The sequence below is a fragment of the Odontesthes bonariensis genome, chromosome 20 (assembly GCF_027942865.1).
Source record: "Odontesthes bonariensis isolate fOdoBon6 chromosome 20, fOdoBon6.hap1, whole genome shotgun sequence".
Classification (NCBI taxonomy): domain Eukaryota; kingdom Metazoa; phylum Chordata; class Actinopteri; order Atheriniformes; family Atherinopsidae; genus Odontesthes; species Odontesthes bonariensis.
In genome coordinates this window covers 22031638-22160694 of record NC_134525.1, presented here as the reverse complement: position 1 = coordinate 22160694, position 129057 = coordinate 22031638, and the positions used below count along the sequence as shown (strand labels likewise).

The following is a 129057-nucleotide window of genomic DNA, read 5'->3' as shown; positions in this document are numbered from 1 at the left end:
TCATTATCATCATCAGCATCATCACCATGTTCCGCTCTATCTTCTCCTGCAGTTTTTTTTGTCATCATGTATTTATTTTTCTATTTCATTCATGTCTGGTATTTTTAATCCTCTTCGTGACAGAGTAAATTTGTTCTCTTTAATTTCTGTCAAACTGGGGCAAATGTAATAAAAACACAATCCAATGTATTTACTTATCTACACTTCTCAGTTTGAATACACAATTGTAAGTATTTGCGTGAAAGTGTAATGGAAATTCAGAGAAAATATGGAAAATTTGTTATCATTGTTCATTTATACAAACAGTATTTCTCACACTTCAGACCTTATTTGGTAATTTTAATGCTTTGACATAAATTGAAAAGATAAAACCTAGATTCGAACAGTTCTTGAATGTCTTGTGATGGAAAAACTCCCAAAATCACAAGTAATAATGCACTATCAAAGTGAATAAAGTCAGACTGTTTATATCATTCTTTGGGACGAAGACAATTTGGAGATGCTATCAAAGTTCTACCAGCATTTGAAACAGATCCAATGATTTGTTTGTGTGTATTTGTTGGCATTTATATGGATCAAATAAAATATGAAATGAATTATACTCTCACTTTTAACTAAATTATTCTGGTGCCTGAGGCAAGAAATATTATCCATGATTAAACAGAATTACACATAACAAAAAGAAAGATAGGATAACGCTACAAGAAGTTTAATGATATTTTGAATATGCATTGTTATGCCATGTAAATGGTACAGACAAGAAATTTGAAATCTGTTCTGTGATATGTACTGATGCTTCAGCTGATGAACAAAACATGAACATGACCATAAACAAATGACAACCAGAGCCAACTGTCATTTGAAAACTGTTGCTATGAGTGACAGAAATAATTGAAATACATAAACGGTCGTACCAATGCTTATATCTGGCTGTTCAAGTCACCGTCCAGTGCATATTTACAGGTTTCTGTTTAAGTTTTCAACCCAGGAAATGTCATCTGTCGTGACAAACACATTATTCCCTCATCAATAATGCATCTCACTACCCTTTTTCTCACTGTTGAGTAGAGAGGGGAAAAACACTCCCACCTTGTTTTATTTTCAGATTCTCTCATTCCTCATACCATGCTTTATGGAAAACACAGGAGAGAGTGGACAGCGGGTAAATGCATTTCACCTTGGTGGAGTGCATTTGCAGCTGTCGGACAACAATGGCCTTGAGAATACTCGGAGGCCACGTTGGAGTTGTCTCTGCTCTGGAAATGGAGTCGGCCCAGCGGCCTGGTTCACGGCAGCCACACCTTCAGTCCCCTCTCTCGAATCGTCAAAACAACCAGCCAGAGCAATCACCTGACACATTTCCATCCAATTTCCACTGCAGAATGTGTTCATTTTCAGGCTAATGGCATGTCATTTTGCAGGAGCCTTTGGTCAAGAATTAATCCTGGAATCAAAACAGATTTTCCGGGGAGCAATCTTCCATCAAGTATTGATTTTTTTACACTCACGGAGCCTGTACTCCCTAATTTAACCTGACAGCCAGCAGCACAATGGACTGGGAGCACCTTGGTGTCTCACAGAGGGAGCTCTCCTCCTCCTCCTTGTCTCCATGAAGTGAAAGAGAGATTGGGAAGGGGGGGGGGGGGGGGACTCCCAGATGTATAAAACAAAGAGCATTGCTTACAGAAAACAGACAGATAAAGCTTCCGCCGCTCTCTGTTTTACCTCTAATTATGTTTTCAAGGATAGTGCAACTTGTGCAGGTAAGGCTGAGAGGGAGAGGGGAGAGTGTTCTGGGGCCATCAGCTATCATTATGTGCCTGTTGACATCTCCCTGTCTTTGAGTGATTCTCATCTGTGATTTCCCCTGGCCATTTTCTGCAGATGCACCAAGAGGGGTTTCATCATGGCCCCATAAAAAGGGCCCAAAGTGTCCGTACAGGCCTTCACTAATAAGAAAGCAAAGATGTGTCCGACCATGTCGCTCCTCTCCCATCCATATCTGCTCTTGATGCCTTCCGATATGCAATCATTCTCTTTTCACCCCTTCTTCGTCCACCTCTTCCTGTCTGTATGTGCTGTAAGTATACTATATGCTATGCAGAGGTCAGCGGGATGAGAGGATGATGGAGGGCAGAGCCGGTTATTTTCCTCTGGCTCTTAAAGCTGCGATGACCCATGTGCAGCAGAGTTACACTCTGCCAAAGGCTTTCTCATGTACTGCTTACAAACCACCTAACAGGAGGAAAACTATTTCAGTTTTTATCTGCTGCTGTTAACTCAAAATCATCCATGTCAGACAAAATGTGCTGTGATGATTCCGTCATTTTTCCTGATATTTAAAGCACTAAATTAACAAGGAACCCCGAATCCCAGCAGAATATTTCTTTATACAGATTCATTTATTAATTCATTTATTTCTTTATTTGTTAATAGTACATAAACCAGCATTGATGACATTTTTTTTTTTGCTTCATGACCATTGGCACAATATCTCATTTAAATCCTTGTCATTGGCAGATTTCATGTAACATAAGATTATATGCTATTTTTGATTATTCTGCATACCCAAGCTTTGTGTAATGGGAGATGAATTCATAACCCCATAGTTACAGTTTTCAGGCTTGTATAATGAGTTTTTATATATAACTGTCAAATACTATAGAAATATCAAAGCAGAGAGATCTCAAATATTCAGTTTTCATCAAATTTGTAATCATTATATCTGATAATATCTCATAATATCACATTTCAAGAGTCACGGCAGAAGGTTTGTTTTTTCTCTACAATCGCAATTTATCCAGTTACCTTCCAATATCAAAGTCACTCTGACCCTATTTTCTTGTTACTCCTGTAAGTAAATACACAGACTCAGAGGTCAGAGAATATCTTGGAAAATGTCACATCAAAAGTCTTCACTTGTGCAAGCACATATCCCCGTTTTAAAAGTTCCCAGAACCATATGACTCCACCACGGAATAGAGAAAGTGGCATCATGAGCTAAAAACTTTATGTTTATGTTTCAGAAAATTGACCACACTGCATTCACAGTTCCTTATTGCTGTGATCGTTTACTTGTACTGACAACTATTTCGGAATTACTTTCATACTGGAGAAACCAGTCCAGAAACCATCCAGTTGTAACTACAATATGATGATACATAACAGTTACGAGATCATTTCTCCTGGTATAAGGTGTCATAATTAGAAAATACAATGAATGCTATGACCCTTCTGTTTTTATTCTTCAGAAACAAAGTCAAGACACAGTGTTGAGAACAGCTGCAGGCGTAACCACATTTGTTGATATTTATGGCTGAGTGCATGGTTTCGTAACCCCGAATGCCTAGTTTACATTTACGCTCAGATGTGCTGAAGCTTCTTAAACATGGGCATTTAATTGGTCTACAGGACATTGGAAGCACTGTGTTTTCCTGCTGTTCCCTCCTTAAAACAAGAGTCCACGCTGTGCCTCATCTTCTGTATCTGAGAAGTTGTTTTTCTTGATGGAGACTGATTCAGGTGCATGCACAGTCATAGTTTGTACATTTCCAAATACTTGGGTGCACAGGGGCCAGGGGGGACCCTGCAAATAACAAGATTCACAGGCCTTGTGGACGAGCAGACACAGAAATTGTGAATTATTTTTATTTCTGCTTTATTCTAAGAGAGAGAAGGACAAAAGATACCTAGATTTTCTCTGTTTATTCTAGCCATAAGAAGTTAGCCAGTGATGCTAACACAGGTCCCTTTCACACAGCCTCTGGTAATAATAATGGTCGGAACCCATCTTGACCTGCCAGTCAGTACGCAGTATGAAAGTTTACTGATTCATTTTTTAAAATGAGCTTTAGAAAGGCTAAAAAAAGGTTTAAGATTTAATGATGAGTTTAAATTCAAGGTTTTTTCTCAAGCTAATTGTATGAAATTTATCAATATATATCATCATTATTTATTTTTTTATTAGAAAACCTTTGGACCCGTTAGGCTTCTGTAGAGTGATACACACCAAAAATAAAAATCACTCATAGCAAAAGCCATTGTTTTAGATGTACTGTGGGTCTTTATAAACTGTATAATTCAAGAGTTTGCATGAATTAATTCAACCCCTAAAAATTTTAGGAGAATTCAGAGATCCAAATGTTAAAACATTTCACTCAGCAAAAATATGATTTTATTTTTTCTTCGGTGGACATTTTTTTAACGGGCAACTACAAGCATACCTTGTATGCTTACTCTGAGTTAACTATTTTCTCAATTAAAGAAATGCAACGACCTAGATGAATTTGTTTTTTGATGATAGTTACTTTTTTTTTTAATACGTCCTTGCGTATGTTCACTGGTATTCAGAGGAAAAGTATTTGTACGGCTAAAAGCCAGTGTTAAAGAGCTGGATGTGAACTTAAATAAAGCATTATTGATCCTTTTCTTTATTGACTGTGTTTTGTGTGAGGCAGGTGGAAAGCAGTGCAAGCAGGTGTGCGGCTGCAGCCTCTCACCCGTTTGGTTGGGATACTTTGGGAAAAGATTCCTGTGTGGAGCTGTTATAAAACAGAGACATCATAGCCTGAAGAGGTGCATTCAAAAACTGGGTTGCTACAAAGTTAAATGGACTATGGGCCGATGCAATCAGCTGCTCAAGTCAGACAGGTGTCTCTGTAAAGACCCGGACTATTAACTCCTCTACCTGCAAATACCTCACTGTGTGTCACTGCTAATAATGCTGAAAAAAGGCAGGAAAAACAGAAACAGCAGCGAAAGCAAAGGGGATCATATGCATGGCCAACCTCGATTGCATGTGAGGATTGGTAATTGCACCCCCAGAGGCATCTGGGTGTGCAGAGCAGCAAAGTGGGAGACGCCTGAGCAGCTTGGGCTTCACAGTCAGTGTACCAACATCTCAACCCTGAGGAAGAAGTGAAAACAAGAAGGTGGAAGAGCGGAAGGTGAGGGATATACAGACAGTTCATTTACCCTGAACATCAGCCCACCGCATATTGTCTGAAAGATAAGGGAAGTGAATGCTTCATGGCTGATGGAAAACAAAGGCAGCAATTTAAAACCATCTGCATCCAACACATGCACTCTCTCCCTGCACCTTTCTGTTTCTGTTTCTGTGTCCTGACTGATATTGAAACATAATCCATTTGGAGCGCCGACATGTCATTATATTTCTATTCGGCCTCCCTCTCTCCATTCGGTACAATTTCAGGTGGTTGCAGGTTGAACGGGAGTGTTTTATTTCAACAAGTCATTCTGTGTCTTCATAGAAAACACAGAGACAAAAACAAAGAAGCGAGGTTGACTTTAAATCCATCTTAAGGAGACCTCAACTTCAATTGTTAGCCTCTGTATAGAAAAAAACCCCAAAAAATAATGAATCACAAAGATTCAGAGATCAAATCTCTTCTTTATGGCTCAGCTGTCTTTACTAGGAACATCATACATAACACAGTGCAACCCTGAAACTACTCTAGGGTGCTCTTACATCTCCGATAAGTAAAGAAAATAAGAAGAAAAATGTAGGTTTATCAAGAAACAGTTTTCTAGGAGTCTAGTTTTGAAGTCAAACATAAAATCTCCCTTTAATGGTTCACACTGTACGTTTCTCTGCTGCCTCAGTTTGTGAAACATCTTCCCGTATTGGACTGAATTTGTACTCATTATTAAACTTAATTCATTTTAAGCCTTGACATTTCTCATCAAAATTACGACTGGTTAATCACTTGTTCATTCATCATGTGAAAACAGGTTTAGTAATGTGAGGAAAAATAGCTGCTTGATCCTCACGGGATTATCAGAGAGTGTGTGACCACAGCAGTTCTTACTGTAATGGACTGGCGACGCGTCCAAGGTGTACCCTGCCTCACACACAGAGGCTCCAGGCCCCCCCTAAACTGGATTAAGCGGGTATAGAAAATAGATGGATGGAAATATCACTCTTAAATTCTTTATTTATTTGGCCAGAAACCCATATTTCACCCCTAGATGGACTGGCGACCGGTCCAGGGTGTAACTCCGCTTCTCGCCCGATGACCGCTGGGATAGGCTCCAGCCCCCCCGTGACCCAACCGACGGATTAAGCGGGTATAGAAAATGGATGGATGGATGGACTTCACCCCTAAAACAAGCATCTTGTTTATAACCAACCATGTTACTGATCTGTTGCCGTAAGCTGTGAGAAGCCACAGAATTCTTGCTGACCCCGCCTCAACTTTTTAAAAATACATTTGGCATCAAAGTGGAAATGTGCATTTTCTTTAAAAAGGACGTTTTCTCTGCAGTTTTAACTCTGTTCTATTTTTATTTAAAAATAGAGTTTAAAAGATTTGCAAATCACAGCAACCTGTTTTTATTTCATTAACTTTGTCCCAACTTTGGGGAAATGAGTTGACGTTTCTGTTTTGCATACTACACACCCTAAAAGAAAAATGTGAGCCTTGTAGCTTATAAAACTTTCATTTTTTATTATTTTTGTCATGCCACTATTAGTGACTTCTGTTCTCCTCTGTCCTGTTTCGTCTGTTCTTACAGCTTTCTATATTTTGTCCTTGCTACACGGTAATATAAAAAGGAAAACAAAACAAAGAATTTGTCATTTAGAGTCAATTCTCTTTTCGCTGAACTGTTTGAAATGTTCATGCATTCCACAACTATTCAGTGATCAATAAGTGTGCAGGTCATCCACTGTCAATCTTGATCATTTTATATTCTGAAATATTTTGTTAGTTAGAGAAATTCCTCGCGGAAATTGCTTTAATCAATTAATACAAATACTTCAGGTGTTTAGGATGTCTTGACATAGTTTTAGTTTGGCACGTTTACACAAGTAAAAGAATGAAGAGCATCCAAAGAGACATAAACAAGAGACAACTTTCGTGATTTGAACTCGCGACTTCTTTGGTTTAGTGCAGTAAAACTTTAAATTGGGCACAAATAGAACTAAACTTTTCAGCGTGACTCATTTTTACCAGATTCATATCCACAAATGACTGTTAAAGAGCTCGTACCCCAACATTTACTCAGTAATATCTGCGTGGGAACTCTCTTCAACTAAGTTATTCCTCTTCACTGAAAAGCTGTGCCGTGCCGCTGCAGAGAGAGGAGGGAAAAGTAAACTTTTATCAGCAGCACAACACAAACTGCTTCAGAAAACAGATGTGGGTCAGAAGCTGCGTCTGCACAATTACATTGTTAATGATGAAGACAATGAAAATGGCACAGATGGAACACAAAAGAATTTCAAATAAACTCGCTCGAGCTGCGTATGCCTCAGCCATCACTGCTCAAAAATACACCCAGTGTTTTGAAATGAAGGGGGGAGAGCTGAAAGGAAGACGAAAAAGCATCTTGAACATCAGTTTTCAGTCTAATGTTAATAATTTATGTTGTCTGTGCTTTTTATTATTGTCATTTATTTATTTACTACTTTCTTTTCAGCAGCCTGCCCGTTTTTCAAAGGCATCATGGACAGGGAAGCTGTATCAAACTTTGAATTTAGTTTCAAAAGGCTTTCTCCTCGTTTATTTATATATATCTTCTTTTTTACACTTGTCTTGTTGTTATTTGGTGAGGCAAACACACAGCGCTCTGATGAGAAGCAAACCTGACATGTATTCTTTTCTATCGACCCAGAAGAAATCTGAATAAAAGGCCAAGACACTTTTTAAAAAGCACATTAAAGTGCCTCAAATGGCCATTTGAGCCATTCATACATCCTTCTGCTGAAAATATGTCATAAAGGTCAAGCTGTGCAGCATAAAGGCTTTACCAGGGTGTTTGAGATGCACTTGACCGCGGCCTCGGAAAGAGAGAAAGTCATGGGAATTGGCTTTTGTTTCACACTCGCAGGAACTTTTTTTTTTTCCTTTTTGCAATGAGTTTGAAAAGATGAAAAGAAAATCCCGGATGTTTTAAAAACATTTGTACCTCGTTGAAAACTCTGATATCTGCAGTATACTGTGCACGTGTTACATATATACATTTATTTATCTTAAACTCTTCAGTCGGAAAGTTACAACTCACTTTGCTGAAGTTTTCAAGAGAAATTTAGAGTTCAGCCAGTTAAAGGGCGCAAATGCAGTTTCCATTCAAATGTATATATATATCTATATATATATATATAGATATATATATAAAAATGTCATGAAAGCAAATGAAATGCATCTTAATCCCTGTTTAAATTCGTTACTGTTGAGTGATTATTAAGAGGTTTTTAATTTAGGTGAGCGCTGAGCAGGGTTTGTTTAAAAATGTTCAAATAGAAACCTGGATCGCAACACATTTAGAGGTTTTCTGATGTTCAGTCACACATAATGTGTGATGTAATCTGCACCTCGAGCAGATCTGGGGGGGTCATGCATATTTATGTCCTTTACTCTGAGTGCCGAGATGAACCAGTTGAGGCAATATTTGGCAAATGTTGTCTTAAAATGCCACTCACAGGCCCGTGAGAAATAATTCACAATAAAGTGAAAACCACATACATTTTTCTCATGAACACAGTAAAAATGAACCCATTGGATGCAATAAAAGTTGATTTCAGGAAGTAGGAGGGGTGATGGTAAAACGAAATAATTTGAAAACTTAGTTTGGCAATACTATCTGGTTTGGTTAGGTACAAAACCTACTTGGGTAAAAGATCATAGTTCTGTTTAAAACAACACCCTTTCACAATCATAACCTGTAAGTCAAAAAACCTAAATCACTGTCAACTGCTTCTTCGCCAAGCTATTTATCTATTTATTCATTTACAATGTCAGAAGTGAACTTAAGTTTTTATTTTTTTATGATGATTAAGGCCGTGTTTCTTCTTCGTTTGGATCTGTCATCCACATAGCAAACAGAGTTCTTTTCTAAAGCCACTCTCGATGTATCTGTGTGTGCACAACAAACTGAGGATTTGGGGGTTTTAGTCTACTTTGTGCAAGCCCACTGTAGCTTTGTGTCATGTGCATGCCCTGGAAACCATAGCAACAATGTTGTCTAAATACTGCCTTTTCTGATGTTTTCTCTGGCTTTCATCGACTTGTGCTGTGACGTCACATTGAGTGACAACTCCACTTTGTTGTCTGTCCACAAATAATAATTGCATTTGTCTTTCGCTTTCAGTATTACACAAACTACTGTTTTGGTTAAATAGCTTTTTCCAAAAGAGGAATCAGCCCCCTAAGCATGCTCAGAATGCTATTTTATCACCACCAACTGGCCCGGCATGGATTTACCAGGATGTGTTTTGGGAATTTCTGCGCTTCCATCTGGATGGAGATATTTTTTTCATACAGAAGGTAAAATATCCATAAAAAAAAAAATCTGGAGTAATGTAGTGGAGGCCTTAGTGGAATAACCTAAATGACTGAAAGCAAAGCAACGCTTAGATGTTTGTTAGCTGTTTTTCTGCATCATGACTGAATTTAGCCGCTTTAAAAGTTACATGCAGAGAAAGAAGTACACAGACAAAAATAAATAAATTGAATAAATTTAACTGATTTACAGCAAGGTTATTCTTCACCTAAATGGTCTCAGAATGACCCTGTTTAGGGTAACTTCTTCAAACCAAACTGGATAAATATTTAGGGAGTAAAAAGCCGGGATGGTGGTTAACTGGTCACCATTAGCAGAAGCTTCTGCAGTTTTTGGCTTTTTTCCCCCCCATTTTGGTTGAGTTTATGTGGACTATAAAAAAGGTTTAAATAGGTTAACAGTTGCAGATGTTAGTTGGATGGCTTTAAAACTGAATCTGACAAATGCCATCTTTAATAGAATTAAATAAATACTTAATACTAAGATGTCAGTCATGTATGTTTTGAGTTGGAAATTTGAAGCTAATATTTAAATTTAGTTTGAACTGAAGCTACAACTAGCTGTGTTTTAGCTGTCATCAATGGGAGGTCGACTTCCAGACATGTTAATACCAGATTTGAGAGGAATTCTTAGGTATCATCTGGACATTCCTATTTGAAGACAAAATCTGCCATCAGTTTCCTGTGCTGTTTCATAGTTGGCCATATAGTGCAGAATCTATCATAGCAAAAGAAACTCCACCGGAGACTCAGCACAAATTTCATGTCAAACAATTGTTTATTACTAATTATGGTACAAATCCATGTGACAGACTTGAAGCTTTTTTCTTTTGTCTTTCCTTTTTTATTTTTTAGAAATACACAAAGTGCTGCTTAACCGACCAAACAGATATTGCTCTATAGATGAAGTACAGTTTTCAGTCTATAAAAAAAAGAAAGAAAGAAAGAAAAGAAAACAATATTTAACCAACCTCTGCAGGCTTTTCAGCTTTGGTTTCTAGTTCTTTGACCATTAACAAAACTTAAAACCCAGTTTGTCTGTGTTGGTAAAATTTCACAAGTGTCTTTAAAGGTGATAAACAAAATCAGTCCTAATTAAGTTAAGAGCAACATTACTGTAATCTCCTTTTCTTCTATGCAAGTCTACAGGGCTGTGAGAACTGAGAGGTGAACTTATATTACACAGTATGAGAAATAAATCAACCATTACATAGAACAAATGAGTCACATGTGGCTCAAGAGACCATTTCACAAAAGAAAAAACAGTCATATGTCACATAATAAAATTATATCATAACAGAACACATGCCTCTCCCTCCACACTCAGAGTGAACATCGACACAGTGCAGAGTAATCTACTTTGCCTCTGACCTGCAGCTGCTCGTATGGCATCTGTATGATTCTCACAAGAACAGTACTGAGGTAAACCTTGGATGATCTTCGATTCTTCTCAAATTTGAAAGATTGTCAACATCATGAATCTATTTCTCTGTACAATGTGCATAACTATAGAGCTTTGGTCCAGCATTGAAAAGTTGAGCAAAGGCATAACTCCTTTCTGTGTCTTCTATATTTTGGTTTTGGTTACAGCTTTTTTGTTGAACATCAGGACTGACACACTGCTTTTTAATTTTTTTTAATATAGTTATCTCTGCAGACATCTAGTACTTCTTGGCCAAAATTCTGGCTGAAATAGTTTATTTAGCCATGGCAGCAAAACATAAAATCACAAAAGCTACAGGTGTAGACGCAGTGAAAACAAGTCAAAATGTAGCTAAAAATCACTTTGATCTGTCGCTGCCTTCACTGGCTTTTTACAACACAGACAGGTAAAGCTTTTCTTTTATGTTTTCTAACATTTACAGTGTGTGTGCCTTCTTTCCAGGCAACGAAGAAGAATACAGCAGTGTACAGGGAGCTGAACAACTGAGATAACCAATGTGACATGGACGGACATGTATCAAGCAGACACTTGATTCCGAATAAATTGCATCAAATTTCATCTCACTTCAAATTAAGTTCACTCATTCTGACATGTGACACTTATTCTCAGCATTCACCTCTTTTTCTTTCCTGCGAGGGGATTTGTAAGAGCCAAGCATTTGAAGTGACGGTCTGAGAGTTTGCCGCGAAGAGTGACATTTCTGACAAGAAAATATCACGTAAAAGTAAAATTGTAGCTCACAGAGATGGAGAGTGAATTCCTTGAAATATCAGTGGGTTGGAACTAATCCATGAATGTGAATAAGAATAAAAATGACCAAAAAAATACACAAAATCTTGAGGATGACTTTTTAAATGAAAGTTTTAAGATAAAATAATGAGTAGGAAACAATTCACAGCTGAAAAAAAGTCCATTAAACATCTGCGACCTTCGCTTGTAGAATAGAAACAATCGTGTATATTTGCAGAAAAATCACATCTGTTCTGAGATATTCAGGTTATAAAAACAGCTAAACTGGGATGAGCTCAGTAGTTCGGTCAGTGGCAACAATAAACATTGACTCAATTCTGGGTGCAAATTTACAACGTCTATCGTGAAACATCAGGCGCTCCTTTTCAGTCATATTTTAAAATTTCAGATCATTATGTTAATTTGGGGATTTTTGGGTGAAATCTATAAATAAATAGTTCTTCGTGTGGTTGGAGGTGAAGCATGCAGAGGCAAACCTGCCGAAAAGAAAACACATTTTACATGTTGCTGTGATAAGAAATTACAGAAGACACTGTTGTAGCTGTTTGACATGTTTTTTTTCTTTTTTTCCCTACACAGAGTAAAACACTTTAGAAAAAGGGGAGAGAAAGCCATGTGAACATAGAAATAAAAAAGTGAAATCTTCCCCAGTCCTTGAGCTGAAGTTTGTGTGTTCTTTGGCTATCAGGCTTTGGCAACAGAATGACACAGTAGCTTGAAACGAAGCTGCAGTAGACTTGATACTGAAACCCCTCGTGATCATCATCATCACCAAGTGGCAGTCCTCGGTTTCCCCCCCGTTTTCTTCGTCCTCTGTAACAATCTCATGAAATTATTAATAAATACCTGTAAAAGTTGTACAAAGTTACACAGTGACTGAAAATATTTGCAGATGAAACACAAATCGGAGGCAACAACATTATAATGCAGTTGTTTAAACAGCAAAGGTACATTTTTTTGTCCAAAGGAAAAAAAAAAGAACTTTTATCAGTGTGATTACGGTAAGCATTTTTTTCTCTTTTCTTTTAAATATTTACAAACAAACAATGAAGAAAAATGTAATCGAGACAAAGATAAAATGTATACTCAACTTCACACATATAGCTTAGATTTTGCCAGTACAAATGTAAAAATTTAGAGCACATTTACATTACAAAATTATTCTTAGTACTCCGATGCAACAGACTTTGGTAAATAGTGTTTTGATTTGGTATGATCTCTTTACTAAATCCCTCCTCGTGGGAACCAAAATTTGGGCGACAGTCTGGTCTGTAAGGCCAGAATCTAAAACTCTTTGAAACAGCACATCGTATGTTTTTTTTTTACATAATTCTAGAGATATCAATCTCTTCATCGTGTTTTTGGTTTGGCCAAGGTCATTTACATAACTGTGGTAATCACACTGACAACACAAAGTTTTTGTTTGCAAACTCATGACTGTCCATCCAGGTGATTTGGGAAAATCTTTCAGAGAGTTCGTCCACCTTTGTTGTTTTTAATGACTGCCACTTTTCCTCTCATATTCATTTCGGGAGCTCCTCTAGAGAATCAGTGAGAGGGTCCATTGGTGCAGCCACGCCGAGGTCGGGCTGTTTCAAGCGCTTTATTGTGTTTTTCAAGGCTTGCCTCTTGTTGCAGAACCAGACGCGCACCACCTCCCTGTCATAGTTCAGTTTCTCGGCTATTTCCGTCATTTCCTGTCCAGAGGGGTGCGTGTTCTTCTCAAAGTGGCTGTTGAGGATCTCGAGCGCCTGCGGGGTGAAAGAGGTCCTCCGCTTGCGCTTTTTTGAAGGCTCGCTGCCGATAAACTCAGTCAGGTTCTGCATTCCGGATCGGTGGCGGGCCTCAGCCTCGGCCATCCAGCGCTCCAGAACGGGCTTAATCTTCTGGGCGCTTTTAGGGGTGATGTCCAACTTCTCAAACCTGGCAGGATATAAAAGGCCAGGGTTCAGTTTCCCTGTCAGACTGCTACCTATAGTGTTCTCTTGGGCTTCCTGTGGTAGGAAAAAGTGGCTTCTCAGGATGGTGTGTCTGGGGAGAATTGAGAAAAAAGAATCTTACTTAGGTGCCCTGCCAGAACAAGGGATAAGCTGCCTGCCTTTTAATCTCCTCAACCAGAATGCCACAGGGACTGAGACTAACATCCAGGTGCTCATTTGAGACAAACTCCTCTGTGTCCTGCACCTGGACACACCTCAGCTGCAGGAGCTGGAGGTGACGTTGCAAGTAGTGTGTCATTTTCTTGGGTGAGCCTGTGATTCTCTGTCCCAAATTGGCAATAGTGGAGCAAGGAGATATTGCCAATGGCTAAAAATCAGGGGCAGCTGAACCGAAAACATACCAAAAATGCAACTAAATGTTTTAAAGACTGTACTTCAGAGGTCTCATAAATCAATAGGACAACAAACAGGAATAACTCAAAATATCCCATTTTTTGGCCCCAGGTGATAAGAACAAAAATATCCACTAATGCATGCAGTTAAATATGGCACCATCATTTATTTACAAAAAAAAAGCCTGAATTATTGATCAAAATGTACATTTAATACACTTTCTTTCATCTTCTAACAACCTCTCATTTGATATTTAATGAGAATACATGTAAACACTCTCATACTAAAAGTTCCTGCAACTTTACACACAATTTAGACTTCACAAAGACTTCACTAATTCCAGCAAGTTACAGTTAGAATAGAGAACAATGCAACAACTGGTAGCTGACAGCTCAATGATTGTCAGGTGCATTTTGTATGTGATATGAGGCGATTTGTTAGAAATAATTAGAGTTCTAAAAGGATTCCTCTCACACCTGTAATGTTTTTTATTGTCAGTTTTTAGTGGACCATGCTCTCAACTGAAGTGTTTGGTATTTTAGAATTTTGTTCAGAGGATTTCTTGGCAACAGACAAAATAATACTCGTAATATGATGAAAACACACTGATCTTTTAAATTTGTTATGTGTAATTTAGTTTTTTTTAGTTTAAAAATGAGAAAGATTATAGTTGCCTTACAAACTAAAGACTATATTTACTACAAGATTACATTTCTTTGATAAAGATAATTTGAAAAAATATTTAAGATTCTTACCATTCTGTTTGTGAAGAACCGCAAAGATGACTGTGATGATGTTTTAGATGCCTTATATTGTTGGTTCATTACTAACAGATGAAAATCATGACAATGTTTAGAGAGGGACCTGACTAATCAATAGATGAGATTTTGGAGTGATGCTGCTGCTGTTAGTCTTCTGATAGAAAACATGGAGATAACATATGATGAAGATCTTGAGTCACTTAGCAAAGCTGTCCAGGTGGCATCAGGGATACTGCAGTTACATGGTTGATATTGAGGAAGAGGCATCTTATGAAATATATTTTTTATCTAATTCATAGAAAACTTGGTTTAATGAACTAACCTTTAATTTAACCACACTCATTAACCATTGTGTATCTGATAGCAGAGAAAATAATCTTATTTTTATAAATAGCTGCACTAAAGACCTGAAACACTGTTAAATAAATATAAAAAGCCTTCAGTAAGATAACTCTTATAGAAAGGCAGCAGAAAGCCACAATAAAGCTTTGCTCTCTGTGGAACAAACAAGACAAAAAAAGCTGTTTTTAATGGCAAAGTGAGCTGAGGGCGATATGTCCATGCATGCATGAACTTCCTCTGTTTCTACACCTCGTTGGTGAATTCCTCCTTGTCGACAGGCGGTATTATTTATAACCCCATCCTCCTCCTAAACAGGGGAAAGAGGAGGGCTCCATACTGAGGGGAATACATTAGTAAATATGAAGAGTCACCAGAGACAGGACATTTCATGGATCAACAGGAACCGCAGATGCTAAAATGAGGTGAGAGCTGCTCAGCTGGGGTATGCACTCCCTACTGTAGTGCATCAGCACGAGGGAGGAAGCCTCTTTGGCTCTTCTTAAAAGTACTTCAGGAGCTCTGCTTGGACATGCTGCTGCTGCATTTGGCCTTACTTACAGACTGCCTTAAGGTTTACAGTCATGAACCACAGGCGGCTACCTTCGGGGAAATCTAAAATCTATACAATTAAAGTGCCTTACATTTGACATCGATCACCTGGTAATTTGTGCTGCCTTGATAAAAAGTGTTTCTCAAATGTTTGTACTGGTATATTAAAGGAGTGACCAGTTAATATATTTGGATTTTCTAGTAGCAACAGTACTTCAGCAGAGTCTTCATATATGAGTTATATAACTGTACACACAGCGAGACAATATCCCAATGCTATCTCTGGTCGTGTTACTCACCAGACTCATTGAACATGTCATGTTTGCAGACTGTCCGCAATTCTACGCTTGTCCTAGAATCAATGAAAGCAGGCAACACCAGCAGCACATAAAAGGTGTGCCAGTGCCATGAAAATCTGCTCTGCAAAAATTTAGTCTTCGGATTAGATTTTTCTTTGCAACATGGGAGTGAGCATTTTACACAGAAATGAGCCAAAAAAGAGTTTTAATTCTTTTAAATCAATCCAGCATCAGTATTTTTTATTTATTTTTTGCCAGAAGCAGATTAACCCTTTTGTGTAAATTCAATAAAGAGCACCTGGTCCATCACATCTGCCTTCATTCCTGCTTGTATAGGCAACTGGGGGTCCTGTTGTATCTCCTACATTCCTTCAGGATACTGCACAGTTATGATGCTTCATATGCCAAAATTCTTTAAATATTCAACTTTCAACAGCTGATCTGACAGCTGTGAATCAATCTTTTATCATCTACTGTAGTCTGTAGATTTCATTTAATGGATCGAAAACACAGAAGACCGCACAATCTCAAAACGAAAGCTCACTGTGTCATTTTGTCTGTGACTGACATCCTTTCACCATACATGGGCTGCAGGTGTAGTCATTAAAGACATACATTTCATGGCACACTTGCTTCGCAGATAGTCCGCATGCATTACATGTCCAGTGTGTATATTGTGGGATTTAAAAAAGGAATAAACTGCACTGTATTTTAAGGATTAATAGAGTGAGGAATAAATAAACAAAAAAGGACAGATTTGTCCTATATCATATAATATATTATTATTATAGACCATAATTGTAAAGCTGCTTTAAGTGGATTCATTTGTTCTTCTGTTTGATGAAAAAAAAGTAAAAAAAAACATATTTATATTTTAGAAAATAATACCCTGCCGAAATTCAAAGTGCCAGTCATTTGATAAACTGCTTTATTGTCCTTACTGAAGCCTGGAGATGAGATATAGCTTAATTTATGTATTATGTATTTTCATTTATTTATCCTGGTTTATTAAAAAGTTAAATAAGAGATTTGATATCTTTAGATAGTGAGGGGAGTTTCTGATTGTGTGTTAAATCCTCAGCAGTTTGAAACACCTTTCAGGGTGTTATTAGTGATGTGTTTCTTCTACCATGTAATTAAAACAAGATATGGTGTGCCTGTTATTTACTTGAAAATAGATTCCTTCTTTGATAATATTTTTGTATTCATTTCAGCAATATCAAAGTTAATTTGAGCCAAAAGAGGATACTCAGGCACATCAGTGGTTGGAAGGTACTCTCATGTAATGCTTGTGCCTGTTTAGATAAACTAATAAAGAGCCTGGAAACATAGTGAGCAATGAAAGCAGACAAGATGGAAGCATCTGTCAGTGTCTGTTCACTGTCTGAGTTCAGAACCAGGGCCCTAGAGCTACAGTGACGTCCCTCTCCTCAAACTTCACGTCTATGTTGATGTTAACTAAACTAAAGCATGTGAAGTCTGCCCCACTACTTAAAACATCAGGATGTCATGTCCAATGTCATACAAACAAAAAAAAATTGTCTTAACGGCCTGAGTTACAGCCCACAGTGTTTATTTTTAAAGCTAATGGCTTTTAATGTATGTTATAAATATTTGAATTATGTCTGCTTGTAAATATTTCATGTGTGATTTTTCGACTTTAAACATTAGTCCGGGCCTCATAAGAACCCCTGTTCCTGTGCTGTTTCACATTTTATCTGCTGTTTGATGTTGACGTGATGAAATTTTAAAGGTGTGACAACGTCACCTAAACAGTGCAGATCATCAAAACACATGCGTTTCAAGGGTGACTTTAAAATCAATATATTAATCACACAGAAATACTGATGCAACACAGGCCACTAAAAAAATGAAACATATACTTCCATTTGCCAACTTTTTAAACTAATCTTAATGATTGAATTATTTTCTCATATTGTACAGAAAATGACCTTTCCTTTAAGTTCTCTTGAAAAAGTAATATCTTTACTCCATATGGTCCAATTATTCTGACTTGAAAGGCAAATGTGGCTCATTTGGCTTCTTCATGCAAAACGCTAGTCAAGTGGAAAAACAGGGCGGACGAAACCCTGATTGTCTCATGAATATATAATGCACCATTTATGACTAAACTGTCCTCATGGAAGCAGTAAAACACGGCAATCTTATTAACAGATCATCGCCGTCAAGCTCTCTTATGTTCTGGCAGAGGGAACAGCGATGCGCCTTAGTAATTATTAAATGCCTTAAGTGCTTCTGGTAATACTTGTGTATGTATTTTGCATAAGTAACGCACGGCTGTCATGTCAGCGGGTAAGAGTGAAGGAGAGGAGGAAGTGTATATATGCCATGTCAGTCAATTATGCATTTTAATATCTTAATAATGCCTTTTAAAACATGGAATGGAAATAGATTAAAGCTCCTGACAGCTCATTGATGCCGCACAGCTACATCTGCTCTCATTTGACAGAACAAGGACATATTAATTAGAAATAAGTCTAACCATTAATTATTAGATTTTTGTCTTTTTGGTTTGTCCTTACCTGCAGATGGCAGACTGGCTGTACGCTGGCCCCTCAGCCGCGCTGAGCGCCTGGCCCACCTGAGTCTGTGTCAGGCCCAGGGACAGCCGGCGGATCTTGAATGCTTTGGCAAATTCACGAATCTCCTCCAGGTTGACCCCGTCCACCTCGCTGGGGGCGGTCTGTGGGTCTACAATAAAACACACATATCTCAATCTATTAGCCCTCTGCTCCTCTGTCACTTGATCTATTTTTCAGAGTGAATGAAGCAAACATGCAGCCATATGTGATCACGATGATGCCTGAAAAGCTGTAAAAAAAAATGCTCCTGCTCTGGGTCAAAACTTGTTATTTCTCTTTGCTGTACACTAAACATATCTGAGAGATGTTTTGAAGAATTCATCTGAGGTTTGGGAGGGCTGTTGTGGCTTTGGTTTCAAAGTGTTAATCTTTTGTTTTAAAAAATTCAAAAACGCATATGGACAAAAACCCTTGACATACACAGTTTGTTCATTCAGTAGATGAAAGAATCTGCAGTGCCAAAGCTTTCCGTTAGAATACACATACATTAAGATGCTAGGTCTCTTAGATATACATTAAAGACCACACAAAGACATTATTACATCCAAATGACCCTTAGTCAAGGCATTTCAAGCTTTCAAAGCAGCAGTGAGCTTCACACACAAACCTCACCCAATTCCTCACCAGGAAGAAAGCCACTCACACAGAAAGGCTGTTTTTGAATCTCCCTATTTGTGCAGATCTGAAAAACTTCACAGAAGCATTTTAAAGAATTTCCCTGCTAATAAAAAGTGATTTCACATTGTACATCAATGTCAGGTGCCCTGGCATCCTGCTTACCAAAGCAAAGTTTGTGCAACTGAATTATTCATACTGGTCATTATCAATGAATTATTAAAGGAATCCTCCAAGCGTATTTAAGCAAAAATCTATGAAGCTGCCATCTCGTAGTGCTTCATAAGTGACGTGTAGTGTATGCATCGTGCTCCAGACGTGTGAATTCTGGGAGGACGAGGGACTGCAGACTCTGAGCACTCAGCTTCAGGCCTCATCATCCTCACGGTGATGAGCATTTTTTCATCACTCCCAGTGGAGGCTATTTATTTAGTGGATTGAAAGCCTAATGGAAGCAGTTCTCAACGATCTGACTCTGGATCCATATTTTTCTTTACACTACAGGTCAGAACTCGAACATTATTTAAGATTCAAACCCAACTCATTTATGCTACAATGATGAATAGTGGAATGGAACTTCACTAAACAAATAGAATAGTTCATAAAATGTATTTTAGAGCCAACTTATAAGAAGAATTAACAATGGAGAGGGCTTATAATAATTCAAAAGTGACATTCAGTACATTGACACCTATAAGCTTATTAATTGCAACTGAATAATAACAACTTAGACACTCAATTTCTTGGCTGAAAAGAAAAATGGTCACTTCATAAATTACATGCTACACTCTTGCTATTATGTACAGGTACCTATTAGCACACAATGCAGCCTTGTTTTTGTCGGATTGTCTTTCAATAACAGCAAAAGATATTTGTTTCATGTTTTTCATTCTGGTTGAAGTCTCCAAAATCATTAAGACGTTTGTAGTGTTGAAGTTAGAAATCTGGGGCTTAATCTCTGAACACTATGTGAAAAAGTGATGCACTCCTGCCCATTAAGAGCTGCTGTTTAAGACACCAATTACACCTGATGTTAACATGTGATATGTGACAGAATACACAATCCAATCCATGGGCCTCAGGGTTCAAACATGGTGCTGAAATGTGTTCCACATTTCCTTATTAGAGCACTGTCTTGGAGAGGAGACATGCTACTTACTGCAACTACAGGTGCATGTGTGTAATCTGTCAAGCTGTTTGAAAGATGGTTTTCTTAAAGCAGCTTTAATTTATAGAGATGAACTGACCACATTTTCCCGAACAATCCTAATTTCAGATTTTTTTAAAGACCTGACCAGCAGAGTTCAATATTGGCAAATCCCCCTTTTTTCCTTAAAAAGTACAATCAATCAACATGATTTAACAATAAATAACTTTGACATTTTTTCCAAAACTGCATCAGGCCACAGGGTCTTCATTCTCTGGATACGTCAATGGAAATAAAAAACAAAACAAAACAAAACAAAGTGCCTCAAGTTCCTGGTTCCTCAGCTCAAATAAAATGATAGTATTTCCCTTTTATGCACCATAAAGGGGGATGGATTTCTAATTAGTATGTGTCTGTATGAATAATAATATTCAGCTACATAACCCAACTGCATCTTGGTCACCATGAGTGACAGCAACAAAACTAAAATGTCTCAACTTTTATTTTTATTCATGCAGGCACGATGCACATTGTATTTTAAATCCAAGTTTAAATGGGGTTGAATAACTGTTGTTAATTCTGATGAAGCTGGAAAACAGTAATGATTCCCTGCTGACTTTGTCCAGTTAAATAAGAGTAAAAACATAAAAACAACCTCAATGCTCCATCTTAACTTTAACCCATCTGATTATTGACAGACTTTCGTAGTTCTTCAATCTGATTGATTGAATGCGACAGCGCTTCATTTTCTTCAGGGGATTTTTCTTTGCGTATGTAAACTGTAAATGATATTGAAAGGAAGCGATATGGCTCATACTCAGCATAAAACATTAATTCTATTTGCTGCCCGCCTGAGCTACTATTATTTGTGCAGTCTCAAAAATGGTTCACAAGATATATTCCAAGATACAAATAAACATACAAACTAAATACAATGTATACAACAAGTTGATCAATTGCAACTGGCTGTTATTAAATTTGGTGGAACTATGGCTGCCTTTATAATGAGTTTACATGAGCATAGGAGAATTAACTCTGACAAATGAAATTTATCTGAATAATACAACGTTTTTAAAGGCAGTAGCTGCATGCTGACAGGCTGTGGACCAGTGATTTATTAGGCCCTGACAAAGGCCAAACGTACTGGGAGAATATATCTTATGTTCTTTATATACAACATGTGCCACTTTGGATTGTCTAATAAACCAAAGAAATGACTGTCGGGAACAAAAAATAAAACAATCAGTCAACAGCTGTCCACACTGAGTGTCCCCCTCGTTAAATCTCCTGCCAGTAATGTTAAAAGAGCAGTTTACTGGATTTACAAACAACTATAACTATGCAGACTTAGTTTTTCTTTGCTAAAGTTTCAGAGAGATATCCATTTGTGAGATTCATTCCACCACCCCAGTGCAGTTTAGGAGAATAGAATTATGTTAATGAAATTCAGCAGTGACATATCACTCAAAAAACAGTGTTTTTGGGTTTCAGTAATTATGTCATTGAAAGATGTTCCATTGAAAGGTATCACACTGAGATCTGTCAGTATTTCTGCCTGTGTAAGACTGTGACAGGATGCTATGAAAATACATGCAATAAATACCATTCTTACATCAGCTGGTATCCAAAGGGATTGATTATTAAAGCAAATCACTGCCCTGCGCTGAAGAAAAACAAACTTTCTGAAAAGTATTTGGAAAAATGCTTTTAGTTTATTTACATTAATCACAAGTTTAAGTATTTTCATTGCACAGGCATATTTCTAAATTCTTTTCAAGGATCAGTGTGGTGATAATGAGTTTTCCAATGGTCAACAATCCCCTGGAAAAGACTGAAACCAACATTGAACTGATCCTGCGACAAAGAATTGCTTGTGGAGCCAAAGCCTGATATCTTGTTCCTCTGTGACACAGAGCTCCGTTGTCATCCAGCAACTAATAAGAACACTGCAAACTACACTGTTGCACTGGCTGACATATTCTTCCACAATGATAAACACACACACTTACACACAGAGTTGTTTATTTTTTGGTCTTTGTCACATACAAACAGATGTGTGTTAATCCACAGGTAAAAACAGACCCCAGCGTATAAAACCTATACAGTGCAGACCTGTTAGGGTGTTTCAAAGCTTCATTTTTTAAGTGGAATGCGACACAAAGAGAATTTCTTTCAGCTCCACAATACCAAAATGGATGCACAATTCTATAAGACAAATCAAATCTACCTCCATAGTTACACTCCCCTTGTGATATGTGAAAATAAATTAGCTCTTTGTAATTTAGGTGAGCTCAAATTATACTGTTTGTAGATGAGAACATCATTCTATATTTGATGCAGCTGAAGGCATGTTGTGTCAGTGTGAAATGTGTCGAACACTTACTGCTGACCAGCTGCCCCACGCTGAGAGCCGAGGAGGAGGAGGAGGTGGAAGAGGAGGAAGAAGCCTGGTGGAGAGGACTCTGTCTGTGGGGCATGTGGAGCAGGTTGGGTTGAGACGATGCAGTGCCTGTCTGACCCTGCTGAGCCTGAGGCAGCTGGACGTGCAAACACACACACACACAACTGACATGATGTATTGACAGCAAGCTGAATTGAAAAACATCCATTATTCCTGCAGCATATCATCATAACAATCATAATCTTCTGTAATTATGTCATTATGGTGACCGGACTACAACATCAGATTTAATCAACCAGTCAACAGCCACTCAATTGGCCACTTAGAAGCTGAATATAATAAGATTTGCCTTGTACCTGCTGATGAAGTAATTATTGTCTGCAGCATGTAGACTGGTAAAGCAGAATGTGGTGCCAAAGAACTACAGAAGCAGTTCACTATTGCATTGAGAGTTTAAAAGAAAGTGCATACTGGTTCAGCTCGGGTACTCAACTGTCTGTGAGCTATATATCGCTTCTCTACAGAGATCAACAAAAAATGGAAAACAACTCATGACAATTAGTCTTTCCTCTTGTCATCAGGCTTGTGAGGGTGCTAATAATGTCAGATTGAATGTGAAATAAAAACCTGTGGACACAGCACTCCCCATATCAAACGTAATTCATGATTCGCGTGCTATGTGCTCTGATGGCAAAAAAATATGTATTTTCATGTTTTATGCACATTTGGATTGCGTTTACAAGATCAAGATGGTATGTCTTTACTTTTAAAACGAAAAAGCTGTCTCCACAGTAAACTGGGCTGGCTTCTCCTCTCCTTCTTTGCTATTAATTATTTTTTCTGTGGCATGTGTTTGTTTGGGTGGTGGGGGGGTGTCAGCAGCGATGCACACACTGTCAGGACTGCTGACAGGCTCGGAGAATTATCTAGCTTCACTGGAAATATTCTAGACTGCTGGCTCTGACAACCGTAAATTATGCCTGTGGAACAATGTGTACATGCTGGCTTTGAAGTGTAGACAAAAGCATAAACATTATTACAAATGCATTAACTCATTCAAGAGTATGATCTGCTGTTTTGGGTGCAACAATTAGGTGTCCATCTGCAGATAGAGTTCATCTATTCTGCACTGCAGGGGCCTTCAATGTGAACCTTTACCCTGTAATTCTGCACTGGCATCATCATTATCAAGTCAATAACATTTTCATTGTGCATGTGTCAGTGTGAGTAAACTTGTGCACCGTATAGATCACCAAATTGGGAGGAGAAAGTGTCTACTCGACGTACAGTTTGAACTCAAACCCTGGGTGCAAAACAGAAAAACCTCAAGTGTTTTATTTGCCGTCCTCTAAATCAAAACAAAATACTTCTTGTTCAGGTCAGAGAGGACAAATCCGAGGGCTGGAGAGTATGTGGCAGGAGAGAAGGAGGAGGGAATAAAACAGAAAGAGGTGAAAAACTGAAGCAGGAATGTTTGAGTTTTAAGTGAGGAGATGAAAAGTATGACTTTCATTTCTTCTTTTTTTTTTCAAGTTTGGGCTTTGCAGGGGTTAGGTGGTCTTGCTGAAAGTCTGCTATGGCTGGGTCTTAAAGGTTGGCTGACAAATACCTTCCAAACATGCACAGACACACATGGAAGCGTGCAAATATGCACATTTTGATCAATTGTACCAAAAGTTGCTGTTTTTTTTCACATGGAGAGCTGCATATGAATGAAAAAATTAAAGAAAAGCTGAAAAAAGGACCAACTTCATAATAAAACAGGACTCCAGTCTGACTCCACTAGGTGCTGCTCATTCCACAGTAATAAAAACAGCCCTTGATCAGTTTTGGAGCGTGAATTTAAGACTGTAATAAGTTGCTCTACGGACAATCTTCCTCTATAAATGTGTTAGTGTGAACATGAACATGTATGTTACCTGCTGTCCAGGCTTGATTGGTGACAGCGTGATTCCCTGGGTGTTGATGACAGGCAGGATCTGATTGCCGATCACCGTGGCGATGATCTGGCCTTGAGCGTTGGTCAGAAGCTGAGGTGTAATTGGCTGTACCTGCAGTGCTGGGTTGCCACCCCCTGATTGGCTGGAGGGCCCTGCAGAGTTTGGCATCAGTGGGATTGTTCCAATTATCTACAAAGGACGCAGAGCGGAGATGAAATCAGCTGGGTGATTTTAAAAAGAGAAAGAACAGAGAGGGTAAATGCTTCTGGAGGTATCAGTCAAAATAATGTCTGCTGCTGTGAGTGTATTTTTTCGCGAGGCAGCGGGTGAAGCAAATCGCATATCTTTTCTGCATGTAATCAGAGGACTCTGCTTTTGAGTTAGTGTGTGTGTGATTTGGAGATAGAAACATGCAGAAGTGTCCACTGATCATCTGTCACTGATGTGGTTTTAGAGGTTTGGAGCAAGTGAAGCCAAAGCAGACTGCTGGGAGCGCACTGCAAAGGTCAGTGCTGAATACCTGTGTGTGTGATGGTGCACACCACTGACTGTATTATCCATCACCAGGCCAAGACCGGAATGAAAGTATGTGTGTGTTTGTGCTTAAGTGTCTTTGGATGTCTCTGGTGAGAAGGAGTGAGGCTGCTGAGAGGCACAGACCCCCTTTTCACCCACTCGCACACACAGACAGGAAGAAGTGCAAAGAATGAGCAAGAAAAGAAACAATAAGAGGGAGAAAAGAGGAGCATCAGAGAGTGAGACAGGACCTTGTGTGTCTAATTCAACTCTCAGGGTCCCAGGGGCACTTCATTCCTCCTCCACCCCTGCTCTCCTCTCCTCTGTGGCTGTAATCAGGAAGGGCAGATCAAAGGGGGCGGCAGAGTGTCACTGCAACGTTTTAGCTCTCAGAGCTGCCAGAGTGTGGCCAAGAGTGGCGCTTTAGGGGGGACTTAGCGCCTCTTCACTATGATGAAGGTTAATGTCATCTGGGGACTGGTTCTGGGCAGCTCCTGAGCAGCCGTCGAACTGGCCCCCCTGCTGGCTGCGCTCCTCCACCAAGCCTCATTACACCAGAGAGCAGCTCAACATGGATGAGACGCCATCATTCTGAATTCTGTTATTCGTCAACTGGGCGAAGAGCTACTTCTCCTAAAATTGCAAAGTCTTGGACTCATTCTCTTTATGTTTGTATTTCAGTCGAAGCTTATACAACACAGCCCAAAGCAACACAAAAGTACAAACAGCCTTTTCTGGCTCCCTCGTCGCCACCACTGCTAATGTGTTTCAGCGCATGGTCCAGCTCCCCCTCCTCTCTCCCCCGTTGCTTTGACATAATGGGGAGGGATCTGTGAGAGAAAGGTGGGCCGACAATCTGTAATTCATCCCTGCCACGGCTCATTTGCTTACGTTGCTTCGCATTAAGGAAGAGATAATTTATCTCTCTCTCTGCGCCGGCTTTACAAATTCCCTGTAATGCTTTCCTGCCACTTAGCATATTTTATTGCCCTGCCTGACGCCTCTGTCTCCTGAGTCCCACTGATCCTGCTTTGCATGCCACAGTGGCAGGGAACTTGTTCCGCTCAATTATTCATCATCATTGGACTAAGTGGTTGTTCTTTAAGCATAATAAAGGAGCGGGCAACTGACAGCTTAGCTCTCATTCCTCCGTGCAATGCTTTCCCATCTGCATATTCGGGCAGATGTTTCATAGCAATGCCAAACAGCTCCACTTAGGGTACAAGTGTGTCTTAGAACAGTGAGCTGTCAAGAGTGTGAACCTCTAGTAAGATGGGAAGGCTTTTTTCTTTCTATCTCTTTTTTTAATCTTAAAGCTAATGATAGTTTATCCTAACATAATCAGGCCTGTGTATGGAATCTTGATGACTTTCCAGCAATGGCCTAAACAAAACTCTAATATTGGGTGTTTAACAGGACACAATGACTTCAGTTCTATTGTGATTTATGATTTAGGGTTAACATAACCATATTTTGTTGAACGAAATAAGAAGCATTTCTTAGCATTTCTACAATAATTTGTACCTCAACTTGGCAACTTGCCTGTTGGCAACAATGAAGAGAACATTTTTAAAAGATACTCAGTGCTTAACACATTTAGATAGATTTTTATGGTATCTTTTTTGTATGAAAAGATAAAACATAAACAACATGTCTTGTTTCGAGATGCCCAAACTTAAAGTTAAAGCCTAGTCTACACGTAAATGGAAATAATAAATGCACATGTATTTTCTCCTTTGTTTCTCCACAGCAAAGTACTGGACCAAGCAGTGGTATTTAAAATAAATATCTGTTCCCATGAAAACACAAAACACCCAGATGAGAAACCATCAACATTGTGATTAATCATCAATAAATGTATGGCAAACTGTAATGTCAAATCCCTGTTTATTACCATTTACAATTCAAGAGGAACCGCCTCATGTAAACAAAGCAGATAACACAAACACACGGTGACGCTATTACCAAAAAAGTTTCCTGTTTTCCTTTTCTACATATCAACACTGCAAACAGAGTTTCTGAATATCTTTTAAAAAAAATAATTTATGTATCTATTCATAGAAAATATCCTGATAGAAAAAGTCTAAACACATTTATTGACTGATAATATTTCTAAGACAATATATATTCAGAAAGCTGCTCGGTTTTGTGGATTCTTTGTGGATTTCCAATCCTGCTGTGCTCTAAAACAACCAGTAGGAAATTCACTGATAATTTGATGAAAACGTGAAATTGTGATTTCCATTTCCTAACACCTGGTTGTGGGTTTCTTACGATGCAATTTCATCACACATCTTCCATTCCAAAAATAAACATCATTCAGGACACCTCTCATTCACAGTCAGGTCCACCTCCTTACTTATCTCTCTTTTTTCTTTTGCCGTTATTTCGCTTTGTGTGTTTGCTCGCCTCTGGTTCATAGCAAGGCATGTGTGAAACGTGCCCCTCTCCACCCATCAGAACTCATTAAGATTATGCTGCTCTTGTTTCCACAGAAATGTCATCTCATTTCTCCAGCCAGGGCAATCTGTGTCTTTAGCTATGGTCGCCAGGCAATATCTCTGCCCATTTTCACTCCTCCACCGTTCGTGTAGTGAATTGACATCCGAGAGGGAAAATGTTTGGGAAGTCTGGACTTGTGTCAACATGCAAGTCTAAAGAAACTAAAATTCAGAGTGAATTAAAGATTAAAACAACAGCTTCACAAAGATGCACTGGATAAAAGATGCTTCTTGTTTCCTATTTACTTCAGTTCGGTATAGAAAATGATAACGTGAAACATGTTTTTATCAAATATAAAAAAACGAAAAAAAACGAGAGCTGATTGATGGAGACATTTAATCTAAACCATTTTTTGATAACTAATTAATTGCTTTAATTAATAATAACTAATAATTAATAAGTGAGAGACTTTGCTGCTTTTTTATTTTAAAAATGATGAGACATGTAACATGGTTTGAATTTTGGACTGTTGTTGAGACAAAACAACCAATCCTGTAGCTTGTATGGAATCTACAGATTTATTGATAAGGAGAATAATCAATGTTTGCTGCCCTACACTACGATTACAAGGTCAATAGCATTTTACACAGTGGTTACACTTGATCTAAAGGCTGGAGGCTTCCATCGATATACATGGCATGCCTGTGTTTTAGTTCAGCTTCACCTGCTTTATGGGCCAGCTTGCTCTTCAGGTTTACAGTGAGTGTGATCTTTACCTGTCACTTTCATTATCTGCCCAGGGGGCTCAAGGCCTTACTAAAGGTTGAAGATGCTGAGGTAAATCCACAAAGCAGAGGCACCAGGTTTTCAACAAAACTGAAGCCATTTCAAATGTGTTTACACCTTTCAGAATGTCCTGTATGTGACAGGAAACAGCCCTTAATGTCGCCCAATACAGTCTAATTTACGCTGAGGAGAAGCAAAACGTCACTAATTGGTAAAGGAGAGAATATATATATCCAAGGAGTGAGAGTGCCTTAATCGTTGCAGCTTTTATTCACAGCCTTAATCATTGATGTAGAGGCAGTAAGGATAAAAGAGCCTCATTGATTTTCTTTGGAGAATAAAAAATACTGGAGACAAAATAATTAAGGTTTAAAAACATACTGAACTCCAAAGGCCCATCAGACTTGACACTTTTCAAGGTTCTCTGAGCTCTTGCTTGTGAAAACCTCTTTTATCAGTGTTGTAAAGGAAATTAAACGAAGACTGTATACTGTGTTTTTAAATCAAGAAGATGTGTGACTTTCTACATGAGGAATGCAGAGATGATAAAGATCATCCCCTAAATCGCAATCAAACATTTCTCTGAATAGACAAAAGCTGCTTTCTAGCAAGTACAAACAAAAATTTGTACTTCCTCAGCCCTATGTGATGTATGTATTAGCCTGTATATTATCCTCTGTGTTTGGGGTAAGGGAGCAGCAGGACCTTCTGATAGGGCAGTGCATATTTCAGAGCCCTCTGTCCGTATAATGCTGTGGAATAATGAGGTGGGGAGCAAAGACTGTAGCCCAGGGCTTTGACCGTCTCTGTGACCTGATTATGTCAGGGAGTGTCAGCCACCAAGACACTACAAAAGCACAGAGCGTCCCGTCAAGTCCATATCCACAGTGATCTGTTCCCAGTGCTCCAGGCACCTTGTGAGCCAGGGAAGTCCATACTGTCTCATTAGCAACGTTTAGGATCAAGTGTTCGCTCACGGACAGCACTTTTCTGTATACAATGAGGCATGGACGAACTGGTAAACGTAACCCTGGAAGGTCACTTTTAAAGTCAAGCGCCGAGCATGTGTTTTAATACTAAGTCGTCTCCAACTGCATAAATGTCATCATATTTTTGTGAGGTCAACACTTTAAGAACAGTGCAAGTGTTAGAAGAAGAAACAAGGGTTAATGTAAACAACACAAAGTGGCACAAAAGGGCACAATGTCCACACAATCTTCCTTTAATATGTGCTGTGTGCACCTGAGATAAGATGATTCATTAGATAGAGCTCCACATTGACAAGTATCATCGTTCAAGCCTCTGGCTACTGATGGAACAATTTTGCAGCCACCCTTAAATATGACAAGGTCAGCGCTTTACTCCAACAGGCGCATGTGGATAAGAAAAAGACGGGTTTGCTTATTCCCAAACCGCTTAATATATGGTGCGGTGGTGACTGGACTGTAGAGAAACAGCTTAAAGGCAACACAAAGAGCCACTACTAGAAATCTATTTGAAAAGATCAGAAATACTATACAAATGGTTTACTTGGAACTGTACATTCATGATGAGATAGCAAACATCTTTTATGGTTTGGTTACCACGGTAACTATTCGTTTTGTAGAATTTATTCAGCTGAAAATAAAGTGATCAATCAGCATGCTGGTTGCCTGTGGACTGCACTCACCTGTCCCTGTGCATTGGTGACAAGCTGCCCGGTGGCCCCTTGCAGGTTTGACAGGGTGTTGCCAAACACCTGAGAGCCAGCGATGGAGCCCATGGCTGCTGCTGCTGCTACTGCTGCCTGGCTGGCCAGAGGATTCAGCTGGAGAGGTCGAAGACATGATTAGTCAGAACTATGCCAGCTAATGTCACCAGAGCAGATGTTTAAAATAAAGTACTGATTCTCGAAGAAGTCAGCTAACAGGCTTCACACATTTGTTCTGCTGCCAGAAGCAGCATAGGCTATCTGCAGAGAGGGCTATGCAGTCCATCATACAGGTCCCAGAGGTTTGTGCTCCAGGACCCAGTGGGAGGCTCGAGGGTTAGGGAAGAGCAGTAAAAACTGGAGGGAGGCTGTGAATAAATGGCCATTTTACCACTCTAAGTGCTTTCCCTGGCCCCTGAGGCTCCCCATGGGCAGAGGCTAGTCTTTCCACCCGCAACAGTAGTCCACCCACTCCCTGCTTTCACAATAGAGCCAGGCAGCGTGGCTATGCATCACTGTATCATCAGTTGCTTCAATACGCTTCGACTAAGAAATCTTCCTGCGTCACAAGACTCTAACACAGGGATGCTGTTGAGGCAGAGGAAGGTTAAAATGATCATCTTTACCCCTGCTGTAATGGACTTATCTGGTTTGGCCTGTGGTTGTGAAGATGAGGCTCCATGCGTCGGAGTAAGGTTTTAGAGCTCCGCCACATTGCTGAGATTACCCATATAAATCAAGCTAACCACTTATTAGGGGGCTGAAAATGCACTGATGATTTGGTTGTAGCTCAGCAGAGCAAAGTCTTATTAGGTTGAGTAAGTAGATCAAAGACCAACAAGAGATAGGAGACCTCCCAATTACTCAACAGAATAGAGAAATAATAGAAACACTGCTTAGAAGCTGGCTGCCTGCTCCCTGCTGCTAATGCTGGTTGGTTACTAAATTCAAACAAGATGGCTGAAATTAAAAGTTTATAGACTCAAAATAGAAAGTGCTGCAGCAGAAATTATTCTTTGAAATATCAACTTTTCCACACTCTCAGCACTCTGCTGAGAATTCAGCTTTGTTCATCTGAGATCATTCGGTTGCCATTTATCTTTTATCTCATCCCACCACCATATATTATTACACTTTCTGAAATCAAATGATGAAAAAATGCCACTGAGCGATCGATACTTTTTCATTGACAGTAAAGGTTAAGCACATTAAGAATGACACTGCATTTGTCTTATGAAATCATATTTCATGTTGGTGGCCTCAAATTGGCCGTGATTGATATTGCCTCCTCTCGTCTGAAAGTCATCCAGTTTTTCCTCGATAATCGCAGGATTGTCTTTTATGTGTTCAGCGGTCGTCCTTCGGAAGCCGTGAACATCAAATGTTCAAATGTTCACATTTTTTACGAAGAATTTACATGCATGCAAGTTTACTTTGGTTTATAATGCAGTGGCATTAAAGAACAATGCAGTTGAGAATAATCTAACTCAGGAGCAAGATTAGAATAAGTTTGTAGTTACCATAAGGAACTCAATGATTCCTAAAATGTGGAAGTAAGTTTTGTTGATATGTTTTGTATTTGATCCCAAATACAGTAACAATGCACTTGATTAGCTTTTGCTTAATCTTCTCCTCACGGTGCATCTGCAGGGAAAAAAACAGTCCTTTACATCGATTAGAAGCTATTGTAAAGCTACCGTAGTGACACACTACAATACAATTCTTGTCCCGATTATGTATGAACTTTTATCAGATTCATATTGTTATATCATCCAATGATATTTAAATTCTTGATGATATGCTGCCGCCTGAAATACATTGTTTTTGTAATAAATAACAGAACTTGTCATAGAGATGAATTTAAGGAATTCTCCAGACATTTGCCACACTGTGATATTTATGCATTGATAATGGATCAATTTATATGATACCAGCCCAAGCAGATACAACCTATATCATATATTCACAAATATGAAATGGCCTGGTTTTTTATCATGACAGCCAAAAAAATTTCTCATGGTAAATTTGTCTTTATTGTGAATGTGGGAAATAAAGTAAACAAATATTTAGTTTGATGAGGCAGAAATCATTGTTGTGTCTACAATCAAAGATGAAAATGAGTTGATGATTGTGGTAAAAACTAAAAATCATTTGAAAAGCTTTTAAAAAGCTTAAGCTAAATGCAATGTCTCCAGAAGTGTATTCTTAAATAACAACACTGATAAGCCACTTGTCCTAAAGCAATATGATGTGATATGGGCAGAATATTGATATCAGGCTGTAACTGAAACTTATCGGATAATCTTCCACTTCTGTCTGAAGAAGAAATAAAAGCAACTGTGGTAGTTTAGGTGAGACTGGCTCTGAATATAAAATACAGACTAAAGGGGTCTTTCAGCCATGTTTGTGATCACACATTGTGACTGTTAAAGAAAAACTAACATGGTCAGTTAAGCAGAGTTAAACAGAGGCCACAGATCAAAAGAGAGATAATGTGATCTGCTCAGGCGAGCACACTGAGAGTCTCCCTGAAAATCAGCTGTGCTTAGTGCCATTGTGTGAGTGATAGCTTGTTGAATAAGCCCTCATATTTATTTAAAAAATATTGTCATCAAGATTCATTCGATGATAGCCCTTCCAGATACTATGTTATTCTGGTAAATCTGGAGGAAAAAAGAACATGCCTTATTGTTATATCTCTGGGTAATATGAATAGCAGTTGGAAGGAGAGCCAGGAATAAGGAGAAGTGAGGCTGTGTTCAACACCTAAACAGGTGATTTTCCGCCACGGTGACTCCTCTCAACACCTCGGCGGGAGGGACAAAATGACAGACCTGGCCTGGTATTTGTACTGATTGCATGTGTTGGTGGAGATAAACAGTGATCTTCCAGTTTGTAGAGCCTGCATGTAAACCACTGTATTTCTTTCTTTTCATTCACCATGAAAAGGGTGTCGAGGATGTTTTGGCAGGACAGACCACTCTGGCTAACCCTTTTACTGTTAGGACTCAATTCTAAAATAAGTTAAAGTCAGCATGTTTATTTGAAAAAGAAATGTTTGTGACCTTAAAGTAAAATTCAAGCTAGAGATATAGAAGTATTTTTACATCACTGTGTTCTGTTACAGCGAATTTTAGCTCTTCCAAAGCCCCCATTATATTATGTGACATGATTTAGTCACCTTTGACTCCCTGTAACGACTATCACTCTCTCTTCTATCAAAGTTTAATACAGCCAAAATACAGGGCCACGTAGGGATCAACAAACACAAAATAAATGTCTGGCAGGGGGAAAAAAAGCCTGTAAATTGTTAAAAAATGAGGGAGGAGGGATTCCAGACTCCGCCAGGCTCTCCATCGCCTGTTTGACCATGAGGGTTACCTGGTGCAGCAACCCGTGTAATCTCAGGAATAGAAGGAAAAATAGTGTCCCCGCAAACCGTGGAGACACCCCTGGAAACTAAAATCGTCTGACACAAGCTAACTGGAGTTTATTCTTGGTTTTGCTCTTTTCATGTGGCCGTTCCAAACTTAATTGCCTTTTTTCTGGTCTGGCGCAGGACAAAAAGGAGCAAAGATAAATGGACAAGTGGTGTAAACACTGGCAAGGGGGAAGATTTGTCTATGCTCAGGCTTCAGCGATGTGTAAAACTTATTTCAAAAACGGAGTCAAAGGTTTACCGATCAAACAGAAAATACTCAAAGAGACTTCAAAACCACAAAGACTGATTTAGCAAATTAGTGGCCAGGAATGTTTTTATTTGAGTAAGAAAGCTGTTATGTGCAAAGTTTCATCTTAAAAGTGACTTAAAATAACTGATTACATGTAGAAGAAGATTATGAAAGAAGGTTGAATATAATGAAATATAAGACATGTGCTAAAGCTTGTGTCAAAGTCAACCCAACAGGGTAAATTAACAGTCAATACCACTCTTGTTTCTGCATGAAAGGTATGTCTTTTATCTGGAACAACAAAAAAGTTTCCCTCGACCATCCCAGCCCACCACCTCTGTCTCCTCCCTGCTCTTTTCCCACTCCAGAGTGAATGTAATCAGCTGTGACATGAGAAAACACGTTCTCTGTCTGTCAAGACTCTGCTAGTCCTCTGCTGACTATCCACCTCCTCACCCCCACCTCCTTGCCTCTCCTTCCTCACATCCGCTGTGCTTATGAACATCAAAATGCCATTAGGCCCTTCAAAACACCTCTGGTCCCTTGGTTGGTGGGGCCTCTCACTGTGGTTGTGCTCTCTGAGCCCCGTGAGCGCAGACGATTGCTCACCGTTGGGCCTCAGCTCCGGCCGCTGTGAAAAATAAAACCCAAAAAGAGCCATTCTTGGGGAAAAATATTGAGAAGTGAAAGACAGATAGAACAACTGGGGCAGATAAAACCTGGCAAAATACAATAACGCTGCATCTGGTGACAGTTGGACATTGTAATTGCTTAAGGCAGTAGAGGGAAGGGGGAGGCAGCGGGTGAGGATCAGGAGGTGGCTGAAGTGGCATGGCGGGTGCTAATGGAGTGATGTCATATGAAACTCTGGAATGACACCTTGTTAACTGAGGAGGTTTGGCTGATCAAATAAAATGCATTAACTCCAGGAAATGGCCACATCTAATGAGGCAAAATGCAAATGAGAGAGGGAAAGAGTCGTGAAAACGCTTAAACTAACAATAAAGGGATGATGGAGTATAGGACAGTGCCCGTCAATCTCTTCACTCATTACCTTCATATGAAATTAACAGCAGCTTTAATCATTACATAAAATCGTCTCCAGCCCATTTGTTGATAATTGTGAGGAACAGCAGTTCAGAGTGGGTTCTTAGTCATCTATCATTGCAGTATATTTCCTCTGGTTGGGGAACACAGTGAGTAAAAATACAAGTTATACTACAATCTTCGTACACTATTTCTCTTCCAGAGGAATGATCTATAATATTTAGCTCTTTCCAGATGTATTAAATTTCAAACTACTTGGTGATTAAGTATCTACAGGAAAGTGCTGACCATTTCAGCTTGTGATGTGACATATTTGGTGCAGTTATTTCTGTAACGCACTGGTGCTGGGCTGGAATCATGGCAGCAACCAGTATTACAGTTAATCTACCGTTTCCCAAGCTATGATCTTAAAGAGAACACTGTTTTTGTTGCTGTGAGAAAATGAGAAATAAAATAAGTAGAGTCTGGAGATTAGACTGTGGAAAAATATGAGGACTATCATTATGATCTGTTAACAGAGACTCTTCTCAACCTTTGGATGACCATTACTTAAAGTATTCAATATCTGATAAAAAAGATATGTCTTATATCAGTCAGACTGATTACATTCCATTCCTTTTCATTCAGGAAGAAATGGAATCTCTTTTCACTGTGCTGTTGTTTGACATATAAATATAGCATTTGAATGACTTTAATATCCTCCTAATCAATGTCCAGTGATCTTTTGATGTCCTCAATTCAATATAGGAAGGGTCATCCATGCTGCAGCTTTATAAACACAATAAAGGTAAATGATTACTCTCCTCTGTGGTGTCCAAAAATACAGCCGGTAATGAAGAGAAATGGAGGAGTTTGAGGAGGAGGCCTGTCATGTGTCATTGGCCAACCCTAAGCCCCAAGATTAATCACGAGAGAGGGGCTCTGTGGCTAAGATGTGGTCACCCTTGATCGATAAATCTGCCACCCTCCCTCCTCTCCACTGCCTCACTGTCTCTCTCACTTTTTCTCCAAAAATACACACAGCTGCTGCACAAGCTAAATCAGCATAATTGGAGAGATGAATTGATGAAATGTACGGCTGTATTTGTATTGATTACTTTAGTTTTGACTTCAAAGGCTTCCCGGTTTGAGGAGTTGACTTAAGAAGAAACACTCCTCTTGCATTCTAGTTGAGTTTCATCAATTACATATTCACACTAATAATGAAAAAGGACATAAAATCAACTATCAGATTAAAAAAAGAAATGGAAAAGCTTCTCATAAAGTACAGAGCAAGAGAGTTTACAAAAATTTAAATTCACACAGTCCACAAAATAATAACCACATTTATCCTCAGCTAACCACAACTAAAAACAGTATGGAGAAGAGTTTCTGATAATATTCTGCAGGGAACACAAATGGGACTTTTGACTTGCTCTATGAGGAGGGTATAATGCAATAACATTGCATTAAAAGGGTCTTTTTACAGCGTGGCAGTGCAGCATGGCTGTATTCCTTGTGTGAGCCCGGTGCTCTGTTTGCGGTCACTAATGGGCATCAGAAATTACAGGCAATGGAATCGCGCCCCGCGGGGGGACTGGCCTCCTCAGCGGAGCGGAGCACTTAGATGGTGTCTGAGAGGCTGCTGGAGGAGAAAGGGGGGAACTCAATGTCACAGCCTTGCCTCATAATTAAAGAAACCCTATTCCTTATCCACTGTTAGGTGAGCCCTAGCTTGGTGCTCTATCTGAGGGCTCCCATGTGGGTGTCTAATGCGAGTTGCCCCCAGTGTGCATGTGGGCTGATCAAGGAGCTGTGCCTTTCTGCTGGGTGTCTGAGCTGGAAGCCCTCTGCCCATTTCCAAACTAACGGAGCCAGGTTTAGAAGAAGTGAAGACCTTAAAAACTGAAGGAAATATCAGCTCTTTAATGACAGAAAGCCATAACAGGAAAAGCCACAAAGTAAGTACAAGGTGCAATATAAGTGCAATTTTAAAAGTGAAAGTGCTCTCGCAGTTTTCCAATTGAGCCCTCTAAAATTTGATAAATGTAGGTTTCTTCTTATTTAGAAATTCAAGGCTCATCGTTGGTCCTTAAGTCTGTAGATTTTCTCCCTGCCTAATCCTCATTTGAAGTAAATAAAAGTAGTAGAGCTGTCATGGTCAGGTTGTTTTCCTCATCTAGCTCCCATGCTTTATAATTATTCATATGAAATGTGGTGCTGTTGATGGGCAACAGTCTTATTTTCTGCTTCAGTCAACAGTGCACATTTGTATTTCTAAATTGTGGAGCGCTTGTTATGTAAGGCAATTTTCTGCCTTCTTAAGAGCCGGATCTCCTGTGCATTAATAAGAGGCCGGGCAGAGCTGCCGAAGAGCTGAGGTCCTGTTCATGCTCTGAACCACACAGCCACAGCAGCTATTTAAACACAGCTGCCACAGCACATATACATGTGTAAGAATTTGAAATTTCATTAAAAATTTGGCCGTTTAAAACAGGTGTTATCAAGGAATGTTGCTAGGGATGTATGACTGCCTTACAGCTCAGACATACTGTATTTAACTTCTTCGCAACTTTTAAATTAATCTTCAAAACATAAGAACACTACTGTAAAAGCACCATAGTAAACATTTTTGTGAATACTGATGTTGTGAGACCCCAATGTGACCCCAGTATCTTTTTTCACTATTCACTTTAAGAATGGTTAAGAATAAAATCAAGCAAAACCACAAAAAAAGAGGAATTAGAAAATGTAATTAATTAGAAAAATGTATCAATAAATTCTTCAAACCACAGACTCCAGTGTTGAATTCCCAGGCATGAAACAGATAATGGACTCGTCCCTCTTAACTTAAGTGTTGCCATTTTCATTGACAAGCCACAGTATGAGCCATTGCGTCTACATTCGAGCATGTCATTTTAATTTTGATTTAATATCCAACAGAAGGATGTCGGCCCGCTTCGCTAAATTGAAGGAACACGGAGCTGATCTGGAAAATCAATTAATCGATGTGCAGGGCTCATTTACTGCACATGTTAATGTAATGGGAGGAACACCCACTGCCCATAAAAAAAGAGACATTTGGAGAAAATTGGACAGTGGTGATTCTAACAGCGGTTGACACAAGTAAAGGTGCACTGCAGCGGAAAACGGTGACATGAGTGTCTGAAGGGGCCTCAGCTGGAGACAAAAGCAGCAGAGATGAGACCCGAGATTTGAGGAGGACAGTGGAGGAGGGGAGGAGGAGGAACAGGAAGATGGCAAGGAGGTGAGGAAAGATGGAGAGTGCAGACAGTCAGGCCTCTGAAAGGCCGCTGTGGTTGGCAGCAGCTGACCTTGGTGATGATGGGTTTTCACCAGAGGCTTCTAATGAAGGCTGATTGTCGGGGAACAGTGAGGGAGCCACAGGAAAGAGAAGAGAGTGAGGAGGGGGGAGTGAAAAGAGAGCAGGGAGAAAGAACAGGATTGAGGAGAGACTCGGGTAATTGCAGCACTTGTGGGTTGAGGCCCTGCGGTACTGTGATGTCGGGGTGCAGTAAGGAAGAAGAGAGATGTCTTTGGACGCTTTGGTGGTAAATTGTGGAGCACGGGGATAGGAGGCAGGCCCCAAGGCTGTAATTACCCCTATGAGTGTGCGGATGGAGAGTGGACAGGCCCAGTGTGGGGCTCTGACAGCGATCAAGGAGACAACTGTGAAGAGCAGAGAGACAGACGGCAGGAGTCTGACAGACGAGGCAGACAGGACACCTCCACCTCTCCCAAGCCCCCAAAAACCAACCAGCCAGAGACTGCACCAAGGTCAAAGGCTATTAGAGAACACACAACATGCTGGTGACAAGACAGCCATGACAAGAACAGCAGAGCTGTGGAAGATGCAGTTTCTGGATGGAGAAAGACATAATGTAGAAGAAAAAAGGGAAATAAAAAGGAACTAATCACATCAGAGTTAAAGAGAGGGATTCTGGGGTTCCACTGGATGGTGCAGCTGGGTCAGAAGGGTCTGGGCATACACACTGCAATAAGAGATTTGATAGGCTGGCCTAAGCTTCGCACTGCCACGGATCAGTATGTACTGCCTCTCCTCTCCCTTCCTGGGCTGATGTAACTCACTGGAGTGGCAAATTACACCAGACCTACAGCTGTAGCCCGACATTATGATTAATTTGATCAGTAATTTCTCCTGTTTTTCATTTTAATCGCCGCGACCATTCTGCTGTGGCAGGTCTTTCAGATCTAATTAAGATCAATTCCGGTGTAACAGACTTGGCGCGCCTCTACCCCGTCAAATCCCTGAGCTCTCTGGGCGTGGAGAAAACCTGCAGCTCTAATCAATCAACTTCCAGCAAAATCCAGCGGGCTCCAACAATCAGCCCATTAACGCACTTAAGCAAATTTCATAATCCCCCCCTGTCTACTTGTCATCACTTTGCTGGCTATTTCAGGCTGCATCCAACAGTACTCTGTTGACTGTAGGAGTCTTAGAAAGGTAAATTTTCCCTGCATTTATCCAAATTAGCTGCAGTAATGTACGAGTAAACCATTGACTCAAGGGGACAAGCTCTGTTGTGGTAAGATTTGTACTCTAATAGGAATATTAATGAGCAAGTTAATGAATTTTGTCACACAAATTAAAAACAGTAAAAGCACAAGGGATGTAATGAACGGTCAGAATTTCCTCAGTTTGAGTTTACAAAGACTATCACACACCTCCCATGAGAAGGGAATTGCAATGAGACATTAATTGGAACATAATGAGTGTTTGTCTCTCTGCAGCTCTGCGCAGTATTTTCGGCAAAGAGTTGAATGGCTGAGTGATTTTACTTGTCTGGATAATGACAGCAGGAAATGGGGGTGTTATCTGTGTAATGCTCATTGTATTATGGTAATTATGACTCCTCTTTACTGCACAGACCAGTTCCTATGGGCGAAAACGTGGAAACGTCAGAAATATCCTCCTGTGTCTTTAATTAGAACATACAAAAGACCGATCAACAATTTAATTTGGTTTATAACCAAGTCTCAGCTGAGGAATTTTCTTTGAATTTCAAAACTTCTGTGAATCAACCAATAAGGAGCACAGCCGTTCTGAGACTGAAAATGCAATCACTGACCTAAACACTGGAGCGAGGTAGAGCTGCTGTTTAAATCCTATTGTAGCCTTAAGAGGGTGCTGAGGCTGCGACCTGTCCTTGAGTGAGCCCCTCGCTGGGTGACACACTCCCAGCAATGACCCAGAGAAACTAAGCCTTTTACGGCCATTCTGCCTCTCCTGCACACACACTTACACAAACATGCACACACACTCCATAATCCTATTTGATGAGGCAATATCTTAATGACACCTGATGTGGCCTCTTTGTCCCCCTAAAGGAAGGTCTGTCCTCAGTCATAATCACCCATGCTGCTTCTTTTAGAAGGAGACCATCTATCTAAAGAAAATGTTCTCAGTCTTATTGATGCAGTGAGCTTTTTCTAAAATAGAAGCTGTAAGATGAAGTTGCTCATAGTTCTTTAAAAAACTTAATCTAGAGGTGGCTTAAACCGAATCAAAGACTTTGTAAACAGAGAGTCTGATTGAGAACTGTTACATCAAGTCTTTGAGCAAAGCCTGACACAAGCTATAAGTGTAAATCTGTACTTTGTTCAGAAGCTTTTGTATCCACAGTTGCACTAAACACCCTATTTAGTGTTTTTAGGTGACTATGGATACAACAGCTACAAGGATGTAGCGGCTAGCCTTTGGAGCCCATTAAATCCAGAAGCTGTTTTTCCTGCTGAGTCTCACTAGGCTGTGACAGGGCCAGAGAGGGCTGCAAGGGGAAACAAATAGCCCAACTCATCCTGGCCATAAAGAAGCTTGCACCACAACCCAATAAAGGTCTGACGCTGATGAATGTGACCAGGGACAGAAAAGCGACCATGGCTAGTTTCCACCAGAAATGAAACCACAGGGATATAAAATAGGTTATTATCATCACACAGTGACAGGCAGATGGACAGAAGGGCAGAGATGGATGGACACACAAAGTGACTAAAAAGGAGGTTGAGTAGGAAGAGCAGCAAAGATTAAGGGACTGATTACGCCTGGAAAGCCTAAGGTAAAGAGATAGATAACCTCAGAAACAGAAACAGCGGCAGGAGCATGTGAATCATGTGTCTTTCCTAGTTACGAGGTTCGACGTGCTCAAACGCATCAAGGATTCAACGACCAGATGCATATTCTAACAGCTCCCCGTGGATAGAGGAGTTGCCAGCCTCAGCTCAAACACACTTGATGAAAATCAAGTAGCAAAGAATCATGCGATTTGTGTACTGATTGAGCAATGAATCATATTGTCAATAAAGACACTATTTAGATCCTCATTTCAGCTTTTCAGGTATTATTCTGTTTAATTACATAGCCAGCAGGGTTCTCGTAATGGTAATCGTATAATATATATATAAAAATAATTACATGGATTGACTGGAGGTAGTTGGTTATCTTGAGAGCTTTTTACACATGTGTGTATAGGGATGGCACTCACAGCAACATCAACTGAATATGAAAAAAACCCTACATAGTTGGAAAAAACTAATCTATCTTTCCAATGCGACCAATCTATATTAAATATACTCACATATACTCAGATATACCACAACAGATCGGTGTTTGTGGACTCACCGGCAGAGGCATGGGTGGAGTGACAGGTGAGGGAAGGCTGCGAACCGGCGAATGATTGGGTCGGTGGGGCGGGGACTGCTGATGATGCCCGGAGGTGGAGGAGCACGCGGAACCTGGAGACGGGACAGAAGTCTGCTGCTGGCCAGGTGGGGTCATGTGATGCTGGGAAGGCAGCTGGTTCAGGGCATGGGAGTGGGTCTGTTGGTGATGGTGTTGTTGCTGCTGCTGCTGCTGTTGTTGCTGGTGGTGCTGCTGCATCTGTTGGAGCTGTTGCAGGTGCTGTAGCTGGGAGTTCAGTGATGAGGTAGCTGTTGGTAAAAGGACAGTTGCTTGATTTTTATGTGCTTGAAATATTAAGTCTCACACATACAGGACAACAAACACAAATGAGCTTTGACTGACAACCTGAAACAAGTGTTTTAGCACATAAGAAAAAGAAGGCATCATTTTTTGGAGAATATTCTAACACCTCAGACAGAAATACATGCACACATGGAGGTGTGGGAGGCACAGGTGAATAGTGAGAGACACATGTAAATTGCATGGAGCCACAACAAGGTCCTTCAGGGTTTTTAAGCTGAATGATAGTCAGTGAATTTAATTTAGCAAGTTGGTGAACAAAGCTATCAAGCCTGACTGATATAACTGCTCTCTCTGGAGCCAGAAGTTCTCATTGTCACACTGAAAAAGACAGAATCTTTAGTTTAATGGCTTAAAATCTCATAAGAAAGAGACATCCATTATCTCAGGGGGAGTTCAGAAATAAACCCATTAACTAATTAGATCCAATAATGGTATAGCATTAGACATTTATTTCTACATTAAAATGCTTTTGAATTTTCATGCAGTTTAATAAAAGGGAATTAACACTCAGGCTGCCATCCATGAAAATTTCTCAGAAGACAGAATGTACATTTGAAGTATAACATGACTGCGACAATGTTCTTCCACCACATGGTCAATTCAAATGGCAGTTCCTCAAAAACATCTGAGTGTAGGTGAGGTTTAACAAATAAGAAAATCCAGTGAATAGAAATTGTAAATAGAACATGTTTCTACAAAAGACTTCCATAATGGACTTTACCGGGCCACATGTTGAAGTGTCCTTGGGCAAGACACTGAACCCTACGTTGCCTTCCGATGCGTTAATCGATATGTGAATGTGTGTGATAAAAGCCCTGCATTGCCTCAAACATGGGAAAGACTACGGCATCCTTATGAGCACGTGTGTGAATGTGTGGCTGTGGCTTGTAGTGTAAATGCGCTTTGAGTGGTCAATTAGACAATTTCAGTTACAGAAGATCTAAGTAAATATGTGGAGCTAAAAGTAGAGTACAGTAATGTGAAAAGGAAAGTACACCCTCTTGCAATTCTAGAGTTTAATATGTCAGGACATATTAAAAAAATCATCTGTCCTTACAAGTTAGAAAAATGTAACTTCAGATGAAAAAAAAGGACATATTACAGTGTTATTATTTAACAAGGACCAAGCCAATATGAAGAGGCAGTGTGTGAAAAAGCAAGTACATCCAACAATTCAATAGCTTGTGTAATTCACCTTTAGCACCAAGACTTGAGATAATAGTTTTCTGTTTCATCATTCTCTCACATTATTGAAGAGAAATTTTGGACCACTCTTCATTACAAGGCTGCTTCCGTTAATTGAGGTTTGTGGGCATGCTAAGGTCCCACACAGAATTTTATTCAGGTTGAGGTCTGGACTTTGGGTCATTGTGACACCTTGATTAAGCCCAAATCATCAGCCTTCCATCGCTGTGTGTGCTGATTGATTTTCTGCAAATGTGTCAGGATCCGTGTTTTTGGTCACCTTGTTCTCTCCTGTGTTTTTGGTTTTCCCTTGTTAATTTGCCCCAGATGTTTTGAGTTCCCTTGATTACCCTCATGTGTATTTAAGTTCAGTTTAAGTTCGGTCGGATTCTTGTATGTCTACCTGTACTTCAGTTCCGTGTATGTTTGCGCCCTGTCCTTGGATTATTGTTAATAAATCACATTCCTTTTCCACAACGAGGAGTTACTATTGCTTTTGGATCCTACTCAACCACACATCGTGACAAAATGTGCTGCTGTGCATTATGACCAAACATCTCCACTTTGGTCTTGTCTGTCCGAAGGACAGAGTTCCAGGTGTCTTGCGTTTTCTATGGATGCAACTTTGTAATTCAAATAATGGAAGGAGAGGCTTTCTCCTGCAACCCTTTTGTGACAAAGTGGGTGAGACCATTTGTCTCATTTATTAATAGCATCTTTAGTTCACCATACTTGTTTGTTTTCAATCATTTTACTATCAGTAATCAGCACTTTACAGATACAGACTATCCCGGATTTGTTTGTGTTTTGTATTATGTTTGGTTATATTTCATAGTTCAACATCTTTGATTTAAATAAACACTCACAAGTATTGTTAAATTCAATTACAATTTATTGATTTATGTTTCCTTAGAATCAGTTAAATGAACATTTAAGTGTGCTACTCACCATACCCACCATGTGCTCAGAGACAAAGGGAGGAAGTGCTGCAATATTTCTGCTTTTATATTCTGTGAAACTTGATTGGGGGAGGTCATTGGACTAGTCCAAATCAGGAAGGTGACACACATTAGGTTAAGATATTATTTAGGTTTATTTGGTATTTCCTTTTCTATGGTTAACATGTTGATGAAGACATAAAACAGGCATGAGTGTTTTTACTGTAATGTGTATGAATTGTGACATGTGGAAAACTGAAATGGTGAAGTTAAAAGCCAGTGGATTCACCTCCTCTGTTGGTACAACCAAGGAAGCATTGCCCAGTGAGGTGAAGCTATTTAAGCAGTGGCCTTTAGTCTGTCTGGAAGGAGGAGGAAAGGGAGTGCAACTATTGTGCTGATCGGGTGTAGCAATGTACATTTGATTTAATTTCTTTTCTTTTTTGTTTTGTTTAGTTTAGTTCTAAGTTGAGTTTTATTTAGTTCAACTAAGATAACTGTTCAGTTATATTTTTTGTTGTAAATATTTTTGCTACACGTGAAACAGGCACCTGTAAATAAACACCTTGGGGTGATTTTTGGACAAACTGCCGTGATTCTGCCTCCTACTTATGCCGCTCTGGTCAGCTTCCCAACATTTGGTGGCAGTGGTGGGATCCAGGCCAGTAGGAGGCACAGAAGAAAATGTCAACTCGACAGAAGAAACTGACAAGTGAGCATTTGCAAGAAGAGTCGCAAAATGGCGGAGACCAGCAAGGGGCAGCAGGTGGTCAACCGACGCCGGACAGCATGGCCGAACTATCGAATCTCCTTCACCGTCTGATGCAACAGCAGGCTGATCGGGACATCAGGACGGAGCAGGACCACAGACGACAAGAGGAGCGATGGAAGAGACTCCAGCACCAGTTTGGTCAGCTTCAACAGGAGGTACATCAGGACCATCAAGATCGTCATCAGACAAAGGAAGGTTTGACAGCCACATCTACTGCTTCCATAGAGCTGTCAGCCGAGCCATCTAACATCCCAGCAGTCCAAGTCAGGCCAGAGACTGGCCCGTCGCAGCCAGCAGAAGGACAGATTTCCAGTTTGGTGAGGTTTCCTGGCTGGAAAAGTCCTAAAATGCAGCCTTACAATGAAGGTGAGGACATCGAGCATTATCTCATCACCTTTGAAAGGATTGCTCATGCCTGTCAGTGGCCTCAAGATGAGTGGGCACTGCACTTAGTCCCACTATTGTCTGGTAGAGCTCGTGCTGCCTATATAGCTATGGACATAGATGACACAATGGACTATATTAAAGTCAAATCTGCTGTTCTGAAGAAGTTTGAAATAAGTGCAGAAACCTATCGACTGAGCTTTCGTTCAAGTGTACCGGGAGAAGACGAGACACCAAAAGAGCTGCAGGTGCGCCTCAAGGACTTGTACATCAAGTGGATGACGCCCCATGAAAAGACAAAAGAGCAGATTGGAGATGCAATCATAATGGAGCAGTTTCTTAAAGCCCTGAACCCTGAACTGCGCACCTGGGTAAAGGAACGGAACCCAAACACTTCAAAGGAAGCAGCAGAGATGGCGGAAGCTTTTTTAGCTGCCCGTCGTCCTTCAAGAGAGTATATCAGAATCAAGCCCCACCCACCCACACCCTCTGGTAAGCCTGCTGGTTTGAATGACTCTAGATTCAAGAACTCTAGACATAGTTTCTCGCCCCCTAATTCAAATCAATTTGAGTCGAGAAACAAATCCCATTTAGCATGTCATTTTTGTGGTCAGACTGGTCATTTTAAAGCCAAGTGTCCTAAGCTTAATACCAGTAGTAACTACATGTGTTTCACACCTGGTAGTGAGTTACAGAGTGAAATCTCTGAATGTTGTCATCAGGAGTTGACAGTTGGTGTGTTGATTGCAGATAGACCATGCGTAGCTCTGCTTGACTCAGGGAGTAATCGCACCCTGGTTAGACAGGATAGTCTCCCTAGCGACGTTACATTTTGTGGAGGGACAGTTGATGTTGTCTGTGTACATGGTGACAAGGTAGGGTACCCCATAGCTGACGTAACGATACAAGTAGGGGCTCAAAACTACTTGCTTTCTGTAGGTGTATTTGAACACCTACCCTATCAGGTTGTTTTAGGACGTGATCTCCCCCTCCTTGCTGATCTGATAGCTAAGCAGTCTGGTGAGACGAGGGCCATTGGCAGTAGTTCCAGTTTACTAGCAATGACAAGGTCAAATACCAAGCAGGATCAGCTTAGCTCAGTTTCAGAGTGGGAGGAGTTACCTTTTGCCAATGAGGAAGCACCTAGCATCACTCTAGCCAGACAGCTTAGAGAGAGAAAGACTAGGAGACAGAGAAGACAGGACAGAGTAAGGGGGACATCATCAGCTGAGAAGGTGTGCATGCCTTTAGAGCCTGACCTTGTGTCCATTCCTAGTGATGTGGCTAAGCTACAGAGAGAGGACCCTACTGTGTCAAATCTATTTGCTAAATGTGTACCAGAGTCCACGCATGTAACCGAAAGAGGAAAAGAGGTGTATGTGGTTAAGGGAGACTTGTTGTATCGTCGTAGCCAGATTAGTGACCAATTAGTCATTCCCCAGAGCTTGAGGTCAACAATTTTAAGTCTGAGCCATTCTATCCCTTGGGCAGGACATTTAGGACAGGCAAAAACCTTTGCTAGAATGGTTCCTCGGTTTTATTGGCCTTACCAATATGCTGACACAGTTAAATATTGCCAGTCATGTCCTCAATGCCAGTTAACAGCACCTGGCAAGAAAGGAGATAGGGCCCCCCTTATTAACATGCCCATCATTGAAACACCCTTTTCTCGTATTGCCATGGACATTGTAGGCCCCCTCGAAAGAAGTAGTGCAGGCCATAGATACATACTAGTAGTTTGCGACTATGCTACAAGATATCCTGAAGCCTTTCCGCTGAAGAAGATTAAAGCTCGCCAGATCGTCAACTGCCTCATCCAGCTGTTCTCCAGAGTGGGGATTCCAAGAGAGATTATCACTGACCAAGGCACCAACTTCACATCAAGTCTACTGAAACAGATCTACAGCATGCTAGGCATTCAAGGGGTGAAGACCAGTCCCTACCATCCACAAACAGATGGCCTCGTTGAGCGCTTTAACAAGACCCTCAAGTCCATGCTGAGGAAGTTTGTGAACGATTCTGGGTCAGACTGGAACCAGTGGCTTCCATTCTTGTTATTTGCGTACAGGGAAGTCCCACAGGCATCAACTGGATTTTCACCTTTCCAACTGCTGTATGGACATTCAGTGAGGGGTCCAATGGATGTATTGAAGGAAGCCTGGGAGGGACCTGTGCCACAACAACAGTGCAGTGAACTTTCATATGTGTTGAAAATGAGAGACAAGGTGGACCAGCCAGAACATTCTAGGACCCTGTTGGCACGAGCAGTTGTTGATGAGGAGGAGCTTCAAGAGCAGTATTTTCCTTCTGCAATGGATGTACCAGTGTATCCTGATTTGTGTCACCTGCCAGCAGAGAAGTGTCAGGAGCTTCAGAAACACATGACAAAAGAACTGTTCAGTTTGAAACCAGGTTGTACACACCTCATCAAACATCACATCCGTCTGCATGCAGCTGAGCAACAACCCATCAGAGACACTACTTCTCGTATTCCAGCCAAACTTGTTCCTGAACTGAAGAGGGAAGTGGAGGAAATGCTGACTATGGGAATCATTGAGCCGTCACGGAGTGAGTGGTGCAGCTCTGTGGTGTTGGTGCCAAAGAAAGATGACCCAAAACTGAGATTTTGTGTCAACTTTTCGAAATTAAATGCAGTTTCTGCTTTCGATCCATATCCAATGCCGAGGGTTGATGAGCTGATTGAGCGCTTGGGACATGCCAACTTTCTGACAACCCTTGACCTTTGCAAAGGTTACTGGCAAGTACCCCTGACAGAAGCGTCAAAGGACTTAACAACGTTCAGAGTACCAGGGGGCTTATTCAGGTTCAGAATGATGCCTTTTGGATTACATGGAGCACCAGCAACATTCCAGAGACTGGTGGATGAGGTTTTGCGAGGTGCAGAGAACTACGCAGCAGCCTATATTGATGACATCGTTATCTACAGCGAGACCTGGGAGGAGCATGTACAGCATCTTGCTGATGTCTTCCAACGCATCCACAGTGCTGGTCTGGTAATTAATGCAAAGAAATGTCACATTGCCAAGCCTGAGGTGCAGTACCTTGGGTATGTGATTGGAGGTGGTGGTATCCGACCCCAAGTAGGCAAGGTGGATGCAATTGCAGCTTCACCATTGCCTAACACCAAGAAAAGAATGAGGTCCTTTTTGGGGTTAGTCGGCTGGTATCGGAGACTAATACCCAACTTTGCAACAAGATCTGCTGTGCTAACCGATATGACTCGCAAATCTAGCCCAGTGAAACTTAAATGGACTGAAGAGAGTGAAGGTGCTTTTATGGACTTGAAAAACTGCCTTTGTGAGAAACCGGTTTTGCAATGTCCGGATTTCACTCTTCCTTTTACTGTACAGACAGATGCTTCTGGAGTAGGGCTTGGCGCTGTCTTACTTCAAGGTGAAGCTGAAGATCTGTTGCCTGTACAGTACATCAGCCGGAAACTGTTTCCAAGGGAAATGAGGTACTCAACTGTAGAGAAGGAAGCTCTAGCGATCAAATGGGCTTTAGACACTTTGAAGTATTACCTCATTGGTAAAGAGTTTATTCTTGAGACTGATCATCGTGCTTTACAGTGGATACACAAGATGAAAGACACTAATGCCAGAATTACCAGATGGTACTTGTCTCTCCAACCTTATCGTTTCCAGGTCCAGTATAGACCAGGACATAAGAATGTCATTGCTGACTTCTTGTCCCGTGACTCTGAGGAGTAACGGTCTTAAGGGGGGGTGTGTGTGACAAAGTGGGTGAGACCATTTGTCTCATTTATTAATAGCATCTTTAGTTCACCATACTTGTTTGTTTTCAATCATTTTACTATCAGTAATCAGCACTTTACAGATACAGACTATCCCGGATTTGTTTGTGTTTTGTATTATGTTTGGTTATATTTCATAGTTCAACATCTTTGATTTAAATAAACACTCACAAGTATTGTTAAATTCAATTACAATTTATTGATTTATGTTTCCTTAGAATCAGTTAAATGAACATTTAAGTGTGCTACTCACCATACCCACCATGTGCTCAGAGACAAAGGGAGGAAGTGCTGCAATATTTCTGCTTTTATATTCTGTGAAACTTGATTGGGGGAGGTCATTGGACTAGTCCAAATCAGGAAGGTGACACACATTAGGTTAAGATATTATTTAGGTTTATTTGGTATTTCCTTTTCTATGGTTAACATGTTGATGAAGACGTAAAACAGGCATGAGTGTTTTTACTGTAATGTGTATGAATTGTGACATGTGGAAAACTGAAATGGTGAAGTTAAAAGCCAGTGGATTCACCTCCTCTGTTGGTACAACCAAGGAAGCATTGCCCAGTGAGGTGAAGCTATTTAAGCAGTGGCCTTTAGTCTGTCTGGAAGGAGGAGGAAAGGGAGTGCAACTATTGTGCTGATCGGGTGTAGCAATGTACATTTGATTTAATTTCTTTTTTGTTTTGTTTAGTTTAGTTCTAAGTTGAGTTTTATTTAGTTCAACTAAGATAACTGTTCAGTTATATTTTTTGTTGTAAATATTTTTGCTACACGTGAAACAGGCACCTGTAAATAAACACCTTGGGGTGATTTTTGGACAAACTGCCGTGATTCTGCCTCCTACTTATGCCGCTCTGGTCAGCTTTCTAACACCTTTCAAACAAACCATACCTGTTCAGTCTTTTTCTAACTGTACTGTCATGAACTTTAACATTTAACATGCTAACTGAGGCCTGTAGAGTCTGGGATGTAGGTCCTGGCTTTTTGTAGATTCTCTGAGCATTGAAACTAATTATAGAAAACAGAGAAAATACTTTTCCTCCTTACCTAATTTAACTAAACAAATATTCTAGTCAACGACATCATCACAACTCTAACAGCTTTTAAATTCTCCAATCACAAGTGTATGAACATACAGAAACACAAAGACTAGTCTGAATAAAGTGTTGCAAGTGTGTTAAAAGACAATTCACTTCAACCAAGTATCTGCAGTGTTAGTAGTGGTAAAGGATTATAACCTGGCTTCACAGTCATAGTTTCTATTACTATGCTTTTAAAAGCAAAGGATTGAAGAACAAATACTCGTTTCTAATGAGTGCTTGTGAACACCTATTGATAATGCAGCCCGGCAATTGTGAACACGGCCTAGACAAGCTTGTATACACACTGAATCAATGCACTTAAATAATTTAAGTATGCTTGTCTCATAAAAGATTAATAAAACATCAGGGTAGAAAAGTCTTTGATTAGTAGGGTCACTTCGACTCCAGGACAGGCATGGATGAACGTTTGATGAAGATCACATCATCCTCCTCTTTCCTCATTCTGCAGAAGCTCAGCCAAAGGAAGTTGGCATTCTCGTGGCCAGTAAACAGTGCACTTTTATTTTTCTTCTACCTCTTGACACATTGACACCTCTCTCACACCCCCACCATGAATTATATATCATCTGTGCAAACGGCAAGAGTCCAATTCTCACTTGAAATGTTGGGGCAAGTTGTCTTGGAAGCGTTGAGCCCCTGACAGGACTGGCTCTTTTCCTTTACAACTTCACAACGACAAAGTGTTGAGCCCTAGTTAAAGATGGAATAAAAGGGAACAAAGACGGAGAAAACAAAAGGGGGGTAAAATGAGATTTCTGTCAAAGAATTATCGAAACCAGACGAAGATCAAAGACGATTGAAGAATTTCCTCCAGCACCAACCATTACGCCGAGGAACAAGAAGCACAACAAAAGAATATGAGGCAAAAGAAAACAAATACAGAGGGAATATGGAAGAAGCCCCATGTGGCCTTATTATAAGGGCTACACTGCAGGTAACTATATTCTTTAACAGCAGTGCTTTATAAATTCTGTCATCTTGTTAAGACTGTCAGGACCACTGACCCTCCACTCCCATCTAACTGGGCAACTGGCATTCTGAAGCTCATTCTTTTAACCACAGCTGTCTGATTGCTTTGGTTGAGCACATAATCCAAACGGCTTGTCTCAGCTAATTGTTTGTGCTCCTTCCTCCAGCAGACACAGGGCCAAGGATGAGAGTGGGAGCTTCATTTATGATGGAGAGAGGGCAAGAGGGTGCCTGGTTCCAAGAGTGCTCATTATATCTCCCCCTGTCGCTATGTTGCGTTTCATATTCACTAGTCCTTGTCTACTAAGAAGCAAGCAATGCTCCCACTTAGTCATCGCGGCTTAGGGGTGGAAGAGCATGGGACTCTTTTTCGCTGTTGACACAACTTGCCGATGTAAATGTTTATAATGAAGAATGAGCCAGATCGTGCTGCTAAATAATCAGATACAAGCTAAATTGTGGCATTTTATGCTCAGTTTAAACATTTAACAACAATCACAATGGACTAAGAAACACCAGCACAGAGCAGTCTAAGGCCTCCAACCTCTGTGCTTTGAGAAACTGTCTGCCATCTAGCTCTCTCTTGTTTTTTTTTCTTTGTTTTATATATTTTTTTCCTTTAGTGACACAGAAGAAATCAACTGTTATCTTTTACTGTCCCGGCACGGGATCCTGAGGTGCTGGAGGACGAAGCAAGACTGATCGTCAGAGGTTGAAAGGCTAGGTCAAATCCGGCTTGTTCGTCAGACAAAATGCTATTTTTGTTTCGTGTGCAGTTGAGGACTGGGGAAGGGGGGCAGCCTCCTCTCTCATTACCAGTGCTATCTCAGTAGTCCCTGCCTACCCCCACATTACAGCACTTTTCTCTCTGGGGTTGATTCAAACTCGGATCCTCGTTTTACTTACAGTGCACAACACCTGCGTTTACAACAAATCCCTATGAGTTATACAACCCCTGGAAAACAGGATGGAATCACCACTCTTAGTGGAAGTTCATTCATCTATTTTATTTTCCAAAAGGATAAATAGAACACAAACGCGACACAAAACAATTGTGATTTAATAGCTAAACAGTCTGGCTTTGTAAAACATATCTAAAGGAACTTATTTCAATTTTGTTGTAATTGTTTGCATTTTTGTCTTACATGAGGTAGATGAAAAATTCATGGAATCACATTGTAATTTGTATTTCTAAAACAAATACCTGCACAGGTCTAAATATAAAAATTCAGTCTGCAGTTAAAAGAGAGTGCTTGCAGAGCTGAATGAGCTGTTGCACCTCCTCATTGAAAGGAAGCATAGCCCCAAAATTCCTGTCTTTCTCCCTTTAAGTGGAAACAATGGGAAGAATGATCAAATTCCTTCAAGAAGGTAATCTAACTCGGAATGTGGCAAAATGGAATTTGAGGCAAGTACAAACAAAATGAGAAGGTTATAAAAGGGAAACATACAGTCTGACCAAGCAATACATCAAAGCATCGGGAAAGAAAACTCAGAGCAATATGCCTGAAAATAGAAAATGAACAACTAAAGAAATGGAAAAAAAAATGGGCAGATACAGGAGTCAGTGTTTGTGACCAAACGGTAAGAAACTGAAATAGGATTTCCATCCAGAAAAGTCAATTGTAAATCACTATCACCTGACAGAAAACAAAAAAAGGTCACAGTAGGCTAAAGAGAAGTGGATGGGCTGTGGATGATCAGATAAAAATGATACTCAGTGATGAATTACCAATCTGCAACGGAAAAGGAGATGATGCTGGAACTTTAGTTTGTAATGAAACATATAAAGGTGACTGAAGCAAACGAGCAAATTTACACAATCATTGATGATATGTGGGTAATGTCAGGTAAACGACGAAGGGAGCTGGCAGTTATTACCCCTAGAGGAAATGCACAGGAAACAGAAAATTTGGATATTTTTCATCAACCAAAAAGAGGCTGAGTGATGACGAGGCATATCAACTCAATGACATGGCCAGTATTCAGTCTCAATCCAATTGAAACTGTATTGTGGACATTGAAAAAAAAAAAAAGGTTCATGGCAATGCTCCATCCTGCAAAGCTGATCCGTGAACTGCTGTACAAGAAAGTTGGGACCAGATTCATGAAGAATATTGTTTATCATAAGTGAGGACCTCAAAGAATTCCAGCTGTGATAAAAGCCAGAGGAGGAGCAACAAAATACAAACTGTGATTAATTTTATTCACGATTCTTTTCTTAAAACTGATTTTACATAAAAAATACATTTTTCATCAGAGAGAAAAATAAGTTAAAAAAATGACAACTTCATGAAAAAAAATTAAGGAAAGTTTTACAAATCCAAAATGTTTATCAATTAAATAAAACTGCTTCGTGTCAAATCAGTGTTGTATCTTTTTAAAATCGCAATTGCATCTTAGAAATGGCACATTTAAATCGTGTTAAAAAATATGAAAACAGCTTTAAATCCATTGAGTTGTTTTTTTTAAAACTAAGAACTAGGTGCTGATCAGCCTTGGATGATGCTCAGTCAAGGCTGGCTTGAAGCGTGACAGCAGTGTCACAGTAATCAAACCTACACAAAAGGACTTTGACTGGCTTTCATTCCATCAAAATCCATGCGCTCCATGTTCTATAAAGTATGGTCAAAGGAAGGTGGAGATGATCATCTCATGTCAAAGGAATTTAAGATATCTGGGCATCAAAAATAAAAGCCTAGTTCAAAGACCTTGAAAAGAATGTACAGTTCATGCGAATGAATAAAATCTTGAGATTGGCATATTATGTGTACGTACGCATTGACACAGCTTTTCTTTTGATTCTGCAGTAATTCCTGTACCTGCTGTGCCTTTGCATCTCATGCGTCACCTCCTTTCGGAGTAAAAGAATAATTCAACCACAAGCAGAAAAAAACATGTTCATCTAATTGCTGCTGCAATGGTTAAAAGTATTTTGTATCATTTAGAAAAGGAATTCTGTAAATTAAAAGCCAATCAGACACTGCAGATGAACCAGGCAGGATTATCCAGTGTGACGCTGTATTTTTAGGATCTGCTATGGTATAAACACAGCTGTCATTCTCAAATGAGAGAAGTGAGAGGGGACAAACATGCTCCCCATTACCGCTCTGCCTCACGTTCCACTGTGGAGTCCATAAAGCAGTGTCTCAATTGCCTTTTCAGCGAGTCACACTGATAATAATTACTCCACTACAGCTAAGGAGATTTAGACTCTATGAGATCTGGTAATTATGAAGGTGGTCAGAGGAAGGTCATTTTTTACTCTGTGGATTAGATCGGAGCACTTGCACACTGATGAGGGAGATAACTTCACTGACTCTGCCCTCACTTCCTTTGTTCACTGATAACTTTTATCACTGTGGGTCATTGCAAACACTTGCATGTTATCAAAACACATTTTTTTTAGCAGCTTATCAATCAATTAGTTTATCACTAGTGAGAAATTGAAAACAAAATATACTTTAGGTTAAAAAAAAAGTAAGTACTGTACTGAGTAATCTGTAACTCTGTCTCAAATGTTGTAAGCTTGTTAAAATGTATCCTGTGATGTTACTGCAGTTGTCAGATAAATGTAGAAAAAAGAAACAAGTGCCACACTTTACTTTAAATATAGAGGAGGAAAACAAAGTTGCATGAACTCTTGTAAGCTTTTAAATGTCCTCGTTACGTTCCGCCACCGCTCATTGTTGAAAATGAATGACTTGATTGTTCTTTGTGTTTTGAAATAGGAGGAATCTCACAAAGTTAAGCTGGATTTTCAGGCAAACTGCAGCAAAAACAAACACTTGTTCTTTCTTGTATGTTTTCTGTTTACAACCTGGAACACTTTTTGTGTAACAGTCCTTTTATTAGCGAGTCTGTATGGCTGGTAATCACGTTAAAGGAATGGAGCATAGATTCCTGCCTTAGCAATGTCTGAAATAAATATGGGGAAAATGAAATGTTAAAGGATGGTGAACCACTGAATAAAAACATTACTCAGTCACAGCAGGCAATATCAGTCTTTCTACAGGAGGAACTGAGTGACATAAAAAAAATACATACATACATATATATATATATGTATATATATGTGTGTGTGTGTTTTGGCAGCTAAGATTCGAGCTAAGTCACAACCACATGATGTTAGAGAGTAAACCGCATCGCTTGTAGGGATCCAGATAAAATGCTTTTACTTTGTGATGCAAGGCAATATCAAGCAGTGTTGTAGAATTGTCACTGTTTGGGAAGCATTTCAAAGGATGAAATCCTCTCCATGGAGTTGTTACACATACAAGAAAATCCCTGTGTACTCAATAATGTTGCCCTTTTGGTGCTGCTTACGCTTTGTTATTGATTTCCAAAGTGTGGTCCAGGAACCTCTGGGTGCTGCCCACAAAGTTCCAGGGGGTCCCAAGCAAACCGAGTTCTAGTTTATTTTTGCTATGTTTTTACAGTGAAAATAGGTTAGAACATTTTGATATCTTTTTAAAGTGACCCAGGTGTCTTCCAAAAAAGGTTCAGACAGCACCGATTGATTTACATTGGTCTCTTTTAGGCAAAACCGCATTAAAGGACAAACGAGAAACAAATTTTTTTAGAAGTGTCATAAATAAGTAAAATCCCTTACAAGAAAACTCAAGTTTCAGTACAGAAGGTCTGTAGTTCTGTGGAACCCAGTGAGGAGTCTCTTGCTTTAGTCCTTTATAGTCCAGAAGGTGTTGGGTCCCCCCTCTTCTTTAGAAAAAGGAGCCTGTCTGCCTAGGAGGACAGACTGGGTTATTACACTATGTTCATGGTCCCATCATGTGTCGTCAGTCCAAAGCGGAGGCCGCGAGTAAAAGCCTCATGCAAAATTTATGTTCATGCGGCTGTTTCAGTGGGTGGAAAAATCAATATTGCGGGGCTGATGCACAGAGATGACTGAGTGCTCTCTGACTGACATTAAAAGCTGAGAGAGATTGAGGGGCTACATTTACTCTGCTTAGAAATGGAGTGGAGTAGAGTTGCTCTAATAGGCTTGTTCACCTTAAATTTGGATTTCATTGAAGATTATTTTGGTAGTGACTTGGATGTTGAGGAGTTGAAGAATTACACCATTAGATAAAAAGGGAGCAAAAGAGCACTAAGCAACTTGTTTTCAAATCGTCTAAAACACATCTTGCACTGTGGTTTCTGAGCAGCTACAGTATTGTATATTATGAGGTTATTAAGCCTTCCCTTCCTTCCCCTCTTACATGGATATAAAATGATTGTAGAATAATCAAAGACAATGTGGGTATGAGGGGGACATCATAGGGCTTTTGTTCTGTGCTGCTTCGCTTACATATGCTTTTGATAACGTGCCACATACCCACAGTGCATTTGGGGAGGAATGTGAGAAGAGAGCCAAAGAAAGTGAGAAGAAGAAATTCAGTGGGATGAAATAACCCCAAACAATGGGATTTGCTTTCCATTCTTCTGCCTCCATCTTCTGTCTTTAATTATTCCCTTTGGTTGTCTGAGGGAGCGTGTAAGCACTTTCACACAGCACAACATGCCCAGCAGCACAACACTGTCTGCCTTAGTGATGTGGAGACTTCTGAGTGACACTGAGCCTCTTGTGATTATTAATGCTGTTTAATACAACACAGAGAAGACACTATGACTGAGGGAAAAAACAGATTTCAAAATGCATGCATTCAAATATGCATGCAATGCGAATGGAATTATGTTCTACATGAGCACTAAACTTAAGATAGATTTTCTCCCTGCTTCATCAACAATGTCACCATGAAATGAGAGCTAATGTTTTGTAGATGCAACAAAGAAAACGTGTGTATGAACACTAAGCCTGCAATGTTTTGTACACAGTGTTTAATGGACCTTCAGCTGATCCTGGTGGGATCCTTTGTGCTGGTTTAGTAGTTTTTTCCTGAATCGCATATGAGATATTTGAGAGCCCAGAACGATGTATGATGAATGAAGTAGCATGCTACTTATACGCTTATCGTGCTCACTGACTAGCAACAGGTTCAGCAAAGGGCAGCAGCAGTAAATGAAATTCCGCACCGGGACAATATATCATCAAGAGAAATGTATGCACCCGAAACTTACAAGCTTTCTTCAGATGCGGACAAGGTGCCTGACGGGGTTGGGGGAGGGGTGAGGCGGAGAGGATAGAAAGAAAAAAAGGGGGAGAATGGGAGATTTTTAATTTATTTATTTATTTTGCTGGATGGGTGAGGACCAAGCACAGGAAAGCAGTAGATTTTGTTGAATCAGTCCTATTTTCATACTGGCTGGTCTGTGTCTCTTAACCATTTCACCGCAGCTGGAAAATGAAAGCAGGGCTAATTTCACAGTGAGGGCTCACTGAACAAAACCCCCCATGGTCTGTGGAAAAAGGTGCTAAGTCTACTTTGTCATCGTGAATTACGGCAGTGTAATTCAGGAAACAGCATTGTGTGCGAGAGAGAGGAGGAGAAAATATGTTCAGAGAAAAGCAAGAAAAGCTTTTCCCCCTCAAAGTAAGGATTTTTTCTGATCTGTAAGTAACAGATATCCCTCTCCAAACATGCTGTCCTGTACTGATGCTACAGGATCCATCTGTGATCTGTCTGCAGTTAGCTCAGAAATAGCACCCATGGGACTTACACACTCCTTAGGCCTCCTGCGGGACCTTTTAAGCTGCACTGATACTGATAAAAGCCCCCACAAATCTGGCCCCCAGAAACCTATGCCATTAATTAAGGTAATTAGGCTCTGGTCAGCAATTAGTAACCACAGACAGCTTTTAGCAGTGGCTAAGACATCCCCACTGGTGAGGGGTTCGGTTGCATACCATCTGCTGACAAATGTTACCACAGACTCTTTGGTTTCACACACATGGAACTGGAGAGCCATCTTTTAAAATGACCTCTGCTTCCCAGACTCCCACGGGTTTAGCATGCAACATCCAGGCATTTGTTCTTCTAGTTTCTTTGGTTATTTTTTCTTTCAAATATAAAAGTGCAAACTCTACGAAAATCCATACATGTTGTACATTGCTGGAGTTGGAATAGGAAACGTTCAATGCACCAGGTATCGAACAAAATTAAAACATCTTTGCTGTGTAAGAAGTATTGATTGGAGTGTAATGTTACATTGATTTGCTTGTATTTTTAAGTCCATTATAGATCCATATTGACCATATGCTGGTTTACATTATAATGTTTGATACAGTTATTTAGAAAATCAGGATATATGAAATTCTGCTGAACTAGTAGTGCTTACAGTATAATAAACCTAGAGTTTTCCAAGTTAAAACAAAGAACTGTTCAATAAAAGTGAGAAACTTTCATAAATTACATACAATATTCATAAAAAATGTGGCATTTATACGACTATCAAAAAACAACAGCTTGTGTGATTCATCCTGTCGGAAACATGAGATATAAGGTGCTCTGAGCAGAACAGGCTGATTAAAACAGGCTGAATACACACATTTAACCTCAGACGACAGATCATGCAAATACTCACATTAGTGGGGAAAAGGAAATAAAGGATGCAGCTGTGCAGCTTTACACAATTCCACATTTGAAGCAATCTGTGATAAGACCATTTTCATTCCAGTTCAGTCCCATAAAATTACCATTAACATTACAACTCATGCAGAACACAGATAAATGTAAAATGTCACCCAGTTCTGTCAGGCAGGAATTCCAGTTCCACAAGATTACCATCTCTGTGTGCTCTCTCCCACTGCACCTTGTCTAATATTTCATTTACAACATTTCATAAGTTCATTTTCCCCTCACTGACCATGTAAATCACAAATCAATTTTCATTTAAAATGCTTGACTACAGATTGTTGCTGAAAGCTTCTGAATTGCACCGCAGCAGACCTTTAGCAAATCTTTCGGAAACAGTATGGCCGGAAATAGAGGCAAAAAGTGAGGTGTAATTTCGACAAAACAACCCGGGGGTCAAACAGTCAAGGCATTTACTGGAAGTGCTTTACAAGCTCTGAAATATCATGGAAACAAAACACTGGTACGTGTTGTAATTTATACAGCATTCAGTATTCCTCATTTGCTGAACCCTGGTCACTGACTGGTCAATTCATCAATAAAGTGAAACATTATAACAAAAAGATTAACTGTATTGATTATGTATAAGTACTAGATCAATATATGCAACCTTTCATGGATTTTAAATAACCAATTTTTTATAAATCAAGATCATTTAAGTTAATGTAAAAATATAATAATTTGGCTAAATCAATCAGTGTGCACATTTAATGAGAGTGGTTATTCTGTTGTACCTGAGGAGCTAAACACCAAACGGTCATTATTTATAACTGGAAGCCAATATCAAACTTTGTCATGCTCTAATTCAGCCTCTTAGCTCAGAAAACTAACCTCTCCACATGCACACAGCTTTATTGTCACCTTGAGTAAAATGCTTTAAAATAAACACGCTGCACTCCCTGCATACACAGAGCAGAGAGATTGTGTGTTTATGGCAGCAGGTTTGCAAAAAGCCTCCCTCAGTGTTTACCAGTGGGGGCAGATGTCAGGTTTTGCTGTGGAGGAACAGACACAGCCACATCTGATTAACAATATTATTGTCCTCCTCCACACTGCCATAAAGATGCGTGCTTCCCTCCTCCTTTTTCCTTCCTTTCTTTCTATTTTAGGCTCTGGCAGCATTCTGTCCAGTGGCATTGCTGAACCAGAGTGACACTGCCACCATCCACAGAAAGAAAGCACGAGTCAAGAGCCAGAAGGTTAAGACAAACAGCGCTTCTGGCTCTTACCAGGAAAAATAAACACAAAAAGGTCTAGGAATACATACATTAAGAAAAAAAAATGATACTCTACATTCAAATACATTGCGGGTAATTTGCGCTGTTATTTTGTGCAATTATAATAAGTGTGCAACCTGAATTCAGAACAAATTATTAACATGTTTGCAACAAGTGAAACAGCAGGAGGTAAAATTTACTTACATCTCAGCTTCAAAACAGACATGAGAGTATGAATCAGTCACATGGGGGTATGTGTGTGTTTGTGTTCATGTGTGCACGTACAGTAAACCTGAGCCTGAGTGTAAATTTGGGTGTTTGATCCTAACCCTCTCAATGCTCTTCTGTGCATTTTGATTGGTGATTTTTTTCCCCACTTTTCGTCACCTAACTGTCACGACGGCACTAACCCCACACATTTCCAAGCTGCTTATTGAAGACAAACAATAAACCACTGGCAGATATCAATGGCAGAGATGAGAAACTGGGTGCCATATCTGCTGGGACTGCCTAGCGAACCTGCCTCTGCCTGCGCTTCATCTCCAGCAGCACCTCTCACTCTCAATTATTTGGCTGCTGTCACAACAAATCAATCAAATTACCGCTCCAGGACTGTGTGCAGCTGCTCCTATTGCACCGCTAGTTGCATTAGCTTTGAAATGTATGAGGTCTACATTTTATCACTGTTATTTATTTAATGCAGCTCTCTCCCCTGCGAGTCATCTTACAACCACAGCAAAGTTAAATCATTAAAGGACGACGTGGAATGCATACTGCTAGAGAACACTTCAAATTAAACAGCGATAAGGGAGAGGGGATTGTTTTGGCCTATATTGTCTTACGATGTCAGATGTTGAGGTGAGGAAGTGTGGACTGCCTGCACATGGACACAATACAGTGCCCACAAATGACTACTTATTATTTTTCTTATCTCAAAATGAATCAACAAATCTACACAATGAGCAGGTAAAGTGGCTGCAACAAGCCCAGAAAGGATGTCTGGAACTCTCCTACTCAGATAATGTAATGGGTAAAGAGACATAGAGGCATTCCCACAGCAGACAAAGGTTAAGTCAGTGGCCAGGCCCGGTGAGCTAACCTCTTAAAGGAGCAGCATTCAGCTGAGGCAGAAGAGATCCAGTCTGACATGTCTAACTAGTGTGGCAACATTTGGCTCTTCCCCCAGGAGCCCAGCCTTTGGTGGTGTAATGAGCAGAGTGATTTCCCTAATTTGTATCATGCCAAAACCCAAAACCAGCGAACGACACCGCTGAGCATTTTCATCAAAACGACAGACGTGCTTTTGATTGGTACTGACACGGGGTCTCATTACTGCAGGTGAGTGGGATGCCAACCTTTATGAAGAAGCCTGAGTGCTGTTTTGTGTTTCCTGTGGACGAGTACAGAGGAACAATGCTCTCACCTCAACATTAGAACTCAGCTCTCTGATGTGATGAGCTGCCTGGCTTTCTCCTCAAAGCAAATAAGAAGGGATATGCTCATTAATATGAAAGTGTTCCAGTAAACTAGCTTCTTGCATTACCTTTGAGTAAATCATGGAGAAGAAGAGTCGACAGGTGACTTTGTTCTGTTTTCTCCCATTGAGCATTACATGTACAGTCCTTTGATACAGCTAGTTTTACAAGTATGGTAATCGTGCTTTGCTTGTTATAAAATCATCTGAACTGAAAACCCATTTAAAATGCAGAAGAACAAACCTCTGCAGATGTTTTGTCTGTTTGAGTCTTACATACTTACATCTGATATGGTGAAAATCAAGTTTGATTTTTTTTTGTCTCATCAGCCGTCATATTTTCAGACCTCTAGCATGACCCAACCTAGTTTTGCCTCTGTGAAGTCAGCTAGAATTGTGTGCACTCTGTCACAAAAGATAACTTTCCCCCTTGTTTAGTTTCATTGGGAATTTGTTTTTACTGCATGTTTGCAGGCATAAATCATTCTGACAAATAACCAGTTACACTGGTGCCTGTGTTTACTGAGTCTGCCACAAGATGCTGCTCAGTTTTATTTAAGCAACTGCTCAAACTTTATAGCACAACCCTATTATAGTGATAGTTATTCATCACAGTCTGAGAGGACTGTCCTCCTAAAGCTCACAGACAACCAGCGGGTTCCTTTCTGTCAACATTCCCTCTCACAGAACCAGCTTTGATTAGTTTATCAAAACATATGACCAGAATGCTCTTTTTTAGTGTTTGTTTGTTTTATGTCCCCCTCATTAGGTCATAATCTGAGAGTACACAAAATGTAAAAATAATTAGTTCTGAAAACCTAAATTTTTATTTGATTTAACATGAAATATTACAGTTGATTATACAGATTAAATTGCTGTGAAAACCTGAAGGTTATGAGACTTCAAACATGCAGGCTCTCATGTAAAGTAGACCATTCCTCCACTCCAAACCGTCCATTCGTCAACACAAACAGCCTTATTCGTTGGTCATTAGCTACCTCATTACATTTAAAAACAGCCATTGGCTGGGCTCCTCCCTGAGTCTCATTACTGAGCATCACTGTTGTTTTGTGTCTGAGCTGATGGTAATTAGCTAGCAGTATGAGTGCTGTAAAGCACACTTGCTCCAGAGGTGGTGAAATGAGCTGACTGCTCCCTGGCGACACTGTATTATATGTGAGATTAATCAGGCCTGGAGGCTTGGAGCGGCTGAGGGGGAGTTTGGGGGGGGACACCAGGGCAGAGGCCAGAGCTGCAGTTGTCTGACAGAGGTGCTGTGCCAGCAGGCCTCATTCAGCAGAGCTGTGATGAACTCAGACAGGGGAGAGTGGAGGAGCGCATCATGGCCAGAGGGGCCCGGACACAGTCAAGACATTTAGCTTCACTCGTGACTTGTGTCACTTTCTCTCCACGGAGGTCCCTTCAATGCATCCCCTTCAGATAAGAGGACGTGCGAACAGGCAGTCTGTCAGTCGACTCTTAAAAAAAGATTTGCCACTGAGGCATTTTTCCATTTTTTTTTCTCTTTATCTCTTGTGGCTGGAGAATTTCATCAGCACATCGGATTCAGACTGTTTTCTGGTTTGTTTGGCACTGGACAATATATATGACTGAGAGGTGTTTGTTTTGGAGTTCTGACACCCTGACAATGTGTTTGTCGATCAGTTCATCAGATCACTGAAGCCTCTGGGTTGTCCCTCACACACCAGGAGTAAGATCTGTTGACGTGTGAGTCAGACGGGCCTGCTGGGCCCATTATCATCCACTACTGACGGATACATTGAAGGGCTCGCTGGATAGAAGCAGGTTTATTAAAAGCTCTGCCCACAGCGATGGCTGGTGTTATTTATGCATGTTTGTGTCCATTAGGCTTCTACCTCCACATTTCCTCACTCAGGGCATCTGTCCATCCATTTCCACACATGATAGGACCCTTCCCTGCACTTTGTGCTGCACTGGCATTATTGTAATCGGCATCCTAAAAACACACTGCTTTACATGTAGCCTGGCATCTTTTTACATTAGTGCATCTCTCATCTAAGATTTATGACCAATGGTTTCCCCATCCATCCCTCAATCTAATGGTATAAAAGAGACAATGTTTTAAACATTAAAATGAAAACCATTTACAACTATGATCAAAAGAGAACACTTGGGCATTAAAGTTTAAAAAGCAAGGATAAGTACAGCCATGTGGATGGACAGATGAGGTTGAAAAGAGATAAAAAGTTAAGTACAGTGCACTCTTATGCACAGGAAAAAGCCAGAAAGTGCTTTTCCACTGCACTGCAAAACGCTGACCTGTAATTAATATGGTTGTTTCTCTCTGCAATTTGAGGATAGCTGCTTTTTGGGATACAAACCCCTGAAGGATTCTTACCTGGTCAAGACCCCTGTAAAGCATTTTAATATGAAAAAAAAGGGATGTTCCATGACAGACAATAAATGCAAAACTCTTATCGGGAAGAGAATTTGTTGTATGTATTACAAATAGTTTCGGAAGGCTTATGCTATATGGATCATCTGTTTTGCCACCATGTGAAAAATTTTGTTTCCCTTTTGTGTTTTTTTGGAACCCCCAACAGCTTCCTCAAGTGGCTAAGACATTACTTTTTCTGAGATGTCATGCTGATGCCTGCTGTCCTTTCTCTCACCTTGCAGGTTCTGGAGGGGGAGCGTCATGATGCCCCCTGCAGCGGCAGCAGCCACCAGGCTCTGGATGTTGGCTGTGGGGAGGGAGAGCACCAGGCCCTGCTGACCACCCAGGTGTCCGCCTGCATTGAAGGGGATGAGGATGGGCTGGTTCATGCCCGGCGCTGCTCCTGACATTACACCACCCACTGCATTAGCCAGTTGCTGGGCCACCAGGAGAGACTGAAAAGGACACAAATGTACACGTAAAGACAAATACGCACATAAAACTATTTGTTTATTTTGAATGCAGATGGGTTGAGCTACTGTCAAATGAGAAAAAATATGATCAGTTATATGTTATTGTGCACTTTATGTCACCCACATTCTTTTTAATCCTTTTTCATGGTCATAAAAAAAATTCCACATTTATTCTGATTACTTGGCATTATATCAGATTGGCCGTTTTGGGTTTTAAAGCTATAAGTGATGCTTTTCTGTCCTACATTTTAAACACACTCTTTGTCTGTTTTAATGTAAATGAATGTCAAAATATCATTCATTTAAAAATTTTCATCTGTCTTATCAGAAAATGTCCTTATTTTAATTCAAGTTGTGGAGTAAGGTTAAATCGTCTCTCAGTTTAGAATCACTTTACCGTATGTAAAGTGTATTTTATCATATCATTGTAGTCATCTTGTTTTTTTTTCATGTTTTTTACATTACTAATAAGAAGTGGCAATAAGTATAACACAGTCTGGAAAATTATTTCAATGAAGTAAATCCTAAAAACAATCAAATTTGTGTCCATAGAAATTAGATGAGATGCAGAGAAAAGGATTCCATGTGTCCATATGAACCCGTATAATCAACTTGCTCTTTGCACAAAGGGACACTGGGCACGCTCACAGAAGGCTGAGACACTCAAAAGCTGTTGTGCACACACAGATGCACTGAGTCATTTAAAAAAAAAAAAAACACTGATTGCATGTGGATTAGAAGTGCAAACAACAAAGACAAAAATAGTTCTGCAAAACATCCATGTTACTGTGGACAGGGGCAAAGTTTTTAGCACTGGAAGTTTTCTGGTTTCCATTTGTAGTCGGCACAGAATCAACAAATCAGTGGGGGGAGCTTTGTTTGCATGCAACTAAAGAATCTTAAAACCGTCAAGTATCATATGATGACGATGTACCTGCTTAAATAAATCTACATTCAAATAATGAGCAGTACATGAAACAGGAAGTCATAGTCCTAATATCAGATATCTGAATATTCGCCGTGTGCAACTGAAGAACAGAAATATTTGCCTCCTGATGTATAATCATTAGACTGGAGAGCAAAATATTTGTTTTACATAGAAAATATAAAGAATAAAAATGATCACTTCTATGTCATGGACACACAAAGAATTTCACTTCCAGGCATGCCTAATTGAGATAAGTAAAGCAGAAGCTACTTGAGTTCATCACTAATCAATGTGTCCTGATGGACGCAGCTGTTTGCAGCTGATTGCTGTGCTTTGCTGTATCACAGAGTAAAAGTCAAAACAGAAATCAAACTCCTTCTTTGTGAAAAGAGCTGAGAATTTTTCTTTCACAGAAACGCAGCGCAATTCAGGGTACATCCCACTGAAATTGCTGGTACTGAAGAATAATGTGCTTGAAGTACACAGTGCTTTTCAAAACAGGGGCAGTATTTCGCTATTTTGATTGAAACCACACATAATTTATGTCTCGTCTTGGATTTATTGATTCTTATTAGCTATGACTGAAGTTGGGCAATCATACTCATTAAGGAAAATATGTTATGTTGAGGTCAAAAAGAGTTTAGAAATGTATTCTCCAAGGCAACGGGTTTACGCATACAGATATTTTATCAACTGTTTTGAACTAGAAGTGGGGAGGTTTTTACTGTGGCTGAAATCTCTATGCCTATATAGGGAATGGCATTCTAATCTACATCGTTCTAATAAAACCTATTTCAAATTATGTCAGCGTCTGTCCACATTTGTTCAAGAGACATTAGACAGGGGATACTGAAGATGCTGCAGAGTCCAACAAAATCACAGTGTAAGCATGAAATTGAATTGTTTGGAATAAAATAATAAAAGCGTAATGTCAGCTTGTGTTGTGTCCTCAGTAAAACAGGTTGCTTTGGACGTTGCTGGGTAAGCCAGGCTGCGCTGTGTTGACTCCTCCACTGTGACAAAAGTTCACAACCCTTTAACTCCAATTGTCAGCTATCTTCTTCATTTTGCATGGTGTGTCTGCAGCTTGTACAGGATGCAGAACAGGCTGACTGGTGCAAAGAGCCCACCCCACTCTCAGGCCTGGTGCTCTTAGGTGACAGGTGTGTCACTGTGATAACCCTGGATGGTGCAGAGTGTCTGCATCCACTCCAACACACGTGTGATCGCAGCCAGATCTCAGGCCAAAAATCTGTGCGCAGAGACAAATGACTACTTGTTTGTGATTCTAAGCTGTTAAAAGGATAAAAAACCTTGAAGATGTGAATATTGCTGGCAGGATTGTTCACACGCCACATGCCTCTTTCTAAATATTTGCTTTGATACACAACAGCAGAGCATAACAAATGAAAATCTGAGCATATTCAAAATGACATTTGCCAATAACTTTAAAAAATGAATTAATAATTCGGGAGCTCAAAGAATCCTCAAAGGACACTAACAAAGGCGACGTGTTTGTTAGCTGCAAGTGACATATGTTTAATCTTGCTTTTTTAAAATAAATTCAATCTCAAATCGAAGCAGCGCATTATCAAAGGCACTCTTCGAACATCAGGCATTCATCTTTGTATCAAACAAAATGAGATTGCCTGGCTTGACAGCAAAGACAGCCTCCCATGGAAGGGAATAACATTAAAAGACAATTGTACAATTATGAGATGCAGCCCTGATTTATTTATCATTATAGGCAGCTTTGGAGATGCAGGCAGATGTTCAATGCACAGGCAGCTGCTAGGATAAAGCACTGTGAATTTTTAAAGCTTTCAGTGATTGTGATCTTTATCTGAGGTGAGAACAGTTAATGTACATTTAGTCATTTTAAATTTAGTAAGAACATTATTAGCCTAACTCAAACATTTGCTGTAAGAATTCCAGCATTACTCATCTAGATTTAAAGACAGTTTATTTTTTTCCTCTTGGCCTGAAACTCTCAGCCCTCCTCTCCATAGGTGCAACTAGAAAGCTGCTGTACAGTTCTTGGCAGACATGACAGCTGAATGTTGAGAAGTGGTCTCCTAGGGGCCACACGGATGCATGAGACTGGGTGTGTGTTGGGCTCTGGACGGCAAACCAGCCCCAGTCAGGACTGGATGTGGTGCCCAGCCTCTCTACCCATCAGGGGAGTATAGGCCCCTCTATCTGCTTGGCAGCTCTGGCACTGAGAAATTGCCCATAATCACCAAGATAGCAGACTTTTGTCATCCTAACTGTGAGTGGGAAACAGAAGGAAGGTAGATTCATGTTGGGTAAACTACCATTGGATAATGGTTGTTCGAACAATATCCGGCTCTGGAGCGAGAATCTATCAAAACATATTGATCCTGGAACAGGAGAATTGGGTATGGCATGCGGAGCGCCTTTGTTTCTGAAAAGTGTTAGCTTCACAGAGACTGTACTGACAGCATTAATATATTAGATGGTGACTGTAGAAAGCCGCCTGCTGAGGCTCAGACTGTAACTGCTGCCTGCTTCAGCTGCTCTCCTTCCTCTGTATATTTCTTATCTATTACCAAAGCACCGGCTTTGACAAGATGTGTGTAATCACAAAAGGGCTCTAAATTAAGCACATTTTTCTCCACATTTAACAGCAAACATACTCTTTCACTGAGAATTTCTCACCCATCAAAGCAGCCCAACTAAACTAAACAGTTTTCCCGTTGTCTCATATTTCCTCTTTTGTCCACCCCAATGAGGATTGACTGTCATTGAGTAACACTGAGTGCAGGGAGAATAGCATTATTAAAGAGGGTGGAGGAAACCTGATGCTCTGTGAATGTGTGTATGTGTTGCTCGGTGACATTGAGCAACACTAATGAGATAGATGTTCATTAAACATCGCGGAGGCACCCGGCCAATAAATCCAATCAGATAGGACAATGCCTAATTGAGCTATTAACAAGGCTGCAGGCTCAGGCTCTTTGCTCCCCTGCTTGTTTTGACAGGGCCTGCATTGTCAGCTCGTTAGTGCCACAACTCAATTACATTTGAAGATGATGTGTGATGACTAAATAGTTTACCATTATACATTGTTGCATCGACTGAAGGTGTTGGTATTTCACTCACCACGTGCACTGAGATAAGTAAGTAGTCTAAAAAAGTAGCTTTTTTTACTGAAACTTCAAAGCAAACACTCAAATTTTACTCTAATGACAGTTGTAAACCAAGTGAAGTTTTTTGTCGATTGTTGAAATCACTCTTCTGATGCCCACAACTTAGCCTGATTCATTTGAGTGTTTAAATTCTGTACTTGTTCTGCAAGCTAGTTAAATAATACAGATTTATTAATGATTCAATAATGATAATACAGAAGTTCTAATGCTAGATATAAATTATTAGAAACTTTCATGGTTGTGAAAACAGTTCAGACCAATAAACAGTTTTGTGGGCCCCAGGAGAGGTAGCTGCTACCTTGGTGGCAGCTAATTAGGATTTGAATGAAGAGAGATGATGAAAGATTAAAAAGAATATTGGGTAACCAATGGAGACCCAGGAAGAGGTCCTATCTCTTATCAGAAAAATGAAACCTTATCATAGGAAAATATCAGGATTTTAAAATGCAAAAAGAATTCATTGCTTTCTACTGCTTCTTTCAGATTATTCTCCCATGTGTGCAACGTAGGGAAATGTATGTTTATCTAAGTCAGAAAAAAACTTAATTCCGGTGATGCAAAAGGCTAATTCTAAGCAGGTTTACCATTGTGTTTTGTGTTGTACACTTTACATTACACAGCCTCTAGTGTTTTCAATTTACACTTATAAATGTGTCCAAAACATAGTAATTACTTTGAGTGTCAAGCTATTAGTTTGTTTGCAATATGTTTTATTCAACTTCCTGTTACACAGAACAGACTTTGTTCAAAACCCAACTCAAAAGTTAAAAAAATTTCAATGTACTCGAGGGAAAATCTGAAGGTAAAAACATGGAACAAGGTGTTTTGCGTTTCTGTCAGAGATTATGGAGATTCCCAGCATTTCTTGTACTGCTGGTTGACTTGCATGCAAACACACATGTAGTGTTTCAAAATAAAGCACAGTAGAAAAACATGATAAGTCATATTAAAGGTAGGGTAGGAGATCCTGGATTTTGAGTCCAGCGAAGCTGCATTTTGAAAATACACAGGTAAAAAGTCCCAACCCTTTTCTTCACTTTCCCCCCGAAGGCACGCCTCTAGAGTACATGAACGCGCACGAGCACGAAGGTGCACGAGGGAGGGAGGAGCAGATTGCAGTTTGATAGACGGCATCAGAATCCAATCATTGTGAACGGACCGTTCACAATGATTGGATTCTGTTTTTCCTAGATTGTACGTTCTAGAGGCCACTAAAACTTTTCATATTTGTGTCAAAACTTTTAATTAATTGGTTGCAATGAGGGTGTGAAGAGTATTTCAAGCAATATGTAAAAAAATGTTCCAGAAAAAGATCCCCTACCCCGCCTTTAATAGAAGCATTTGGAAATAAAGGCCTCCATCTAATAAAGTACCCAGAGTAAGCGGGTACAGCTTTTTTTCCAGGTACAGTATGATAAACTGTATGATGCTAACTGACATAATTGTCAAACAAAGAAAACCTATTACATATTTTAATAATTATAATACTATTTTAATTTTCTTAATAATTATAATACTTTTTTCTTACAAGTCATTGTAAGCTTGACAATAAGAGCCCAACTAGTATTACTGTGTATAGCAACTAATAAACTCTGTAAATGTCTAACTAAACTATGAACAAAGGGAAGATGTTGACTAAAATGATTACAGATGCAATACATTTATCCTTCCACTCACCTGTGGACCCATTGGGTATCCTGGATGAGACTGACCAAGTTGACTCTGCTCAGATGGACTGCTGCTGGCGTCTGACTGAACTGATCCGTCACGAATTCCTGAAAGAGAAACAGGCAGAGATGCGTGTCGAAGAATGTAGAAAAAAAGAATGAACAAATATTCAACTTGAGATCAGCACAGCCTGTATAAGTAGATAAACACACACACCACACTTTGATTTTACAACGCTGAGCAGAGGAGGGCAGCTGGGAGTGGGGGGAATTTGTATTTAAGTGCTTTATCAATAACCACTGTGGCACTGAATAAATTACCAACCAGCGGAGAGGCTCATTGATGGTGGATGATGCATACTAGCGGGTCCCCGATGGCCTAGATTACCACAGAGAGATAGAGCTCCACCACAAACGCTGGGGCCATATTATTCAGCCATTTACATCACTGAGTATCACTCATCTGAGCCCACTCCCTCCTCCGCTCTGAGCCTGCAGCTATGAGACACAATTAGACCTGTTTGCTATGAGGGCAGAGTGGAACGGAGCAGACAGGGACATGATAATAAGCTTGCTGATGACTGCAGGGAAAATAAAAGCCCCCAATGATGGGTTATCATAGCAATCCCTATCACACAAAATCTCTCCACAGTGCACACATTTTGGACGACTGTAAAAGGTCAGAGAAGCTGATCTGAACCTTTAACTTGGACCTCTATGATAATGACATCACATGATGCCTCATTGCTGACACAAAGACTTGAGAAATGCTTTATCACCTCAGTCTAAAGGAATATAATGTAGAGAGCATTAATGTTCTGCCTGATCTAAAGTAAGTTTTGTGAACACAGGCATATATCTGATATTTGAGAAAGAAATGTAACCATAGCGTGACATTAGATTTGATTTCTGGTAAGACAAGGGAATTTTATGATTTTCTTAAAAACAATGTAAAACGAAATGATAACACTCTGCTAAAAATCTCTTGTTGATTTTCATGAAAATACATCAAATTAGAAAGCTGAGCTGAGCTGAAGTGGTTTCATGGTTCAAAGGATTAATGGCTTTAGAATAAGTTGGGCGACGTGAGGGCATATTGCTGTGGAGACAAAATCTCACGGAACAAAGTGCTTCTATAAACAAGGTCCCTCACACTTTTATACAATACGGCAATACAGTGGCTATCTCCTCACAGATTAATCTTCAGGCCTGATTCAGGCCTTTCATTCGTCCCAACTGCCACAACATTAGCCTTAACCTCAATGAACAAAGCTATGCTATTGACCTTCAACTTATCCAAAGTGTTTAAAGGACAAGACCGTTTTTTTGACTTTATAAGATGATGTTCTACTCACCCCTGCTTGTTGTTGGTAATTTGGAGCTGTTCCGAAGATATTCGAGAGGCGTCTGGCTGCTCTCTTGAGATGTTCGGCCATGAAACGGTTTCCTATGGGCAACGTTATACAAGCACAAACTATGCTGTTTATAATTTATTAATTACTGTACACTAGCACTGATAACGTGGAGGTGCGTCGCTTACTTAAAAAAATCTGGGTTACTGTAATTTTGAATTTTTGTCGTAAAGTGGGTGTTACTGACGTCATCGTCGTGCTACTACCACAGACAGCCCACAGACCTGCTGCCTATTTATTCATTCGGCTAAAATTCAAAATTACAGTAACCCGGATTTTTTTAAGTAAGCGACGCACCTCCACATTATCAATGCTAGTGTACAGTAATTAATAAATTATAAACAGCATAGTTTGTGCCTGTATAACGTTGCCCATAGGAAACCGTTTCATGGCCGAACATCTCAAGAGAGCAGCCAGACGCCTCTCGAATATCTTCGGAACAGCTCCAAATTACCAACAACAAGCAGGGGTGAGTAGAACATCATGTTAAAAAGTGAAATCAAGGGCCCAATGTCAAAAAAACGGTCTTGTCCTTTAAGCTTTTTATTAGGAAACACTTCATTTTATCATCTTTTATTCTGGATTTTTAAACTGAACAAGATTTTAGGGGGGAGATGTTTGTAGCATGATGACATCCTGTGCCTTAGTTTTTATGCTTTTGATTGAGTTTTAATAGTCAGAAAAGTTAACATTTTGGCTCATTTAGTTAATGGTGCAAAAAAAAAAATTGAATGACTGTGAATGAGGTAATCAAGTAATCTGTAATGATGACGTTTTTTTATGTTTTAAGGACGATGTCACTACACATATTCTTATCGGAGAGAACAATCAATTGGTAGAAAACAGCGGACAGGCCAGCCGAACAAGAAGCAACAGCCACCATTATCAGCATACCCACTCGCTGTGACTTCTCATTCATTGGGTTCTTCGTACTAAGATGTTGTCTGAGTTGACTTCAAGTCTGCTGCACACATTTGTGCTCTCAAATGCAGCTCCTCCAGAAAATTGGTCGAAAAGTTTGGGACTGCAGTGCATAAAAAACTGCTTTAGTTTAAAGACAAAAAAAAGAAAAAACAATCATCGCCTCTTACACGAAAACGTGACTTTATGTTTAATCTCTCTTTGGTTTGTGCTCGGAGCAGTCGTGGCACAAGTAGACAAAAATGATTAAATACGCTTTCACTGACATAACGACATTCAGCAACATAATTCTCCTCTTAAATACTAGAGGTAGTTTCCTGAACAGAGTTTTTTTCATGGGCTTAATGAGTTAATGATTAAATTGACAGCAACAACATTCATGCAGTGCTACAGTGTGTAGAACACACCCCGAAGACTAAGTCAATTTGGCTATTAAAAGTATTGTAGACTTATTATGGAACTGAAAAGCATGTTGAAAATGAACATGTTTTGCTCTATTCCCTCAATAAAGCAACCTTCCTTTTAAAGATTTTAAATATAAAGGTTGTGTTACACTGCAAATGTGTGCCTTGAACCCCTATTATTCATACTTATGAAGTCAAATCATGTGCACAGTACCACTGACTTATTTCAAAAGTACAGATATGATCACTGTGCAAAAAGGTGAGGTGCCATCTGTAATTTAATAAGACTGACCCTATTTTGAATGTAAGATACAAAACCTTCACAAAAAGTCAACAGACCCTTTAAATGTGCCTCCCTCATTCAACAAGTTATCCCTTAAGTAAAATAGATTTTGTAGATGAAATCAAGGCAACCATGTAGAAAAGCATTTGAAGGCCACAAAAACTCATTTAAACACACAATGCTGGCAATGAATTAAAAAGAAATTTAATCACTTCTCAACTGTAAGATTGATTTTTTTTTTTAATGGAATATTACAGCTTTTAAGGGAAGAATAAATCCCTTGTGAATGATGTATTTTTATTAATGGGTGAAAACTATTTTCGTTTACTTTTTTTGTTTATCATACAGGGCATGCAGTGGATTTTAGCTTAATGCAAAACGTACAATTCAAAAGCCTTTCCAAAGATCTCATTGCCTGTCAGCTATATCTATGTAGTACATTTTAAAGTCCTCTCCGCCAACTAAAATCATTTCATCTTTGCATAAAATCCAAATAATTGGTGAATGGCATGACCTATCAAATGAACCTTAAGCATTTGATGGTTGATGTGAAAGCCCAAGGGGAAGCCTGCTTTTCTGGCTGGTTTTACCTCTGGCTGGATGGCCCTGCTTCTCAATAAAGGTCCACATCTACTCGCTTATCAGCCTCGCAATGCTGACGCTGTTTTGACAAGCCAGTCTCTTTTCACCAATTATTTCAGCCATTACAGATCATGCTGTGCCCGGCCCCACCCTCTGCACTCAGAATAAGATCAATCTGAACCTACAGGAAACACTTTGTGGCTGCTTTGGCATCGATAGAAAGCAAAGGATAAAGCACAATATAATTTAAATATGTAATTTCAGATTTTTTTTTCTTTTTTAGAAAAGATGAGAGTGGATATCACTGGGTTTCTCTAAGCAGTTCCTTCTCATTTTGGACATTATCAGATTAAGACAGTTTCTGTCCAACAGACATGAAACCATTTCATTTCTATGAAATACAGCTCAAATTTTCTAACCATGCAAAAAGTGACTCACAGATTACTTATTGTGATATTAACAATAAACCCAGTGCTACTGAAGAACTTTAAAGCTAATGAATTATCCTATTACCATCATAACAAAGTCAATTAGCAAAATAAAGATATTCAACTCATAATAAAAAACAGGACTTAATGAAATCATCAATAGGCTCCAGAGAGTAAAGCTGATGACTGCAGTTAAGATATTGGTTGTGAATAATGTATTCTATTTGATAAGCAGTGAGTGAGACTTACTGAGTAACGATTCCTTGATGCCTTTCATCACATCATTTCACAATAATTTAAGCGGATTCGTACCCTTGCAAATATCTGTAACGTTAACATGTTTATCGCAAGAGAAAAAAGTCAATAATAAATAAATAAACATGCACATCTTCACCCAAAGGATTTGTGTAATTTCTTTAACTAAATCGAATAGTTGACTGAAGAAATACCTGAGGAGTCAATCTTTTTTATTACTAGAATCTTTGTACATGTTTTGCTTCTTTTACCTGAAAAAAAATCTACTTATCCAATGTGAATGATTCTTAAATGTATTTCCAGATGGAGATTATTACAGCATACAGATAGGAGGAAAAGAAAGCACCTCAATGAGACCTTTACTCAAAAGAAAGTCTTTGATGTCATGATGATACACAGGTCACACAATGGATAAAATGGAATGAATGGATATATTGATGTGAAGAGAGATGAAAGAAGAGGCGACGCACATTCAGCATAGCTTTACATTTATCTAGGGCATTCAGGCTATGTCTCTTTTTTGAATTTCATGAGCAATTGTCGTTTTAACTGCACAAATGTCCTAAAATCATACAAAAAGTCATGGACAAAAGCACCCTTTAGTCCATAAATGTACATACACGTGTGTTTTCATGGCCTTGACTACTCACATAAAACAAGTTTCATTCTATCCAGACTCAGTGAAAGTGACATGATGAGATTTCCAGTGAATATATTCTTTCATGTAAGTGAAATAATTATATTTATCACTGGGCACAGGGTGAAATTTGATGTGACTTAGGTCACGGAAAATTCTCTACGGAAAATAAATTCTCTCTCATTGATCACCAAAGTGGCCACTGGAGAGCGACTTTCAATGCCACACAAGGCAAAAGGCCTCTCTGCACCGAGTGTGGATGTGTGTGTGCTAGTGGAGGGGGGGTATAAAGAGCTATATTTATTTGACTTCATTCGGCCTGTCTTAATGTACGGTGCCCCAAGGACTACACCACAAAACAATTAGCCTGGATTTCATAAAGCAATCAGCATGCCACCTTGTCTAATGCAACTGCTTCATTCATTGACAGTCTGTATAAAATGGTGTTATTGAAAGCTTTGTGTTCACGTTAGCTTTTGCCTCAGTGCATTTATGAATCAATTTCTGCCCATAAAAGAAGCTTTAACACTTAAGCTATTTCAGTGGAAATGCATTATGTAAGTTGTCAAATGTACGAGAGAGGCCTGGTAACGATTCAGGCTATTCAGAATGAACAGCCAACCCCCATTTTTATAATGGTCCTTTTGAAAACGTCTGGCTGAGTGCATGTGTTTGCTATTAAGAAGTTGTCAATCATTTTTCTCTTGAAATCTAATCCATGAAAAATTATTTTCACATTTACAAAGACTGAAGAACACAAGTTAATCACATCCTTAATAGTTTACTGAGCTGACTTACTGACTGCTGCTGTGGTGATTACGGAGCTAAAACGTGCAAAGTGAAAATAGGATTTTGATCGTCAAAAGTGTGTTGTGCTGTTGATTCACAGCACTGATGTCTGACAGGGATCTATGAGCTGTTGGAGTGTAAAGGATGGGTCAGGATGGACAACAAGCCACATAAAACACAAGGTTTAATTCCATCAATACACAACCAATTGTCCCAGATTGGTTGACCATTGATTTTGATAATACCACTTGGAAAGTTGATGTGGCATTACAGAGAGCTGAGCGAGATAGAGCATTTCACTTTCACGTTTCTCTCTAAAGCAGCACTGAACACAAACCACATAATGCTACACACAAGTCATAGCGCTGCATAGAAAAACACAGCCTACAATATGAAGTGTGAGCTTTTAAGTGATTTACTTAACTCCTAGTAGAATGCAAGAGAGCCTAAATCACTAGTGATTTAGCTCAGTTTCATTACCCCCACCAAAGCCCTCAACAATAACACAAGGCATAATCTGCTGCCAATAACTCCAGGTGCTCTTAGTCAGATGGCTCCCTCTGGACCTAAGTAATACTCTGTTTAGAAGCTGAGCTGGAGATGCTACTTGGGATGGGTCAATAGTGTTTCTAGGGATAGAAAATCACCAGAGACTGACTTTTGAGTGTCTGCCTGTAACACTATTAGTTACATTATGGCTATTGCTGCGGCTAGGAGAGCTGTCATTTCCTTAATTAAGAGTGCAGCATGGAGCAAGAGGGAGAAGAGGCCACAGCAATCTCTCTGGGCCTCCGACATTAAAGCCCGATTCCTCATTGCACAAGGGCGTAGACCTTACAGGGTAGAAAAAAAATCTATCTCATTCATTATTCTGGCACAAAGTGGAATTATAGAGTTAGGGAATTACACAGGAGGTAGTGCCATGTAGTGTGCTGAACAGAGAGGATTTTACACCTCAGCAGTTCTGCGACTATTTCTGAGGTAATTGTTAAGCCTCAAGCAAAAGAGGGAAGACTCAGGGAACAGAGGGAGAAGAAGAAGGACAGGCAAAGAGGAAATGGATGCAAAGAAGTGTATGTGTCTCTTCTTGTAGTAGGTTTTAAATGTAAACAACAGAAGATAGTACACTTCAGGTTGGAGAAAGCTGCTAGTTTCTGATGAAGAGATGGGGAATCTGCATGAAAACAATGCTTACGGCAGTAAGGGTCCTGTGCTCCAACACTTGAGCTTTCACTGGCGGCCACAGGTCTTCACCAAAAGGCTCTCTGACACGAGAGTGCTCTGCTCCACCGCTTACCTGTCTCTCCCTTGATACTGGAGTGGAGCTGGAAGCAGCGCAAGCACAAGAGGGACCAGAGGGAGGTAAATAGGTGAGAAGAGGCAATGCCCATTTCAAAGGTCAAGAGGGAGAGATGGTGTGATGGAGAGAGAAAGATGGAGGAGGTAAAAGGAGGAGGGGGAGAAAGAGAGCTTTTGTGTTCATCCTCACAGGGGACTTTGGACACTTTGCACATGAGCACATCTGTTACAGAGCGTCCGCCTCATTCCCAAAGCAATGTCAACCTGATTAGCTCAGGGTTGAAAGAGGCAAATAACAATCCAAATTATTCTTCATCCTTTTACAGCCATCAGCAAAGGTGGGGCACAGTGATGAAGACTAGCTTTAGAGAGCTGTAAGCCTTTTAGGAGATGCCTGCTTCACTATTGCTCTTCCTTCGACATTACTTAAATGATATTTGCTGTAAATAGGATTCTACAGCCTGCAGCCCACAGCCCAGTGATGAAAACAAACGCTTTACTCTCACTCTGTGTCATACACCTCTTCTTTGTCTGTTCTTGCAACTATAGCTGAGGCTTTTTTTAAATAAAAAAAAGACAAAAAGTCCATTACTCTTGCACTTAAATGTAATCTATTTCAGATGCTCTTTGCTTCATATAATGACAAAATGAGATATTTGAACTTTTACCTTGTAGTAATGAGCATTGTCATACTGCATTTTTTTTGAGAAGTGCAGTTAGGATTGCAACAAACAAGGAGTCAGTTATTCCAAGAGTACATTTGGTTTATGAAATAATTCATCACACAAAAATGCTAATGATAATAGTTTCAGTCAAGTTTATGCTGCTTTTCAGTCTTAAAGAAGTGTATATAAATTACTACTTAGTTAAGGACTGCTGGTCTGATAAAATGGTCATACCATCTTAGTTTCTCTTACACTGTATTGGTTATTTTTCTGACGACTTCCAGACTTAAAATTCAACTTAAAAAACAAATTCATGAACAATAAATAGAAAATCCCCACTTGCATCCCTACAATTGAGTTTCAAACATCGAGCTTCAATCAAGTTAAACAAAGCATCTTAAGTTGTGTCTGGTCAACTGCAGGACAAGCAGCCAGTGGGGTTTGCGGGCAGTTCAGTGCAGTGTGTGTGTTTATGTTTGAGTAGGTGGGGGGCTAGACACCCACATGTCATGCCTGACACATCAGCCTCGGACCCCCAGGCTATCCAGCACTAATGCTGCCGATGTCCCACTTTCTACCCCTTGCCCCTCAAAGCCCTCCCCTCATCCCCCCTCCTCACCCGTTCCTTCTGTCACAGAGGTATAGTAACAATGGATCACAGCAACCTGCAGCACAGGCTCGATCACCATAGGATAACATCAGGTGATACAGACTGCACAGGAGTGTATCTTACCTTCACTGATTCTGAGCTAAACAGAGTTTATCTATGAATAAGTTTGCTTGGAAAAAGTGCTGTATTAGTTGTAACTGTATTCCCCCTCTTGTGGTGATATTTGCAGAGCTGAGTGGGTACAGGAGGAAACAAGCAAATAATCATGTAGCTAAGACACCCCAACTCGGCCCAGCACTACCAGCCCATTATTCTGGAGAAGCAGACTAAAAGTAGAAAGAGGGACGTCAGGAAACAGTATTGCTTTGAAGCCTATAACTCTATTCTGGAGAAAAGAAGCATCACAGTGTTATTCCACATCTTCAGATATAAAGGGAAAAAACATAATAACTTCACGATAGCCTGGATGTTCAGTGCCCTATACTAGCTATCCCCCTTCTCCCGCCCCCACCCCTGCCTCATCCACCATACACCCACTTCTCCTGCCTCAATCTTTGGTTTCAAAGGAAGCGAATCAGCCAGAAGGACAGAAGGTTATGCATTAGTACTGGTCATTGCTCAAAGAGCGAGCGTTATAAATAATAAAGGCTTGTGAAGGACACAAGGGCTGTGGGATACATCTCTGGTTCACACCACACAAGTCAAAGACAAGACTGTAATTTCTATTCCGAAAATGTGACCCTTGCAGCTTCAATTACATCTCAATAACGCCAACCGTGTCCATGTCAGGAGACGTGATTCCTCTTTGTTAGCTCTACATGAAAGGCATACTGATATTGGTTATGAAGCGCATGCCACACATACATTTATTTTTTTGAAAATTACTTCCCAACTTAAAGAAAGTATATTACTAAAATAAATGCATAGTGAAATTCAATTTATTTTCTCCACAGCTGTCCAACTACAGAAGTTGTAATGTGCTTTTGTTTGGAGTTCTCGTCAAGGAAAAAAAATATTCTTCAACCTCAACACGCAAACAATGGAAAGAAGTATCTTGTCAGTTATTTTTGAAGTTTTATGTGTTGCTCAAAGTCATTTCTGCATAAACAAGTCACCGTGAAACCTGATGACCTTTGCTGTTGTTTATAATGAAAACAAGACGTCCACTGTGTACTCATCCTCCCTCCCTGTCCTCCATGTCACACAGTGATTATGTTGCTGTAGCAATGGGCACTGCAGGCACATTAGCAAATGTATTACACCTGCTTTATAGGCATGCATTAAGCTTGTTTTCAAGTTTGCGCAGGCAGCTGAAATCCCCATAATAAGATCCACCTCCTGGGGAGAGACTTGTTCCCCCTCTTTCTTCTTTATCCACTCTTATTTACTCAGCGTGGCCCACTCAACGCTGGGTTTGCATCACTTTATTACTTAACCTCACCACACAACATTACAAGGCTCTTTGCATCAGCAAGCAGCCTATCCCACCATGCATCCTGCACACTAAGCTGATTACACAAAAATAATAAGTACTCATGCCTCAAGCAGTGTGTGTTTGTGTGTCTCTATATATGAAGGAGATCTTTTTACACAAGAGACAGTACCCGATCTGCTATATATACCAAAAAATTTATGAATTTACACCATGGTAAATATATAGGCTGGTCTCAATTAATTAAAAAACTTAAAAGATTTAAAGTTTCAGGCTTTTCCAGCGTGTTTAGTCCACTTTGGGTTTTAATTTCATCTCTCTGTGAGAAGCTCCATCATTTCTTACATAAATTGCATTGTGGAATAAAAGTGGTGTCCATCAACAGGTCCCGCAAAAAATGAAAAACACAATGAGTAAAAACCATGCACACACATTTAAATACCACATTTGCACCTTCAAACCCATAAAATGCGACGCTGCCACTACGAAATAAAAAAGGTTCAAGAGACTTTTGCAGTTCAAATGTACTTTAAGGTTTCATTTAGGAATGGTTGCTGCAACTTTTCCAATGATGAAAATGGGCTGAATGATCCCAGTGAAACGCATTTCAGTATTCGAGAGCAGAATCTGTAAATGAAGCCTAATGAGCCAGAAAACAAAACAAAACAAAACAAACAAACATAAAAGCTGCATAACAGCAGTTGTTCCATTTAGGTTAGACTTTTTTTTCTAAATGACCTCCAATAGCGGGAATCAATGAAGATTCATTTTGCTCTTTTGGAACGGGGGGGTCTCTAGGTGACCTTTGTGAAAATGTACCACCATTTTGGCGGAATCTGTATGAGTGCAGACCATTTCATGCAGACAGTAAGTGTATGAAATGAGTGCTCCTGTCGTTCCAGCCTGGCTCTCTTTGACAGCATGATGATAGAAGCGTCACATCCTTGGGAGAGTAAATGCAAACTGACAAGAGATGAGTCTTTGGTTGCTGAATATAATACGGAATTGTGCTCTGAGTGTCTTATTATCTTGTCTGCTGATGTCTGAAAAGGGGGAGATTTGCTTGAGAAGAGAAGACAGAAACTGTACGCATCCAACACCATCTCGTCCTTAAAGAGAGAAAAAAAAAAGAATTGCTTGCCCCACTAACCACAGCTTTCCCACCTAACGTCCACTTCTACTTGGAATAAATACAAGGCAGCAGGATGTTTGTGGTGCCTCGTAGCCCCTGTTACCTGAAGTGGAAGACTATTTGCACAGGCAAGCTTTTAGGAGGAGAACAACCCTTTCACAACTACAGTAAGCATGAGGAGGTTGTAGAAGGTTGACTATATACTGGAGACAAACACAACTGCTACTGTCATTGTCTAACGCTGGCTGACTCCTCCTTCTCATCGTGGCACAAGCTCTATATTAGAAAGAGTGTCAAGGCGCTAATGGTACAGTTGCACATCAACTCCAGGGGATCCAAAAGTTGCGCTAAGCTGTAATTATAAAAATACATTTATGACTTCAGAAATTTGAAGGCAAATAATTGCAAAAACAGAGGAGAAATTCTTCAGTGTTCATATGCACACAAGTTTTCAGACCAAACATTTAACATATATTTCATACAAATAATAAAATAAATCTTGTACAACTTTTAGAATTTTGCGAGAGACCAAAACTCTTGAGCTTTAAGTTGTCCTCAGCATAGATTTACAGATTCAAATTAAAGTTGTTTTACAAGTTCAAAATGCAAACTCCACATTCAGGCAGCTTTGTTGAGAATATGTGAGGGTGATAAAATTACTGCAACAGCATTTGAGAATAGTTTTTTACTGTCTGCCTGGTATACTGCAGTCATACTCACGATATAGGGGAGCAAGTAAAGTTTAACTGCCTTTAAACTATTAGTGCATTTACACAGTTTTTATGTATGTGGTAAGCATGTGGGTTTAAGTGTCTGTCAAGCCTGAGAGAAACAGAACAAAGTACTTCAGATTTTGTTCTTTTGTTCTTAGTGAGAAAATAAAGTATATTATCATTGTTTGCTTCCTCATCACATCCCAGAAAGAAGCAAATATGTAAATAATGTGGCTTCCGCTCATTTCAGCACCACATAAAGAAAACCAGTGAGTAACGTAAAGTGTTATTGAAATTGTTATGAGTTTTTCTTATGTCAGTGGTATTCATGCCGATAAGAGACTTCAAAATTGGAACAGCCGCTGCAAACATAAATCCAAGCAAATGTTTCTCAATTAGCATTTTCAACAAAAGAACCAAATGTAAAGACAACAATTACTGTCCCAAGTGCTTGGTTTTAAAGACTAAATATCCTCTCATGTCAACAAAATAGCTTAATATCCTTTCTTAGTCAGTTTTTAAAACCTCTGATCAATTAAACACTTGAGCTTTTACCTTTATGGCTGCAATGTGACAGCCACTGGTTTAGGAAAAGCTTCACAGAACTTACTCAACTCATCACAGGTAAAGTAATCCATCAACTGCAGTTCAAAACATGAACAACTCCAAAACGTTCACCTAAACTTCTACAAAAATAAAAAAAAACCTCAAAAAACCTAACGAAACATATGCAGCACCTTCCTCTTCAGTCAGGAAGCTTTTAAAGACGGAGATGCAGAGTCTCTCTTCTTCAACACCCCCACCCTTCCTCCCCCTTGTGTCCCTCAGCAGTGGATAGGATCGTGCCACTTCTCCTCGCTATTCCCTGACAAGTCATGTGGGCAGTGGCTCCCCAACCAAACCTGCTGCTGGTGCTGCCCAGGGTTCTGCCACCAGGCAGAAACAACCAAAACTCACAGCTGACACAGTCAGTGGCTCCGATTAGCCACAAACAGAATGACCACAAACAAGGTCCATAAACAAACACTAAGTGGAATGAAATTAATAAAACATTTTATCAATGAAAAAAAAAAAATCAAGCACAGAAAATAAATGGTATCAAATATAAACAAAGAGTAAAGCATTTTACAATAGAAACATGCATGATAGGAAGGGAGACACAAAATGCAGCGTGTATGAAAAAGGAGATTCAGACGAAAACTGATCACAAAGGAAGAAAGAAGGAGAGACTTGATGCTTATTAAACCAAATTGCAATACTTTTGAAAAAATTCTGCAGTGAGCCGTTCTTGTGTAGAGGACTAGCCCGAGGTTATTCTTGCAATAAGGATTTAAAAGACAGCTGAACTCTTAACTGATTAGGTTTGAGAGTAATATTTGTCTCTCTTAAATTCTTATGTTATTTCAGTCACAAGTGTTTGGCAAGCTCAGAACATGGAAACTTTGCCATAGTTTTTGCCAGATAACGCAGATACACACACACACACACACACACACACACACACACACACACACACACACACACACACAAAAAGTCAGCTACTAAATAGCACATGCTTATATGCCATGTAATCCAAACAAAAATATGCACTGGTTACTACACTGTAAATTCAAAACAACCCATCACAAAATAATCAAATACCATAATGTTTGAAACACAATAACAATAGGTAGGCATGTGCACAACTCCCAGTCACAGCAGAAAAGTCAAACAGACCATGACAAGCTGGCAATAAAGTTTATATAAATATTCAAGAGGAAAATCTGACGCCATTAGAGAGGGATTGTATCTCTTTTCATCTTGCATCCATATCAAAAAGGATATTCAAATTATTAGAAGTTGAAAGTCATTCAGGTTTTTTTGTGTTGTGTGGTTTTTTTTGCATCATATTTCTGATGGTCTCTTGTAAGATAACCTCTACTGAAATCACGTAAAATAAACCCACACCAAGAAATAATTTGACACGTGGAGATGATTAAAATTTCTCCGAAATTAGATATAAAAATTCATGTTGAAATAATTTAATGTAAATATAAACATTCAGTTTGTTGTCTCTTTTATGAAAGCATCTGAGGAGAAAAAAAAAACTTTGGGGCCAAATGACTCTTTCCATTAAAATTTATAATTAGAAAGTCTGCTAAACGATTATTTCAATCATGCCTATTGATTCATAACGAGGTTTGGTGATTGAATTAGTCCACATGACTGAAACATCTAATTATGAAAAACTTATGCATTTACACTCAACCAACATGATGTCAACACTTAATTTATGAGATAACAGCAAAAAATAAGCATGCTGGTGTAGAAATTGTATAATTTTTAAATTTGCAGGACAAAAGATAAATGAAGAAGAAGCCTGAACCTTAACAGAGACAATAATATCATATCTAATATACTGTGAGTGCAATATTCCAGCACAGAGCTTTAATTTCACTCAGCACTAGTAATAATTTCACCAATGTTTAAATGAAAGATATTATATCTCCTGTGATTTAAATTGAATTATAAAAATAAATATAAAATAAATACATAAAATTACAAGACTTTAATAGAGCCACGAAGGCAGAGTTGGAGCAAAATATCCTGACATGTAAAATCTGTTCAGTTAAACTTTTTTAAGAGATTTTATACGAAGAAGACTCATGTAAATCTGCTGCCACAAAATATACAGCTGTAATAAAGCATAAGAATATCAGGAGTGAAAGAGCATTAAAAATGTACTGCAATTAACTTACTCACTGTTGACTGAAGCAAATCCAACTATCACAAACTGTCTTACTGTATAAATTAAGTACTTTTCTAAAACAAAACTGAAGTTTTCAGGTGGAAGAAAGAGCTCATTTCTAACTAGCGAACCACTAAAAGGGTGAAACTTGCTCATTCATACACTTAGTTTGGTGCGTGATGCCCCTGACACCTGTCCCAGGTCAGAAAGCTCTCCATTTACATCTCATCACTGCCTAAACCAGACCTCAGACAGACCTCAGCTTGCAGCTTTGTGGCAATAAAATGACAGTTGTGAGGTGTGAGTAGACTTACCGTAAAGCTTGTTGGGAGTGCCCTCTCTGTCCGTGGCCTCAGAGGGCAGGAGTAGGTGCTCGTCGTTCAGATCGCTGTCTGGAGTGGCCGCTTTGTTGTCCGCCCGGAGTTCTGCCGCGCTCATGTCGCTGCGCAGGGAGAGCAGCGGCTTGCTCAGCTGCCCTGTAATCATCGGATCCTGGAGGGAGCTGGGAGCCCAGGTGGGAAACAGGGAGGAGAGGAAAAAAATGAGAAAATGCCCGTGGTTAGATGTGCTTCAGTGTCTCACCCTCACCGGCTCTTTCTCTATGTCTCTACTCACTCCCTCTCTCCTCTTCTTCTCCTTCCTATCGCTCACTCATCACTCTCACTCTCTCTCCTGCTCCCTCCCTCCTTAGCTCCCTCTTTTATCTGAGGCTGGTGCTTCCCCGCTGATACTGCCGGCTGCTGCCTGGTGAAGAACTGTTACGGATCGCGTGGCTTTACCATTATACCCTGCAGCCCGAGAAGGTGATACATCCATCTCCAAGGGCTCATTACTACCTGACATGTGCCTCATCTTCGGCAAACACTAAGCTGACAGCAAACTACAATGAGGTTCATGGGCTGTGCACGGATAAATAAATGAAACTAATCTAATTCTACATCTAAAAGAAAGATATGAGCTAAAATTCAAACCACTGATAATGTCAATTCTCACTTACTTCAGGACACAAAATGAGATTGAAAGTGACATCTTGCATAGCGCAAGGCAAGATGAACTCAAGGCCCGATTTAAACAAGACATGAAGTCACAAATGTTTCCACATTTTCAACCCAGTTATGTACATCTTTTATCATTATGCAAAAACAGAAAAGGAACAACAGCTACATGACATGATTAGAGTATAATCCCAGCACAGAGCGAAGTGGAAATTTTTTTTTTATATCTTTATTTAAAACAAAATCATTTTCTCAAGAGGCATTACATATTTAAATGCTTCCAGCTGTTTTTTATTAGATATCTACAAGGAAACTTCCTGAGAAGCTGTTATAAAAACTTCTCTTACCTCAACAAGCTTTAGAAGGAAAGAGTTGAAAAAATAAAGCGTTTTCAAAAACTCCAAATGTTGAAATCAGTCAAACAGCAGCTAAAACATGCCACCACAGCTACTGCATGCTTCCTGCTGAACCAAAAGCAGCTTCCTCAACCTTTCTGTATCTGAATGGGGACCGCAGGTTCAAGCCTGAGGTTGCTTCCTAAGACAAACCCAGAAGATGTCACCTCCTCCCTTTTTGCTCTCCCTCATACAAAGGCTCTCCCTCCCGCTCTCACTCCCTCTGTCTCTTCCCCCTTGTGTCTTCTGACTGGAAAGCTCCTCAGACAGTGTTAACTCCACCTCAGGCTCTGAGGCACAGACGCAGAGCAGCAGGACCACGGCCCTCTTTCTTATTTATGAATAAAGTCCAACCTAAATGTGTCCGAACAGTGGACAGGTGACCACTGCATATATAGGCAAAGAGAGAAAAAGGAGGGTGAGACTTGTCTTACTCTGCACCCATCAACGGTCTGCCGTTTCAGTCAGGGTGGTCGATGAACACCCTACCCAGAGGGGCCTTTTTAATGTGCCCATCAAGGGAATCTGCCCTCTCTGATATGACACATGATAATCTATGAAAATGTTAATCAATAGAAGTAGTTTAAGCTGTCATTAAAAAAACGTGAGCCGACTGGTCAATACTCATATCCCTGCTAACAATGTCACTAGTCATCAGGGCTTCATTTGAGAAGCACTTAAATGTGGGACACTGCACATCAATGCTCCTCTCTGCCCGCCGAGGTAAACACATTTTCCCCTCTGTCTGAGCTTGGCCACACTCTGCATGCATTTGGGCCCACCCCCACCTCCTACCTCCTCTCCTTTGAGTTGCTTGATAGGTCCACTGGAGGGCAAAATTAATACCTAATTGAATCTTGCAGTCATCAAAATAATCAATAGTTTTTTATTATTTATTCTTCACAGTCTGTTGACTGTTTGAAAGCTCAGAGGGACAGCGGCAAGTGCAGGCAGCCCAGAAATTTCTACCGTTTCACAATGTAATTTTCACTGGGGCATGAGAGTTGGCAAGACCTATAAAAAATGAGAGCAGTGTTTTTTGTCAGGAGGTGGGGGGAAAAAATAAAGGAAAAATGGGAATCTTTGCCCCAGCAGCTACGATGAAAAATTGAATAAACAAGCTACTGACACTTCAGAGAAGGGCAGGGTCCTTTCTGTCCATCCCTCCATCTTTTTCCCTTTCCCCTTTTCTTCTTATTTCATCATATCAGGAGTGTGGCGGTACCTCTCTAATGCTGGCATTTCTCTTCCTGACAGACTCCAAACAAGTGCTGGGAATGAGATCAGGGCTCTAATCTTCCTCTGGCCTCTGAGGCTCCAGGATAAGACGGCGACACATCTCTCACTATCTTACCCAGCTGATAATTACTTTAAAAAAGCCACCTTTGCCTATTTGTAATCATGTCATCAAATTATATTTTATTCACATAAATTATAGCGGTAATAAATGTAATGCATGAAAACAAGCTGTTTTAAAAATCACCTTAAGAAATTACACCAATGGCTCTAAACAGCGGACATGAAATAAAATAAGATCATTTTCGCAAGCTACCTTGGACACCTGATTAAAACAAAAATTTGCGCTTGTGATTGTGTGTTTAAAAGTGCTGTTGGGAGCAGACATAGAGGAGAAAGTTTGTTTGATTTCCTCTCAGTTCACTCAGTCTGGCCACAGCTCAGGAACAGGTTGCAGGAACAAGAAAAAGCACTTGATGCCCCCCTCTGCCTCCTGCTCACCGTATACCCTTGGTGGCGGGAGAATCAGTGATTAGCAGAGAGTCCCGAGTGTCATCAGATATCCATGAAAAGAGCTGGTGGTCTTACCGGTGGTGCAGTGTGAGGGGCACTGGATGAGGGAGTTCAGCCTGTGAGCAAACAAAGAAAAACAAACTGATAATACTCATTTTAGCTGTCATAACATAGTTTAATCTAATTCCCAATATTCTCTGATACCAATATTTTACAGTATCTATGTTTTATGCTCATACTAAATTATCAGGCTGTGCACAGATGTATGTGTGAGCTTCACAAATCAAAGTAATCTTCTTCACTGATCTGAATTAACATGAAATTAAACAACATATTTACTATTAAAGCTGTTTGTGAAATTGTTATTAGTATGAAATTAAGACGCACAAAAAGAAGCTGTAGTTAAAGATTGAGGATACACACCTGCATTTGAGTAGAGCTGCTAAGGTTTAATCAATCAGTCATTCCAGAAAATTAATCAGCAACTGTTGTGATGGTTAATTCGCCCCTTTTAGCTGAGCAAAGACAAAAAAAAAAAAACATGGGCAAGCTGCTGGTTTTCTTTATCTATAAGATTTAAATGTGAAAAAAAAAATCATATTCTGGTGCTGCTTTGAAAAATAAGTTTTGTTAAATTATGAATATTTGTATTGATGAGAAAACATGTTGGGGAAAAATGCAAGAATCTACACTATTCCTGGCAATATGAAACTGAAACAATGTGAAACTGTGCATGGTGAAGACAGACACTAACAAACAACATTAATTGAATGTTAGCCATTAAAAACTTGAAAAATGAACAAATACCTTATATAGTTCAGTTTTCCACATATGATTTTAACAAAAGCTGCAACAAAAATGTTATGATCAATTGATAAAATAAGCAGATATGCTGGTGTTTGATCATTTATACTTCTTTTAAAAAATGCAGCTTTGATTTCTTACCTGAAGAATGACTGGATGTTGGATATCAGCCTTTTGTGTCAGTAAGAGACTAACCGTAACCGATAACCATTACCTTAAAGCAGTACTATTAGCGGTAATATTAAATGTATGTGTGTATTTGCTGCATTGAGCGTACACCTGAGACACTGGTGTTTAATGTGGCTTGGTGGATGATGATTTGTCTCCCCCTTAGGGTTATTAACCAAACTTTTCCCCCATCTGATGATACACGTTTCAGTGTCCTCGAGCACTCTTATGACAATTTAACAAAAGCATGCAAATGTTTACTACTGCTGCTGATGAATTCTGTAATTTTGGTAACACTATTTTAATCCAAGACATCTGTATACACTTTCGGAAGAGCAGGCCAGCGGTAAAAATAACCAACCCTTGTGATGATTTTTCTTTCTTTTTCTTTTTATTCCGAGCTTGTTAATATGATCAACAGTTATGCCTCACTCCTCCACTAAAGCTAAAATGCTCCCCAGCGGATGGTCGGTGGGTCAGTGAAGGCTGAGGGCTATCAAAGCAGTGTATTAAAAGGAGCTCTTTGAAGCTTGTAAACCACGGTGCCCAGCAGGTCCACAACAGATAGGCGCCTCTGATTGGTCAGGTGTGTGTGTGTTTTTTGCCCGATCGATCCACGGAGCTGACATTCTGGAGCATCAAAGCTTTCAGTGCACTAATCTGACTCCTCCTATGAGGGCAAGGGTTGTTTTTATAATTTTGCTTTTTTGTCCATAAGATGCTTATACCTTCGAGGGGCTCTTTGCATGCTTGTGCTACGAGTGTGCGCAAACCATGTGTTTAAATAATTTGAAAGGGAATGAGCACGCACGTCTGAAATCAAGCTCAGGCTGTATTTATCTACCAATAAATAATGCAAAACTATAGAGAGAGATGGAGCAGCAGAGAATCACAGGAGCTATCCGCTGGACATACCATTGGCAGCAGAGGAGTAACACCGCAGAGATTCACACACGGCTGCTCCTCAAAGTCAGTTTCCCCTCACATCGTCTCTTGAGACCTGTGCCACATACACACCCATGAAAGGTGTGAAAATCTGATTTCCCAAAAAGGATCGGTAATTCTCTGTGAGGGTGGAAGCCGCAATCAATAAATCATTGCTAAGCAGATTGTAAAGAAAAAAAAAAAAATTATTCCCCCTTGGTATCAGTGCATTAGGATTCTCCTGAGGATGGATGAGGCGAGACAGAGGTGTGAGACAATCTCAATAAAGGAGAGGCAAATCATACCTTTGGCATTCATCTGGACTATGGCTGTCAGCAGAGTGACGGAGGAGCAGGGAAGCCGACCATTATCTGAAGGGTTCATTCAACACCATGCTTAGGAATGCCTGCAAATATACAAAACAAATAAAGTTCTGTCAAGCATTATTATAGCCTGTATTGAAAATTCTTCAAAATGATACTGTTATGTTTTGAGAGTTTGTGTTTGAGAGTTTGCATTTTGAGTTTAATTTGAGGAATCTGAACATTTTTCTTGATTGAAGAAGTCAAACTTGACACATTAAGAAAAGTCTGTGGCAGCTATTTGTAGTGGGGATAGACCATGTTTACTGAAGAAGTCTACTCAAGGATATACTTGTAAGTCTACATCTTAACAACTAGTCATAACGAAATAAGATTGCTTTTTATGTGCAATAAGAATAGGGAGTTGAGCTAATAACTCTTACAAAAATGTACTTTTCTTCATCACGCAATCAAATAAGGGGTCTATTCTACAGTCCTGCTTTAAAATCATTGGATGTGGTAATCAGGGGTTGTACTTTAATAAATTTAGCTAATTAAAAACACTTAAAGTGTAAATAAAGTATCAAATGTCACAGCACTAATTACCCTGGACACAGACATGTATCTGTCTGTAATTCATCCAAAGGAAACCAAGACACTCCAGACAAAAACATAAAAGAAACTTAAATGAGAAATACAATCTGCGGATGTTTAACTGTAAAATTACTCACTCAAAAAAAGCTGTTGCTTTTTGATGTCTCTTTCTGTTAACACTGTTGTAGCTTATAGTTGATCATTTATTCCACATTTCTTAGGAGTCATTTTAGGTCTCTAATAGTTTTGCATCTTATTCTCGCTGTTTCTCGCGTCTCTTTCTGGGATACACATTATGCATTAGAGGAGTGTAATATTATTAGTAAGTATTTCATTAGTCAACTGTGCAAACTGTTGAAGTCAGATTAATAAAGCTGATGTGGATATATGATTTGCGGTTACACATAGCCTACCTGTTTGAGAGTGTACGCTTCAACTGAAGGCATTTTCTTTAAAAAATTGTTTAAAACACGATAAAATGACGCTAGAAAAGTTGGAAATGAGCAAAAATGCAGGACAAAAAGTGTACTCATGAAAAACACAGCGAAGCGTTCAGCTTTCCGTATTTCTTAATTGAGGTCTCCACCACTCGAGTTTTCGACGGTTGGCGTCATCTCTCTGTCTGAAGACTTCAATACCCATAATGCCTTACAGTCCTGCTCCAGTCATGTGATTTAACTGATGACAAGAAGCAGGCTTCGTCAACAAACATCACTTTGTTGTAACGTTTAGCGGATACCTTGACATGAAGAAAACTTCCCCGGAGATTTAACGTGTATTTTCCAAACATGAATTGATATATAAGAACTACTGTCCTCGGATGAGTTAATATTACAATGGCGGAAGTGGAGGTCCAGGTAAGCCTAAGATGCTAAAGCTAGCTGGCTAATTCTTATGTTTCATATGTAGCCTTATCATGTTAATTATCAGATATTGTTAAACCTGTTTTAAATTGATTAAGTTTGTTATCTAATAATATTGTAGCGTGGAAGACACGAACGTAAGATGTTACCATAGCATTACAATCTTCTCAAATGTGTATTCAATCTACATAAAGTAAGTAAATTCATTAAATAAATGCACCCCTCCTTAAAATCTTGCACCACTGCAAACGTGGGTGTGTTGCTACTATACTATACCTGAACTTGTAATATATTTCTAAAAGCAGCTCAACATATATCTCCTTATAGGAAAGAAAACTTAGTGAGGAATTCACAGATGAATCAGAGGTAAGAAACCTATTATTACATCATCTTGTGTTATTTCTTTCCTGCAAAAAAGAGACAGCGGTAGCAAGAGGTTGAATGGCTTTGTTTGAAGACAAGCTTATAAAGAGAGCAGACAAAACAAATAGGCCGTAAGGTGAACCCCGTTTTCGTTTAGGCTCGCTCCGTGCTCTCCGAACTACATGCCCGTTAGCTGATAAAAATGACCAACTTATTTTGCACATATGAAAAAAGTTTCGCGTCACAGAATCCTGTACTTTTTTTAAACCGAGACGTTTTCTGAAGATATTTTCCGCAGGGCTGAATGACGATTTTGACGTCACAAGACACCACGTGACCGTGCTGGACCAATCACGTTGCCGATTTACGACAACAAACTGGAAAAATGACAACCTGCCTGGTGCTGTCATTATCTAACCTACAGAAAGGAATCTCGCAAAATATCATTTTAAAGTGAACATAAAATAATAATTATCAACGATAATGCTCATTCATGTGTTTCTGAATTGAGCCAATTTAGCCATTTACCATTCAGGTATTCATTTACTGATTTATTCACTAATAACTATACAACACATAACAAAATCAAAACAAGTAGGGCATACACATCAACCGGCATAAACTTATATACATAACCATAATAAAAGGAATGATACATATGGAATAGAATAAAGGTAAAAAAAAAAAAAAAAACGCACGCACACACACATACATTATTCCTCACTGTCAGTGTCAGGGCAGCTGTCATCTTCTTTATCCTCTGTTTCCTTTGTGGTGTTTGAACAGCTGGAACACCTGCACAAGTCTACTTTAGTAATACTTTATTAATCCCAATTTGGGAAATTGTTTTGTTGCAGCAGCATACAGTATATGAAAACAATTAAAGTAGTAAAAAACAAGCAAATAGAATAGAATAAAATAAATATAAAATAAAATAATATAAAATAAATAAAAATAGTGAATAAACATTTGCTATGTACAAATCTACAGTATTTTTTGTTTTTTGTTATTGTTTTTTAGGAGAGACTTCAAGCCTATTGAGGTTGAAGTTCTCTTCCAGCCAGAGGGGAGGTGTTGTATATGGTGATGGCTGCTGGTAGGAAGGATTTCCTGAAACGGTCCTTGTGACAGCGGAGCTGGATGAGCCTGTTGGAAAATGAGCTCTGCTGTCTAACCAGCAGCTGGTGGAGAGGATGGGTGGGGTTATCCATGATGGATAACAGTTTGTTCAGTGTCCTCCTCTCCACCACCGATTCAAATGAGTACAATCTTTTGCTTTACACATGACCTTATTATTTTAGCCTGATAATTTGCCCTTTTGCAGTGCTGGTGGAGGGCATCACTTGTTGGGGAGATAGATAATTCTGGCAAGGCTGATGATGCCATACAGAAAGCTTTGTACCTAGCCTCATTGATGTTTTCTGCGGTTGGCTGATCGTACAAATGGCATACATATTTGCAAAGTAATGCAAATGTAGAGTGGTCCAAGTTAAATTCAGTCCCCAGATTTCTGAAAGCCTTCAGGTAGACATCTTTCTCGCATGCCACAGCAAATGTCTTCTTTTTGCCTTGTGGTGTCACACCCAGTGAATGTATGGATCCCAATCAAGGCTGAACACACACTGGCTCCGAGGGCTGATGACACCTTGGTAATGTCCATTATGCGTGTTCTGTTGCCCGTCCCTGTGAAAAAGTACAAGCTGCATGGCAAATCTTTCTGCAGACTCACAGCAATGACTGCTACATCAGTGTCAGGGCTCTTAATAATGACAGTCTTATGTTCCTGTGCAGCATGTTGTGCATGCAAAAACACCAGTGTCACATTCTTCATGGTCACACTGCAGGTCTTCCACAGCATGAACAGACTGCACACCTTCCAGTACAGTCACACAGTGACATTGGTGTTGCTGTGCTATGTACAAGCTGAGGTTTCTTCCCACTGCTGTAAGATCAGCATGTGGCCACGCATCGTATAAGAACTCAGCAAGTGCTTCTTTATTTGTTCCTTCTGATTCCTTCCATTCCACCTTGTGCAGGTGAAATTCTGTGTTTCCTCATGCTTAACAGAAGATATGTGCATGTAACAAATCTTTCGGTCGAAATTTCGTCTTCTTCGGTACTGCTGGATGATCGCGCTGCTGCTGCGGTGCTGTTTCTGTTTACCAGCTCAGCTGACATACCAGCTATCCGATTCGTCCATTCTGATGACGTCTCAACCGTGGCACCTCTCGCGAGCCAAACTGTTATTACGCCTGCCGAATATGTACATACGCCTTGCCAGGCACTAGTTATTCCTTTAAACGTTGCGAACTAAAAAAGTACTGTGTTCTCAGCGGCGAAACTTTTTTTTAAACCTCAACATAACTCAAATCTTTTTATGAGCTGAAGCGTGTTTGGTTCGGAGAGCGCGGAACAAGCCTGGTGTTCTGAAGGAGTTTTCGAGGTTCACCTTACGGCCTAAAAGGTAAAAATACGATGCAGTTGCACCAGTAAGTCAATATAGAAATCAACTGTATATTGTCAGTGTTGTGTGTGTGCTTGATTCTGTCAAGCCCGGGTGATTTTTATGTATTTATTTTTTTCCAGCTCACATAAAGCTCTGTGCCCACTGAAAGGACTGTAATACATCAACACAGCTTGATCCCTGAAGGATCTTTGTCAGGTTTTGAAAGATGTCAAACACTCATGAATTACAGATAGCTTTCCAGACCCGTCAATATTATAACTGAACTTCAGCATGTTGCAGTACACCTGTGCCTCTGAGAATCACACATGGGCTAAATAAAACATAACATTACACGTCAGCCGGGCAGGAAGTGAAAATTTTCTCCTTAGAAAACTTAGAATAGAATGAATTGTCAGGGATAGACTGTGTTGAACACTCTCAATGTTCTCAACAGGTTAGCTGAGAGCTAAAACATAGCCAAAAAAGAACAAGATAAACCCAGAACTGGTTCTGTTGTGTTGCCTTTCTCATTGCACTGTGTGTTTGGTTCTGTAGGACACAAACTTGATTTTTTTTCTCTGCTTCAAGTCGATGCAAACAGCTGCTAATTTGCTCAGACCATTGCAGTATAAAGGAGCTGTCCTGGGGTTTGCTAGTGTTGCGTTGACAGCAGCTGCACTGAATGAAGCCAGCGAGGGCATGTTTGCTGTGCACTCAGCTGCTCACTGAATAAATGAGCACAGAAACAGTTTGGATGTTGGAAGTTGGGACTCCTTAAAGTCAGAGGCGAGCTCTCAACCACCTTTGAAATTATTGATTCATCAATCAGTCTTTGTCACAAATACTAGACTCTTGGGTCAGACACTAATAGAGATTGTGATTTACACAATATTGAAGATTATATATGTATTGATGAACTGTCCTTTTTATTATTGACAATAAATGTAAACTAACACCTTAATAACACTCAAATAATAATAACACTCTAATCCAAGTATTTTAATGCCGTAGCAAATTAGCAAAGTAGCAAACACAGGACAGGACTGATTTGCATCCACTGTCATATATAGTGGCACAGGAACATTTGTAAACCCCTAAGAATTTCCTATACCTCTGTAAGAATCTTACATTTTTAAACGGGTTCAAAAAGTATATGGAAAGGACCTGATTGAACAAATTAGACAAAAAAATATTGTACTTGGTGATGAGTTCAAGGAAATGATCCATCATTATGTTTCTGGAAAAGGCAAAGGTATGTGATAAGAGGAATCAGTAGTCTGCCACCTATCCGCGGTGCATTTTCTACTGCCCAGCACTAAACAGGGGCCACTCTGTGATTTGGTGGTTAGCACTGTTGCCTCGCAGCAAGAGAGTTTTTGGCTCAAATCCCGGCAGGGGTGTTTTTGCGTTTTGCATGTTCTCACGCACGTTTGCATGTTCTCTCCGGATCCTCCGGGCTCCTCTAACAGTCCAAAAATATGCATGTTAGGTTGATTGGTGATTGTAAATTTAGGTCAATCCTTGCCCCTAAAATGTTCTTTTTGAAAAAAGGTGTAAATTAGTGAATGTCAGAGGAGCTGCTGAACTGTCCCTGTGCTATTTTGAGTTACATATTTGTCATTAAGACAACAGGAAATTGCGTCAGCTCGTGAATATTCTCCCTTGAATATTGCTTTTCTCTCTAAATGATGAACAGTATATAATGCAGTTATCACAAGCAATGGTTCAGTCTATTGTACCACAACTGCCAGCGAGAATCCTTTTTCTTGATTCTCGAAGGCGTTTCATCTCTCATTCGATTGTTTTCTTCAGTTCTGAAGAAACTCTTAAGATCAGATACAGATGATACAGATGCTCTCCACCATTATAATAAAAACAGTCCTGAATGAAGTCGGGAAGCCTTTCGGATGAGAGGTGAAATGTCTTCAAGAATCAAGAAAAAGAAGCCCAGTTGTCCTCATTCAAGCTCTAAGGATGACTATGACCTGGATGACTGACAGACACATCTGTACAGACATCTGTATCTGATCATGAAGGCAGTACAATTTACGTAACATATCTTCAACTTGTGTTGCATATACAAGCGATTGCATTGCCTTTGTTTGTCTGTACATTTAGTCAGATTTGCCATTTCTGATATGTGCATGTTGTGCATCAGACAGATGCAGTTGGTGGCAGGAAGATGCATCATTTTCTTGCGATTAAAGGACTCTCCCTGTTTTTTATTCTGAAAATCTTTTATTAGTATAGTCTAGTCTCTGTGCGCTTAAGGCACAATGAACGGTTCACCTTGTTGGATTTAAACTGTCAATCGGCAAAGAAAAAGGCATAAGTGGTTGCAACATAAAGCCACTTCTGTAGTTGACAAAACAAAAAGCAACTTACAAGAGATAGCAAAAGTTTTAAAATGGGTATTTTCTCTGTGGGGATGAAGCTTGCCTTTGTTGTTTGATACGCCTTTTAAACCCGTGACAAATGCCCTCGCATCAGAAATCTCACAACCAGAATACACAGGAAATAGCCTAGATATGGCGTTGTTGAGTGGGGAAGGATTGTTTTTGAAAATAACATTTTTTCCACGCTATTGTCCCCCACCTCCAACCCAGTAGCACATAATGGCAGACAATGTTTTGAGTTGATGCACCCTCTGGGCAGCCACAGACTGTGCAGCATCGGTTATAAACTGAATTATGAGTAATATTCAGGCTGTGACTGGCTGCAAATGTTGACTCATGCTGGAGAGTGTAACATAGTAGAATACCTTAAGTTTGCTTTATGAAAACAATAATTTCATGTATTTCACTGGGGATGAACAGCACCAGTAAAAGATGGAAAATAGTTTTATTAAGCATTTCATTCAAGGTGATGGGAATTTATCTTTGTGCATAGATCTCCTTATGCACGCATGTCCATGTGTGCACAGTAGCCTCCTGTAATGAGATTAGATACATTTTAGTTACTGCTGCTGAAGACTGTGAAGCAACTGATCTTGTTAAAACGTAGTTTACTTTGTCTATACATAAATGCACAGAGAAAGGAAAATGTAATTTATTATTTTTCAGATTCTTTTTCTTTTTATCAATATTCTTACATTTGATTGATGATATAACTCTATCACGACTAAAGTCAGTTGATTCATATGCAATGAAAATAATAAGCAGCCCCATCGATGTTAGTTTTAGCTTGAAAGAATTAAGATTAAATCGGTCTAAAATTCCATTTTTTTCCTGGGAGTCTTCGTCCTCACTGCCCGTTTTGATAAATCACTACTGTTTTTTTTTCCTTGGTGTTTTAACACCGGCAACTATCAATAGTTGCATTTGTGTCCAGCTGTTTTTTTATGTTTGTATTTGTACATAAAAACAGCGGGATGGAAACACAGAAAACATAAATGAAATATTGAAATACTTCAAAAAGGTTTTTTATGCTCGGAACATGTGGAAAGCTTGAAATATCGATAAATGGTGAAAATAAGCCGAAAGCAGTTTCAACAAAACTCTTTCAAGGGCTCGTAGTTGTACAACAATATTAGTCGTTTAAAAGTATCAGTTTCTGTTTACTGTTCACAGTTTCTGCATCAGGCTTCCCGTCATTTTAATTCAGTCACAGCTTTCATACGCTTGTTTGAGGTTCGAATCTTTTAATTACATCATGTCATATTCCCCTCCTTCTGTAGTTCCTGCGGAAGATTTAACATCACCGACTGCTCATCTAAATGCAACAAACCCTGATAATACCACAACAGTAGTAGATATGTAACTCTCATTTTGCCTATTTTCTAAAACCTCGCTGGATATTTATGATACATACTGGGAAACTAGTTAATCAGTGGATCATTGGAAAGCCAGTGAAGAGGGAATTGTGGCGCTCATGTTTTCATGCCTGTTTTTATGTGCTTTTGCATGTTTGAAAAGAGCAAAATCGAGACCCTCATGTATAAAAAAAAAAAAATAAATAATAATAATTGGTCATTCGAGCCACTTGTAGAGCTGTCACCATCTTGAAATTTTAGTTGACAGTTAACAGTCAACTGAACTAATTGCTTGTTTTATGGAAAGAGACATTGAAAAATAAAGAACTGTAAGCTGTGACATAAAAGCTGCTGCTGTCCATCCAAGTTTGGCAAATGGGATGGTGAATGTGTCATTGTTTTTTTTGAAGGTTAAAGCAATGATCACCTTTGTTCACCACCATTTCTGTTGCAAATCTAACAAGTTGTCTTCTCTAAGTTGCAGGGATTTCCTGTTGCATTTGCTTAAAGTGATAGTTCGGAGTAGATTCACCCTAGGGTCATTTGAACCGTGACATCCAGCCAAGTTGCCCACCCGAAGTTTTTTCGATCTTGACAAAGTATATGCTATATTCTACATGATTTTTTAAGAATTTTTATGTTGTAGAGTTGTGAATTTATTTTATCAGTGGAGAAATTGAGCAGCCTTGCTTTGTTGTCTACAGTAGTAGATCAACCCTCATCTTACATTGAAGCTCCCAGATCCAGGAAGTGACGTTGACGCAGCTTTAGCAGCAGAGAAGCTATTAGGCTTGTGTTGATAATAATAATAAACTCCTGGACTATGTACAAACTTCCAAATGCATTGTTTTGTGATTACAGACCATATTTGTACTACTGTAGGAGTTTGGTTCATGGCATGTGATTTTAGTGTGGTAATTTTGGAGATACTGCCAGGGTCCGTTAGCGCTTGTACTAAGCTATTCGGGATAACTCAGTAACTCAGCTGATGTTCAGCCAAGATCGAAAAAACTTCTGGTGGGCTACTTGGCTGGATGTCACGGTTCAAATGACCCTAGGGTGAATCTACTCCGAACCATCACTTTAAGGATCAAACCGTGCTGTTATTCTCCTCTTGAACTCTAAGAAGTCTAAGACAGTTACTTCAACTTAGGTCTTCTTGTACAATACTTTAGTGCAATATCTCATGTCCTGATGTGCATTATTACAATATCACCTTGACACTTTAACTACAATGTCCCTTTAATCATTGTCATTCATGTCATTTTAATTTTATCGACGCCTTATTGATTTATTTATTTAAATTTGCTAAATATTTAATTTTTTATTTTTTGTCACCCCTTTTGTGTTTTTATTTTCTTTGTGATTCCATTTTCTTGCTCTTCTTTTAATGTACCGCTCTTCGCCCTTCTAATTGCCCTTCGGGGATAAATAAAGTTTTTTCTGATTCTGATTCTGATTCTAATTCTGGTGCTGTGATGTTCAGCTTTGCACCAAATTCAGTGATGTTTGCTGATGATCTTGAGATAAACACTTAGAAAACCATAAAATCAGATTTCTGTCAGTATCATCCAACTGATTTTATAAAAGTGAATACAGACTATTATGACGAATATGCGTATTGATTTTGACCAGCTCAAGTATTTGCAAGGTAATTTAGTGACATGCTTGGCCAGAAGTGCTCAAAACTAAACGGAGTTCCTTTAAGTTGTTGAGGGAGTGCAGAGGATGAAGTTCAGTCACCTTCTCAGTTTTTTCTCTCAAGTTTTTTTGAAAGATCAGGTTTGAAGACAACACAGGGTGCTTGAGATTTTGCATATTCCAGCGCATGGATGATTTTAGAGATGGCTTCCAAACTTTAGTTTTGTAATGAGCACCTTTAAGAAAGCACTCTGGTAAGAGCCACTCTTATTCTTTCGAGCAGGAGGAGGACAGCGAGGAGGAGCCCAAGCTGAAGTATGAGAGGCTCTCCAATGGGGTGACAGAAATCCTTCAGAACGACGCAGCCAGCTGCATGACCGTCCATGACAAGGTAAAGGTGATAATCCACCACTCACAAGGGCATTCCAGCTTCAAGTCCAGTCATCTCCAGATGAGATTTCACTGTGTTTATGTGCACGTTTGAGAGATGTCCTCCTCAAAGTTGGTTTTCTTCCTGTCTGTTCAATCCACAAAGGCAGGCCATTCTTTTCTCACCTTCCCCTGCTTTTCCTCTCAGGGAGGTGCATCAAAAGGCACCATTGTTTCTTCCTCTTTTGATTCCCACTCTTACATATTTTTCGCCCCTCTCACCCTGTTTGTTGAATGGTGATATTTTTAAGAGGGCCACTCTCAGCAAGATGCCTAATCGTCGTGGCACCAGCCGCACACTTGCACGCCTGAGCAGAGCAAAAGTCATACCCAGTTACATCTCCTCACCTGATGTTTTATTAACCACAATTGATTTTAATTTATTTATTTGTTCTTAGAGGATTTGGTCCCTTTACTGTCTTTGACTGAAAACAGACACCATGCCACAGTGAGAGGCTGCTATGCTGAAATTCCAAATTTGATCTGACTGTCTTTTTTTCTTAGGATTTCTTTGCATTTGTACCTTCAGCCATCCAGCTACATGTGTGGTCACACCAGCCCCCTCCCCCTGTGACAAACTCCCACAACCCTAAAGCCAGCGGCAGCATATATTGCCTTATGTTGCCTCATATTTTAAGTGTCTGAATCGGAATTTCATTTGAACAATTCCATCCTGATAAATCCCTTTAAAAGTCGCTCCGCCTCACAAGGTTGAACCTTTTATTTATTTATTTTTGGTTATTTTATTTGGGGAGATTGCAGGGGCTCTGTCTGACATGCTCAGCTGTGCCTGTAAATATAAGCATTTCATTATAGACTGCACTGAAGCATGGTGGGCTCGCCGCACATCCACATGCTGGTCTAGAAGGGAGGGGGATTAGGGGGAGGGCATGGAGCATGGGCTGGGGTGGAAGAACACACACTTAATCTAATGCCAAGAGCCCCCAGTTTCTATAATTTTTTTGTCCCTGTGGAGTCGAACACATACGTACACACACACACACAAACGTGCGCGCGCAAGCAAGCACTTTTGCTGAAGCACAAAACACAGAAACCAGTTGCTGCAATAATAAGTTTGCCGGGCAAGGAGGTGATTGGGTTGCATGGAGAGCATGGGAAGAAGTCAGATGTACAGTGCATTTATTATGCTTAAGCATTTTAATTTGAGGAAAAAAAATACCATTTCACACTGTCTGCTTTAATAAATAGGGCTTTTCCACCCTTTGCAATTTCACAGTTTTGCCTCCAAGCCCACCCAATCCCCTCTCTGTCCATGTCACTGCAGCTCCAGGAAATATATTTTATCCTTTCCCACAGCCTTCATGAACAGCGTTTTTTTATTTTTTATTTAGTAAAATCTTGAATTGGATTCAAGTTTCTCTTGGTTTAATTTACGTTGGTCTCTTTGCAGTTTCTTGCTCTGGGCACCCATTTTGGAAAAGTCTTCCTGCTGGACATCCAAGGAAATGTTACACAGAAGTTTGAAATTGTGAGTACCTTCATATGATCTTTCAGGCCTTTTTCTTGTTTGTGGCTCTTCTGTTGATATCATAAACATTATACCTGCATTACTTAATAGTGATGATAATCAGAGTTGTTTTTTTAAAAAAACATTTAGATCAGCAGACATTGCCAGCGGGGGCAATTGGTAATTCAAAGGGTCGTGCTGGACAGGAGAAACCTTTTCATAGTTCTCTTAACTATTGGAAGCAGTCTTCCCTCTTTTTTTTTGTGCTTGCACCACCGGAAGTACAGCTGATTGTAGAACTCAAATAACTCTTTTTGAAGGGTCTTTTTAGTTCTTATATCAGAGAAAGAGCTAGACTTCTCCTCTTCCTTGGAGAATTGGGGGAAAAGCATACTTTCAACTGAGAAAGACGATTAGCATTATTCTTCAACAAAGAAATGCTGTCCAGTTTCTGGTATAGTTCTCTATAGGAAGCACAATTGTTGACTGCCGTCACAACTAAAACGTACTTGTAGCTGTCAGTTTAGGATATTGGTTGGTCCGAACCCAGTGTGCCTTGGCCGCAAACACACACATAAATTTAGGACTGACAATGTCACAAGACCATATTTCCCCATTGGTTTGTCAGCTACTGTTATGAGGCTTCAAGTTTGGAATTTTGGTCTGACCATCTTGGTTTTTGGAGCTCGACACGAAGTGTCCACATGCTGTCCATTGGGGCGCAGACATGCCAATACCTGTCAGAGCCCTTAGCCCTTAGTAGCAGGTTCATATGCTCCTCACCCAGCAGCTTATTGTTAGATTTATGTCATTGCCTGAAAAAAAACAAAGAATTTGACATCCCTGAGTTTGAGCTGTTGAATTTTGACGTAGTTTCAAAACGTGCTGGTTGGGTTTCAGAAATAAGAAGACTATTGCTGTAGAGGAATTGTAAACTCATGTGGGGTCATGCAGCCATTGCAAACTCAAACGCCTTTTTCTTTTTGCTTTTCCTGGCATTTCACTTAGTTGGGCTAAAATGTCAGTCAGCAGCATTTGGCCAACCACAATGATAGCCACCCCCCTCTAAAGAAAGATGCTGTGATATTGTGTTTCCGCAGAGTTCAGTGAAGATCAACCAGATCAGTCTGGATGAAAGTGGAGAGCATGTGGGCATCTGCTCCGAGGATGGGAAGGTGAGATCTCTGTACTCATCACCACTGGTTACAGATCTCTGGGCCAGCTTCAAAAGAATCACCAATCAGTTTTTTCCATCTTTCATAATTCATATAAACTCATCTTATCAGCCTCAAACTTTATGCTAATGATTTTGGAAGTTGAGGCATTTGGGAGTGAATTTTTAAGAAGCCACTCCTTCCACATTCAGAGCATTAACCTATAGTTTTATCTTCACCATATCTGCACATAAACCCACTTTTTTTTCATGATGTTGGAATTTATAAAAAGCTTGTAACAATTTTGAAAAGTAGGGGAAAAGGATTGCACTCAGATCCGTTGAGCTGTCAGTCAGCCATCAGCCGTTCTATGGATACCCTCTCCATGTTCTTGCTGTTATCTTGTCTCTTCTCATCATTACCACCATCCTTCATGGATTTTGCAGTCAAGATATGCTCTCTGATACCGCCTTCCCCCTACTTCCAGCACTCTGGTGGCAAAAAAACAAGATCTTGTCGCACAAAAAGTGGAGCAGACAATTAAAATCAATGCTACAGGAATTGTTACCCCCACCAGTTCCTGTTTTCTGTTAATCCTTTGAAATCTAACTTAATCCTTAATCACCAGTGCAGTTTAAGAAAAGAGATAGCATCTGAGTTTTTATATTACTACCCCACCTTAAAAACATGTCTCTCTTTTTTGGGGGAGGGGGGCCTTTAACTAAAGGAAAAGTGTGTGTCATGTACTGTAACGCTACATTACAGTTTACTGTTGCAAACTCAAGCTGCGGTCAAGTCCAACATTAGGACCTCTGTTCTAAACCCTGTGGGGGTTCAGAGAATCAGCTTGTCCACTAATTGGTAGCCCAGCGGAGAAGTAGGGAGCCAATCAAAGTCTATTCTTACCACACTTTCCCCCCGCCGGACTCAGACCGTTGCAGAGGCAGCAATTAAAGCAGAAATTTTCACTTATTCACCTTTTCTTGGCATTTTTGCTCTCTTCTTTGTTTCAGGTTCAAGTATTTGGCCTCTATACTAGAGAAGGCTTCCATGATAACTTTGACTGTCCCATCAAAGTAAGTCTTCTTTTCCTGCAATCTTAGCATGAATGTGTTGTGACATAAGCGCTCTTCTAACCAGTAAAATCTTGTTCGCAGGTGGTTTCATTACACCCTCAGTTCAGCAGATCGAACTACAAACAGTTTGTCACCGGGGGCAACAAGGTAGGTTTTAACCATACATTTTCCTTGTGTCATTCTGTGCATTTTATGGCATTTCCTGGTACGGTAATTCAGTCCGATTGTGTCCAGGTGAAACCAATCCCTGTAAAAACCGTGCCATTTTGGCTCGGCAGAAGGCGAAGCCTGTGCCTTTGTCTGGTGTGAAAGGCTCTTACTTTTCTGTCTCTTTCCTGGAGTGCTTTCGGCAGATCTGACCATTTTCACAAAGTGCTGTTCTCCCAACAGTGTTTCAAAGGCAATGCTTTACAAGTGCAGCAAATAGATGTCATTATGAAGAGGGTACATAGTCTTAGGATTTTCAGTCACATACAGTGATCTCTTTGGTAAGAATGCACAAGGTAAAAGATATTTAGGCATTAGATTTGTCTTTTTTTTTCCTCAGAAATTCAGCTTATTTCAACAAACCAGCTACAGTACGATAAACTGCGCTGATGTGGCGTCATTGCACAGCCATCTATAAATAAGGTATACTGACATTTATACAGCGCTGTGAGGAAAAACTTTTCTCTGTGAAACTCCATTATTAGTGTTACTTTGCCATTTTCTTTCAATTGGTGCTGATTCCTCTCAGTTCCATGTTGTGAAGGCCTCCACAAGGTGCCTGTGATGAAAATCAATAAGCCTCAACGGGAGCCACATCCTGTCAAAGGAAATTCAATTTAGTCTCTCCAGTTCTTTTGTCATATCATCTCTTTGTAGAGCAAACTGTTTATTAACATAGCCCAACTGCTGAATTAAAGAGCGTTCTCCAGGCCTCCTTGGTAATATTATGCCCTTTTAAGGGGCGGTTTGTACAACTTTATACGGTATGGACAGTAACAATGCAGAGAATGTGAAAGACAAGCTGCAAAGATGAAGTCATTGTGAGGCCATCAATTCCACACACTGCATTGTGATGAAAAGACAAGCTGCGACACTTAAACAATGCACTGCACATCTGTTAGAAGACGAGACAAGTGAAAACATGGCATGAAAATATAATGAATGAATGAATCTTTTTTTTTTAACTTCCCACCACCTTCAGTTTCTGCAATAAATGGTGTGAAACCTAAAGAAGCTGTAATCGTCATGATGAGTGATATGAAATCATGCCTATATTACAACCAATTTTCAACACTCTCTTTATGGCCCCCAACATAATCTTCTGCTTGCAAGTTTTGTCGGCCATGTGTATCTTTTCAAAACGACTTTTTCCACCAGTGAACGTAAAGCTAATATGAAGCTTTTCTTGCTCTAGTGGAGTCAAATGAACAATTTGTCTTAATTTTCTTTGTGCCAAATTGCTCTGAAGTGGAATTAAGTCTCCACATAAGGGGGTGGAAGCACATTTTACTTCATTATTTGCAGTTTAAGGTAAATTCTTACATTACAAAGCTTCCACATCTTCGTATCAGGCACAACTCCTGACTGCTGGTTCGTTGCAATACGCTGTTCATCCACTGCCCTCTGTAGGCTAGGCTGCTCTACTACACTTTTGCTGTCTGCTTGAAATGCACTCTGAAATGTTAAATGTTGTCTTGATTTCTATGCTCAAGCTGCTTCTGTATGAAAGGAACTGGTTAAATCGCTGGAAGACCTTGCTTCTACATGAAGGCGAGGGCTCAATCACTAATATACAGTGGAGAGCTAACCTGATTGCCTGGGCCAACAACTTGGTGAGTGACAGCCTCATAAGTCCAGACACTTTGCATCTGCAATGCTGAATGTGAGAATGCTTATGTTATGATCCTCCGTTCCCCCAAGGGAGTGAAAATCTATGACATTAGCACAAAGCAGCGAATCACCAATGTGTTGAGAGATAACATCAGCTTGAGACCTGATATGTACCCATGCAGTCTGTGTTGGAAAGACAACGCAACTCTCATTGTTGGCTGGGGTACTTCCATTAAGGTTTGTTTCTTGCTCATTTAATCAGTTTTTTACAGGCACTAGATGATGCAATTCTTAAGTGTCCTCTTCCTATTTCTTCACAGATTTGTGTTGTGAAAGAGCGAAATCCTACTGAAATGAGAGACCTGCCCAGCCGCTATGTGGAAATAGGTATAAGACACGCATGGATTACAGTCATTTTAACCTCCAAATGTTTATAGGTTAAGAGAGAAAAAAATAATTCAAGCTTCAGTACAGTAAGAAATACGGGCCTATGTTTTAAGGGCTGTGTGACTGAGTGTGAGTTGGGGGTGTTAGAAGATGTGGGTGGGGGTGGTTTCTAGAGATTCTTGGAGGTAGAAAGGCACCTCTTTGCTTTGATAGCATTCGGCAGCTTGTTCCACCATCATGGAACCACGAATTAGAACAGTGTGGACTGAGACTGCCTTGTGCATGAGGGTGGCAGTGCCAAACAATGTTCCTTGACAGAAGTGCATAAACCTGTATGAGTGAGTTTAGATAAGTGGGTGCACACCCTACTGTCACTCTGTAGGCAGTACTAGTGACTTGAATGTGATTCAGGCAGCTGTGGATAGGCGGTGGAGGGACATGTTTCCGTTTTGGTTGATCAAACACCAGAATTTCTGCCACGTTCTGGACCGTCTGGATAGTTTTTGCTGCACATGTTGAGAAACCTGCTCAAAGAGCATTTTTGTAGTGGAGGTGAGAGATGACCATGGCCTGTGCCAGTAGGTGGGTGGCGTATTGAGTCGGATACAGCCTAATTTTTCTTATGTTATAGAAAGCGAAAGCGAGATGACCGACAGATGTAACGTGGTCAAAGAAAGACAACTGCTCATCAAACACGACACCCAGGTTTTTTCCTCAGTCGGGTATCTTTTGCGTAGCTGTGAAGCCATGAGACCAGAGGTCCCAGTACAGAGCCCTGGAAAACCTCAGTAGATTAAATTATGCCTATTATGAACATGTAGCATGGCAACATCAAAGGACAGCCTATCTTATATTGCAAAGTTGATGTTGCTCCTTCAACATCATGATTGTTTTGACTCAGGGAAACCATTTGAACCGATGGTTCCCACTGTTGTAATGTCATAACTTTGCGACGCAGTGAAAACGACAGGAAAATACTGCTTGAAAGGCTTTGACAAGTCAGTTTAAATGATAAAGAGTGACAAAGGCCGAGCAGTGAGCAGGCTGTGATAACTCACGTTAGAGAGCCTTTCAGAAAGCCCGAAAGAAAAACCTATCTGATGTGAGCACCTTTTCACGAGAGAGCTGTTTTGCTAGAACTGCCTGAACTGCTTTGTTTGTAGGCAAGGGTTCCTTCTCTCTCTTGCCTACATCACAGTCAGATGCATTTGCATTATTTTTTCCAAGTGACTAATTTGGCAGAACTAAAGGAAAGAATACGTCGCCGTGCCAGATTCTGACCAGTCAATTCACCATTAAGAACAGATTGGGCCATTGGGAAGGAGGTTTTAAAGGGACTAGAGTTTTGAGTTTCAGATGTGTAGTGACAACAGCTTCTGCAGCTGTGTTCAGTAAAATAAAAAACGGTAATGTTAAAGCGTGTCAGTCTCCTCTGGTAGAGCCTCAAAATGAAACGATCTGCCTGTAAATGAACATGATATGGATACTTAAATGATAATGATAATATCAGCACAAATACAGCTAAAGCTGGCTATATCAGTTTTCATCTAAAACCATGTTAATAAGCCAATAAATGATTTTGTTTAAGTTCACTCTGATTTGCTTTCAGACATTTTTTACTGAGCTACAATAATAGCTCTTTAGCTTCCCTGTTTGATTGCTGTACAGGCAAAGGATTTGTTTCACGGGTAACCTTTTTTACATCAATAAATAAGAACAAAGGAACAGTAACGGCTGCAAAATAAAATTAGTCTTAAAGGAGGGAAGGTCACTAAAGACTTGAAATAATGACATCATGTCACCTGTGATATTTTTTCTGATTCTTTCAGTGTCTGCGTTTGAGACAGAGTTTTTCATCTGCGGTCTGGCACCGCTCGCTGATCAGCTGGTCAGCTTGTTCTTTGTGCAGGAAAATGCAGATCAAATGGTAACAGTGACACTTTCAAGCACATTTTTTTTTTTTTAAATACTTAAAGGCAAAGAGTAGTGCCTCATTACTCGTTACATTTACACGCAGGATGAGGAGTTCCGTGCACGGCCTCGTCTCGACATCATCCAGCCTCTCCCTGAGAGCTGCGAGGAGATCTCCTCAGACGCACTGACAGTGCGCAACTACCGGGACAACGAGTGCAGAGACTACCGCCTCGGTGAGACCATAAAAAGCGCCCTCAGAGAAATGTCACGCTGCCTTTTACTGCAGTCTGATTTCATTATGCATCAGCTATCAAATGTCAGCTGTAATGCGCAATACGCACAGCCATAAATGTATTTTCATTAACAGAGCATTCAGAGGGAGAGTCGCTCTTCTACATCATCAGTCCCAAAGACATCGTTGTGGCCAAGGAGCGAGACCAGGATGACCATATTGATTGGCTACTAGAAAAGAAAAAATATGAGGTTTGTGCTGTTGAACTTTCATTGAATGCTGCTAAAGGTTATGGTCCGCATGTGCGAGTTTAATTTTGTGTCCTGTTACTGTGACAGGAGGCACTGATGGCTGCAGAGATCAGCTTCAAAAACATTAAGAGGCACGATGTTCAGAAAATTGGAATGGCTTATATCAATCATTTGGTGGAGAAGGGAGACTACGACAGCGCTGCACGGTGAGTCTCGTGCTGCAGATGTACGCTGAGCAGCTCTATGTGATATTTGAGGTAATGTAACTTTTTTTTAACATCTACAGGATCTGTAGTATAGAAACTTTGTTTTAAGTGCAAAAATTAAATTGATTCATTAAGTGACATTGTAGAAAATAATGATTTTATTTTAGGTAACTATTGGTAATTACAGCTGGTTTTAAAGAACTAAATGTTCGCCTGAGATGAAATCACAGCCCATTTACTAACTTTTTTTCAGAGCTATGGGCAACATGTGAGCTTTCTGTTATTTTATTCTTTTTTATCTACCTCCTTATTCTGGATTCATTCTTACAAGACAAATGTAACCTAAAACGTCATTATTATATAAGCTCTGAAAATTAGACAAAGAGAACCCAGTTGAAAAAATGAAACAAAACTCTTAAATTTTCATTATTGAGCAAAGTGAACCTTTACCATTAACAGTTTAAGGTAAAACTACACCCCGATGTTTTCTGTCAGTAGGATGATGACCAGGCTTGAGCGGGCACTCTGTTTTATTAAAATAACCGGACACTTCTGAGCTAATGAGGCTCATCAGGCTTGAATAGGTCACAAAACTCTCTGTAAAGAGTTTGAACTCCACCCATTCTTGCTATCAAATCTCACATTATACCATCAAACTCTAAAAAAGAAATGACCTTAATCCAAGAGTAAACGTTATCAAAGGACCTGAAGTGAGCAGATTATATTGTGAGATAAACCATCAACATCCCAGAGTTGTCCCTCCATCCCTCCATGTTGAAGTGCAGGACTGATCAACAGTTACTGGAAATGTTTAGTTGTTTTTACTGCTCAAAGATCCTCCAAGAAAAGGTGAGCACCATTTTGCCACTCTTCTATCTGATGATTACGCTCAATATTGCCAAGCTTAATATTTTTCTATCATTTGTTTGAGGGATTTCTTTTGATCTTTTCGAACTTTTTTTGAAAATCCATTATAATAATTAGAGAAATATAGTAAAAGCATGATGGGTTCACAAACCTTTAAGCACTACTGTTTGATATTAGGGTTGGAGAGGTGATGTTGATTTTACTCCAGCATCAAGAAGCATTCCAACTCCTACTGAGGTCAAAAAGCAGGATCTTCTGTTCATCTTTCATTCCATTTAATTTAGGTTTTGCTTTTTTCACTCCAGGAAGTGTCAAAAGGTTCTTGGGAAAAACATGGAGCTGTGGGAGAATGAAGTTTACAGGTTCAAGACCATAGGGCAGCTGAAGGTTGGTCTGGATTTTTCTTTTTCTTTTTTTCATGCAAACAAAGGTCTGTAAATTATACCTGTTATTAACGTGATAATGATTGGGAAATCTGGCACATTCTCCCTGAAGTCGCCTTTTGTTCAGGATCTCCTCTCCAATTTCAGGCCATCAGTCAGTATTTGCCAAGAGGAGATCTGCGTCTGAGACCGGCCATCTATGAAATGATCTTGCATGAGTTTCTAAAAACTGACTACGAGGTACGCCGTCTTCTCTTCATCTTTACTTTCTTCGACAAACCCGGTGTTGCTGTAATCGTTTGCTTAAATGCTTTTTCTTTCTTTCCACAAAGGGTTTTGCCACACTGATCCGGGAATGGCCAGGAGAGCTTTACAATAACATGGCCATCGTTCAGGCCGTCACTGATCACCTAAAGAGGGATCCCACCAACAGCACGCTGCTCACCACCCTGGCGGAGCTGTGAGCGACCTTAACGTATACATTGCATGACTGCTTGGCATGTAAATAGCTCAAAAGTAACATTTCTTTTTAAGAGTATTAAACCAAAAAAAATCTTTTATCCAGAGTATAATTTAGACAAACTGTTGTTAGATTCAGCATGACTCATCTGGTGTCTTCTTCAACACTTAGAATCAGGCCAAATAAATAATAGTAACCTGTAGCCTACTGCTTCGATGCCGCCTCAGGTACACATACGACCAGCGGTACGACAGAGCTTTAGAAATCTACCTGAGACTGAGGCACAAGGATGTTTACCAGCTGATCCACAAACACAACCTTTTTTCTTCAATAGAGGACAAGATCGTCCTCCTCATGGATTTTGACAAAGAGGTAAAAAGAAACCAACTGAAGTCTGTAACGTGGTCTGCACACTAAGATGCTGTTTTTTTCCCCTTGAAGTAATACGCCGTATGATTTTATGTTGTTAGAAAGCTGTTGACATGCTTCTCGACAATGAGGACAAGATATCTGTAAGTGCGCCTGTCTCTCCTGAATTCTTACTCTTTTTCTTATCGAATTACGCTGCCCATTGATGCCTTGTTCTACCCTCTTCTAAACAGATAGACAGGGTGGTGGAGGAACTCGCAGATAGGCCAGAGCTGCTGCATGTGGTGAGTTCGAGTGCACATTTGAAGATCACAGATTTAAACTCTAATGGGATCACTCTGTGAGCTCCGTCAACCTTTTCTCCACAGTACCTCCATAAACTGTTCAAGCGGGATCACCACAAAGGCCAAAAGTACCACGAGAAGCAGATAGGCCTGTACGCTGAATATGATCGACCGAACCTCCTGCCTTTCCTGAGGGATAGCACGCACTGCCCTCTTGAAAAGGTACATGGTGTCCCAGCACACATTCAAGTCATCAAAGTTTACAAAACCTTAACTGTTTTAACAAAACTTTCTGCTTGTGGCTCACACTCAGGCTCTTGAGATTTGCCAGCAGAGGAACTTTGTGGAGGAGACCGTCTTCTTGCTCAGTAAGTCTTTAGGAAGGAACGCCTCTGTATTTAGAAACGAGGGAAACTAATTCAGGTCTTTGCTTCCAGGCAGGATGGGCAACTGTAGAAGAGCCCTGCAGATGATCATGGAGGAGCTGGAGGACGTGGACAAAGCCATAGAGTTTGCTAAAGAGCAGGACGATGCCGAGCTGTGGGAGGATCTCATCTCTTATTCTATCGACAAGCCACGTATGGGTCCTCATCTGCTGACTCACTTGGACTAAAACTCTCTTATTTTCTTAGGCTGCCACTTTAAGTCTTCTTTGTGTATCTTTTTTGCTTTGCTACTGATTCCAGCATTCATCACCGGCCTCCTCAATAATATCGGCACCCATGTTGATCCCATTCTGCTCATCCACCGCATAAAGGAGGGCATGGAGATCCCCAACCTCAGAGATTCACTCGTGAAAATCCTCCACGATTACAATCTACAGGTTAGTCATCTTCTCTTCGAATAACCTTTTTATGGCTCTTGTTTGGCTTACGGATTAAGTAACCTGACAAATAACAATGAGCAGTGATCACCTGTAAACCACACTGAAAAATCCTAAAGTTCTTTCAAAAAACATTTTTGTTATTGACATTTTTCTTTCTATCCATATTTATCCATATTAATTTTTTTTATCAGATCGGGCTGCGGTTAACACCGAATATTTGTACCATATTTTTTAAAGTTTCAGTTCTCGTATTAGTTTAACGTGATTATACCTAGAAGTTATTTGGTTATTTACGCTATTGTTTATCAACCATCTTTTTTTTTCTTTTCTTCTTCCTCTTCTTTCTAAGATTCTTTTAAGAGAAGGATGCAAGAAGATCCTGGTGGCCGACTCGCTCTCTCTACTCCAGAAGATGCATCGAACACAGATGAGAGGAGTCAGGGTCGATGGTGGGAGCGTGTTTTTGGACGTTTATTGCGAGAGCAGTGAAGATTAATTACACGAGACTGAACTGATGTGGGCATTTGTTCTCTTTATTCTTTCAGAGGAAAACATTTGTGAGTCTTGTCATGCTGCAATATTACCCTCAGGTGGGTGGCTGATGTAGCTGCAACCAATTTTTCTAATGCTGCATTTAAAAACTATCCTTATTTGCCGATGTTTGCTTCACGTGTTTCAGATATGGCCAGACCCTTCAGTGTGGTGGTTTTCCACTGCAGACACATGTTTCACAGGGAGTGTTTACCCTCTTCAGGGACGGTAAGCGACATCAAACTCACACCATCTCTTACCTATGCAGTTATCTTATCTGCGGATCTCCTACATAATGAGGTTGTTCTTCACCGAGACTCCTGTGCCTTCTCCCTCTTTGCCGTTTCAGATTCCCGGAGTGCAGTTTTGTAACATCTGCAGTGCGAAGAAGCGAGGGCCCGGAAGTGGAATCCTTGAGATGAAAAAGTAACACCGTTTTATGCAATCACAATGTTGTTATTGATGCTTTTTGTCTCCTTTTCTTATTGCCTCCACAGTGCTTTAATCAATGATAATCACTTTTCCTCAGTCGCTGAACTCCAAACTTGCAAAAATGCTAAACATTTCCATTGGACCCTTGCTCGTATATTTATATCTAACAACTGTGAAGTGCTGTGCTTGTTCCGCTTGAAACTAATGCGATTTGGTGGTGAAAAATAAAATTGGATAAAAGCTGTGTCTGTTTTTTTTTTTTTATTTGATTGTTATTCATTTCTTCTCCTTATTACAGTTTATCTCATTCCTGACAAGTCGATCAGGTCAAAATGCACAAATATTTGCTCTGAGCTGTGATTAAATGACCTTTGTTTTGGGACATAAAATGAAGTGAATCAAAAGTTATTCCTGTCGTGAAAAGGCTGGGAGAATTTCTTTTTTTCAAAGATTCCATTTAATATTCTCAAGGAGAAAAAGAAAATCAATTTACTCATTACTGATTGAGATTTTTCATGCCATTCACTGTGGTATGAATGGCTGTACGTAACTAGTTTTTCTGTGGAAAACATAAAGCGAACTGATTGATATTATCAAGCTTATCTATCGGTTCCTTGTACCATTACAATTTGAGCTGCGAGATATAAAAGCTCAAGGTCCACGAGATGGACAGTTTGAATACACTAGGAATTTTGAACCTCAATGGATTACACAGATTTAATGGATGTATTTCCTTTATGTTCAACATATAAAGAAACAGCATTGTGTACATGAAGGTAACTTGATTCTTTTGACCACTCAATTTACCCTGAAGTATCTATATTGTTAAGTAATTCCATATCAAACAATTCTATGAATTTTGCATTTAAGTTGTGGAAAAGTCTCATATTAGACACAATTATATAGAAATAATTTGCATTCGGGTATATTTAAAATGAATTACATTGATACACTATGGGAAGTTTCATGGTCATACTTTTTTCAACAATTAGATATTTGGTTACCCATAATAATTTTATAATCCACTCGTTTAAAGGCAGTTTGCTCTAAATTACTTTAAAATGACATTTTTTCTTCAAATGCATTTGCATACGTACTTCCATTATTCCCATCTATATTATGTAACTTTTTACAGAGGGGTTTGTTCAAATATTATTCATGACCTAATTCATTGTGCCACATTTAGCTATTTAAAAAAATTCAACTGAATACCATCAGTATATGCAATAAATAACCTTTAAACTGTGAAGTCCTACTCTCAGACAGTTTGTTTACACCAGCTGTTGAGAGCTTTTTTTCTAATTTAAGTAGTAATAAATGTAGACATACTCAAAATGCCCTGAATAAAGAACTTAGTCTCAAATGGGACAAAGAATTCAAGCAGGATTTTTTAACCTGACTTCATCCAATGCTTAGATTCTTGTTTTACGTCGACATGACCCCAATTTGCATATTTCAATGAAAAGTTTTAAGTTTTAAAAAAATCTTAAAAAAAGTTATAAAAAAAGTCTTTACGTTAATAGTCTCAAGGCACGTTGTATATGTGTGTGTGTGTGTGGTAAAAATAAGTAAAAAATAACTTACCTACAATATATAAATCTTGATTTTCAGTGCAGCGCGAACGCTACTACGTCACATCCGCCGTTGCTCTCACCGGAAGTACAGTTAATTTTTTTTTTTATTCACAGGAAAAAAAAACAGCTGTTGTTGAAAAAGAAAACATCAAAGTGAGTTTCTCTGACGCATGTCGTGAGTTTGCCTTTCAGCTGATGTTAGGATCATAAGAACTGCTCCGTGGAGCCTCTGCTCTGAGTGTCCGACTGCTGTTTAGGCGGAGTTAAGCAGCGAGTGTCGCTTTGCTCATTTGTTGCGAGTTGGCAGCTGCTAGCGTTAGCACCCATCACTGTGCACTTCCAGCTAGCGCGCTAGCAGCTCAGCTAATACTAGCTAACTGTCTATTTCTGACTGCCTGCTCAACTCGTAGTGAAACCTGCTTTTGTCGACCGTTAGAATGTCACTTACATTGCTTATATAGATGGTGAATATGTGAGGAAATGTAGATCGTACGTTGTGTGACTTGCTAGCCATCTAGTTTAACTCTGAATTATCTCTTGTTTATGTCCACCGTTTGCCAGCCTTGTTGCATGTTTAAAAAAACAGTTAACAGTTGGCTTTCCAGTGCATTTGGAAAGAGATAGATCATGCTTTGTGATAAAAACCTCATATTTACTTATTAGATATTTGATGCTTGTGGTGGCATTCGATTTTTAAAAAAAGAAGCAAAAGAGGACATGCAGGATGCCAGAAAAATTGTGACTGTAGGAACAAGTTGCATGTCTTGGCTTCATCATACTTTGTGAAAAATATTTCCACAGAATGCCTGCCCCAAAGAGAGGATCGTCTCCTCATGACTCAGAACCCAAGATGAGGAAATTGGATGAGGATGGGGAGGCTCCGTCTTCCAAAACTGCACCAGCTACCAATTCCCTCAAAACGGGGAATATACAAGAAAAGACAGCAGCTCCACGGACTAAGATAAAACGGTCTTTTTCAGTGGAGGGGGCAAACAAACCAGCCAAGTCATCCAAACAGAGCTCCCCTCCAAAGGATTCTGGTAAAGCCACCTCTGACCCACCTGTCAAAAAATCCAAGCTACTGAAAGCCACAAGTGCCTCCTCCGGAGAGGCTCCATCACTGAGAGCCAACTCCAGCGTTTCCCTGAAGCGAACAACCTCCACTGAGTCTGATGATGACTTAAGTAGCGATGGCAGTAAGGTTGACTTCTTCAGAGAGCGTGGTGATGAAGACAAGGCCCGCTGCATTAAAAAATATTCTAACAGAGTCAAGGTCAAGCGCAAAGCTGAGGAGTCATCTTCTGATCTACAGGATACAAGCCAAGCTTTGCCATCTGAACCTGCGGATCCTGTACAGATGGACCACAACTATGGCAGATTCTCAGATTTGCCGTGTCTTCAGAGCACTGGTGAGGGCGACGAGAACAAAGAATCTTTCACTGCAGGGGAGAAAACAGAAGTTTCAGATGATGCTACAAAAGAGGCGCCGGCAGAAACGGGGACTGCTGAGGCAGGCATCCAATTTGACACTACAGCCGAAGAAAGTAAACGCATAGAATTAAAAAATGTAGAGAGCCAAAAGCTTATAAGTAATGATGCATCACCATCTTCTGGAGATAGGGTACATTCTTTCCCTGCAGAAATTCCCGTTGGATCTGAGGTCAACAAAAACAAAGAAAAAGCAGAGTCTCTCGAAAGCCAAAAGATTATAGAAAGTGAAACACCAGCATTGTTAAAGGATACACTATGTTCTGTTGTTGGAGAGGTGAAATTAAGTGGTGAAGGTGAAGAACACACAGGCGAAAAGACATCCTCAACTTGCAAACCAGAAAGACAAACTGACCTGAGCACAGCGCTTGTTTCAGAGGAAAGTAATCTGATTTTAATATGTAAAACAAAGCAGAGTGAGTGTGACTCGCAGGATGTAACTGAAGAAACAGGTCCTAATGATAGTAAACTATATGAAACACTGTCAAATGAGAGAATCGCTGCGCCAGAACATGTTCTGATGAAAAACTGTAATCCAGAGAGTCAGACAGAGGAAAGTCTAACAACAGCAGAGTCTGCTGCCATTTCAGAAACTCGAACATATTTCAAAGAGGAATTTAACTCTGCAGACACACAAGACCAGGTGACAAATGCAGTGATCAGCTTGTGTGATGTGAACCAAGCAGTTGGAAAGCCCGAGGAAGAACTTGAAGAACATGACAGAGAAGAAGTTGCCTTCCAGTCCTCTCCAACTGTTGCTTGTCCTGGAGCTTTGGTTGAGGTAGGGCCGAGTTATGGCTCCGTGATAGCTGACGCGTGTCCTGATACTGATCCCAACTGCAAGGCTGTTCATGAGCAAAATCAAAGTGATGGACTTTCTAAAAGTGTCATTGTTCCAGAGGGTGAAACTACACCTGGAGTGGATAAACAATGTCAAGACAGCCACCAACTTTATGATAACATAGAAAAAATACCTGCTGAGGTTAAAGAAGATTCCACAAGCATAGATGTAGAAAAGGACATGATGATTCAGAGTGCCGCGCCATCAAACAGCCAAATCGAGATGGATATACAGACTTCTAATCTGGACTTTACAGCGAAAACACAAAGCCAGGATGCTCACAAATCTACTACGGCCCTATCTACAAATTTTCATGTTGGGAAAAATTGCAAAATAATGGAAAACGAAGAAACCGTTCATTTTAATTGTGATGCTGGAGCTGAGAATACGAACAAAATTGAAACAGAGACTGTAGTGCCATTAGAAATCTCAAATCCAACACCTGTGATGCAAAATCAGGAAATCCAGAAGGTCAGTGAACCTATCACAGTCGTATCTACTGAAATGTATGATCATGTTAAAGTTGATAAATGTGAAAATATGGAAACCCTTGAATCTGCTTATAATACCAAGGGTCAAAATGGAACAGAAATACAGCTTATCGCATCGTTTGAGCAATGTCATGCAGCTAAAGCTGAAGTCCAGGAGAGCCCAGGCATTGAACCTACCACAGACATACCTGTAACAGAAGATCCAGAGACTGCACATTGCGAAAGCAGTGCAGATGATAAATGTGCTACTTCTTCTGTTGAAAGTCAAATAGAAGTGGATATGCACACTACAGCTACATCAGAGGAGGTCTGTAACATGAAACAAATAGTGGAAACACTCTGTCAGATGAACCAGGTGGTCAGTGAACCTATCACAGTCAAAATTGATGAAGTTCAAAAAGATCCAGAGACTGAAAATTGTAAAAGTAGTGAAGATACTGAATGTTTTGCTGCTACTGAAAGTCAAGAAGTGGATCTACAGACGACAGCCACAACCGAGGAGGTCTGTAACATGACACAGATAGTGGAAACACATGACCCCATGCACCAGGTGGACAGTGAATTTACCACAGACACATCTGACAAAGGTATGAAAGATCTGGACACTGTTAGTTGTAAGAGGAGTGAGGATGCTGAATGTGTCTCTACTACTACCGAGAGTCAAGTAGAAGCTGATCTACAGACTGCAGCCACATCAGAAGAGGTCTGTAACATTGCACCAGTATTGGAAGTACGCAGCCAGATGGTCAGCGAACCCACCGCAGACATATCAACTGAATTTCATAAGGATCATGAGGTAGAAAATTTAAATACTTTAGAAAATGACACGGTGAAATTGGAATCTGTAACTGTAACACAGAGTCAGATGGATGAGGGAATGGAGACATCAACAATGAAGGTTTCAAATCCAGCGCCTTTAGTGGAAAGGATTGAGAGCCAAAGAGAAGTAGCCATGCAGACACAAGAGTATAGTTCTGACTTTGTGTCAGAGGTGGAAATACAGAGTCAGAAAAGTCAGGATATCAGCGGATGTGTAACAGACGATATTTCTAAGGAGGCTCATGAAGACTTAATGATTGCATATTCACAAAATGTGAGGAATGAAGACCAGGCGAACTCTGAACGTATGACCGTACAAGAAAATGAAATCAATGTGGAAATGCAGATCACATCAGCTTCAGAGATTTCTAAAGCAGCCTCTTCAGAGGAAATGCAGGACGAGAAAACCCAAACTGAGTTGGATATGCAACACGTATCAGCATCAGAACAGGTTTCCACCATACCTGCCGTGGAAATAAAAGACCAAAAGATTCAAGATGTCAGAGAACAAAATACAGACACACTGTCTGTGACTGTAGCAGTGAATCAGAACAAAATGGAAATGCAGCCTGAATCAAAGTCAGAGATTTCTGTTTCATCTCCTCCTGCTGAAACGCTTGTCCAGAAGTGCCTGAACTCCACTGAGACTGCAAGAGAAAGGTCTGAAAAAGCCCAGGAAAATTTAGAGTATAACAGAAATGAAAACAAGGCTCTCACAGAGTGTGTCAGCACTGCTGAGAGGCCAGACGAGGTGGAAATGCAAACAGCAGAAGAGATAGTGGAGATTTCTCAACCAACAGCTACAGCACAAATGGAAAGCAATAGAGGTCATGATGTCTGTGAACTCACCACAGACACTGAAGTGGAAAAAGATTCCATCGATACTGAGAGTGGAGATAACAATAACTCTGTTGATGCTGGATGTGTCAGCGCTTCTGAAGATCTCGTTGAAATTGACATGCAGACATCAGCAGCACCAGAAGAGATTCCCAGTGAGGTCGATAAAAACACAGAAACGTCTGCAGCACCTGAGGAGACTTCTTATCCAGCAGCTGTAGCAGAACAACAAAACCACGTGTCAGAAGAAATCGGTGAACACACTGATGACTTCTCAGGTGAAATTCAGACGCCTCTTCCCGTTGCTAATTTGGAAAATGAAGAAAAAGACAGACAGACAGAGCCTGGTGCTGAGGACGGCCGAAGGGAGGCAGATCTAATAAGTGTACCAATAGAGAGGGCAGATTCTGTATTAGAAGAGGAAATGGGAAGGCAAGTGATTAATGAGGTCAAGGCTGGCAGATCTGTCAGTAAAGTCGACGGAGGAGCTGAAAGCAGTGAAGTTATCGTTTTTGTTTGTGGCCAACCAGATGACACTGATATTGTTATTCAGTCATCGGAAGATCAGATTAAAACTGAAAGTCAGTCGAAGTTTGAGCATCATGAAAACCAGGTGGTGTATGAGCCTATTAGTAGTCCAGAGAGTGATGGTGGCAGGGAGCTTTGCACGACATCAGAGCTGCATGAAGGAGTGTCTTTACTGAACATACAGAGCACCGTGACCCAGCACACAGAGGGGGACGTGTCAAAGTTCTCACATCCTCAGCTGGAGGATGAGGAAAATGCTTGGGAAGAAAGTTGTGTGTCAGACAACCAAGCAGCAGTTGAAATGGAAGTACAAACCGTCAGTGAACCCGAGGGTCCTGCACATGCACAGTTGGAACAGAGTAGCGGGCCTGCAGATGTGAAACAAGACGCAGCAGTCAGCTCAAGTGATGACATCGCTGTGACAGATGCCGCAGAGAAAAGTGAAAGAAATGGCTTCCCAGAGATTGTCGGTGCAGCGGAGTTATCCGGGCCGGGGCAGGAGGATGTTGGACTTCAGGAGGCTGTGGACGTCCCTGGGACAACTACTCCAGCCACAACTGAAGTTGAGATAACATCTGGTGTGTCTGAGGAGTTTGTGATCTTGGAACCAGTCCCAGAGAGTGAAATTCACTTTGATATTGTCACTCAGGCTGCAGCTGAATCGGGTCTGTCGGCCTCGCTCTCAGAGGAGGTCAGTCCACTTTCTCTTTTGGTGGATGAAGTGGCAAATCAAAACATTTCAAGTGGTGCCCAGGAAACTGTTTATGTTGAGGAGGGGGCGCAGCAATGTGAAACAGCTGATGGGGTCAAAGATGCGACCGGGACCGCCTCAGGTGAGGTGTTGGATGAGGAGACGAAGGCAAATATTCTTCAAGATGTTCAAAATTCTGATCACCAACTACCATCTGGCATGGTGGACATAGAGATGACAAACTCTCATATTCAGGACACGAATGAGGACAGTAATGCAGTGGTGATAGAGAATGAGGGAGGTAATTTGGACCTTCAAGAAGTGCAGATTCTGGAGGACATGGAGATTGGTCGTGAGATTGTCGTAGCAGAGGAAGAGAAAGAGGAAGACAGTGACATAATAATAATAGAAAAACCACAGGATCAACCCAACAAAGGTCTTTCTAAAAAGTCCGAAGAAAAGGTGAATGAGAAACATTGTGATGACGCTGATGGGGCGGTGAAGCCGAACAAAATTGCTGAAAAGACTGAAGGAGAAAACAAGGGAAAGGAAGTGGGAAAACCCAAGAAACAAGAAATGAATACACAAGCAAGAACCAAAGCTCGCCTCGCAGCTCTGGCTGAGCAGAAGGCTGCTGCGTCGAAAAGGGCAGCACACAGACAGCAGCTGAACCTCTTAGCCCTGTGTCAGGAGATCGCAGAGGACATTGCCACAGACAGCATGTTGCTAAAGAGGATAGAGGAAGAAAAACAAGCAGCAGCAGCGTTAGCTGCGGCAGCGGCAGTGGCAGCAGCGGCAGCCAAGGCTGAAGCCAGCAAGAAGGAACGTCCAGCTGTTAACACGCAGGATACAGACTCTGTTAATGTTCCAACCCCTGCTGGACCAGAGGGGTCCTCTGCTACAGTGACCCCTGCTCCGGAGGCACCTGTCGCCCAGCCCTCAACGGCTAATTCAGACGAAACCAAGCCGGCTGCGGAGCCTCAAAAGAGACGCTTCTTCATCTCACAGATTGCAGTGCCATTGAAAGCCCACGAGAAAAAGAAGCTAACTCGATATCAAAGACTAAGACAGGTTGAACTGCAGAGAGAGAAAATGTCTTGGGCCCGTGTAAAGAAACTGAAGTCTGACCAAGCAAATCAGATGTTTTCAGACATGGACTGGCAGGCACCTTTTTCCACCAGTTCTCTGTTTTCACTGAGTCCTGCGGCTCCTCCACCTGCAGCCAGTCCATCAAAAACACCCCCCCAAAGTCCTGCCACGACCAGCAAACCTGCTCAGCCAAAGGCGGATGATCCCAAGGTTGAGACTCCGAAAGCTGAGCCTGCAAAACCAGGAACTACCAAAACTGAGCCCATTAAAGCAGAAACTGCCAAACCTGAACCAACTAAAACAGAAACCTCCAAAACCGTACCCGTCAAAGCTGAAACTACCAAAACTGAACCTCCCGTTACTGAAAACCGAAGAACTACAAGGCAGAGTAAGGCTCAAGCTTCGAAAACCGCTGCAGCTCCAGTACCTGCCCCAAAAGTGACCAGATCAGCAGCCAAGAGGTCCCTCCCGGCAGTGCCTCCTCCTATGCCCAATGGGCTTAATGCCCAAAAACTGAAGCTTGAAGTGGAGTACAAGCCATACAGACCAAGGCCTAAGTACTCCCCTGATGATTTTGAATTAGATGATGACCCATTACCAGTTCGTCCTACAAAGTCAAATCTTCCCTCGCAGCCGCCTCGAGCCAGCCTTCAGTCAAACCCTGCCGCTCATTCTAAAGCCACACCCCCATTAAAGCCCACAGTTTCATCACAACTTGCCCACCAGGCAAAACTCAAAGCTCAAACCACTACTCCCAGACAGTTCTCAGGTCAGCCAAAGCCGTCTGTTGCAGCTCAAGCTCAGTTAAGGCCTGCGCAATCAAATCCCTCAGTCCCAGCAAGCCCACTGTCAAAGGCTCCAACTGCAGCTTCATCAAAACCCGTTTCTTCAACCAGTTCTCAGTTTAAGTCTCCTGTCTTCACCGCAGCACAGTCAAAAGCTGCTTCATCTCCAGGTCAGCCCAGACCTGCTGCTTTTACCTCGCCCCAGTCAAAGACAGCTGGTGCAGTGCAGTTGAAACAGTCTGCACCAACAGCAGCTCAGCCGGCTGTGTTGGCCACGTGTGAGACGCAGCCCGCTGCTGCTGCTACAGCTGATGCTGCTTCAGTGCCTCAGAAACCCCCGAATCCCCCATCACTGCAAGATGACAAGTCCAAGGTAAGAAGAAATGAAAAATGTGTGGCACAAAGAGCTTTCAGAAGACCCTCTAGTTGTCACTTAACGCCTCTCCTCTTTCATATACAGAATACAGCTGGTGCATGTTCCTCAGCTCCTGCCTCCTCTAGTCCTCCTGTGGAAAGCTCCAAAGTGTCTGATGACTCACAGCAGTGTGAAGAAAAGCCTGCGGGTATTTATCTTATCATGTCACCTTGTCTCATTCCTAAAACACAGACTTATTTAGTTTTTTCTGCTCGTTCTGTGTGTGTTATGTAATTCTAACAGCACGTACACAATTGTAAAAGCTGTCTGCGCTCTCACATTCGCTTCTGTCAATCCTTCTCCAGAGGATAAGGCAGAAGCAGCCACGATGGAGGAGAAGACGTCAGAAAAGCCTTGTCAAAAGTAAGAAGCTTCCCTTTAGTTGTTTGACAAGATGTTTCCTTGCACCAGCTGAAATTTGTAATAACCTGGTGTGTGTTTGGATCGTAGCAGAGCCGCGAAGCCACAAAATGCTGCGACCCCTCTCTCTGATGCTTGTCTGCAGAAAGAAGTCAAGAAACTAAAGGAGGCTGACAAAGATGGCACTCAGACTGTTATTGTGAGTGGACCAATTTCCCTTTCCCCTCTTCAATCAAGTGCTGTTGGACTGGAGCATATGTCTGTTCTCATAAAACCAAGTACAGCTTAAAATGCACAGCTTGGCGTTGGTCTTTGTCGTTGTAGAAAATGAGGAAACTGAATTCTTATTCAGTACGGTAACCTTTTTTCCACTAGTTGACACAGTTACCCGAGATCCTAATGAAATGTCTGTGATCAAAACACTCCAAGAGACAAGACAACAGTTCCGTTTTTATCCATGAATTTACAGCGACTCACATTAGCATCACATATCGGCTCCATAAGCAGTGATCTTCACCGACAGTCCATTCCTTTGTGTGTGTGTGTTTACAATTTTAGATGCTAATATCAAAAACTGTTGTGCTGTTGTCAAGTTTATTTTTGTACTGGCAGTTCTGGTAAAATGGGAAATAGGAATTTCCACTTTCCAACTGGGAAAAAATTCAAGTAAAGTAGAATTTCCTACTTGAGATCAAATCAATGAAACAAAGTACCGATGGAGTGGAATAGTCTTTTTCTTTAGTTAACTATATAACTGTTGATGAGATTTTGCTGTCAAAGTGAAAAAAGCAAGATCAAAAGAGCTCAGGCTTTCCACCTGAGAGGTGGCAGCTCACTCAGTGGCATTTTTAGTGATGGGTGCCCTCCCCCCCAAAAAAGTGACAGTCTTTGAGTTGGTAATTACATAATCTTCCCAAGCACGAAAAGCAGATTTTTGCTTCTTCTTAACATGTCCCCCTTAAGTTAAGAGATCTGACTTCTTGTTTCCTTTTGCCTCACAGGATGCTGGCCAGAAGCATTTTGGAGCAGTGGCCTGCAGTGTGTGTGGGATGCTCTACTCTGCTGCCAATCCTGAGGACGAATCTCAGCATTTACTGTTTCACAACCAGTTCATCAGTGCTGTCAAATATGTGGTGAGAGGAAGTCGCATGCTTACTGTTTCTATTGCCCACTCTCATCAAGGCTATAAACACGAATGCATGCATGTACATTACTTTTTTAAATGCACTTTTTACACCAGGCATGTGTTGGGTACTTTGATGAAGAGCACGATTCTCATATTGTCCAACTTGCCTAACGAACTGAAATTCTAAGTCTCGCCCGCCGTGCTCATCGGAAGCATTAACAGGAAAGGATTAGTGTGTAGTTTCCAGTTTTCAGTTTTCAGGTTTGGCTGTTGAGCACATTTTCTTACAGGCTGCTTTTGACTTCACGCCGTTATTAAAGTAGGTCAACGCCATTTTGTGTTTCATTCAGCAATTTTAGACGTGATCACATCCTGAGTGTGTAAAACACGACTCTGGACCAGTGTGAAATGGGTCGCGTTTCCTGGAAAGCGTGGTCGTTTTGTTTCGATGACATACTGCATGAAAAAACAGATTAGGCTGAATCAAAACAAGTGGGAATATGATACAAAAAACCCACTTGATCAGATAACTAATAGACCAAAGAGAACATCAGTGGCCCATTAGAATAATTAGAATCGAAGGGAATAAGTCTTTCTTTATCCATTTAATTGATTTTGAGACACTTGACCTGAATAATAGGTGATTTCTTCTGTGTAGGTTAACTTTCTGTAAATGGTAAGTTGTAATAGACTCAGTTTGAATATTATGCCACCAGAGATTGTTTAACAAAATGACTGAATTAGTCTCGTTATGCTCCCCTAGAAATTTAAATTTATCTGCACGAGGTAGTTTTTAAGAATGGAACATATATCTATCACATAGTGTGTAGATTGAATTCAACAACACAAAACTAGATGGTTTTGTTACGATTTCAAAGTCATACACACCTCTTTAGTCCGTGTGCGTGTCCTATATCTCAGGTTGTAGCACTGTGCATCATAGAGATACTATTTCCTTTTGGAAGTCCACTAACTGGCTTCCAATTTGGCCGTTCGTGCGAGGAGGGATGCAACAGAGTTTTAGAATAGATTTATGAAGATGTCTAAGACTCTCAAAGAAGAAAATATTGGATTTTATTCGTTGAGCTTGTCTTTCATTTTGTAACATAATGTAGACAAAAAAAACAATGAGCACCTGGTGTGTAGTTGCATTCAGTAACTTTGCTGTTAGCCCAGAAGATGGCCAGGTTCAATGCCCCGCCACAGGGGGACTAACGCTGTTTGTTTGTGTGAGATTTAACGGATTGAAAGTGCATGTTTTTGCATTTCTGTCCCGCCCGCAGGGACATAAGGGACACCCTTTTGTAAACATTTGTTTTGCCCTTAGAGATTGTTTAAAAAAAAAAAAAAAAAGAATTTGGTCTGAGAAAAGAACATGTTTTGCTGCTAAGCCTCGGAGATGAGGGAGATGTAGAATTTTATTTCATTTTTTTTATGTGTTTGTAATGAAAAGTACACACTTGATAGAGAAATAAAACCAATAGAAAATATATGCATTTTACCTCCGATCAGGGATGGAAAAAAGAGAGGATTCTGGCAGAGTATCCTGATGGCAAGATCATTCTCGTCTTGCCAGATGATCCCAAATATGCTTTGAAGAAGGTAAGGTTACAGACTTCTAGACTTTTCCAGACTGAACAGTTCAGGAGCTAAACATCTCAACATTTGAGGCATCAAGCTTTTGTGAGGTTATTGGTTATAGGTTATTTACTGTGCCAAAACATCTCCTCTTAGGTTGAGGAGATCCGAGAGATGGTGGACAATGACCTCGGCTTCCAGCAGGTGGAGACAAAGTGTCCCTCTCAGACCAAAACTTTCCTCTTCATCTCAGTTGACAAGAAAGTGGCTGGATGTCTCATAACGGAGCACATACAAGAGGTATGAAACAGCGTATGTCAACCAGAGCGTGTGTCGGCTCGTGTTTTCCCTACGGACGTTTATCATAATTATGTTGGTGCATAACACACACAGGGCTACAGGGTGATTGAGGATCCCCTCCCCGAAGGTTCAGAGGGGGAGAAGGTGATGTTTGAACGTCAGAGAGCCTGGTGCTGCTCCACAACCCCAGAGCCGGCCATCTGCGGCATCAGTCGCATCTGGGTTGTCAGCGTGATGAGACGCCAGGGCATCGCCTCGCGCATGCTCGAGTGCCTCAGGTTGGTCCATCTACAGACGGTTACTGCATCAGCTAAAAACAAGTTCCACGCGATTAATCCATTCTTTGTATTTTTTCCCCCATGCACACAGGAATAACTTCATATTCGGTTCCTACCTGAGCAAAGACGAGATTGCTTTCTCAGACCCTACTCCTGATGGAAAACTCTTCGCCACGCATTATTTTGGCACCTCACAGTTTTTAGTTTATAACTTTGTGAGTGGAACACGGTCGTCCCAGCCCAAAACTCCTGCAGTATGACGGCCTGCAGGAGAGACAGTGATCTGAGACCCTCACTGACCAGTGGAACCCACCCCCCCACCCCACCTTCAACAAACAGCGTCTGACGCTCAATCTTTATTGTTTGTATTAACAACACAAGCTGTAAATTAGAGATGTTACACATTGGTTTAAATCTCAGGATAAAAACAACAAAGTGTTGTTGAAAAATGTTATAAATTCACCCTTTAATCCTTCCTTACATCGTATTTTGAAAATGATATTTTCTTTCAACAGTTTTAAGCAAACAATTGGTTATATTAGAGGAATACCGTTTACATGCATGACCTGACAGCAATAGAAACAAAGAGCATATCATTGCTTCATCATACTGCGTTAAACAGTTACTTTAGGTTGACCTCGCACTGTTTTAACATTTTCTAAATCTTTAAAAATCCTCATCATCTTGACAGTGATGCTGCCCTCATCTCCAGTTGTGTTTTAAGGGCACAACTACACAACAACTTGGTTGAAGAATTGTGAGTTAGGACTGTAGCTTGGGCATTCATTGTGTGTTCTAATTATTTTTAGATCACCTCGCCTGAAACGTTGTTTTCCGAGCCGAGCCATTTACTGTAAACCTTTTTAGCAGGGCATTGTAGCCTTTACTGTATGAGTGGTGTCTTCAGATCTCACCGAGGATGTCTTTTGCTTTGTTTGTGCCTGAATGAATAATTTTTCACTTCAGATGTTGATTTATTTTCTTTACTTCTTTGTCGTATGTTCCTCTAAGCGACCTATGGCTTTTTATTCAGTTAGTGTAGAAAATCATCCTTTTATTCCGTAGTAATGAACTAAAGTGTATATCGAATAATCATGTAGATTTATGCCTACTATAACGAGATTTATAACGGAAGATGAACAAGGTCTCATGGCTCTTGTTTTGAATGATATTTCAGTGTTGGTAAATATCAACAAGTTCAGAGTTTATGAGTGAAAAGCAGCTCTCAGTGATCATCACGAAGGCTTAGATGAACTCAACACACAGATTAACAGCATCATTGTAATCCATCCCTTATTTCTTCCTCCTTGTTAAAGCGGTTGCTTTTAGAGAGATGTGTTGTGTAAGAAAAAGAAATTTGATTTATACAAAGCTGTTATGTAAATATTTATTTAAATAAACAATGTAAAACATTTCTGCAGCAGGTGGGTGTTGTATTGACGAGCAGTGCCATCTAGTGGTTATTGTTGTAAATATTTCTGCGGGAGTGATATTATATTTGAGAGTCTACTGAGCAAATTCTGCAACTTTTCATATACTTGAGATGCTTTTAAATTGTGGGAATTTTCTTGCTCGTCATGTTTTGTCTTTGTTGCTGGAGATATAAACATTCCCCTGCTTGGCGCATTCCTCGCCACTCCTGTCACAACACAGGCCAGCTCGATGGCAACTTCTGAGAAACAAAACAACCTTAGAACAACATGAATACTTCCTCGAACAGAGGGGGAGAAAACAGAGGTCTCCACTCACTCCTCCTCAGAGATCAGATACGAATCAGGAAGAGAAAACAACGGAGCTGAGCTTGTTAACGTCCACCCTGGCCTTTTTTTTTTTTTTTTTTTTTTTTTTTTTCCTGATGCAGGATCATCCCACTCGGATCAATAAAAACGGACTGAATTCAGTCTAAAAGAGAACAGACATTTGTAAACACACACTTTTATTCACACACAAGTTTAAAAAGACAAAAAAGTTACAGCTGCCTTTTTATAAGACATAAAACAGTTTATACTAATGATAAATGGCAGGTTGAGCTACTCAAAGAAGTGTCTTATTTACGTTATAAACAGCCAATATACAAGCACAGTAGTTACTGATCATTTCTAAAGTTCCTGTTTGCTGTCAGAAAAAAGAGTACACCATTGTAACCTAAACTTCAGGCCAAAGTTTAGCTGCAACCAAAAGCTGACCGGTTCACTCCGTGAAGCTGGGATTGGCCTTTTGCCTGACACCTGCAGAGACTTGATCTGTTAAAGAGTTTCAAAATGAGATTACAGTAATACTCTGGCTACTTGTTCTGTTGACAGGCAAGCTGCAAATGGAAAAAAAAAAAAAAGCTGCCCTGGAGCACGCATGGCAAATACACAACCAAGATGGTTCCCATGTTGACGCAGAACAAGGTACAAACTGAAACACAAGCTCTTGATTCTGTGGAGTGTAATATATACGGCAGATACTCTTAAGTGAGTCGACGTATGCCAGGCCATGGCAACATCAAAATGTAGGCACCAAATAAAATGTATTCCCCTGCAGCCCGATGGCGTATACTCACTGAGGTTAAACAGGCCTCAGCAGATGCTTCATGATGATATGAGTTCAGTAAAAAAAGATTGAAAGGAATGTTTTTATAGTATGGGACAATTCTCACCACAAAAATTATACATTAAGTCCAACACATCAGGTTCCTGGAGCCTTCTGGTAACAACACGTTGGCCTTTTCCAGGCTGCACCAACACAACCTCACCATCAGGTGGGAGCTCTACCAGTGGATACACTTTATTACCCTTGCCTTTAAAGTCAGTGAGCCCAATGCTGGGCAGTACGCCGTTCCTCTCTGCCCACGTTTTGGTGTCCTCTGAGGGGTCCTTGTCCTCTGCGACGCTGTCCCCATTTACACTGCTCTTGCTCACCGTGCTCTGGTCGTCCTGACAGATGTCTGAGTCATTAGCGTGCGGCAGAGAGAAGTAGGTGCACTTTCTAGGTAATGGTTCAGCATTGTCTTCCAGTTCTGGCTTTGTGCTGAATAGAGAATATGGAGTCTTCTCCTCTTTATCTTTGCATAATCCTTCATCTTGAGTAGTGTTTGAAAAAGTTTTATTTATTCCTACTGGGTCTGAGACAGATTTTCTGATCAGCATGTTCTCTCGAAGGAGCCATCGTCCATTATCAATTGGAACACTGTCTCCAGGCCCCACTTGTGCATGAAAAGCAATGCATCTTGTTGCCTCACTGAAGACATCCAGTGCGTTAGTGGAATTGAAGTAAGACATTTCAGACATTGCTTTGGATCGGACTGCATGAAATGGAGAGAAGATGCTGGAATGCTCTTTTTTTTCCTGGTTTGGCTCGGATGGGGGTCTTTCACTCGCTTCCTCCGGTTTAGCATGAAATGGAGAGAAGATGCTGGAATGCTCTTTTTTTTTCTGGTTTGGCTCGGATGGGGGTCTTTCACTCGCTTCCTCCGGCTTAGCATCTTTCTTGCCATAAAGCATTTCGATTGTTCTCCTCACAAAGCCTTTAGTGATGGACTTTCGTGCGGAGTCATCTTCACCGCTGGACAGTTCACCTGAAGTCTGAGACTGATAACCACCGCTACCTGAGGTCTCAGCCTTTAACTCGGACTGCTCTGATACGTTTGGGCTCAGGAAACGTTTCTGCTGGATGTCTGTGGCACTCTTTGCTAAGAACATTTCCCTGATGGATCTGACCCTGCCTTCAGGCTCTGTGGTTATGACGCGACTGGAGTCGTAGCTGAAAGATAGCGATGACTGAGGAGCTGACCGGGTGCAGAGAGCCACCTCAGATGTTGGAGATTCAGAGGTTGATTCCTCATCTGATT

General features: G+C 40.2%; 3 protein-coding genes and 1 long non-coding RNA gene across 6 annotated transcripts; 3 read left to right on the top strand and 1 right to left on the bottom strand.

Moving 5' to 3' along the window:
- Positions 1-12602: 12602 nt before the first annotated feature.
- pou6f2 (POU class 6 homeobox 2) lies at positions 12603-89359 on the bottom strand. The gene is given in 11 exon segments (XM_075452627.1): positions 12603-13527; positions 18324-18492; positions 22529-22682; positions 24466-24675; positions 29900-30037; positions 41279-41586; positions 63648-63867; positions 69661-69758; positions 84255-84442; positions 89281-89302; positions 89305-89359. Coding segments are annotated over 11 exon segments (2070 nt in total). The 3' UTR covers positions 12603-13019.
- On the top strand, positions 60689-65615 carry LOC142370177 (uncharacterized). The gene is made up of 2 exons (XR_012767810.1): positions 60689-60857; positions 63655-65615. It is a non-coding gene; the product is annotated as an uncharacterized LOC142370177 (long non-coding RNA).
- A 1170-nt stretch (positions 89360-90529) lies between the features above and the next one.
- Positions 90530-112266, top strand: vps41 (VPS41 subunit of HOPS complex). Of its 2 annotated transcripts, XM_075452223.1 has the most exons (28): positions 90530-90728; positions 91062-91100; positions 99219-99326; positions 100776-100853; positions 101933-102007; positions 103000-103062; positions 103144-103209; positions 104763-104882; positions 104971-105117; positions 105201-105267; positions 107097-107194; positions 107285-107414; positions 107549-107664; positions 107752-107870; positions 109043-109124; positions 109268-109360; positions 109453-109580; positions 109808-109952; positions 110051-110092; positions 110183-110233; positions 110318-110455; positions 110547-110601; positions 110671-110811; positions 110920-111056; positions 111409-111508; positions 111605-111649; positions 111739-111818; positions 111940-112266. In XM_075452223.1, the coding sequence occupies exons 1-28, from the start codon at positions 90708-90710 to the stop codon at positions 112018-112020; spliced, it is 2565 nt and encodes an 854-aa protein (XP_075308338.1). In that variant the 5' UTR covers positions 90530-90707; the 3' UTR covers positions 112021-112266. The 2 variants fall into 2 exon arrangements, with proteins under 2 accessions (XP_075308338.1, XP_075308339.1); XM_075452224.1 differs by lacking the exon at positions 91062-91100.
- Positions 112267-113675: 1409 nt separating this feature from the next.
- On the top strand, positions 113676-126634 carry LOC142370377 (uncharacterized). Of its 2 annotated transcripts, none has more exons than XM_075452922.1 (10): positions 113676-113749; positions 114398-121538; positions 121626-121728; positions 121886-121943; positions 122034-122139; positions 122942-123073; positions 124579-124668; positions 124801-124944; positions 125038-125222; positions 125314-126634. In XM_075452922.1, exons 2-10 carry the CDS (start codon positions 114399-114401, stop codon positions 125480-125482), a joined length of 8127 nt encoding a protein of 2708 aa, XP_075309037.1. In that variant the 5' UTR covers positions 113676-113749; position 114398; the 3' UTR covers positions 125483-126634. The 2 variants fall into 2 exon arrangements, with proteins under 2 accessions (XP_075309037.1, XP_075309036.1); XM_075452921.1 differs by having other exon boundaries at positions 122031-122139.
- Positions 126635-129057: the final 2423 nt, after the last annotated feature.

What these genes read in the sequence shown, in the direction of transcription:
- vps41 (XM_075452223.1), top strand. Translation starts at nt 90,708, where the DNA reads ATGGCGGAAGTGGAGGTCCAG. An exon ending in TCTGCTCCGAGGATGGGAAG is followed by an intron (nt 102,008 to 102,999) that starts GTGAGATCTCTG and finishes TCTTTGTTTCAG; the next exon opens with GTTCAAGTATTTGGCCTCTA. An exon ending in TTGCCTGGGCCAACAACTTG is followed by an intron (nt 104,883 to 104,970) that starts GTGAGTGACAGC and finishes CGTTCCCCCAAG; the next exon opens with GGAGTGAAAATCTATGACAT.
- LOC142370377 (XM_075452921.1), top strand. Translation starts at nt 114,399, where the DNA reads ATGCCTGCCCCAAAGAGAGGATCGTCTCCTCATGACTCAGAACCCAAG. An exon ending in TCAGAAAAGCCTTGTCAAAA is followed by an intron (nt 121,944 to 122,030) that starts GTAAGAAGCTTC and finishes TTTGGATCGTAG; the next exon opens with CAGAGCCGCGAAGCCACAAA. An exon ending in ATGGCACTCAGACTGTTATT is followed by an intron (nt 122,140 to 122,941) that starts GTGAGTGGACCA and finishes TTTGCCTCACAG; the next exon opens with GATGCTGGCCAGAAGCATTT.